This window comes from Pinus tabuliformis, chromosome X (genome assembly GCF_031772625.1).
Source record: "Pinus tabuliformis cultivar Carrire ecotype Pingquan chromosome X, CPIR1, whole genome shotgun sequence".
NCBI lineage: Eukaryota > Viridiplantae > Streptophyta > Pinopsida > Pinales > Pinaceae > Pinus > Pinus tabuliformis.
In genome coordinates, this window is record NC_142308.1 from 620171849 (window position 1) to 620316027 (window position 144179).

Consider the following 144179-nt stretch of genomic DNA (forward strand, 5'->3'; position numbering starts at 1 on the left):
AACATTCTTGCTTCTCATCTACCCCTCTATGTGATTCATCAAATCATGAGGATTCCGACAAACATCCTGAATTTTCTAATCTCGGTTGCCATGATATCTCTACTTCTTCATCTGATCATGATATTGATTCAACTATTATTAATTCCTCCAAGACAATGGTCTACGATGATCTATCTATCAATGAGGTCGAAACCCCAGAGACTATCGAGGCACTTCAGCCTGAGCTAATGGTTATGTCAAGCCCTCGCTATCCTGAGGTTGGTTTCACTTCTGATCAAAAAATTGTTCGAACATGCAAGGCTCCTCATCACTCATCTGTATGCATTGAATATCAATCTAACACTCAGATTTCACTTCCTCCACTCAAACTACACAATCCCATCGCTCATGCATTGGAGGAATCTTACTCAGCAAGCACACTTGTGCAACGCAAGTGGTCTACCTTCCTCACATGTGCTTGCATGTCACAATCAAGAGTATGTGTATGCTTAACATCTACATGTAGTGTCATACAACATCATGGTAATTCCACAGAGTTCATGTCATGTGCTTTCACTCATCTTTGTTCTGTGGACGCTTGTAATCTCATAGTGTGTTTGTTTTCATTGTTGTATCTTTCACAACTTTTGGTTTGCACAAATGTCTTGTTCGAGAACCATGCCTTCACCAACATGGGTCAACCAATGCACCAATGGCTACATTGGAAGTATCACATCACGTGATCAAGCACATGCACCATTAGCTTAGGAGTAGGAGTAGTGTTTGCTTTCAGTTTGCTCGTTTTCATCCTTGCTTGCTTTCTTTCTTTGCATGTTTGTTTGTTTGCTTGCTTGTTTTCTTACTTGCTTTGCTTTCTTTTCTGCTTCTTATTTGCTTTGTTGTTTGTTTGCTTGTTTTGTTCATAGGTTAGTTTCACATGAAACTGTGCATGACTCTTGGGACAAGTTGGGTAAAGTACAAGAGGCCTTGTGCAGCTATCACCACTTGGTTATATTTCATCCTGCCTCTGTATGAAGAACTTGTTACATTTGTTCCATGATACATCGATGGAAAATACTAACTGTTCTAAGGGAACCTTGGTGAAAACAAAATGCTTGCGTGCTAACTAGTCTCAGCGACTCCAGTCAATTGTTTTTGGGTTAACCCTTAGCAGCTCAGTCAAGTAGAGTAAAGTGAGGGGGGAAACTTTAACAAGCACATCAGAGGTATATAATAAATTACTTCTCCCAAGGAACAACCTCTTTTGCTCTCAATAAGTCATGATCCCTTTTCTGCCTCTAAAATTAATAAATGTTATGCACAATTATGAATATGGAAAATGAAAAAATGAAGAGTGAACAATTTCAAAAATGAAAAATGAATAAGGCGAAAGAAGAGAAAGGCTTCATACGTAGAGAGGAGTAACTCTGTCAGGGTACTGACCAGGCTCGCTGGTGTAGGTTTTACCCCATACAGAAATTACTTGCATACGAATTCTAAAACACAAAAAATAAACAATGCGAGAGCATAACACATAAAACACATATACACAGAGATTTTCCCCTGGATCCCAAAACCAAGACTACCAGCTTGATTTTTCATTATGTTCCTTTTAGGGTTACAATACATATTTATACATGTCGAAGCATCCAATACCATGGACCGAAAACCATCGCGTCCAATACCATGGACTGAAAACCATCACATCCAATACTATGGATTGAAAACCATCACGTCCAAAAAACATGTGCGAAAATCATGCACAAAACCATAGGTGGGTGCGCCTAATCTAACATAGGGTCCAAAACCAAAATTTTCCAGGGTGCTGCCCTGGACCCCATAAAGTGGGGTTACGGGTGCCCTTCAAACCTCCTATTAACTACGTGGAAAGAATATAACACAACCCAACATTCTCCCACTTGTTGTTTTCTTTACAGGGGGGCACAAGAGAGCTTAGTCATTTTCCCAGCCCTGAAATGCCCATTGTCTCTCTACACCAAGAGAACTTCTCAGAGCTCATAGATTCAATGCATCAGCAGTATTCTTCAAAGTGTCCACCTTTACTAGCAACACCTTTTTGTCTTCTATCATATCCCTCACAAAGTGATACTGAACATCAATGTGCTTTGTCTTTGAATGATATGTAGGGTTCTTTGCCAAGAAAATTGCACTTTGGCTGTCACAGTCTATCCTTATAGCTTCCTATACTAACCCCATACTTGAACACAACCTCTGCAACCAAACTACTTCCTTGCTTGCATGAGTGGCTGCCATGTATTCTGCCTCTGTAGTTTATAGTGCCACTACAAATTGTTTCTTACTCATCCAACTAACTACTCCTCCAAATAGGTTAAACACATACCCACTTGTAGATCTTATATGATCTAGATCTCCAGCCCAGTCTACATCAACAAAGCCATGAATATCTAACACTCTGTCCAATCCTGGTCTTCCTTGGTAGCACAGACCATAATCACTAGTGCCACGCAAATACCTGAAAACCCGCTTCATTGTTGTCCAATGCTCCTTTTCTGGTTTTGACATAAACCTGCTCAATACTCCCACTGCATGTGCAATGTTTGGTCTAGTATAGACCATTACATACATCAGGCTACCGACTGCACTTTCATATGGAATATGGGACATGTCCTCTTCCTCTTCTTGTGTCTTGGGACACTGTTTAGCAGATAACCTCACACCTACAGGAATAGGAACCTTCACCAGTTTACTATCCTACATATTAAACCTCTGCAGTATTGTCTCGACATACTTCCTCTAGTTTAAACAAAGCTTCCTCTTTGCCAGATCTCTTTTAATTTCCATTCCCAAAATATAGTTTGCAGCACCAAGATCTTTCAAGTTGAATTTGGAGGACAATTGGGTCTTCCAATCCTGGATAATTTCTTTGTCATTTCCAACCAGCAACATATCATCCACATACAAGACTAGATAAATAACACGGTCACCAATTAATTTAAAATACACATAGTGATCTGCTTCGCTTCTAGTGAAGCCAAGTCCCCGTATAAATGTATCAAATTTCTGATACCACATCCTTGGTGACTGTTTTAACCCATATAGAGACTTCTTTAACTTACATACCAGTTCTTTCTTACCCTTCACCGCAAAGCCTTCAGGCTGCTTCATGTATATTTCCTCTTCCAGATCCCCATGAAGAAATGTTGTTTTCACATCCATTTGTTCTACCTCAAAATCAAACACAGCAGCAACAGATAGAGTAATCTAATAGAAGTTACCTTGGCAACAGGAGAAAAAATATCACCAAAATCAATTCCCAGCACCTGGGAATAACCTTTTGCTACCAACCGAGCTTTGTATTTCTCCACCTTTCCTTCTGCATTTGTCTTCTTCTTCAACACCCATTTGCTGCCAATGGGTTTCCTTCCAGCTAGCAACTCCACCAGATCCCAAGCCTCATTTTTGTGCAAAGATGCCATTTCATCAACCATGGCCTCTTTCCAGAGTTTTCCATCCTCTAAATCCACTGCTTCCTTCACAGTTCTGGGATCATCATCAGTAACAAACAAAGCAAAAATTTAATAGAAAGCAAATGGACTATACCTTTCTGGCTACCTTCTTTCTCGAACTGATCTTCTCATTATAGGCTCTAGTGCCTCCTTCCTTCTCCTATTGTGTCATATTTGTAAATCCTTCAATCCTATCCCAAGTTGTTGTTAAGGGGGGATGTTAGGATATTCTGACACATAGGAAATAGTTAAGTACAACTTGGTCTAGTATAGAGTTAGGTATAGAGATAGGTAAAATGTGTTTCTTTACCTTGCACATTTTGTAACTTACAATCCGACGGTCACGATATGTAGTGATCCGACGGTTCATTCTCTCCTCGGTATTACCGACACTTGATCCGTGGCTTGACACTCGATTGGTCCATGATTTCTATTTAAAGTGCATGGAGGGTCATTTGTAGGGTAATCCATGCATGAGAGAGGCTTATGTAAATTTTCATTCTTTTATTAATAAATTGCCTAAAGTGGCTGTGTTGGCTCAGGCTGTGGACTGTTTCCCTCTTTGAGGGTTTTAACCATGTCAAAAATACTGGTGTATTGATCTGCGATCTAGTTGTGAGTGGTGTCCTTTGGTGTTCTGTCTGAGGAACTTACCTTGTAAATTCCTACATGGTATCAGAGCAATTTGAGGGCCGCGTCTGTTGGTGATCCAAATCTGAAGCTGGTAGAACTGCATCCGACTGCCGTTTCCTAGATCTATTGTTTCTGACTGCTTTCGGGCAGAGAGGACTACTCTGTTGTGTTGGGAGCATCTGTTCCAGTGAGGAACCCCTTTCATTTCAGGCGAAAAGGTTTCCGGTAGCCCTAGCTGCGTCATTTTTAAGATCTGGAGGTATACAGTGTTTATTTGCAGTTTACAGTTATTTTCTCTCTGTTTATTTCGGTTTCGGTTTATTTAGTCTTTTTTTTTTTTTTCCGGATCTATACCTTTCATTTTTGCATATGCTCTTTGCCCTGCGACTCTGTGCGATCTGGGCAAATCAGAAACAGAAAAGAAGGATTTTTCTCATGCGTATGCTCTTTTCCCTGCGCCTTAGGGTGATCTCAGAAAATCAGAAACATTGAGAAAAATATTTAGTTTTCGGCTAAAGCTTACTTTGAGCCGCAAGGTTCATTTTTGAAAATATTTAGCTTTTCGGCTAAAGCTAACTTCGAGCCATAAGTTTTTTTTCTTTGCATGTCCATGTTGGGTTTTGTGTTTTTTGTTTTGTAGGGAAAAAGAGCTTTCTCAGAGCAAGCACGCAACCCAAAGCACCCCCCCCTCTCTCTCTCTGTCTCTCTTAAATTTTTTGTATAGATCAATTGGTTCAAAGCTATTTTAAGAGAGTAGAGGTCTTGGGTTCAAGTCTCCATTTTGTGGGGGCGGACTTTTTCATTTCTGCACATTCCCGCACTTCGTCGGCAACTTCATCAACTTTTTTTTAAAAAGCCATAACTTCTTCATCCGGAAGCCGTTTTCAGAGCCGTTTTTTTTAAACCAGCCTAATTTTTTGAGATCTATCCACTGGAACACTTATTTTTAGCATCTTTAGCTTTAGCTTCCATTGAAATGGAGAGTCAATACCAAGTTACCCTTGACAGCACCAACTACTTCCAATGGTTGTCTTACATTGAGGATTTACTTAGAAGTAAAGGTCTCTACAGAATAGCCTCAGGCCAAGAAAAGAAACCAAAGGATGAAGATAAAGCTGCTAAATGGGAAAATAGGCAAGATCAAGCACGTGGATTGATAGGGATGTCTATCTCTCAAGATCTTAGATTCCATATTGCAGAACTTGATACTCCTGATGAAGCAATGAAACAAATCAATAAAGTTTTTGGGATTAAAAATGAACTTAGAGCCCATCAACTTGAAAATGAGTTGCTTACATTGGACCCTAATAGTTTTTCTTGCATTGAAGATTTCTTGTCCAATTTCAAGACCCTTAGATATCTCTTGGAAGGTGTTAAAGTTAAGAAAGAAGATAGTAACCTTATCTATTCCATTCTTACTAAGTTGGGACCAGCCTACTCTGTGTTTGTTTCCACCTTCCATTCTACAAGAGAAGCCTTCACTTCTCAAGGAACAGACTACAAGTCCCCTTCCTTTGACTCTTTTTGTGATTCTTTAATAAGAGAACAAGAAAAACTCTTACACCTTGGTCTTCTTAATCTTGGAAACTCTTCCAAGAAAGCGTTAGCCGCCCAGCAGCAACCAAATTCAAAGAATCCTAAGAAGTCATATCCTAAAAAGAATGGTCCTAAACCAAACAAGGGTCCTAAGCAATCTTAGCCTCAAAATGAAAAATCATTACAACAAAATGATAAGACAAATAAAAACAAATGGAAGAAGACTGATAGACATTGCAACTTTTGTAATCGAGATGGCCACTTAGAATCCAAATGCTTTAAGAAGATGGAAGCCTTGGAAGCAGCGATGAAGAAACATAACATCCATTTGGAGCATTCTTCACCTTCAACTTCATCTTCAGGAATGGCACTTTATGCATGTGGTTTTCAATCATCTCGGTCTGGTTATGCATTAAATGTATCTTCTTCTTCTCATTCTCATGAGTGGATCTTTGATTCTCGAGCTTCTTATCACATGGCCAAAAACAAAGCCATGTTTTCTTCTTTAAATGATTGTAACACCAAAAATATATATGTTGGTGATGATATATCTCTTAGTGTTGTAGGGACTGGAACTGTTCATCTAGACAATGGTCAATCTAATGATGTATTATGTGTTCCAACCTTATCCTGCAACCTTCTATCTGTATATCAGATAATTCATTCAGGTGAAGGTAAAATCGTTGAATTTTCACCTCATGATGTTGTAATCAAGGACCTAAGAGATCCTAAAAAGATTTTAGCTACTGGCATTGCTGATGATTCTACAAGGTTGTATAAGTTTCACAACTTTGGGTCATCAAATCTTCCCTCAGTATTTGTTGCTCATAACGATGAAGTGAGCAAACTTTGGCATGAGCGATTTGGTCACTTAAACTATCGCTCCCTTCAGCATCTATGTAAAGAAAATATGGTGACAGGTCTTCCTATGGTATCTTGCAGAGATGGTGTTTGTTCCGGATGTGTACTCGGAAAGCATCATCGGGACAGTTTGAAAAACGTGCCTCTTGGCACGCCTCAGCCCCTTTACAGCTTGTGCATAGTGATTTATGTGGTCCACTTCCAGTTGTGTCATTCTCTGGCTGCAAGTATTTCTTAACTTTCATTGATGATTTCTCCAGACGCACTTGGGTATACTTCTTAAAACTCAAGAGTGAAGTATTTAACACATTTTTGGCCTTCAAGGCCTTTGTTGAAAAACAATCTAGACATCAAATTATTAAGCTAAGATCTGATAATGGCGAAGAATATGTTAAAAACACATTCATCAACTATTGCACTGAGAATGGAATTCAAATGCAACATACTGTTCCATATACTCCACAAAAAAATGGTGTAGCTGAAAGGAAGAATCGCACCTTAAAGGAAATGGCTAATTGTATGCTACAATCTAAAGGACTTGGTCTTAGTTTTTGGGCAGAAGAAATTAACTGTGCAAATTACATAATAAATCACACCTCTACTAAGGCTTTAAAGAATATCACTCCAGAAGAAGCATGGAGCTCAATCAAACCAGATGTAAGTCACTTTCGTGTTTTTGGAAGTGAAGCGTGGGCCCATATTCCAGATGAAAAGCATAAAGCCTTAGAACCTAAGAGTGAAAAATGTACTTTTGTTGGATATTATGAAGATGTCAAAGGCTATAGACTTATTCCATTTAAGTCCAAAAATGTTATCATTAGAAGAGATGTAAAATTTGATGAAAATATATCGGCCTACGAGCCTAGTCCGGTGGATGTGCCACCTCTTCCTATCTCTTCTACTTTTGAAAACATTTCTTCTTCAGATGATGAAAGTGAGGATGACAATCCTCCCCCACCATCTCAGGATCCTCCTTCAGCTCCTCAGCTTCCAAAATGGATTCGTGCTGCTCGAGATGCAACAGGTGCTCTTGCCGGTGATCCTACAGATCAGCGACGCACACGTTCTCAGTTTGATAGAGCCTCTTCTTTACTGGCTCAAGCTCCAGTAAATTATGATCCTGACACCTTTGCAGAAGCTTCAGGCCATCCAGATTGGGAAGCAGCTATGAATGAAGAATATCATTCATTATTGGAAAATGATACATGGGATCTTGTTCCTCTACCAAAGGGACGAAAACCTGTTAGATGCAAATGGGTTTACAGAACCAAGTATGAACCAGATGGGAAAGTTGATAAACATAAAGCTCATCTTGTTGCTAAAGGTTTTTCACAGGTTGAAGGCATTGACTACACTGAAACCTTCTCCCCTGTTGCCAAAATGAACTCTATCCGCCTTGTTCTTTCCCTTGCTGCCTCGTTCAAATGGGAAGTCCATCAGATGGATGTTAAATCTGCCTTCTTGCATGGGGACTTGCATGAAGAAATCTACATGGAACAACCCATTGGCTTCATAAAAATAGACTCCAGCCTTGTATGTCGGCTTAAGAAATCCCTTTATGGTCTCAAGCAAGCTCCTCAAGCTTGGTATGCCAAAATGGATAGCTTTCTTTTAGAATCTGGCTTTTCTAGGTGTCATTCTGACAATACTGTCTACACCAAGACAGTGGGCAAGTCTCTTATCATTCTTGTTCTTTATGTTGATGATCTTATCCTTACCAGTAGTGATCCCAACCTTATAAACCATGTGAAGTCCAGCCTTAAAAAGGAATTTGAAATGACAGACTTAGGACACTTACATTATTTTCTCGGTCTTCAAGTCTTGCAATCCAAGGAAGGTATTTCCCTTTCTCAGTCCAAGTATGCCTGTGATATTCTACGCCATTTTCACATGGAAGACTGTAAGCCAGCCCCTTCTCCCTTCCAGTCTGGAGTCAAACTTTCAGTCACTTGTACTTCTCCTGAAGTTGATGCTACCTTATACCGTCAACTTGTAGGAAAACTTCTGTATCTAACCCATACTTGACCTGACCTTTCCTTTGTCGTTGGCCTTGTTGCTCGGTTTATGCAAAACCCACGTGAAAGTCATTGGAAAGAAGATAAAATAATACTTCGTTATGTTCGAGGTACAGTTCAGTTTGGGATTCATTACAGTGCCGAAGCATCTCCTCTATTGGTTGGTTTCACTGATTCCGATTGAGCTGGTGACCCTGATGATCGGAAGTCTACTGCCGGTTATGTGTTCACTCGTGGTTCAGGACCTATTACATGGGCTTGCAAGAAACAAGGTGCCATTTCTCTTTCATCAGCAGAAGCAGAGTATCGTGGTGCCATAGAAGCTAGTAAGGAAGCCTTGTGGCTTCGTCAGATCTTGTCAGAGTTTGGCTTTCAGCAGCAGCATCCGACTACACTTTGGTGTGATAATCAAAGTGCCATTCAGCTATGCAAAGATCCAGTCCAACATCAGTGTAGCAAACATATTGAACTGCACATGCACTTCATCAGAAAGCTCATCCATGACCATGTTCTTGAAGTGCAATATTGTTCAACAGATGATCAAGTTGCAGACATCTTCACAAAGGCTCTCACAGAGGCGAAGTTCACTAAACTTCGATTTATGGTTAGAGTTGAGGAAGTTGCCACTAAGGGGGGATAGGCTCTAGTGCCTCCTTCCTTCTCCTATTGTGTCATATTTGTAAGTCCTTCAATCCTATCCCAAGTTGTTCTTAAGGGGGGATGTTAGGATATTCTGACACATAGGAAATAGTTAAGTACAACTTGGTCTAGTATAGAGTTAGGTATAGAGTTAGGTAAAGTGTGTTTCTTTACCTTGTACATTTTGTAACTTACAATCTGACGGTCACGATATGTAGTGATCCGACGGTTCATTCTCTCCTCGGTATTACCGACACTTGATCTGTGGCTTGACACCCGATTGGTCCATGATTTCTATTTAAAGCGCATGGAGGGTCATTTGTAGGGTAATCCGTGCATGAGAGAAACTTATGTAAATGTTCATTCTTTTATTAATAAATTGCCTAAAGTGGCCGCGTTGGCTCAGGCCGTGGGCTGTTTCCCTCTTTGAGGGTTTTAACCACGTCAAAAATACTGGTGTATTGATCTGCGATCTGGTTGTGAGCGGTGTCCTTTGGTGTTCTGTCTGAGGAACTTACCCTGTAAATTCCTACACTCATAGCGGGAGTTTGTGGCTCTTCATCTTCTGATTCCTTCGCTGTTGTAGAGTCTGATTCTTCCTCCTTTAACTCAAACTCTATCTTCTTAGGTTCCTTTGGTTGGGCTTCATGTTTAATAACATCTTTCACCCCTCTAAACACCACATTTAGGCTGTACACAACCTTCCTTGTTACTGGGTTCCAAAGCTTATAACCCTTTAAACCATCCTTATACCCAATAAAGATGCACTTTTCAGATTTATTATCCAACTTCGTTCATTTCTCCTTTGGAACATGTACATATGCATCACATCCAAATACCCTCAGATGTGAAAGAGAGGGTTTCTTACTAGTCCATACCTCTTGAGGAGTCTTATCCTCCAATGCTGATGAAGGTGACCTATTGACCAGGTAACATGCAGTATCCACCGCCTCTGCCCAGAATTCTTGTCCTAACCCGGAACCACTAAGCATGCTTCTTGCCCTTTCCATCAACGTCTTATTCATTCTTTCTGCAACTCCATTTTGTTGAGGTGTATATGGAGTAGTCTTATGCCATGCTATACCACACTTCTTATAGAATTCTTCAAATTCCTTACTGAAAAACTCTCCACCATTATCTATCCTCAGCACCTTTATCTTCTTCTCTATCTAGTTTTTCCCTAGAGCCTTAAATTCTTTAAACCTGTCAAAGACTTCAGATTTCTTCTTAAGGAAATATATCCATGTATTCCTTGAGAAGTCATGTATAAATGATACATAGTACACAGACTTACCAAGTGATGGAACCTTCACAGATCCAAACACATCACTGTGCACAAGTTCTAATATTTGTTTTGCCCTCTTACTACTAGAGGGGAAACTCACCTGATTCTACTTCCCATATACACAATTTTCACAGAAATAAAAATCCAAAGAGCTATTACTCATACCTTCTACCATACATTTACCATGAAGTATCCGAAAGCCCTTTTCTCCAATATGTTCAAGCTTTTGATGCCATAGCATGGTCTTCTCTCCAGAGACCACTAGATTTTCTACTCCACTTTCAGGAACCACAAAACTATTGAACCCATCAATAACAGTGCTACCTTGCAACTTGTACATAGTTCCAATCCAAACCCCCTGCATCAATACCAGTGCTCCCCAAACCATATTGCAGGTATCCTTCTTGAACACTATTTTTACACTTGCATCCTCCAACTTACTAACAGAAATCAGATTTCTGGCTAATGTAGGAATATGCAGAACACCCGGAAGTGTTCTAACCCTTCCACCTTGCATCTTCAACTTTACTTTTCCACGACCAATGATTGTAGCCTTCCTGTCATCCCCCAAGAAGACATCACCACCATCATATTTCTCATACTCACAGAACCACTCTCTATGGGGAGTGAAGTGAACGAGTGCACCTGAGTCAATCAACCAAGCCTCATGATCTACATGTGTACTTGAAGAAGCCAAGTACACATCTCCACCTTCATCTGAGGTGGTTTTCGCCTCTATAGAAGGAGCATCATCAGACCTCTTTCCTTTATTAGGAGCTTTTGATTTACAGTCCCTTTTGAAGTGGCCTTCCTTTCCGCATTTCCAGCACACCACCTTTACAGGTTTTCCTGGAGATTTAGATCTCCCTCTAGATTTAGATCTCCCACTTGATGACTTATTTTTGTTTCTGTTCTGTGACCATCCTAAGGCATCACCATTTTGGCTCAACATATTTTTCCGTCTCATCTCCTCCATCAACAAGGCTGAGACTATTTCAGCAAACTGCAAGGTAGTTGCATTGCTACCTATTGCAATAACCAGATTATCCCACGAATCTAGTAAAGAACACAACAAACTGGTGCACTTATCTTCATCTGAAATTTTAATATCAACAGATGCTAACTAACTTACCACAGTATTAAACGCATTCAGATGCTCTGTCACTGAGTCTCCATCTTTCATCCTTAGGTTATACAGCTTTTTTCGTAGGAACAGTTTATTCACCAGAGACTTAGATTGGTACAAAGTCCCTAACTTGTCCCACAAAGCCTTTGTCGTAGCTTCCCCTGATACATTTAGCAATACTGAATCTGAGACACACAATCGCATTGTGCTCTTTTCCTTTCGATCCAACTTCTTCCATTCTTCATCAGTCACTCTCATTGGTTTAGTACCTGGATCTACCATGATCCACTAATCTTTATCCACCAACAGATCCTCCATCTTGAGTTTCCACAACTCAAAACTCTGACCATTAAATTTCTCGATCTCTATCTTTCCACTGCTCTCCATCTTCTTTCACCACCAGAATTGATCTCACAGATCTCCCACTGAACAAGGTCTACCACAGGCCCGAGCGAAACCCCTTAGCAACAAAGGCATCCCCTTGAAGAAAAAAATACTCTAATACCAAATGTAGGTTTTAACCCCGTACAAAAATTACCTGCATACAAATTATAAAACACGGAAAATAAACAATGCGAGAGCATAACACATAAAACACATATACATAGAGATTTTCCCCTAGATCCCAAAACCGGGACTACCAGCTTGATTTTTCATTATGCTCCTTTCAATGTTACAATACATATTTATACATGCCGAAGCATCCAATACCATGGACCAAAAACCATCGCATCCAAAAAAACATGTGCGAAAATCATGCACAAAACCATAGGTGGGCCCACCCAACCTAACATAGGGTCCAAAACAAAAAATTTCCGGGGTGCTGCCCTGAACCCCATAAAGTGGGGTTACGAGTGCCCTTCAAACCCCCTATTAACTACATGGAAAGAATATAACACAACCCAACAGCTGGCAGTGGAGTGATGCTTGTGTTCCTACGTGACTCCACTGGGGTACTGTCTAGGCCTGCTGGCAGCAGAGCAACACCAGAGATAAAACTAAAACTCTAATGACTATACTGCTTGTGCACCAATATACCCCTCAACCCTAATCGAAACAACTGTGTTGACTTGGCTTGGAATGTGTGTCAATCAACCAAGTTCTTGGAAGATGCTACATATTACAATCAAGCTAGTGTGGAAACCAAGAAGAATTGAGAACTGAACAATAGTTCAGGAGGGGTTAGACTTGATTTTCATGAACAATGTCCATTCAGAGAGCTAGAGTTCTACCAGTGTGCCACCAAGTGTTGTAGCAAATACAACCACCCTCCAAAATTTTTCCTTAGCTTCATTTTGGAGCTTCCCTACCAACCTTTTATAGCAACATGTCTTGCCTTGTCAAGTACACAAGCTTTAGTGATTTTCTTGCAGAATGAAAGCCTGTCCATCAAATCTTATTACATTCCCCTTAGAGGTTGTTTCTACAGACTTGGTCCAGCTATAGGCTAAGTAGCTCCCTCAAGAAATTGTGCAATTTTGGATGGGAACCAACCTTCCCTCTAGAAATTGTGCAATTCTGTCTGGAAGCCTGCTGGGCTCCAAAATTGTGCAAATCTTCCTTTCACTGTTCACTGGAAAAATTGCGAAATTCCTCCCAGCAAGGCTGCTCAGCCTAGAAATCGTGCAATTTTGGGCAACAGTCAGCTACTCTACCCAGAAATTGCACAATCCCTCTAGGAAGCCAGCCCATCTCCCTCCAAAAAATGTGCATTTTTTCCCTTCAGCTGAGAAGACTATTGCATGTGCAGTTGGGCTGACCGGTTCCCTCTGGGACCGAGAAAAATTGATTTTCATGCATGGACTGCTTCTCTCAAGGCAACATGCAAATGCATACCTTGATTTAGGGATCTATTTTTAGCAGTTGGCAGTTACATGCAATTATCATTTCAGAAACCTCCTGCCAAGTGTCGCCTTTCCTATATTTGTGGCATGCACATCACAACCTCTATTTTATCAAAACTCATCATCCAAACACTGCAGATTTCATTCCTCACATCAACCTTGCAACTCTAACATCCCACATTGTGTCTAGGATTTGTCGACACATTCAACTCATCTGTCTTGGGGTAAGCCTACCTTTCATGTCTTGCATTGTGTTTCTGTCGCTTTTTATGTTTCACTTTGTGTGAGTGATGTCTTCACGATTTCAGTGAGCGCTTGCTGTCGTTTTGATGTATGTTAGCTTGTAGAAGCACCATTTCATTTTTCACTCGCATCTCACTGTTGTCACATGCGTGACACTGTTTTTCATGAACGGTCTTCATTGCAGTGACTCACTTCACACACATGCATGCTTTCCAATTTCCTGAATCTTGCACTTGTTATTTTCATTTATGATCATTCACTCTTGTTTGCACTCATCTCACCATGCATTCAATCTTCTCATGTTTCCAGTCACTTGTCAGCCAATCTAGGCTTCCTTGGCCCAGATCGTTCCTGCCCAGCTAGCACTGCGCATTTCGGAAGCAAAGGCTCACCCTTCCCTCCACAAATTATGCAATTCTAGCCAATCACTGGCCTCGAGGCTTACATTGTGCAATTCTTGGAGGCAATGTCCTACTGGTCGCAGAAACTGCTTCGGAAGTGAATGCTCACCCTTCCCTCCACAAATTATTCAATTCTAGCCCATCATTGGCCTCGAGGCTTACATTGTGCAATTCTTGGAGGCAATGTCCTGCTAGTCCCAGAAACTGTGCAATGTAGTTTGCTGGTTGCATGTCACTGCTGACTGAAATTGCACATTGCGTAGTTTCAGTCCTAATCAGGCCAGGCTGGACTTTGCATTTCATAGTTCAACAATCAGTCAACCTCTTGACAGTCTTGACTTTGCCTTAAACAGTTTTTGCAGTCAGTCTCCCGACCTCCCAACGGAAATTGTGCAACCTTCATGTTCAATCACACAGGTATGTTGTAAGTCAGTCCTCATGTTTGTTTTGGTTTTTGACTGATAGATTGTTTGCCATGAGTGTTGCTATGTCTCTAGGAATCACAGGTGTTCATCTATCTCTCACCAGGACAAGTACAACGACTTCTAGGAAATCAGAGTCAAAGACATTATTAAGAGCACAACTAGAGATGCACTTGGTCATGTGTCTATGAACTTGCCTATCCACGAAGACATCAAGTAATTTATGGACAAGGATATCAAAATCAATGGCAGCAACATCACAACGAGGCGTAACACCATCAGCAGTAGCAGAAGGCAGCACACTTGCACGCGAAGAATACAAGAGGAAGGGTGTTAATGACATAGAGGTAGAAAAAAGATGCAAGTTGAAAGCAAATCCACTCATGATGAAAGTATATTTGGAGATTGAGGCTATGAGGTGCTGATGCGACATGAAGATTTCACAAAGGAAGAGAACAAAATAGAGAAGGAGTTGCATGTGCTGAAGAAGCAACTCAAGGAAGAATAGGAGTTGTAGAGAATGAGTTGTAGTAGGAACAGGTATAGTAGGGGGTGCAACATGCATAGACGGATGAAACTGTGCCCATACAAGTTATAGATCCATCCTAGCAGTTGGCATGGAGTAGACAAGGTGAGAAGTGTTGTTGATCACATGTAAGGGAATTCAGTAGCATGCATGTCATTGTGTGAATGTACGCGATCCCACCCATTTGGCACACTCACTAAGGTGAAGATAAGTAGCGAGTCCAACTGGAGTTGAACATGTATTTTGATAAGTTGATGTGCATAGCAACCATCACATGCTTGGAGATCAGACCATACTCTATATATCAACATGTTGTCAATCCAGTGGCACCCAGGATGACCATGCGCATGCTATCATATGAGTGGGATGGAGGAGCCATATCAGTGTACCCAAATGCAATGGAGACAAGAGTTCGCTTAAGCAAGATGTCACCATTGAGCACATGGACACCATCAAGGATGACCAAGCTTGGCATCAACTCACCACCATCGACCATCACAAGGATGTAAAACAGTTGGTCTCACCACAATGGTTCAAGTGTAAGTGATGTCTTACATGGCTTGCTCAAGCCATTTTGTCTCACATGGGTACATGTGCATTGTAATGTAGCATCTTGTCAAGTGGAATTTCAAGTGTCAATAGTTGAATTTAGTAGTCATAGAGTAGATGAAGAGTCATGAGGGTAGACGAACTGTCACAAAGGGGAATGTCAAGGGCCACCCCACCCTTTTCTATAAAAAGTCCCTCATAACTTATTGTAAAGGGTTTTGGTCAGCCAAGCTTTGATAGGAGTATCTTAGAGAAATCTTGGATAGTATTGTAACACGCCTTGGCTTCTCCACTACGCAGAGCTAATATTTCTCTTTGGAGGAGCAAGCGGTTATGGCTGTAGTGTTCCACCATTTGTAGTAGTGGTTGGATATGGATGTATTGTATGAATGGAACTTACACCAGCATGTTTTCATGCATATGTTGTTGTTGTACTTGTATTATTCTGGTTGTTGTATCAATGTATGTTATTTAACTTACACATTTTTGTATGAACTATTTTGTATGTAATTGTATGAATCTTGTTGTAGATGTGTTGTTGGTTTAATCATCACTTTGGATTGATCGCTATCTTGCTTTTGAGCTAGTGATGAATCTTTTCTCGTGTGTTCCCTTCCAAGTTGAGTACTATTACAGGTTTCCAAGGGGCACACTCACCTCACTCTCCATGTGTTAGAATCTCTCATGCACCTTCCTTGACTCACCGTAGCTTCCATGCCCTTGCTACCAATAGGAACATCTTACTTTCCTCTGTGTGAAACCATGGTCAAGGCATTACCGTACGATGCACTACTGGGACTCCTACACCAAACAGTCTGAGGTCTAGTTGGGACTTCTTACCATGGAGATCCCCTGACATGTTGGCGGGTCCAACACCGTCAACACAATCTCAATACTACCGCTAAATTTTTGACATGTTCTTCCTCATTTTTAGAATATACCAATATATCATGAATGAATACAATAAAAAACTTGTCCAGATAAGGACACAACACTCTATTCATCAAGCACATAAAAGTAGTTGGAGCATTAGACAAACCAAATGGAACTACAACAAACTCATAATGCCCATACCTGGTTTGGAAAGTAGTCTTGTAATTATCCTCTTCTTTGATGCGTATCTGACGATATCCTAATCTCATATCAATATTTGAGAAGACTGTTGCTCCCTTCAACTGATTAAACAAGTCATCAATCCTTAGAAACAGAGACCTATTATTGATGGTAACCTTGTTCAACTGCCTGTGATAAATTCATAACCTAAGAGTACCATCCTTCTTCATCACAACAACACTGGTGCAACCCAAGGAGATACACTTCGTGTAATGTATCCCATGTCAAGCATTTATTTTAACTACAACTTCAGCTCCACCAAATTCATTCTGCACATCCTATAAGGTGCCTTTGATGCTGGTGTTGCCCCTGGTACCCACTCAATAGAAAAATTGTCTTCCCTGTGAGGTGTAAACTCTGAAATATCTATCAGAAACACATCTTGAAACTGTTGTAGAACTAGGTACCTTCTCAAGACATCCACATCCTCAACTTCCCTACCTTTCTCACTGGAAATATGCAATGTAAATAACACATACCCTTTCTTGCAACTATGCTTCGCCTGCATAGTTGTAACCATTCTAACAGTTGTTACCTTCTTCTTACCCTGTAATATTCTTTGTTCTCCATTGTCATCCAAACACTCAATGGCTTTGTTATAAAAATCCACTTTAGTCCTATGAAGATAAAACTAGTCCATACCCAACAACATACTTTATGATCCCAATGGAAATAAATTCAAATGTGTTAATTTAGGAATACCATTCAACTCAAATGCACAAGCTCTTACCCAATGATGACCTCACTTCTTTGTACATGTAGCTAACTGCATTAACCAAGTTTTTGAATGCACTTATTTATTCAAACCATACTTATCCACCAGGTTAGGACTAACATAACTACTATTAGATATAGGGTTAATCAAAATAGAAACAACTTGATCAAAAATCTTCTTGTCCATCTCGATAATAGATGCCTAGTGATCTGCCTTATTGTTACCTAGCACTGCATAAATCCGAGGAACACTCTATCCAACATCCCTCCACTATCTAGGCCTCCTGAGAACTGCATATACGCGGTCTACCACCCTAATGTTGTGGTAAATCTCTCCTATGATGATCCTTGCCACAAGTCCAACACTGTAAAGGCTTCCTACCATCACCCTTGTTCTACTCCTCAAACTAAAATCCCTGCCCTCTGTCAGATGCACTGAACTTCTTATGCGGTGTTTCATTCTCTTTGTTACTTGTATCTTGAAGCTTTGTTCACTTCTTATCCCATTTCCATTTATTCTTTGCATTACCTTTCCAATCCTACTTAGTCTCAGATCTACACTTTGATTTCTCATAAAAATTATTTAGCTTCTGAATGGCCTCCTCCAATGATCTAGGATCATTGAACTCGATCCTATCCTTGAATGCTACCAACAATCCACTAATGAATCTCTGAATCTTGGCCTTCTCCTCCTCAAGTTAGGGAACATATCTCAATAACTCTAGTAATTTGCTAGTGTACTCCTCATCGTTCATAGATTCCATCTTCAGCTCATAGAATTTTTTTGCACTTATCATCATAGTATCTCTCTGATAGATACTTCTTCCTTAATAGTCTCTCAAAATCAATCCAAGTCAACTCCTCTTCATAAATGTCTCTGGCATTCTTTACATTTTCCCACCGAATGTCCACTTTACATTTAAGACTAAATGTAGTTATTCTGGCCTTCATGTTCTTTGAGTAATCATGCAATCTGAATAACTTATTCATCCCAATAAACCATGTTGATGCATCCTGTGATTTCTTCATTTCCCCATCGAATGTAGGTGGATTTTCTTTCTTGAACTCATTCGGAAAATATCCTTTGTCACTCCTATAAGGATGATAACGACGATGACCATGATACCTATCAGAACCAAAACTAGAATAAGAAATATGTCCATCGCCTCTCCTATCTGGTGTATCCAAGAACCTACCATCTTTGATCGTTCCATCTTTATATGAGTTGTGCCCACTATGATATCTACTTCCATATGACCCATTAGTCTTATCCTTCTACTCATGGCTGATCTGAAGTGGTACCTGTCTCTGCAATTATGACAAACTCTATAGGACTATTGCATTGAATTATGCTTGTTTCTCCTATTCCTACATGATTTTGTCATTATCTACTTTAAAACTCCTTGTTTCTTCCTTTAGGCTTCTTGATGTGTCTGCTAAGTCAGAAGAGTTCGCAACAACACACTTCTCATCTGATCCATAGGGAGAGTCTTGTGAGCTGTATTCTACCATCTTCCTAGTCATATTTGATCTCTTCTTCTTGAAAGGTATATTATGTCAACTAAACCAAATTTTAAACAAACTAATGCACCTTAGTATGGTTCAAGGAGGATATCTTGACTATAATATCGACTAGATTATCATAATACATATATAAATATAATCAAGTCAACGTATAAGCATCATTTCATCCAATATCTAGTCAATGTATGTATAACAAAAAATAAACAATGACACACGAGACCAATGCACGACCAACATGCATTCACAACAATTAAATAGACCACAAGCACAAGAACACATATGCAATCTAACATGTATGCATGACCAACACACTCCCCATCCAATCTGAGGGGTGAACCATGCTCTAATACCACTTTGTAACACCCTCCTACCACATCTACCTAAGTAACTGGTCAATCAAGGTAAACATGTGAACAAAGAGTTACCATGATATGACTCAACCCCCTAGGTGACCTTAAGGAAATGGAGTCTAAATTTCTCTACATATGCTACTTTTTCACTAGATAGGTTCCAAACTTGAACTTCTCACAAGGTTGTAGGTCTCAATTATCTTAACACTCCAAGTGTGAAACATTGCGACCTTGCAACTTAACAACCTCACAAACTCATGACCTCGCGACCTTGCGACCTCGTGACCTCGTGAACTTGAAACTTCACAACCTCACATGCTCACAACCTTATGACCTCGCAACCTCACGAACTCATGAACTTACAACTTCACAACCTCACAATCTCGCCAAATTACGACCTCACGACCTTCCAACCTATCTAAACTGTGACCTTGAGACCTATCTATATTGTGACCTTGCAACCTTGCAACCTACAATTTAGAATGGTAGACCCTTTGGTCGCACCATGATGAGTTAATAGTTTTATTTGGCTGCGAGCTGATACTTTTCATTTGAAGATTACTAAGAAGGTTCCAAACCCTCACTAATTAGTGCAACAACAATTCCTTAGCCCATCCATTCATTAACCATTCAATTTACTTATCAAATTAGGAGTGGGATCCATAGCTAGGTTACCTCGCATAACCAAACATATAACAAAAAAATAATTATAGTAGAAACCATGGAAAATCAACTATAATGTGAAAATGATAATTAATATAATAAGGAACATAACTCATATTATCATATGGAATTACCAACTAGGTCTCAAACTTCCATGTACCACCCGACCATATATTGGGTTGAGCCAAAACTCACTTCACCTAATCACCCCCACACCATATTCCAAACATGAATGTGGGATCTCATGAAGTGAACCATCCAAAACCAAACCAGGAATTCCAAAGGCCAATCCCACCTCAACCCTCAAACAATGATTCCACCTCACAATAGGAGATCACTAACCATCACCAGATCAATCTCTACCTAAGTTGTCCACAGATCCAGAGTGTTTGCTCCAACCAAAGATTCTAGGACTAATAATTCAACCCACATTTTTTTTCGAGCTCCATAGTGTTTGTCCAACCAAGGCTCCAAGACTAATAACTCAACCCACCAAGGGCTCCAAAGAATTTTTCCAACCAAGGCTCTAGGACTAGTAACTCAACCCAAGTTGTTACAGGGCTTCCAAAGTGTTTGTCCAACCAAGGCTCCAGGAACTAATAACTCAGACCATAGCCAAAGGAATATGAGAACCAACCAAAAAAAAAAAAGTAAAACCCACAACACCATGGCCATCCGGGAAATGGAAAGGTTAGGAAAAAACATTTTCATTCCAAGAAATCCTCCATGCCAATGATAAAACATAACCAAATAACCACATGCATATGCCATCCATGCCAAAACTAGTAAGGAAATCATACATGATACTTGATACCTACAAGAAAAACCCACAGTAGTTGTTAATCTCAATGTCATATTGCATTTTCATGCTTTTCCTTTTCCTTCTTGCTCCAAATCTCAAGTATGCCACACTCCAATAGTGCTCCAAGAAAATTCTAAGTGTCCAAGAGTATGAGAGAGAGAGAGAGAGAGAGAATATAGATAGAGATCCAAAACTAAATTGAAAGAATTATGTGAATTTATCATCGATATCCTTTTTATTAATGAGGCATCTACTTTCTTCATTTTCCATTATTTTCCTTAATTTTCCTACTCACATGAAATTTGTGACCTTTCACCTTCCTTTTCTCCTATTTTCCATGATTTTCATAAATAAATGCCAATAAATTCCACTTTTCCTTTCCAAAGCCTTAGCCATTGCCTTTGCCAATATCCCTAGCCATAAATTAATCACAACCGATCCCCATTGCTATATTTTTACCCAATATTCAACTTGGAATACGTGTCCCATGACCAAGGTCTTATTTTACCGTCATTAACTTTATTACATGGATTTTTAACTAGCGCTGTTACACAATTGGTCAAGTCCTCGTGATTAAAACACCTTTTTCTATTGATAGATCACATGTTCAATTCTATGGACACTCTTGGGGTTAGACTTTGTGGTTGACTAAAGTGATTCCTTCTAATGGATCTATCACTCTTGTGATTCCTTCTAGTGGATCTATCACTCTTGGGGTTTAGTGAATTGATTCATTCTAGTGTATCTATCTGGTACAAATAAATGTGTAGAAGTAAAGTTGTCTCATTACAATTTATATAAATATTTATTTTTCAATTCCTATAAGTGACATGATAAACTTTGATGTAATGGATAGAACATTTAATTTACTTTTTAGTATGACAAAGATATGTAATTTCTTCACTACTTATTATGTAAAAATAATATTATTGATATTACATGATGTGTAATTCATTTTGTGTTTAGTTGACATGTAATATCCATATTAAATAACATAATTTTAGACTAATTTCATATAGAAAAAAAAAGTAATTTAAATTAAAAAAATATTATAATTTCACTTTCCATTTTCAAGGAGATGTGTAATTTTTTCATTCTTAATATGTAGTTAATATATAACATTTAAAAAATATTAATCATAAAAAAAAAGAAAAAAACTTAATGCAGATTATAAATCAAATATTTTAGTGTGCAGGTTGAATAAAATATTTTAACATCAAATAAAGAAAGAGCTAGAGAACTTTTGTTCCATTAATACGTTATTTAGGAGATGTTTAATATATAATTCATATGTAACATTTAAAAAAAATATTAATAATAAAAATCTCTCTCTCTCTCTCTCTCTCTATATATATATATATATATATATATATATATATAGAGAGAGAGAGAGAGAGAGAGAGAGAGAGAGAGAGTATGTCCTATGGATATATGTTTCTATTTCCGAATATGAGGGGCATTATTTCAATTTATACTACATATATAGTTAAAAAAAAATATTAGTGTGTTTCTCAAAACTAGCATAGATCCATCTTAATTCCAGGTCTACTCAGAGGCAAGGGTAATCAAATATCTACAGGTGAAAAACTTTACTCAAGTTTTTCACTCAAAAAGTGGTTTACATCTTGAGATATTTGATCCCTCTACGCTAAGAAGGATCTATGGTTCATTAAAATATTGTTATGTTATTAATTTTTTTTGTCTTAAACATTTCATGTCAAATAAATATAGAATGCATTAGACATCATGTAATATCAATAATTGCATCGAAGGAACTCTACAACCCAATATGAGGGAGATTTTGTCACTAACATTACATTTAAAAATAATAAAATAATACTTACATTAGCAATCTAATAAATAAAAATAGGGGAGGTAGAAGCAAGAGGGGTACTTTGTAACCTCGATGAACAAGTTGAGACAAAATATGTGTGGGGATTAGGAGTGGCCACAAATAACAAGGTCGAGTTATTCACCTTGTCGAAAGCATTGGACCTTTCTCAAACTCTTAGAATAAAGAGAATAAAAATTGCAGGGGATTTCTTGATGGTTATAAGAGTGTTCTCAATACCAAATTCCCATTTTTATGTTAAAATGTCTTTTGTAGCTAAAGAATAGTTTATTAATTGGAAAAATTTGAGCAAAATTCATTTTTCCATGTTCTATGCCAACTAAACAAGGCTACCAATGAAATGGAAAATCATGGACTGATTTTGAGAGTATGGAATTACGATATTGATGGGAGAGATGAGGGCCAAGTTCGCATACCCTAATAGAATTGTTGGGAATGGAATTCCTCCACAGCATGTTTTGGGGCTCAAAGCCCAAGTTTTGGTCAAAGGTTTTGTAAGACTCCGCGAATTTCAGGCACGGAACACGAAGTAGAGGTTAAGTCATAGGGCTGTCCGCCCTAAAGTAATGTAATGTAATGTAAAGTCATGTCGGCCTACCCATGGTCCGCAAACTATGGGATAGTATAAATAGAGCAAGGCTCTAGGTTGTAAAGACAAGTGAATAAGGAAGGAATGGTTTGAGCTTAGAGTATTATTCTAAGTGTATTGGGTCGTAGTAGTAGTAAGAGGCTATGTAGCTGGAGTGCACAGAGGCCTAGTAGAATCCGCAACTGAGCACGCAGGGAGGTGTCAAGTCTGTAATCGGGATTGAAGATTAATAAAGAGAATTTGATTCTTATTTTTGTGTATTTGTTTTTCATTGTCTTCTTTTATGTTTATATTGGTTTATGTATCACGCGCACTACTGTGATTGTTGAATATGATGTAATAACCATTAATCTTACACACATAAGACAAGTAATCGGTTAATTAGCAAGGAACTGGGGTATTATATGGGTTGAGCCCCGAGTAGGGTTGTGTGGACCAATTGCGAAGGAATAGCAAGTGTGCGTAGCGACGGGTCAAACCGCGAACCTCCAGAAGCCCATTAGGCATCCCCGGGGTGCGGAAACCTGGTTTTAGCACCCTCCTATACTACTTCGTGTGAGACCTCAGTCCGCGCTCCATGGACTATTGCTGAAAGGGCTAGTAGTACCGGGATTCTCTTGGCTAGATCGCCTCTGAACCTGGGTCAGGCCCATACAAGCCAACAAATGGTTCCATTGCCAGGAATGAGATCTACATAAAGGATGTCTGATGTCGTGCCACTAGAATCCAACGAAGAAATAAAGTGACGAGTGGTTGGACAAGAAGATTCACGAGTTCGGCGCGCAAGAGAATAGAAATCCACGAGTATCTAAGGAACAGTGGCTGGAGCGCTACTTGTATGCAAAAATCCATGAAATTTTCTTTGCATCCTTTCCTTCTGAACTGTATGAGTGGATCACGAAGTTAGCAGATAGCCAGGGAAGGTTTAGGCTTGAAAAACCAATAGTGTGGATCCCAAAATTAGTGCACAGACTAGAAGCATCAGAAGATAAGATAGTGCAAGCTGTGGACCGTTGGCTTGATCAAATAATAGGAAGATTTATCACTAAGTTCACGGTGGACACGACCGTCAACTACAGTGAAGCAGAGCAACATTTTCTCAAGGGACCGTGAGGTAATTATATTAAATCTTTGAACACTTGGACTAAGATGATATTGTGTGAAAAGCAAGTTATGTGAATAAATTAATGTTTAGAACTACACGAAGTGGGAAGATCTATAGGAGTGGAAGTAGTGAAGATTTGGAAAACAATCCCTTAATTTCACCCTCACGGGAAAGAGAGGAAGAGCTCATGAAAGTTTCTCTGAGAAGCGCAGTTAGTCTATTAAGGCAGCGAATTCCGCGTTTACCACCTCCACCCACACCGTCACCCGTCTCACCCTCCTCACCTCCATCACCACCCACCCCACCTCTGTCACCACAGTTCAGTATTGCAAGTGCGATCAAACTACCAGTATTCAGAGGAGTGGGAAATGAAGATCCGGACCAATTCTGGTTCCTGGTCGAAGTAGTATGGGAAGCACAGGGCATCATGGATGATAATATTAAAAAGGCTACGTTGGTGAGCACACTGTAGGATCATGCATTAACATGGTATATCAAGCATTCTAATGACCAACCGAACACAAGAATTGCAGAGATCCAAGCCATGTTGAACAGGGAATTTAGTAGGTCAAAATCAGAGACACAATCAATCATCGGGTTTAAGGAGATCGCGATGCTCTCGGGCGATACCCCCTCGGATCTAGATCAAACACTAAAGAGTATGATCCGCGAAGCCAATATGACATTAACATATACATAGCATCACGCATGGTTTGTTTCCTCACTTACGCCACACTTAAGGACGACGCTATCACAACAAAAACTTTCCACCCAGGCCGAAGCGTTGGAGATGGAAATGAGATTGCATGAGACCCCTATACAAGACACTGGGTTGGGAGTCCAGCAAATCCACACACAACTGCAAAATCTATGTTTGGAGATGCAAATTTTGAAACAGGACAAGACACCTAGGCCGAAGGTGCGCGAGGAAGTATGGTGCATAAAATGCAAAGGCCAAGGGAACAACAAGGACCATTGTCTAGTATTCGCGAACTACTTGGCAGGAGGAGGTCCAATTCCATTAAGACCAGAGGCACAGGCAGGGTCGAGTGCGACATCTGCATTATGGTGCATGATCTACCAAATAGGAGGAAAACACACCATAGATAATTGTCATTTGTTGTAGAAGTATACGCAGATGTTTGAGCAATTGTTTTGTAATTTTTGCAGGTTGGTAGGCCATGAAGAATGCAACTGCCGAAGCTATGAAATAATGATGGATCGGACTCCTGCCTATAGGGTGTAGACCGAAATGCGAGCCCTCAACTCAAATGCAAGGATGGTGCACGTTGGGTTTCAAGGGTGTGGTCGGGGTCGAGGTGGAATGGGACTAGGAAGGGGTCACGACCAAATAATTTGTTACAATTGTGGAGGGCCATGGCATTATGCCCACGATTGTACAAACCCGAATAGAATATCATGTTGGTACTGTACTCAATTTTTTCATGAGGAAGAATATTTCCCTTTGTTGATAGCAAGGATGCATGAAAAGGGGGTACTCCAGCCCCCTCTGACCCAGAATTTACAAATGATGGGGTCTGAGTCACGCGAAGAAGACCCAAATGTAAACATGATGCTTAGGAGCGGTATGACCACAGGAGATGATAAGGGGAAGCATTAAGAAGAAAACGCATGGGTTCACAAGGCTCCTACAAAGGAACCCGAGTTTGATTTAGAACACATGAAGGATACATTCATGGAAGCTAAGAAGAGCTTCATGGAGGCCTCCACTTCAGGTAGTAAGGATCAACTAGAACTAGGGATGAATCCTTCAATGCTCACTACCTTTTTGGAGACATGCATGAAACTACTGCGTGACAACAAGGCAGTCAAAGGAATACATGAACTTATCACTAGGTGCGCGGGGGTCAAGAGAACTGCGCGTGGTCCATAAACTTAGAAAGCATGCATTGCACACAGGAAGGGAAATGAGGTTGACTGCGCAAATAGGTGAGTACAAAATGGATTAGGTAATCCTAGATCTAAGTTTAGATGCGAATGTACTACCAAAGAAAACATGGGAATGCATGGGTAGACCCACACTACAATGTTCCCTTATTCAGTTACGAATGGCGAACCAATAGAAATTTTGCCCATGGGACGATTGGAAGGGGTAACAGTCGATATTGATGGTGCAAGCGCACAGGCAGATTTTGAAGTGATAGAGATTGTCGATGACAACAATCCCTATCCCGCGCTACTGGGAAATGACTAGGCTACAAATATGAATGGAGTTATAAATCTAAATAAGCACAAAATGATCTTTGAGAAAAATTCACTACGTGTAATAGTACCGCTAGATCCAGTCGAAGGAGCGCGATACACTGAACCAGTGTGCGATGATGATAGTGATGATGATCTAGACTGTATCTACAAGTTAACTGCGCAAGGAGATGATTGGGTGAATCCAACTACAGATGGAAGGATTTCATGGGAGTGTGAAAGCTCCTACACTTCGGATTTAGATGAAGAGATAGAGCGATGGCAAAATCGGTTGCACGAAGTAACAACGCTGAACTACAACATGATGATCAGATCATTGAATTGCGTGACAACAGAGGCAAGGGAGTTGTTGGCATATGATGGATTAACAGTGGTGGATGAATTTTTGAGAAAATTTGAAAGCGTAGTACCAGAATAGCAACGGTTTGATGCACTGAAGTGGGCACTGCATGCGACACCCACACGATGGTGGGGTATGCATCAAGGAAATTTCGAGGATTGGAGTGGTTGTAGAAGAATGTTGCACCTACAATTTCGGAAACCACTATTACGCATAGTCGACAAATACGACGGATGATATGATCCACGCATGCACCTCACGAAATTGACCAAGGACTATGGGGAAGAACCACAGCCTGAATGGGTACATTTATTCTACCATACCCTGGACGTCATACCCATGAATTCGTATATGGAGATGGAGCTCTGCCATGGTACGAGCGAATGGGATGTCTAGCATGAGGGATTCTTGTTAACATTCACATTTGAAGATCATTGGTCAGATACTGTTGACAATGCGCTACAAACAGTAAAAGCCAATATCTTCAAAATACCATAGGAGCCAATGGGAGTACTTCAGCCAGAATGGGCGACACAGTTAAGTAGCGCACTGGAGTGTTATAACATGAAGGTTGAGGAGGATGATGAGGACCCATGAAAAATTCACATTTCAGAAACAGAAGGCTCTCGCGAGATTCACAGACAATCACTGGAAGACCCCGACATCACCGTGTTGCTAAAGACGGAGTAGGTCAACATTGGAACTGAGGCAGAGCCAAATTACGCAACGCTTGGTGACTATTGGAATGATGCCACGGTTGATAAGGCCACTGAGTTACTCCGCGAATACCAAGAATTGTTCCCAACCAAAATTACAGACTTGAAAGGGATCGTTGGCGATTTAGGGATAATGAAGATCACCCTGAAACTCGACACAAAGCCAGTTAAGAAGCAGCCTTACCACTTGAATCCAAAGTATAAAGAAAAGGTCCGCAATGAATTAGACAAAATGCTCACAGCCGGAATTATTGAACCAGTGGAAGAATCCAATTGGGTGAGTCCTATGGTAGTACAGGAGAAACACAGAAGGATGAAATAAGAAAATGTGTAGACCTCAGGAAGTTGAACGATGCCTGCGTACATGATCCATTCCCAACACCATTCACAGATGAAGTACTAGAGAATGTTGGCGGTTAGGAAGCATACTCGTTCATGGATGGGTTCTCAGGGTACCATCAGATCAAGATCGCGCCAAAATGATCTAAAATCACCCCTAGGTGACCTCAGGAAATTAATGAAGGTATTACAGACTCATGTGCTGTTGTGTGTGTCTATGTTATCTTAGGCAACGGATTGATAAGATTGCGAAATACATAGACACTCGAAACAGTAAGAGATCATAGTAAGCAAAACATAAACACAACAAAATTTAATAAGGAGTTCACCCAATCCTCGTGGGCTATGTCTCCTGGTCCAGCCTTCACTGGTGGTCTTTTTATTATGTCTTTAAAGGAAAGTTTCACAATAAGGAGCTCAATCTGAGTCTCACTTGACAGAGGATGATCAGTAGGATGACACTTGGAATTTCCAAGTCCTTAGAGTTCACAGACTCCCCTTACCAAATTTCGACCTCAATTGGTCTTTGTCTGCTTGATGCTACACTTAATCTAATGGTCAGATCAACTTCTCTATTCTCTACAATTTTTCCTCACTTTCTGTGTCTCTCGGCCTTCGGCTTCTTCACAGCTTCACTGCCTCACTGTCTACCTTTTCTCTGTCAGCTCGTGGTTTTAAAGCTAGTTCGTTCCTCCGACTGTTCATTTCTGCTTCCCAGCTCTCTAGATCGCCTGCCTCTATCTGCTAGGACTCCTCTTCCCTGCATCATCATTTCTATGTAACGCTTCGTAGAGAGGTGGCCACCTGTCTCTTTGCGAACTGAGTGTCAGTTCTTCCTGAATGGTCGCTTTTTCTGTTATTTCCTAGATGCCTACGAAACGGATCCTTCTATCAACTCATCGGTCAAATCAGACTTCAAATCTTATGCACTGTAGTTTATTTCTCCCTCAAGTCTAGTCATCCATTAGGTTGAATCTCCGGCGTTGATCTGGAGCCCCTAGATCCTACGGTCTTCACTCATATCGCATGGTTGAGTTGCTCGACTGTTACTCTATGATGTAAGCAATTTTTCTCTCTCATCTGCCAGACACGCATCACTCGGTGTATGGAATTGCTTCGTCCTAGGCCAAACCCGCTTACCACTCGAAATGCCTCCAATATTATGTCAGTTTTGAGCACAGGACCCGCCTTGTTGGTTTTAGCACTTTCCCACAGTTTTCCAGTTTCCCTTGTGACAGAGCACTTGGGGCTTTTCCTCTTTGAGGGGTTTTTCCCAGTGATACATGATTAGTGCTAATCGTGTATCAGAAACAGCCTCCATTTCTGGATCTGAGCTTCCCAATTTCCATTTTTGCGCCATGTGCAATCTCCATGGGCCAACAGTGCGCTTTGACCAAAGGTCGTCATTGTTTCGTGTTGGCTGCAAATTGCCATTATTCAAAGGTTATTTCTGATAGCTATAAGATTTACTGAAGTCTATAATCCGTTCTTAACAATCATGGAATTGTTTGAGGATCCAATTCGGATCACGACCTTCCCACTAAAAAAGCTTTTAGACCACCAAAAGTTGGTTTTCAAGCATCAACTAAGTGAGGAAACAACTTTCTCACCTGTCCAATCTCTATCCATTTTGCACTGCTTGGCTTTGAACCCCTGAGGCTAATTCAGAGGTACTCAACACCTCCCCTGCATATCATTCTCACCTTCCTGTCCAGAACTGTGTCTTCCTGCAATTCATTAAGATATTCAGGTAACAGGTCATTAATAGAAGGCAATTGACTCTTCTCTTTAGGATCTTCAATTAACGAAGGTTCAAATAGTCTCAAGTTGTCTACATTGATGACTGAGTAGATGTGCATATAAGCTGGCAAATAAAGGCGAAAAGCATTCCCACCAATTTTCTCAAGTATCCTGAAAGGTCCATACCTTATTGGTTTTAGCTTTTTACCTTCACCTTGCATCCTATCTTTACTGATATACAACTAGACTTGATCTCCAACTTGGAAATTATGCTCCTTCCGATGCTTGTCATGCCTTGCCTTATATTTGGCCTGGCTCTTTTCCAACTATTCTTGTACTGCCTAATAGATCTCTTGGATTTGTTCAATGAACCTAGTTTTCTTTTCCACATCGTTGTGTCCCTCAACTACTGTGTCCTTACCAAAGACAAAATCCAAGGGAGACCTTGGTGTGAAACCAAAACAGGTCTCAAAAGGAGACCTCTATGTGGAAGAATGTTTGGCTCGGTTGTAAGCATGCTGCACATAACACAAATGTTCATCGCAAAGCTTGGGATGCTTGCTGCAATATCCCCTGAGCAACTGGATCACTGTCTTGTTGACTACTTATGTCTGGCCATCGGCTTGTGGATGGAAAGTTGTGCTTTTCTTCAGTTTGGTGTCCATCAGTTCCCACAGACCTGACCAAAACTTCCCCACAAATCAGGTGTCTTGATCATATATAATGGAAGTGGGTAATCCAAAATGAACCCATACATGCTGAAAGAATAAGTTTGCAGTTTGTTTAGCTGTAATCTATTTATTACAAGGTATCAAAATACACATTTTTCTAAACCTATCCACCACAACATACAGATAATCATGACCTTTCCTAGATTTAGGCAATTCTCCAACAAATTCCATGGAAACACTTTCCCAAGGATGAGAAGGAACTGAAAATGGAGTGTACAAGCCTAGTTTCCTATTGTTGGGCTTACTTTTAGCACACATATTACACCCTCTTACATATCTAGAAACTGCTCATTCATTTTTGGCCAATAACAAAATCTTTGCAGCTGTGCAACTATTTTACTTACCCCAAAGTGACCTGATATTAGAGAAGTGTGTGCCTCTCGTATTATCTTTACTCTTTCATTTTGTGGAATGCATAGCTTCCCACAATGATACAAGAGTTGGTCCTTAATGTGATAATCCAATTCTTCTACTCGTTTGCCTTGACTTGAAGTTGCATATGCATCTTTAAAGTCTATATCTTGAGCATATTGTTCAATGTAGCACTCATGTAATACAGAATTATGATTAAGTATAGTAGATGCATTTATAATGGGTCTAGATAAAATATCTGCAACTTTATTATGTATGCCCTTTTTATATCTGATGACTAAATGAAACTGTTGTAGGAACCCCATCCACCTGTAGTGTTTTGATTGTTGCAACTTAGTTTGGGAGTGTAGAAATTAAAGTGGTTGATGATCAGTATGTATAATTGTTTCTTTTCCCATTAAGTAATGTTTCCACTTTTTCACACTCTGTACTCATGCATACAATTCCTTATCATATGTGGGATAGTTAACTACTGCAGAGTTAAACGTCTCAAAATGATAACATATGGGTTTACCGTGCTGTATGAACACTGCTCCCATGGCATAGTCACTGGCATCCATTTGGATCTCAAATGGTCTTTGAAGATTAGGTAGTGCTAGTACAGGTGCTGTACTAATCTTTTCTTTCAAGGTATCGAAGGCTTTTTGTTGTTTGCCTCCCCATTGAAGCACCTTGTTCCATCCTGTTAAAGCATGTAAGGGAGCTACAATTAAGGAAAAGTTAGAAATGAACTTTCTCCAGTATTGTGATGCTCCTAAGAAGCTTCTTACTTTTGTAGCAGATTTGGGTTTAAGCTAGTTGTTGAAGCCCCGAAAGTCGGGTCGACAACAAGGGGGATACCCACCTGGTCCGGACCTTGGTTGGCAGCTCCTTATCCGTTTGGTATAGCGGGTCCGACTGGGGATAATGGGACCAGTTTCCCAATCTAAGGGTGTGTGTGTGTGCAGAGTTGGATGTTGCTCATCTAAGAATACTTAAAGCTAATCTAATTCAAACTTTTAAACTAAATATATACTATTGTAATCTAATGAAAAACAGCACATCTAATCTATGCTAACCCAGGGTGTATTTCTTCTATTATGCGATCTAAAAAGATTTCAAACAATAACTGGTAATAAAGATCATTTAGCTATCATAAGAATAGAAATCAATTAAGATGAACTACTTTGCATAAAAAGTTAGGCAAAACAGTTGTGAACAGCATATCGCATAATAAGTTATTCATATATCAGACATAAATAAATGGCTCCACCGTACAAAAGTGCCAAATGGTAACTCACACATTCATGCAATAACATATAAACAACTAAAACTGTATATCACTTTCAGAATATAAGCAGAAATGGCCAAGAGATAAAAGTACCATTTATGACTGATCCTACTTATAAGCTTCAAGCAAAAATGATTTATCTCTACTTGTTCTAACATCTACTAAGAGTACAAAAGTGCAACATCAGTAGCAGACATCAAATGCAAACATTAATAAACCTCGATCCATCCATTCATCAAAACCTCCTCTGAGGGTGCAGAAGTGCATGTTCTGAGGACAAGTTTTTGACAAATTTATGGACCCTCTTCCAAATGCAATGAGAAGGGTTAAAATACTACTTCCTAATTCTAATAATAGTTTATTTACAAAATTTAGGATGCGGTTTTCAAATGACCATCCTTTTTCTAATCTAATTCTAAAATAAATAAAAAAACATTCTAAATAAGGCTATTTCTGAATCTGATCTTTAAAGCTGCAAGTGTTCATCATGGGCTTGAGGAGAGTCGGCTGGCTGACTTCTGCTTTGAGCTGGGCTGCGAAAACGGAATCTATGAGAGCTGGCACTACATTTTCGACCGCGTTTATGATGCATTTCACAGTCATCCATTGACTATGCGACTTGACCAAGTATGCCCAATAACACTCTCAATTTAACATGTTTAATGCTTGGATCGCTTTTCCCTTCTCCTGCGCCTTCTGCTTCCATTCTACTTCTAGTCGTAGTTTATTTGGTAGATACCCCGGGGTGGTCTCTTCAATTAAATTTGCTCTGTGCAAATTTTCATTTACACAGTCGATAAGAATGCTTGCTTGCGTGGCCGCTGTCTCCGCTGCTTGTTCCGCCTGCTTGATTTGATCGTCCCATTTATCAAAGAGCAATTCTTTATGATTCTCGTTTATTCTGGGTGCACTTGCTCTTTTCCCTTCATCTTCATCCTGCCAAGCCAAGTACTCCATCACTCGTTTGTCACTCTGATCATAGTCACTCCGCAAGTCTACCACTTGATTGGTGATTTTATCGCTTAGTTCGCAATAATGACTCCACTGTGATATCTTACATCCCAACTCTTCCTGTTGCTGCAGTAGTTGTTCATTTAAGCCAATAGACTCTGAAATAAATTCTGTAAGCTTAGGCTCATCTTTATGCATTTCTTGGAAAATTTGTAATTGTTTTCTTTTCTCGTCTAGACTTCTTTGATAGCCTATCTGCATCTGCTGAAAGTCTTTCTGCAACTTCTCGAGCTGTTTGTTAGCTTCAATATTAGCATTGGCTTGTTACAACTGTCATTGTAGTAGCTGTATTTGATCTTCTTGTTCTTTCAACAGTTGCTGAACTTCCGATGCCTTGTCAATAGTTGTAGAATCATATGCTCCTGCGATCTGAGACAACTTAGTGAGATTTTCAAATGGGTTATTGTTGGGGTCTTTCCATAAGACGTCCAATTGTTCAGCATCTTGTGACAGTGTATTTTCTAGTTTTCTTTTCTTTCTCTGTCTTCTTACAACTGCTTTATGTTGGGGACTATAGAATACGTCCAGTGGAGGAATTTCTTCTACATTAAGTAGAAGCTCAAAAGGTGGAGCGATAGGAATGTGCTCCGTTTCTGTGACACTGCTGACTATGGTCGAAACCATTTCTTGTGCTACCTGTGTATTGCTCACAGGCGTTCTTGGGACTTGCCCTTGAAGATTGATCAGCTCGTTGAAGGTTTCCCATTCTTTGTCTAACTTTGTCGTGACGGGTGGCGTTTTAATGACGAGAGGGGGCACATCTCTTGGCAGGGAGGTGATAACATGCTGTTGCGACATTGCACTTGACTGAGCCGCATCCTTAGCTGTTTCTTCATTCTTGCCTTGGTCGCTTCTAGACCCTTTAGAATGTTCGGGTACTCCTTGCGCAGTGTTAGATTTAGATCTGGAAGTGCTTGAGTTCCCACTGAGACTAACACTTGGAGTCGGTTCTCTGGCAGGCAGTCGTAGCTTTTCTAAAGGAACACTGGCCAGTCTTCTTTCCCTGTATACCATGAATTTTTGGAGGTCATCTGGAGACAATTTTGACTGAGATTCCCGCAAAATTTCCTGGAGTGAGCATTTATTCTGAAATAAATCATCAAATAAATCCTTCTTTCCAACGAGTACCTTTATTTTGACATTCATTGTGAAATCTTGAGCAACTTCATTAGGGTCAAATGGCCTTGCTGGGAATTTAAATAATTGTAGACACATCACATTCTCCACTTCAGTGAACACGTGACCTACATCGAACAATGAAAATGCCCCACAAGCTACAGGAAACTGAGGCCATATGACCTTTTTTTTGTCTTTTAGGTCCTTATTTAGGCCGCCTTCTAAACAGGTTTGATAAGCAATTTCTCGAGCCAGTAGTTTGTCAGTAATATACAAGGGCGGGACATGCGGAGGGACGGTGCTTCCAAATACTCTAATATAGGTGAACCATTCTTCCCCGAACCATCTTGCGATGGGGATGATATCTATCTGTGCCTCAGGTGAGCACCTCGGGCGGTCTTCATCATACATCATTCTATACAAGGGTAAGATAAGCCCGTGACAAATTTGGTAGAAATGTGGGATGAACTGAGAATCCCACAGTACCTTATGATAAACATGGATAGGTAATGGGTCCTGGGTAGTCCATTTCCAACCCATAATGGGAAATTTAGACACATAACAAATAGAATCCATAACATATGCGGATAGATTAAAAGGAGGATAGATCCTCTGAGACAAGGATCTCTTAGACCGGTAATTGATAATAGCCGTGTATAGATTATTAGAAAAGATCTCGGCCCAATCCATAATATTGGCATTTGTGGCAGTATCTATTAATGGTAACCATTCAGACGAAAACTTATTGATATCTGGCATCCCAAATAATCTACAAAGCATGGCTGCAGCAAAATAATACGGAGAGGTGAGGGAACCAGTGCTGTACATATCATTTTTGTCTTTCTTGAGCGGTTCCTCTTTCCTGGACCAATCTTTGGTGGTCTCTGATAGGTCTGGGTTCTCTGCCACAAATTTCTTAATGAATTGTGCATTGTAAGTCGCCTGTGCTTCAGGAAGATGATACATAAGCTTTAAATCTTGTGCAGTGAATTATCCGATGAGCCCTTGTCCTTGAATCTTGAATTGTCTGTCGTTCATGTCTGCATTGTCAAGTATCCACTTGATCATATCCGTATATGGTAGAATTTTGGGCCTTGCTGCTATCCGATGAAGAAATGAGCATGCTGGCTCTTCTAAGGACGCTTCGGAAGAGCGTTTTGAGCCCGCGACAGCAGTAACCTTCATTATTCTGGGATTCTCCTCTTCAAGCAGTCTGTACATGCTTTCCCACGTCGATATCCCTGCGTCTTTGTTACAGGCTGTGTCTGTATACAAAGGCGCCATTTCCTTCGTCTTTTCCTTCGCCTCAGAGCCCTGAGCTCTATTTTTCTTTCCCATTTCTTCCTGCGTATGGTTGTGTATCGTCTTTCGCTCTCCGTTCCTGCATCTCACCAGTGAAATGGAAATGACTGATCAAGAAAGGTGATGGGAGAGTTTTAAATGTAGCAGATATATCAAATATGCCACCTTACGTGAAGTAATTCTTTACAAAAGCACGCGTCTACATTTCATTTAATAGCTGACAACTAATCCCTTTACTATCATTAAAAGCGCATGATCTTGAGTCAGATTATGGTAAGTGGCTTTTCCTGAATAGCGTGCCTGAAGGATTCGTAGTGAAGTGATTTCACGATTTGCTTACGTAACATCGCAGATCGCGCCATCGCAAATCGCACCATCGCAGATCACGCAAACACTGTGAATATAACATCGCAGCGATCGCAACATCGCAGATCACAAAAGTTTTATGTTTGCCAAATCTTGTCAGCTCATTTTCTGCGATATGCGATCTTGCGATCGGCGTTATCGCAGATCAGTAAATCTTGAATTTTTTCCATTATGAGTGTTACTTTATTGCGATGTGATATATTTCTTAGCATGAGGGTCTTGTACATACCGATATTATAGCGAAATGGAGGCACTTCCTATCCTTTTTTGCAACGCGGCTTTAAAGAATTTTTCCTTATCATAGACTTAGGTTTTAAAATATTCAAAAGATCTTCCTAAGTTTACGATGGTAACCTTATTTTGAAGAAAGGAAACTCTTGATTTTCCTAAACTTTAACTAAGGGTCCCCATTCATTTAGTATTTTGGACAACACTTAAATGAAAAAGGGGGGGGGGGGGGGGTTGTTGCCAGCCACAACAATTGGCGATTCACTTGGGAGAACCAGTTATCTGCATTTTCTATTGAATTTTTCAAACTTCCGAAACAACAAAAAAAAATTTCAGAAAATTAAACTTTATTATAAAAAGATAAAGCATATTATACTGCAAACTGTCATTGATATTTTGTTTCAACTTCTTTCTTTTTTAATTGTTTGTTTCCTCAGCTTGTCCTTGCATTTACACCAGCCATTACTTGGTCTTGTAAAGATAAAATAAAGTCTTCCCTGTGTAGCAGCTTTTTAAATATGCTCCTTTGTCGCAGGTAGAGCCTCTGCTGCCAGCAGGCATCCATAGCCTCGACAGGGTTACCTATTACCCAGTAATGATCCTTTATCCTGTTTAAGGTGATCTACAACTTTCAAAGAAAAATCCAGATTGACACTTTTTCCTTTTTTATTCTTAAAGAACAATGTCTTGGTTTGGTAGCCAAATTATGACACAGTCATTCACTTGATTTACACTTTTGCTGAAGAAGCTGGCTCGTGATGGGACCCCTTGTCTTGTGATTTTAATAATCTTAAGTCGTTGCCCTGTTTTGGTGGACAGTAATGGCAAAGTCAACAAAGTTTATAATATCTGTGATTATGATAAGCCGGATCGTGATGAGACCTCTTACTCTTTGAGATATAGTGTTTCTTGGATTGTCTCTCTGAATGCTGCGATTTTCTCTAACAGGGAGGATATCATCGCTTTCCTTAAGAAAGTTCTGGACGACAATAATAGAATTTTTTGGAAATGGCTTGTTTCTACAGGGAATCCTTATTTTGTTATTGATACCTTTCATTGTACTGATATAAAACAATTTCTTCACTAAGATTGCTTTCGTCAAGTTTTTTGGAAGTTGAAACTAGTATCATATATGGTTTAAAGTTTTTAACTATATCTATTAATAATAAAGATCAAGTTTCTAAAATTTTTTTTTTGCTATTTATACAAGCAAAAGTTCAAAATCTGATAGAGAAATGGTGTCTTTAGTAAATGTCAAATGCTGTTAACCACAACAAATTTTATTAGGAAACAAAAACATTTAAAGAAATGAGAGGTTGAAATTCCCTAGGATTATGTACATAATAGGGATAATCTCTTCTCTTATTTTGCCTACCAATATTTAAAAACCAAATTATCCACCTAATAACCTTGCTAAATTACTCCTACTCCTATTCTAATTATACACAGAAAAATTAACTATGTAAAATGATATTTCCAGTGGAACCATCTTTTCACTTTTATTCCTACACGTATGTACCTTTTAAACATCAGTGTTGAGAACAAATCTTTTCTTGGATTGTGAACATTGGATGTGAAATTAGAAAGTGTAACTTCAGTCGAAATTCTGTCTAAAATTTATTTCTTATGAAATCTTCTGTCCAATTGGATACCTATTGGATCATAAAAATCGGGATGAATTTATGTTATGGATTGGTGATCATGTAATAGGAAAGATGACAAGCCAGGTTGCGAATATGATTTTTCAGTTTTAATGGCCTGTAATCCATTATGTGTAAGAGTCAAGCTTTTAACAATTTCTTGTAAAAGGAAAGTTTCCATATATAAATCACTAAATAAATCAATGAGGAATAGATAGAAATTTGTGACAAGAGATTTATCTATTAACGTGAATTGTTGGCAAGTTTCCAAAAATACTTTCTTTCGTCGATGATGTCTTGGAGGAAATAGAAGTTTTTTAAGGAAGTCTGATATTGATTGATCTTGGAATTGAAAAAGTTCTATACTTCCTTGACACAATCTAGTTTTCCAAAATGGTAGCACATCTTTAGAATGTTCTTTGATAAGGTGCTCAGTATACCATAGTAATCTATCAAAAGTCTGAAAATTTAAAACACAATCCGATTTTGTACAAAATGAGTGCAAGTGAGAAAGAATGAAATGATTATCTGTACAAATAATGTTACAGCACGACTGGGATTGACTTGAAATAACTTCTTTTTCACAAGAACTGGCCAGAATTGTGGGATCCGAGCAATTTCGAATTCCGTCTTGTGAATCAGAAGACAAGTTATGATTTTGAATAGGCATGGGGGTTTCCTCATGATATGAATCATAGATCGGGGTATTGTCTTGGATAGTAAAATCATGTAAATGATCCTTTACTTTGGAATGAGGATTGACTGATATGATTCTTGAATTAGAATATCTCTTATTATCTGAGCTTTGTTGAGTTACTTGAGATAAATCAACAACATCATTGTCATCAAAGTAGCTATCATAAATGATTTTACATGTTTCCCTAGATTTCTCTTTTTGATTGAATATTTTCAGACAAGGAAGGTCAAGTGGTTCTTGTTTGAAAATGATCAAAGGATGTTCTATAGCTGTCTTTTTATCTTGAAAACCTAATGATGACTCATTTGAGTAATCCTCTGTACCTTTTGAGATATCTTTAATATTGAGAGGGGAAAAATTATCATCACTAAAAACATCAGGATAAAGAGAAAAATGCAATTCTGGAACAATTCATTTGAAAATATCATCGTGGAAAAATCTTTGTTCATCAGATTCATCATAGACATTGGGCTTTAGATCATACCTTTGTGTACTGATACTTTTCGAAAGAGAATTAGTTTGTTGTTCTAACCTTGGCATCTGCATTTGTTGACTTGCAATGATATTATCTGACCTTGTATCAAAGTCATATCCTGGTTCCAAGGCAGGCTTTCCTCCATCATTCTCACTTCCGTCTACTTGCATTAGAGCATGCATGTCTCCTAGGCTTTGGGAACCTTCTCCATCATGAGCGATTTGTATATTCAAATTGGAATTCTCATTCATATTAGAAGAAAATGAGACACAGCTTGGACTAATTTCTGTTGGATCGGACATAGGAGGCAGGGAATGCTCAGCATAATCTGAAGATTCTTCATCCATGAGTTCACTTTCAAGATCATACTTTAGACAATTAAGATGAAATCGAATATTAAAATCCCTAACAGATTCATCTTGTTTCCGTAGATAATCAATTTCATCATATACCTGGTCATAGTCATAACAATCAAATTTACAAATGAAAGTCTTGACGAATTGGTCCCAGCTGTGAATTGAGGCAACTGGGAGGGTTCTACACCATTTTCTAGCTTCCGCCGTGAATGTAAGAGTAAAAACTCTGCATAAAACGCCTTCATCAATTCTTTGAACGTTCGAACTTGAAACTCTTTGAATAAATTGAACAGCATGATTAAAAGCAGAAGAATTATTCTTACCATTGAATTTTACCTGAGACAAGAGTCTTACCACTTCAGGTGGAGTGTTGGAAGAGGCACGAACATGGATGCAACTCCAAATGGGAAGTTTGTGAGCAGCCATCCTAATTCAAATGTTATGATTTTCAAACCATTCCAACAGACAATATGCTTCAGCCCTCCTTCTAGCGCCAAATATGTTGAAGCCCCGAAAGTCGGGTCGACAACAAGGGGGATACCCACCCGGTCCGGACCTTGGTTGGTAGCTCCTTATCCGTTTGGTATAGCGGGTCCGACTGGGGATAATGGGACTAGTTTCCCAATCTAAGGGGGTGTGTGTGTGCAGAGTTGGATGTTGCTGATCTAAGAATACTTAAAGCTAATCTAATTCAAACTTTTAAACTAAATCTATGCTATTGTAATCTAATGAAAAACAACACATCTAATCTATGCTAACCCGGGGTGTATTTCTTCTATTATGCAATCTAAAAAGATTTCAAACAATAACTGGTAATAAAGATCATTCAGCTATCGTAAGAATAGAAATCAATTAAGATGAACTACTTTGCATAAAAAGTTAGGCAAAACAATTGTGAACAACATATCGCATAATAAGTTATTCATATATCAGACATAAATAAATGGCTCCACCGTACAAAAGTGCCAAATGGTAACTCACACATTCATGCAATAACATATAAACAACTAAAACTGTATATCACTTTCAAAATATAAGCAGAAGAGGCCAAGGGATAAAAGTACCATTTATGACTGATCCTACTTATAAACTTCAAGCAAAAATGATTTATCTCTACTTGTTCTAACATCTACTAAGAGTACAAAAGTGCAACATCAGTAGCAGACATCAAATGCAAAAATTAATAAACCTCGATCCATCCATTCATCAAAACCTCCTCTGAGGGTGCAGAAGTGCATGTTCTGAGGACAAGTTTTTGACAAATTTTTGGACCCTCTTCCAAATGCAATGAGAAGGGTTAAAATACTACTTCCTAATTCTAATAATAGTTTATTTACAAAATTTAGGATGCGGTTTTCAAATGACCGTCCTTTTTCTAATCTAATTCTAAAAGAAAAAACAACATTCTAAATAAGGCTATTTCTGAATCTGATCTTTAAAGCTGCAAGTGTTCATCATGGGCTTGAGGAGAGTCGGCTGGCTGACTTCTGCTTTGAGCTGGGCTGCGAAAACGGAATCTATGAGAGCTGGCACTACTTTTTCGGCCGCGTTTATGATGCATTTCACAGTCATCCATTGACTATGCGGCTTGACCAAGTATGCCCAGTAACACTCCCAATTTAACCTGTTTAATGCTTGGATCGCTTTTCCCTTCTCCTGCGCCTTCTGCTTCCATTCTGCTTCCAGTCAGAGTTTATTTGGTAGATACCCCGGGGTGGTCTCTTCGATTAAATTTGCTCTGTGCAAATTTTCATTTACACAGTTGATAAGAATGCTTGCTTGCGTGGCCGCTGTCTCCGCTGCTTGTTCCGCCTGCCTGATTTGATCGTCCCATTTATCAAAGCGCAATTCTTTATGATTCTCGTTTATTCTAGGTGCACTTGCTCTTTTCCCTTCATCTTCATCCTGCCAAGCCATGTACTCCGTCACTCGTTTGTCACTCTGATCATAGTCACTCCGCAAGTCTACCACTTGATTGGTGATTTTATCGCTTAGTTCTCAATAATGACTCCACTGTGATATCTTACGTCCCAACTCTTCCTGTTGCTACAGTAGTTTTTCATTTAAGCCAATAGACTCTGAAATAAATTCTGTAAGCTTAGGCTCATCTTTATGCATTTCTTGGAAAATTTGTAATTGTTTTCCTTTCTCGTCTAGACTTCTTTGATAGCCTATCTGCATCTACTGAAAGTCTTTCTGCAACTTCTCCAGCTGTTTGTTAGCTTCAATATTAGCATTGGCTTGTTGCAATTGTCGTTGTAGTAGATGTATTTGATCTTCTTGTTCTTTCAACAGTTGCTGAACTTTCGATGCCTTGTTAATAGTTGCAGAAGCATATGCTCCTGCGATCTGAGACAACTTAGTGAGATTTTCAGATGGGTTATTGTTGGGGTCTTTCCATAAGACGTCCAATTGTTCAGCATCTTGTGACAGTGTATTTTCTAGTTTTCTTTTCTTTCTCTGTCTTCTTACAACTACTTTATGTTGGGGACTATAGAATACGTCCAGTGGAGGAATTTCTTCTACATTAAGAAGAAGCTCAGAAGGTGGAGCGATAAGAATGTGCTCCGTTTCTGTGACATTGCTACTATGGTCGAAACCACTTCTTGTGCTACCTATGTATTGCTCACAGGCATTCTTGGGGCTTGCCCTTCAAGATTGATTAGCTCGTTGAAGGTTTCCCATTCTTTGTCTAACTCTGTCGTGACGGGTGGCGTTTTAATGATGAGAGGGGGGACATCTCTTGGCGGGGAGACGATAACATGCTGTTGCGACATTGCACTTGACTGAGCCGTGTCCTTAGCTGTTTCTTCATTCTTGCCTTGGTCACTTCTAGACCCTTTAGAATGTTCGGGTACTCCTTGCGCAGTGTTAGATTTAGATCTGGAAGTGCTTGAGTTCCCACTGAGGCTAACGCTTGGAGTCGGTTCTCTGGCAGGCAATCGTAGCTTTTCTAAAGGAACACTGGCCAGTCTTCTTTCCCTGTATACCATGAATTTTTGGAGGTCATCTGGAGACAATTTTGACTGAGCTTCCCGCAAAATTTCCTGGAGTGAGTGTTTATTCTGAAATAAATCATCAAATAAATCCTTCTTTCCAACGAATACCTTTATTTTGACATTCGTTGTGAAATCTTGAGCAACTTCATTAGGGTCAAATGGCATTGCTGGGAATTTAAATAATTGTAGACACGTCACATTCTCCACTTCGGTGAACGCGTGACCTACATCAAACAATGAAAAGGCCCCACAAGCTACAGGAAACTGAGGCCATATGGCCTTTTTTTTGTCTTTTAGGTCCTTAGTTAGGCCGCCTTTTGAACAGGTTTGATAAGAAATTTCTCGAGCCAACAGTTTGTCAGGAATATCCAAGGGCAGGACATGCGGAGGGACGGTGCTTCCAAATACTCTAATATAGGTGAACCATTCTTCCCCGAACCATCTTGCGATGGGGATGATATCTATTTGTGCCTCAGGTGAGCACCTCTGGGGGTCTTCATCATACATCATTCTATATAAGGGTAAGATAAGCCCGTGACAAATCTGGTAGAAATGTGGGATCAACTGAGAATCCCACAGTACCTTATGATAAACATGGATAGGTAATGGGTCCTGGGTAGTCCATTTCCAACCCATAATGGGAAATTTAGACACATAACAAATAGAATCCATAACATATGCGGATAGATAAAAGCGAGGATAGATCCTTTGAGACAAGGATCTCTTAGACCGATAATTGATAATAGTCGTGTATAGATTATCAGAAAAGATCTTGGCCCAATCCATAATATCAGAATTTGTGGCAGCATCTATTAATGGTAACCATTCAGACGAAAACTTATTGATATCTGGCATCCCAAATAATCTAAAAAGCATGGCCGCAGCAAAACAATAAGAAGAGGTGAGGGAACCAGTGTTGTACATACCGTTTTTGTCTTTCTTGAGCGGTTCCTCTTTTGTGGACCAATCTTTGGAGGTCTCTGATAGGTCTAGGTTCTCCGCCACAAATTTCTTAACGAATTGTGCATTGTAAGTCGCCTGTGGTTCAGGAAGATGATACATAAGCTTTAAATCTTGTGCAGTGAATGATCCGATGAGCCCTTGTCCTTGAATCTTGAATTGTCTATCGTTCATGTCTGCATTGTCAAGTATCCACTTGATCATATCCGTATATGGTAGAATTTTGGGCCTTGCTGCTATCCGATGAAGAAATGAGCATGCTAGCTCTTCTAAGGACACTTCGGAAGAGCGTTGTGAGCCCACGACAGCAGTAACCTTCATTATTCTGGGATTCTCCTCTTCAAGCAGTCTGTACATGCTTTCCCATGTCGATATCCCTGCGTCTTTGTTACAGGCTGTGTCTGTATACAAAGGCACCATTTCCTTCGTCTTTTCCTTCGCCTCAGAGCCCTGAGCTCTATTTTTCTTTCCCATTTCTTCCTGCGTATGGTTGTGTATCATCTTTCGCTCTCTGTTCCTGCATCTCACCAGTGAAATGGAAACGACTGATCAAGAAAGGTGATGGGAGAGTTTTAAATGCAGCAGATATATCAAATATGCCACCTTACGTGAAGTAATTCTTTACAAAAGCACACGTCTACATTTCATTTAATAGCTGACAACTAATCCCTTTACTATCATTAAAAGCACATGATCTTGAGTCAGATTATGGTAAGTGGCTTTTCCTGAATAGCATGCCCGAAGGATTCGTAATGAAGTGATTTCACAATTTGCTTACGTAACATCGCAGATCGCGCCATCGCAAATCGCACCATCGCAGTTTGCGCAAACACTACGAATATAACATCGCAGCGATCGCAACATCGCAGATCGCAGAAGTTTTATGTTTGCCAAATCTTGTCAGCTTATTTTCTGCGATATGCGATCTTGTGATCGGCGTTATCGCAGATCGGTAAATCTTGAAGTTTTTCCGTTATGAGTGTTACTTTATTGCGATGCGATATATTGCTTAGCATGAGGGTCTTGTACATACCGATATTATAACGAAATGGAGGCACTTCCTATCCTTTTTTGCAACGCGGCTTTAAATATTTTTTCCTTATCATAGACTTAGGTTTTAAAATATTCAAAAGATCTTCCTAAGTTTACGATGGTAACCTTATTTTGAAGAAAGGAAACTCTTGCTTTTCCTAAACTTTAACTAAGGGTCCCCATTCATTTATTATTTTGGACAACACTTAAATGAAAAAGGGGGGGGTTGTTGCTAGCCACAACACCAGTTTACAATGACTACAACCTTAGGGGGATCTATCTTCAATTCACCACCCCCTACTATATGTCCCAAATAATTCGAAGATGTTTTGCCAACTTCACATTTTGAGAGTTTAACATAAATTTTTTCTCTTTTCAAAACATCTAATGTCTGCTTAACATGCTTTAGGTGTCCTTCCCACGTTTTGATAAATATAAGAATGTCATCCAGATACACAATAACAAAATCATCAAGAAAAGGTTTGAGTACATCATTCATCATTCTCATGAAAGTAGCAAGAGCATTAGTTAAGCTAAAAGGCATAACTAGCCACTCATACAATCCCTGCTTTGTTTTGAAAGTAGTCTTCCATGCATCTTGTTTTGTAACTTTGACCTGATGATATCCACTATGCAATTCTAGCTTGGAAAAATAAATAGCTTCCTTTAACTGATCTAATAGATCATCTATGCGAGGAAGGGGATAACGATTTTTTATTGTTATCTTGTTTAGTGCCCGGTAATCAATGCACATTCTCCACGAGCCATCTTTCTTTTTCACCAAAATGATTGGAGATCCACATGGTGATGTGCTAGGTCTGATAAACCCTTTCTCGAGCAACTCCTACACCTGCTTCTTGATTTCTGCATTCTCTAAAGCGGACAACCTGTACATTCCAATGTTAGGCAATGGAGCATCTTGCTGCAAATTAATATCATGCACTATTTCCTTTTTGGTTGCTAGACCTTTAAGTTCTTGAAATAAGATATCATACTCTGAAACAACTTTTTCTAAATCAGCTTGTTGTTTAGCATCACAGCCCTCAAATACATTAGTTTTATCAGGTTTCTTTTCCTTTACAACCATCAATAAAAATTGTTTGCATGAATTTACAATTCCTTTCATCTGCGCTGAGTTTATGGGAGTATAATTATTCTTGAGCTTATGAGCTTTTACAAAATATTTGATTCCATCTTTAATGAGAAGATACTTGTTCTTAGCTCTATAGAAAATAGCTTTTCTATCATACAAGTAAGGACTTCCTAAAACAATTCCACATATATCCAAAGGAATTATATCTAACTCAACCTCATCTACAAATGCTGACCCAAAAGAAAACTTAAGTTTGCATTGTGTAGTCACTTGTAGTTGTGCTTTATCACTTAACCAACCTAATGGGTGTGGTTTCTTGTGAGGTGTAGTCAGTAATCCCAACTACTTTACAATTGCTTCAAAAATTAAATTTACTTGTGAGCCACTATCAAACAAAGTATCAATATTTTGATGTTTGGAAATAACTCGAATATGGAAAAGCTCATGTATTTTTCTCTCATTTTCTTCATCAATAGTAGATTGTGTAGAATTACTAGTAGATGCTTCAGAATTTTTACCTTTTATACCTGTGGCTGCAATGGTTGTTTCATCTCCTGAGTCCGACACAAAATCTTGCTTAATAGCTAGCAATAGTCTTCTTCTTCTTCTTCTTGCCCTCGAACTTCTTAGGTCTCAGCTCCGAATGCAGGATCCAATAGTGCTCATCATCATGCCCTTCCTTCTTATTGTGAGTACATGAGGACTTGCTCTTTTGTGCAGTGTTGGCCTTCCTCGCTTTCCATTTTTGTTTTATTTTCTCCTTATTCTTGCTTGCAGTGGGTTGGGATGATCCCCCAACTTCTGGATTCCCATTCTTTCCCCTAGCTTCTAGATGCGTAGCTTGAATAGATACCTCATCTAGACTAGTGGGATTAAACATGAGGATAGTGTGCCTCATGTAGCTATGCAGACCACCTATGTACTTCAACAAAGTATCAGGTGAGTCTAATGAAATTCCTAGAATTAAAGCTCTCTTCCTAAATTCTTGGGTGTAACTTTGTACACTTTGCCCTTTCAATTGGCGAAGAGTTTTCCAGCTCATCATGGCTTGCTGCATGTAAGCCAGTGGATAGAACTTCTTTTTGATTGCAGAAACAAATTCACTCCAGACAGAAATAGTCTTACCATGTTTCTTCATGTCAGCTTGGTTCCTGCCTTCCCACCAAACCAAGGCAGTGCCCCCTAGGAATAGGGTAGCCATCTGAATCTTGCTCTTGTCTGAGTCGATACTCTCCACTCTGCAATAAACATCAATTTCTCTGATCCAATTGTCTAGCTTTTCTGCATTCAACTGTCCATCATATATTGGTAAATCAAATTTAACATCTTGTTTAATCAAAGATGCTTTCTTTTTATGTTCAGGGCCATTAGGAGGTAAGAGTGTTATGAAACCAGCTCACAAAAAGATAGAAAATATAGTTGAAAGCCTTAGTATTCAGCCTCTTCGAGGGGGAAACCTCCTTTACATTATACAAATGAACAATTCTTTGATGATACAAATGAAAATACCTCCTTTCTATATATAGGAGTCTAAGGGGTCATAATATAATCAGAGCCGACATAAAAATAATAATGTAAGGGCATAATAATAACAATAGTGGGCTTCTATGGGGCACAATAGTAACAATATTGGGACTGCATGGGTACAACAATATAATAAGGGGGTTGTACTAATAACAATAAGGGGTTAGACTAGTAGTATAGGGGCGTAACATGCCCCTCTCCTTCAAAAAGTGTTGTCCTCAACACTTGAGTAGTTCTTGATGCTTCTGTATAAAATTCATGTCCTCCCATGTGGAATCTTCAGTGGGTAAGTTCTTCCACTTGATGAGATACTCTAAAATTGATCAATTTCGTAGCTGTCGAGTTCTTGTTTCTGTGACTACTCCAGGTTCTAATATGATTTTTCCTTCCTCTTCAATTTCTGGCAATATTGTTTGAATTGGGATCTTTTGTAACTTTTGAATAAGTGGCCATACTTCTTTGTCCTTCTTCCATTCATCCCTTGCTTCGTTTATCCAATCTAGTTGGATAATAGAAATAGCACAAAACAATGCTTCCACATCCTCATCCTTTCTTGAGAGTGCATCCGCAACAAAATTTTGCTTCCATTTTCTATAGATGATGTCAAAGTCATAACCCATCATATTTGCGACACATTTTTTCTATTCTTATAAAGATAATAGTTGTTTTTCAAAGTATTTAAGACTATCATGATCCATTTTTACCTTGAAGTGTCTTCCCATTCCGTAAGGTCGCCATTTCTTAAGTGCATGTAGCATTTCCAACATTTCCCTCTCATAAATAGCTTGCTTTAGATGTGGTAGTAAAAATACCCAATCACCTACATCAAAAAACTTTTCACTATGATGTTGATCTACTTGTTGTTTCATTCGATTTTGCACCAAAGTGGCGTTATCCTTTAAAAGTTGGAGAACTTGTTGTTGATGCTCGATGTGATCTTTCACTGCTTGAACATTTTTCTTCTTGATATGTCCTTCTATCTTTAGAGTTTGAGGAGTGGTAATTTCTTCCAATCCTTTACAAGATATGGTCGGATTCATTTCTTGATGCTCGATGTGATCTTTCACTTCTTGAACACTTTTCTTCTTGATATGTCCTTCTATCTTGCTAGTTTGAGGAGTGGTAATTCCGACCCATGAATTACAAGATATGGTTGGATTCATTTCTTCTTTATCGATGTCATCTTTCACTTCTTGCACCTTTTTCTTCTTGATGTCCTTCTATCTTGAGAGTTTGAGGAGTGGTAATTCTTGCCAATGCTCTACAAGATATGGTCTGATTCATTTCTTCTTTCTCTGGGGTTGGGTCCTGGTGTATATCCTCTTCTTTTGATGTTTCTTGATCCTTTTCTTCCTCCTCTTCATACTCTATGTAAAATAATTTCTTCTCAGCACACTTATGACCTTTAGTGCATTTGCTATCACAATTGTAACAAATCCCTTTTTCTCTTTTTTCTTCCAATTGTTGTGGTGTAACCCTTGTAGGTTGTGGAAGGCTAGGAGAAACAACACTTCCATATTTATAGTTGTGAGGGGATAGACTTCCTTGTCGCCATAATTTTACTTTCCACTATGTAACAAAGCTCTTTTGCTCTTTCCAATTGTTTTGGTGTTGCTCTAAAAAAGGTGTTGCTCTTTGTATCCTCATAATGTGCTATCATTTCCTCCGTGAAAATTGACCATGTAACAAGTTGTTTACGAGAACAAAAACCTTTATACCATAAAAATTGATCTTGTTCTAAATATGAAGATGAAATACATACCTTTTGTAATAGTGGTACACCGTGTAGATCAAAATATTTCTCCATGTGTAGTATCCAATTTACTGGATCCTTGCCATCAAACTTCCTCATCTCGCTTTTTCTTGATTTTAGGAGCTCGATCTTGCAACAACTGTAACTCTGTACTTTAGGATCTTTAAGTTCTGAAATTGTGACCTGCAATAGCCCTCTGTGTCCTCTTTCCAATGCCACCAGTCTGATCGAATTTAGATTCTCCAAGAAAGAGTTATGCACAATCTTCCAACATGATCTGATTATATACCTTTTCAAAAGAGTGAACTTGTATGAAGTGCCACATGTCACTGTTTTTACCTTGGGATCTAAAAATTATATACAGGAAACTACAGTTCGTCCTCTTTCTATAACTTCTTATGAAATTTCAATCCGATTCTCAAAACAAAAGTTATGACGATTTTCCCAGGTCACTTGTTTGGAATGTAATGCAGGAGTATGCACAAATACCAACTTCTTTAGATCATATCTCCATAAATATAGTGCAAAAATCTCTGAAATTTGGACTCGAGGTTCAATGCGTTTTCATCTCAAATGGGTTTTTTTTTTAGCTTCTGAAACGTCACAGAAAAAAATTTATAGCGAAAATGCCACGATGGCCTATTTGGAGCAGCGAAACCCTAGAATCCAAAGCTCTAATACCAAATGTTATGAAACTAGCTCACAAAAAGATAGAAAAGATAGTTGAAAGCCTTAGAATTCAGCCTCTTCGAGGGGGAAACCTCCTTTACATTACACAAATGAACAATTCTTCGATGATACAAATGAAAATACCTCCTTTCTATATATAGGAGTCTAAGGGGTCATAATATAATTAGAGCCGACATAACAATAATAATGTAAGGGCATAATAATAATAATAGTGGGCTTCTATGGGGAATTATAGTAACAATATGGGGACTACATGGGTACAACAATATAATGAGGGGGTTGTAGTAATAACAATAGGGGGTTACACTAGTAGTATAGGGGCCTAACAAAGAGAAAGATTTCTTCTTTCCCTTTGCCTTTGGAGTGGTCATGGAGGAGAGATTATTCTTCCCCCTTATCTTGTTTGGAGCCTTATGATTTATCATCTTTATGTTTTCTAAAGTCCTTATACATTTCCTCTACCATGGACCTCATGTCCAAGAACTATCTATAAATTGTGGGTCTGGGCCCATGGAACCTTCCTCCGACATTTTCTTTTGAGGATAGACTCTTCCAATTTCAGGATTAGTTTTGACCAACTCTCCTTCTCCTAATTTGAGCTTTGATCTAGTTAGCATTCAATAGCTAAATCCAGCACAAGCTTGTCTAACCTTAACAACCTAGAGCTCTGATACCACTTGATCTGAAATCACCCCTAGGTGACCTTAGGAAATTAATGAAGGTATTACAAACTCATGCGCTGGTGTGTGTGTCTATGTTATCTTAGGCAACGAATCGATAAGATAGCAAAATACACAGACACTTGAAACAGTAAGAGATCACAGTAAGCAAAACATAAACACAACAAAATTTAATGAGGAGTTCACCCAATCCTCCTGGGCTACGTCTCCTGGTCCAGCCTTCAGTGGTGGCCTTTTTATTATGTCTTTAAAAAAGAGTCTTACAATAAGGATCTCAACCTGAGTCTCACTTAACAAAGGATGATTAGTTGGATGGCACTTGGAATTTCCAAGTCCTTAGAGTTCACAGACTCCCCTTACTAAATTTCAACCTCAATTGGTCTCTGTCTACTCGATGCTGCCCTTACTCTGATGGTCAGCTCGAATTCTCTATTGTCTACAATTTTGCCTCTCTTTCTGTGTCTCTCGGCCTTCGGCTTCTTCATAGCTTCACTACCTCACTATCTACCCTGTCTCTGTTAGCTCGTCACTTTAAAGCCAGTTCGTTTCTACTTCCTATCTCTCTGGATCACCTACCTCTGTCCACTGGGACTCCTCTACCCTGCGTCATCATCAGTATGTAACACTTCGTAGAGAGGTGGCCACCTGTCTCTTTGTGAATTGAGTGTCAATTCTTCTTGAATGGTCGTTTTTTCCATTATTTCCTAGATTCCTGTGAAACAGATCCTTCTGTCAACTCATCAGTCAAATCAGACTTCAAATCTTATGCACCGCAGTTTATTTCTCCCTTGAGTCCGGTCATCCATTGGGTTGAACCTCCGTCATTGATCTAGAGCCCCTAGATCCTACGGTCTTCGCTCATCGCATGGTTGAGTTGCTGGACCGTTACTTCGCAATGCAAGCGTTTTTTCTCTCTCATCTATTGGACACGCGTCACTCGGTGTATGGAATCGCTTGGTCCTCGGCCAAACCCACTTACCACTTGAAATGCCTTCGATATTCTACCGGTTTTGAGTGTGGGACCCGCCTTGTCGGTTTTGGCGCTTTCCCATGGTTTTCTGGTTTCCCTTGTGACTGTGTGCTCGAGGCTTTTCCTCTTCAAGGGGTTTTACCCAGCGATCAGAAACAGCCTCCATTTCTAGGTCTGAGCTTCCCAATTGCCATTTTTGCACCATGTGCGGTCTCCATGGGCCAATGGTTAGCACGCTTTGACCAAAGGTCCTCGTTGTTTCGTGCTGGCTACAAATTGCCATTATTCAGAGGTTATTTCTGATAGCTATAAGATTTCCTAAAGTCTTTCATTCGTTGTTAACATTGTTTAGATTATCTTCCGGATCCAACGCATAAGGATTCTTTTTCATCGACGTTTCGAACAAGCAACGATGGTTCATCTTCAAGATGTGAAAAATATTGAAAGACTGGTCTTATTTTTCCAATTATATATATAGAGATGATTAGCTGACATATATAATTAATTTAATTATTCTTTTTTACTTTTAGGTTTATGGTTATATTAATTATATTTATTTTAATTTTCTAATTTATATAATTATTTTATTTTAATTTTAATTAATTATTTCTATTTTATTATTTTAATTTAATTTTAATTATTCCTTATTTTAATTATAATTATTTCTTATTTTAATTATAATTCTTTTAATTATTAATCTTAATTTTAATTGTTATCTATTTTAATTAATTTTAATTTTAATTATTTATTTATTATAATTATTATAATTATTAATTTTAATTGTTGTAATTATATTGATTCTATAATTGTTTTAATTGTATAAATTTTAATTATTTGTTTATTTTAATTAATTAGTAATTATTAATTATTAATTTTTAATTTTTAATAGTTATAATTATATTTGTTTTAATTCATTTATTAATTTTAATTTTAATTTTAATTGTTGTAATTATATTTATTTCAATTTATTTATTAATTTTTTATTTTTATTTTTTACTTTGTATTTGTATTAGTTTTAATTATATATCGTGATTATTAAGGCTCCCTATATATTGTCCTATGTTGAAGAGTTTATTATAGTTAAGATATTTTTGATTGATGTTTAATTCCTAGACATATATATATATATATATATCTATATATATATATATATATATATATATATATATATATATATATATATATATATATATATATACATACATACATACATACATACATACATGCATACATACATACATACATATATATATATATATATATATATTAAATTCTATTTTATTAAGGTCCAAGTGTGTTATTAAATTAAAATGGATTAGATCTATTAAGTCTGTTTTAGGTTAATTAGGCGAGGTTTTGGTTAGGGGTAGATTTGGATGATAGGATTGGAACCCAGTTTTTGCTTATGGTCCATCCATCGTCTCTATTGAGCTTATTAGGTTATTAGTGATCGCTCCTAGCTAAGATCCGGGTGTCTTCTATACATATTTGGTGCTTAGTTTTATCAGAATGTTCAACTAGGGTTGAGGATTTGGATTGATCATGTTTAATGTCAGTTGAGTGTTCCTGGATTCTTGTGTTAAAGGATCTTCCAGTCTCACCTACATAGGGTTTTCCGCATGAGCAGGGAATTAAGTAGACACCTTTATGGCATTTAGGGTCAACTTTGTCTTTCACTGGATTAAGGCAATTGCAGATCGTGTTTAAGGGTCTAAAAGTGGTTAGAATTCCATTGTTTTTTAGGATGCGGGAGATTTTGTCTGTAGACCCCTCTATGTAAGGGAGGTTGACTTTACCTTTTATATTATCAAAGTTTTTATTTTTGTTAGGTCGTGTTTTTGCTTTATTTATGGCTTTGATAGCTTGATGTTTATTGTATCCATTTTTTAGGAAAACTTTAATAAGGTGTTCTATTTATTTTTCTAGGTGTTCTTTATCAGAGATTCTAAGGGCTCTGGTTGATAATGTGTTGAGGACTCCTAGTTTGTGGGTAGGGTGACGATGTGAGGAGGCATGTAAATATTGTTCGGTGTGAGTCTTTTTTCTATATACCTAGTGGGATATAGAGCCATCCTCATTCCTAGTAATGAGGATATCCAGGAAAGGGAGGCTTTTGTTGACCTCCACTTCCATAGTGAATTTTATGGAAGGGGATAAACTATTTAGGTGTTTCTTGAAGGTTTCTAGGGTTTCTCTTCCATGAGGCCATATGATGAATGTGTCATCCACATATCTTTTCCAAAATTTAGGTTTTAGGGGTTCCGTTTTAAGGGCTTTGTCTTCAAAGTCCTCCATAAATAAATTGGCAATAATAGGGGACAGGGGCGACCCCATGGCGACTCCACATGTTTGTTCATAAATATCTTCCATAAAGCTGAAAAAGGTTGATCTCAGGCAAATTTCTATGAGCTTTGATGTGTCAGGGTCTGTCAGTTTGCAGATAACCTCCATGGCATCATTAATGGGGATATTGGTATATAGCGAGGTGACATCAAAACTAACTAAAATGTCATCTTGATCAAGTTTGATGTTCTTGATTTCTTCAATGAAATGGGTTGAGTCTTTAACAAAAGAGTCTGTGTTTCCCACTAGTGGTTTTAGTTTTTTGGCTAGGTGTTTTGCTAGATGGTATGTAGGTCCATTAATTGTGTTAACTATTGGTCTCAGAGGGATGTCCTCCTTGTGAATCTTTGGGGCTCCATAGATTCTTGGTGTGTATGGATTGCTCACTATGAGATTTTTGTTGTCTTGTATCTTACTAGTTTTGATTAGGTTGCATACTTTTTTGGAGATATTGTTTAATGGGTTTTTGTTGAGTTTTCTGTAGCAACCGCTGTTATTTAGATGATCTGGAATTTTTTCTTTATAGTCACCTTTTTTCATGATAACAGTGGCTCATCTAATTTGGATCATAGAAGATAGGAGAAAGATGACCTTCGCAATAGAATGGGGATGCTTTCAATACACAGTAATGCCATTTGGACTAAAGAATGCGCCAACTATATTTTTTCACATCGTGGTAGCCGCATTCAAAGAATACATCCACAAGTTTTTGGAGGTCTATCTGGATGATTGTACTATTCTTGGATTAGTTAAGCACCAGGTAGTAAGCTTACGTTTGATGCTCGATACTTGCCGCCGACACCAGATTGTGCTGAACCTGAAGAAGTGCACATTCCTCATTCCCTTTGGAAAGCTGCTAAGACATGTGGTCTACAAAGGATTGATGGTGGACCCTGTGAAGATTGTCATTATCCTCAATTTGGAAGCACCACGAAGTGTTAAACAATTGCGCACTACCTTGGGACACACTAGATACTATAGGAAGTTCATCAAAAGTTATGCCCAAATAACTGTACCGATGGAAAAGCTATTGAAAAAAAGATGTTACATATTGCTGGAATGATGATTACATGAAGAGTTTGGATGTCTTGAAGGGGAAACTAGCCTCCGCGCCAATCTTGGTCTTCCTGAAATGGGATGTGGAATTTCATATACATGTTGATGCGTTGTGTATCGCATTGGGAGCTGTACTCACATGGGAAGGCACGGAGGGTGTAGATCATCCGACCGTGTTTGTGAGCCAAAGATTGTCCAAAGTAGAAAATAACTACTGTACCACCGAGCGTGAGGGGTTGGCAATGGTGTACGCGTTCCAAAAATACCGACACTATTTACTTGGAGGACATTTCAAGATGTATACCGACCATTCCGCGTTGAAATACTTGCTAAACAAGCCTTTGTTGGGGGGCGAATATGTAGATGGATTTTATTGTTTCAAGAGTATGATTTTGAGGTCATAGTCAAGCCGGGAGGCTTAAAAGTGGGACCAGACCACTTGTCACGAATTGAGACAAGCGAGGAACCAACAAATTTGGAGGAGGGACTACCTGATGCACAACTCTTTACAGTATGCGTGACAAATTGACACTTTGAAGATATAATCCATTTTTTAACAACGGGGATTGTGCTGAATAAGTACTCAATCCAACAGAAGAAGGAATCGGTGGTGCGTGTGGTGGACTTTTCTATTATCGCGGGGCACCTCTACAAGATGGGCAACGATGAGATATTGCGAAGATACGTACCTCGAGGTCAGATCCTCGCAGAAGCACATGGGGGCGCTGCAGGAGGAAACTAAGTAGGATGCGCGATTGCACATAAGATTCTTCATGCAGGGTTATGGTGGTCGACCCTACCCCAGGATTCGAAAGTGCACTGTAAGTCCTGCGATATATGTCAAAGGATGGGGAAACCATCATGAAGGGACGAGATGCCACAAAATCCCCAAATGACACTACAACCATTTGAGAATGGGAAATCGAATTTGTGGGCCCGATCAAACCTCAAGGAAAGATGGGGGCACGGTACATCATCATCGCGACGAAGTAACTAGACACAATGGGTGGAAGCGTAGCCAGTCAAGGACTACACGACTGCCATGGCTGCAAAGTTTTTGTTTGAAAATGTGTTGACATGATTTGGCTGTCCAAAAATCTTAATGAGCGATCGCAGAACACATTTCCTTAATGAAACCATCAGTGCGCTGACAAAAGAGTTCTAGGTGTATCATCAAAAAAGTACACTGTACCACCCACAGGTCAATGGAACAGTAGAGGCATTCAATAAAACATTGGAGACTGCGCTGACCAAAGTATGTAACGCGTATCGAAACGACTGGGACCTGTGCATACCTGCTATGTTATGGGCGTACAGGACAACGTGCAAAAAATTGATGGGACAGACACCCTTTCGGTTGGTTTACGGTACAGAAGCTATCATGCCGATGGAATACATCATACCTAGTCTACGAATAGCAGCGCTCACAGGCATGATGAACCGCGAAACTCTAGAAGAAAGGCTCGTGTAATTAGAAGAACTTGAGGAAGAATAGTTTCTGGCTGGATTTCATCAACAAGTACAAAAGCAGCGTGAAAAGGCAAGACACAACTGCCATATCAAGTTGCACACCTTCAAGGTAAATGACGTAGTGCTTCTATATGACATTAAGTTTGAAAAATTTCCGGGAAAATTCAAAATGCACTGGCTGGGACCGTACATGGTAAAGGAGGTCACAGATGGAGGAGTGGTCTAGCCAGTCAAACTCGATGGAGAACCCTTCCCAGGAAAGGTAAATGGTAATTGCTTGAAGCCCTACATGGGTGGGTTGGCTATCTGACTAACCAGCCAAAGCACAGTCTTCATGACTCGAAGAGCCGAACAAAGGCACGGGACTATAAACACACGCACCAGAAGTCGGTACCAAAGAAAGGGCAAGATTCAGACATGGATGATTCGGACGCACGAATGTAGCAGGTCTAGCAAATTGCAGAACAGCGCATCGCGGACCTCCGGACAGTATGAGAATAGTTGGATGGGTTCCGTGCCAAGATTGTGCACCAGCAGAGTGACTCGAGACGAGTCACAATGATTGTGTTGGGGGGCTGTTGGGCATGGAACCCCCCCACAACATGTTTTGGGGCTCAAAGCCCAAGTTTTGGTCAAAGGTTTTGTAATACTCCATGAATTGCAGGCACGGAATGCGAAGTAGAGGTTAAGTTATAGGGTTGTCTGCCCTAAAGTAATGTAATGTAATGTAAAGTCATATCAGCCTACCGGACCATGGGATTGTATAAATAAAGCGAGGCTCTAGGTTGTAAATACAAGTGAATAAGGAAGGAATGGTTCAAGCTTAAAGTAGGATTCTAAGTGTATTGGGTCATAATAGTAGGAAGAGGCTCTGTAGCTGAGTGCACAGAGGCCTAGTAGAATCCCCAGTTGATTGTGTGGACCCCTACAATTGAGTGCCCAGGGCAGTGTCGAGTCTGTAATCAGGATTGAAGATTAATAAAGAGAATTTGATTCTTATTTCTGTGTATTTTTTGTGCATTTTCTTCTTTATTTTTATATTGGTTTATGTATCACACACACTAATGTGATTGTTGAATATGCTGTAATAACCATTAATCTTACACACACAAGACAAGTAATCGGTTAATTAGCAAGCAACTGGGGTATTATATGGGTCGCGCCCTGAGTAGGGCTACGCGGAAACAACAACACCCATTGCGAAGGAATAACAAGTGCGCGTAGCGACGGGTAAAACTGTGAATGTCTAGAATCCCATAAAACATCCCCAGGGTGCAGAAACTTGGTTCTAGCACCCTCCCATACTACTTCAAGTGAGACCTCAGTCCGCGTTCCATGAACTGTTTCCGAAATGGCCAGTAGTACCAGGATTTGCTTGGCTAAATCACCTCTAAACCTAGGTCAAGCTCATACAAGCCAACATGAATGTTGGTTAAGAAAGCATTAAATATTAACATTGTTATCGTTGATAAAGGGATGTTGTGGGGATGATCAAATGGTAGGTAGGATAAGTGGGTAAAGATAGGATGGGCTCAATGCTTGGCATCCTCTCGAATGCACGGGCTAATGCATCACATGGCACAAGGAATTTAATAACTCAATATATGGAAAGTGGAGGAAATTCTTCTTATCAGAGAATTTGAAGGACTGTAAATTGCATCAAAGAATTAATGTTGAGGAGGTTGACATCGTGTTGTCACTCTATGAATTGGCTGGATGAATGGTTTGGTGGATCCCTTAGACAGAATGCTTATTTAATGGGACTACAAATTGAGGATCTCCATGAAATTATGATACGAGTAGTTGAAATTGGCACGCAAGAGGATTTTGGTTTATTTAAGGGCTCACTTCCCTCTCCTGAGACATTCACTGTCAACTTGGAGCGACGAATTGATAACTGTGTGATTTGGAGGAACAATATTATGGATGTGTGGGAAGGTCATGATAGGAAACCTCCTTAGGGGGATCTGGTGTGCTAGAAGAGGGCCACCAAATTCTTGTTTAACTTAATAATGGGGAGGCTTGACCTTATCACTCTTCGAGTGGAGATGTTAGAGAAAGACCATATTTCCAATGTTGAGAGAATTAATGCAAATTTTGAGAAGGTTGATGCATCTCTGGAGCACAAGATTGTGAAGATGGGGACTGATCTTCTCACTACCAATTTAGAGTTGGTTAGCGACAACACATTTCCAAAGGTAAAATAGATTAATGTGTGATTACCGAAGGAGCTCATGGCTCAGTTGTAGAAACATGGAGGAGAAGATGCTACAAGAGCGGGTTTGAGTAGCTGAGGCAAGGAATCCAGCGAGGATGTAGGGAAGACCAACCCTGGTTAATGTTCACTTATGAATTTTCGTTATGTTTTGATATTGGGTCTACTTTTCCATTTTATGGTATATTTCAATGTTTTATTATAGTTTACAATGCTAGTAGGGGGAATAAAATAATATCGTGGTTATATTGGGATATGGAAGCACCTGCTAAGACTTGTGGAAGTTTTGATGTGATGATGTAGAAACAATTCTATCCGTGTAATCCGGAATTTGAATATAAAGTATATGTTCTGTTAAAAAAAACAAATTAAGAAATAGAAATAACAAAAGAAATAAGTGTCATCCATAAATAAAATAATTCAATTCCACCTTGATTTTACATTAACAATATATAAAAAGGTAATGTAATTGAAAGTAAAAATATTTAACTTTTTAGTATGACAAAGATATTTAATTTCTTCACGACTTCACATGAAGTATATAGTTCGCATGTAAAAATAATATTATTGTTATTACATGATGTGTAATTAATTTTTTGTTCAGTCGAAAAGTAATATTTAAAACAAAAATATTGTATCAACCATAAAATAAAATATTTCATTTTCCATATTAAATAACATAATTTTAGACCATTTTTATATAGGAAAAAATAAAGTAATTTAAATATATATATATATATATATATATATATATCTATATATATATATATATATATATATATATATATATATATATATATATATATATATAGATATATTCACTTTCCATTTCCAGAGAGATGTACAATTTATTTCATTCTTAATATGTAGTTAACATATAACATTTAAAAATATTAATAACAAAAAATAATTAATGTGGGTTATAAATCAAATATTCTAATATGCTTGTTGAATAAAAGAGAGCGAGAGAATTCTTATTCCATTAATAGGTGATTTTAATTCAAATCATAGAAGATGTTTAATATAGAGTTCATATGTAACATTTTAAAAAATATTAATAATAAAAATAGTTATCTCTCTCTCTCTCTCTCTCTCTCTCTCTCTCTCTCTCTCTCTCTCTCTCTTGTGACCCCCTTGTTTCCCCTTTGTTTCATTGGTATACATCACTTAGCTACAAAAGTAAGAATGTTGTTCTTAATGTCGGTCCAAAATAAAGAGAGACATGCTCATGCATAAGTCCTCTGAAACAATGAATGTCCCGTGACCAGAGAAGAGTGCATCTCTTCCAAAATGTGGTTTTTGAGGGTGGAGGTTGGGGATAGCACTCCATGATCCTTATATCGAAGAAACTCATCCTTCCAAGAGTAGTCCTCTAAGGAATTAGAATCTGCTCTTAATCTATTAACAAGTTTGGATAGAGAGGGTTGGGAGAACCACTCATGACGAGCCTCTTCAATCCAATCTGGTTTGGGTAGATAAAGAGATAAAAGGGTGCCCTCATCCTCAAATTAGCGCAATAAGGCATCAACCACTACATTGTCACGCCCCTTATTTTAAATGATCTCATAATCTTATCCCAACATTTTTTCTAGCCATTTACTTTGTTGTGGCAACGATAGATTCTGCTCGAGGAAATATTTTAGGCTATTATGGTGAGTGAGGATTTGGAAACAACGCCGCAATAATTATGGGCACCAAGTGTCTATTGCATGTAAAATGGCCATCATTTCTTTCTCACATGTAGATTGACCCAGATGCTTTCCACTAAGTTTTTGACTCATGAAAGCCAATGGTTTACCTTACTGCATTAATATTGCACCAATGCCCATACCTTAAGCACCACATTCAATCAAAAAAGGTTTTGTAAAGTTTGGTAGGGCCAATACTGGAGTGGAGCACATGGCCTGTTTGAGAGGAAAAAAGGCCTTTTGAGTTACATCTATGCAAAGAAATGAATTCTTCTTGAGAATATTAGTGAGGGGTTGGAAAATGCATCCATATTTGTAGACAATTTTGTGATAGTATCCCATGATACCCAAGAATCCCCTCAAACTCTTCAATGTTTTTGGTTGGGGCCAGCCTTGTATTGTCTGTATTTTTTTAGATCAACCCTCACTCCTTCATAGCCCACAATGTGTCCCAAATTCTCTAATTCTTCCATGCCAAAGGAACACTTGAATGATTTGAAAAATAATTTATGATCTATAGAAATTATGTGTAGATATGAAAATTCTCATGAAATTTACTAAATCATAAGACTCAAATCTACTCTACTACTATGCAGGAATCAATTCACAATCTAGAACACATATCATAAACATACATAAGGAAATAACACACATACACAAATATTTATCTAGGGGAAAGAAACTTATCAAAACCCCTTTAGCCTTGTGTTCATTAATCAAGTGATTAAGAGAATCTATTACAATTGTTAGCTCAATGTTAGAGTTCAACCTACGAAAGAAATTATATTCTCTCTTAGTGAATGACTTATTTGGCTAGTACTTAACCAATTCAACACCCCACACCAACACAACACACCCCTATTTACTTACATAGTTCCTTGAGGAATTTGGCCCCAATTAATTAGTGAATTTCTATAAATCATTGCGCAATTCCTAAAGATGGTCCACCTGACCTCATGCAACACATGTATACTCAAATAGTTTACAAATGTCGCTTAATTGCCTTGGAAACAAAACCACAATTGGGAAATTCAAATTCCTTGCATGCATGAGCTAATTATTAGTTGATTTATCAGTTAACTAGATGATATCTGAGTTAGACTAATGTCCTACTACTTAACTGACCACCAACTATTTCAATTAACAATTAGAACTAGTTTAGCTGATTACACTGAAATTAACTCAACCTAGGTTCCTAAAATTTAGGAATCACTACACACAACTGAAATTCATTACCCTAACTCGAATTAACTAAGTTAACTGAGTGACAAGTTCCATGTCACCTCAGTTAACTACACCAATCTTTCTACTGATGTGGAATTTCTTAATGACACCTCTCATTGTTGTTGTTGTTATTGCAACATCTACAACTGAGAAGCATCCAAAAAAATAAAAAATACAAAAAATGAATCAATATACAACTGTCTACTAGGAAAATTATGTTGTTGTTGACTCTATTATTGATCCTCCTACTTTTTTGTCAAAACTCATCTTCACTTCTCAATATGTAAATAAAATTGTTCATCCTGCTACTGAATACTGTGGGGCTTCGTAGCAAGGTAATGATCCATGAGGATAGTGCCTCAATGGACACTGCCCAAATTTATGCACTCCTGGGACTTGGTCTTCACATCGCTCCACCTCACACCTAGAGGTATGACTGCATGTGCTCTCTCTGCACACTTATCTCAAAATATCCCCCTACTCAAGGAATCTTCTTGAGTCGATGTCTCCACTTTTCCTCCTTTCTTCTTCTCCATTTTTGGCTCCTCCACAACTCCTTAAGGATCCTTTTGAGGCTTCATTTGAAGAGGTAAATCATGCACCCTCTCAACCACCATGTCTCTAACCATTTCCTTTCTCCTCAAGGATTTCATTCATCTTCTACCTCAAGTGCGTATAGGTTCTTGGCTGGAGCACTAATCTACTTCACCCGTCCCTTGGCTATGTGTCCCAGGAATACTTTCCCTTTGCTAAAGATCACATCATGACCATGATCTTCTAACAACGCTACTAAGATGATATTTTTCTTTAGGCCCATAATGAACATGACATCTATGAGTATGAGAGGGGAGCTCGAGTCCCTCTGAAAGGTGATTGTACAATCTTGGTTGCCTTGTACCTTTCTTCATCTCCAAACTCAATTTTCATCTCGAGATATTTCTCCTTCAAGTCACTAAAAAACTCTCTATTCCCTGTCATGTGGAATGAGGCACCACTTTCCAAGTACCACACACTCCCCATCATGGTGCTAACCATACATGTGATAAGGGTGAAGTCAATCTCGAAATGTGAAGCCAAAAATTCACCTATTGTTGCTACTACAGGCTCCTTCTTGCTAGACTTCTTGTGTGGACACTTAGTGGCATAGTGCCCGAATTCATCACAATTGAAGCATTTAATTTTGGATAAGTTTTTATTCTTGCCCTCTTGGCTAGAATCAAGCTCAGCTTTGGACTTATTTCCCTTGGCCTTCATTCCTTTTCCCACTAGAGAAAATTCCTCTTCATCCACTCCTTTGGATGAAGTCCCATGATCCATCTCTAGTATTTCTTCGTATTTCCTCTTGTACAAAATCAAATGATAAGCGTTCCCAGTTTGGTACTTTCTACCTCCTGTTCACCAAATATTGGTAGCTATGCTAGATCTTTGGAAGGCCTAGAAGGGCTAGGCTTACCAAATCATCTTCTAAAATAGTAACACCAACTCCACCAACATGATCACGACATTGTGTGAACCTACTTAGAAACTATTGAGTAGAGTCGTTCTTCTGCATCTTGATATTTCAAAGTTTATCCTTGAGTGCCAGCCTTTTTTGGTCACTACTATTGTGGAACAAATATGTAATTTGTCAGTGCTTGCCACATTGCATACGAATTTTCTTTCCGGTGGACATTTGAGACAATGTGGTCCTTTGCTCCCTCCAATATTATTCTCCTCACCTTGGCTACACACTTCCTCCATTCTTCTAGATCCTTGACATCAATTGATCCTAGTTTTGGAATGGCATGCTCACCAAATTCCTTTAACCCATTTACTTCCAGCACTTCCTCCATTTGGTCCTTCCAAAAAACAAAGTTCGAGCTGCTCTCAAGGGCATACTCAATTCTTAGTCCATAGAAATCCATCCTTCTAGCTCTGAAGAATTGATCCTAGAAATTCAATCCTCTAACAATTTTTGTACTACTGTGAATCGTGCTCTGATGCCATATAGAAATTATGTGTAGATATGAAAATTCTCGTGAAATTTACTAAATCATGACTCAAATCTAGTCTACTACTCTGTGGAAATCAATTCACACTCTAGAAGACATATCATAAACATGCATAAATAAATAACACACATACAAAGATATTTATCTAGGGGAAAGAAACTGCTCAAAACCCCTTCAACCATGTGTTCATTAATCAAGTGAGTAAGATAAGCATTAACATTATGAGCTCAATGCCGGAGCTTAACCTAGAAAAACAATTATATTCTCTCCTACTGAATGATTGATCTGATTAGTACTTAACCAATTCATCACACCACACCAACACACCACACCCCTTGCATTGTTCCTTGAGGAATTGAACCCCTATTAATTAGGGAATTCCTTTAATTGATTTTTCAATTCCCAAGGATGGTCCACCTGACCTCATGCAACACCTGTACACTCAACTAGTTTACAATTGTCAATTAATGATCATGGAAACTCCAACACAACTAGGAAACTCGAACTCTTTTCATGCATGAGCTAATTATTAGCTAATTGATTAGCTAAGTAGATGATATATGAGTTAGAATAATGTCCTTGATCTAGATTTAAATATGAATGCAACAAATTATGGATATAACCATAAATACAAAGATGCAACAAAAATAACACTTCATTTCATTAGTATCAAATGCTAAAATATGCTTACAAACAGAATGGAAATGAGACTAGCCTAGGTGATGGTAGATTATCTCTAATAAGAGATGTAGAAGCTACATGCCTCTAAACTGAGTTACAAAGAGGCTCAAGGGGATTTTTATTATTGAATAATAAGAGAAAACCATAAACAACCAAAACCCTAACCGCAGGAGATGTAACACCAAGAGTTTATGGACCACGTTGGCGCTACTTGGGAAACCAACTTCCTAGGGTTGTAACTTGGTCATATTATCTTTGTTTGATGTGTATGATACCTCATTGGAAATATATCTCTGAGAAATACAACGGTCGATGCAATTGTCATCATAATCACCTTGCACTTTTGCCAAAAAAACGTCATTTAGGGCCTCAAAATGGATCCGGAAGTTCAGGACCTGAAAAACTTCCAAAAATAGTAAATTGTGCTACAATTAAGGAAACTAAAAAACTGAAATAAAATGGGTGAGGATCCAAGTGGAATAGGTAGATGGCCACCAATATCCACTTGGATCAGTCCTCCCCCCTTAGGAAGCAATCATCCCTATAGTGTTGAGTTCCTCCATGAGATGAGGAAACTTCTGCTGAACTTGGTCCCTGGTGAGCCATTTGCCTTGGTGAAGGACTTAGCCTAACTTGACAACTCGATATAGTTGTATCCTCTGTTGTCGAGTTTTCGTGTTCTATGTGTCCATGATATGATCACTTGTGGCATGTTCCATGCAGTCTGGGTTGAGCTCTGTTGGTGTGAGTTGTTTTGCAATGTCAGATGTGTCCAGAAATGGTGGACATTATGCCCGAAGGCAATCTAAATTGAACACTGGGTGCAAGCCAAGGAATGGGGGAATGTTTTTCTCCAAAGCATTGTTTCCCACAACCTTGGTAATGGTGTAAGGACCATATCAGAGTGGTTTGAGGTTCTGATGAGCTCTTGTAAGGCATTCTTTCTATAAATGCAACCAGACTTTGTCGTCCACCTGAAACTGGTGTGGCACCCGATGTTGATCATGTTGCTGCTTGTACTTGGCATTTTCCACAATGAAGTGACGATATATCAACCCGTTGGGTAGAGATTCTCCGGGATTCAAATCGAAAGAATGCTTGACCTGATAGTGAAACGGTACCTATGTGGGTGAGGAGAAGATGTCCCTGTATTCTTTGATGACCATATCCACCTGATTCTGTTGCATGGAGGAACCCTTCCCAGGGGCCATGGATGTGGCTATGATCTTCCCCTTACTTTGAGAGTGAACTAAAAAGAAAATAAATTTCCTAGTCTGGGAGATGATCTTACTGCATTTTTTAGCAGAGATCAAAGAGGTGGCAGTAGGTGGGGCTACCTTTGGTATCCTGTATAACCTATTACCCAAAGAAATAATCACAGAGCATGGTCTAGACTCAAATACAACATGTCACTTCCATAAGTATGGTTTTCCTAATAATACATCACAATCATCAAGAGGAGAAATATTAGATAATATTTCATCTTTGAAGGGCTTGATGTTTTAGGGAAGGTGACACTGTTGGTTGAATCGAAGATCTCATCCTTGGTGAAGCCACCTGATGTTGTACGACTGTGGGTGTGGTATGGTCAGTAGGCTTAGCTGCTTCATGACCTCTATTGAAATGAGGTTCTTTTGGTTGCTACTTTCGAAAATGAATTGCAACAACAAACCATTCACCCACATTTGTGAGTGGAAAATATGCTCCCCCTCCTCTGGATCTTCGAGCTCATTCTTCTGTATCTTGATTGTGGCAACAGTGGCATTGGACTCCGCATAAATAATCTACTTTCCTTTGTCATTCCCCTTGTTAGGTTCTGACTCTGGGTCGGAACATGCATCTGATTCTAAAGCCTTAAACTCAGCCACCATCAACTGCTTGGTTCAACACTCACTTGTGTTGTGAGTGGGGCTCTTATGGAACTCACACCACTTTCCTATGTCCTTCTTTGATTTCGTGGTGGTGTTCTTTTCTTGTAGATTCGAGGTTTGTCTTGGGTCACCTCGCGTTGGATTTGTCCTTTGTTCTTCGGATTCATAGATCCAAAGTCTTGCTTCTTTTGTTTAAACATCTTCTCGATCTTGATAGTGTATCGGTACGTCGTGCCATGCGAGGAGATGTCCAAGAACTCCATCTCATCCTAGATGTACCTGTGTAGGCAACCCCGGTATTTGAGTACCAAATTCCACTCATAATCCTTAATACCGAACTTTGTATGAAGGGTATGAAAAATATTGGTAAACTTTAGCACTCCTTGGTCCCTTCCCTGCCGCAACATGGTCCACTTTATATATTTATCCTCATAGCTTCCAACTGGGTAGTACTACTCCTTGATGGAATCCTGGAATGAAGTCCAAGTGGGTGCAGCTTAAAATAGTGAGGTCATACTGTCATCATTTTGCTCACAGTAGGTTTTCCACTGGTCCTTGATGTGGGGGGAAACTCTGAGAAGTGCAAAAGTGAACTTTTCTTGGCTAGAAAAATCATGAACAGGAGAATATCCTTCTAGCATATTTAACAATTTATCTATGGCATCCACATCTATCTAACCCTCAAATATGGGAATGTCAAAGTTAACTTGTACCTTAAAAGGTGTGGCGCTTCCATAGTAGCTACTAGAAGTAGATGTGTCGCTCGTGGGTAGCCGCAGAAGGATCTGGTAAAAGTTGTCCATCATCGCATTCCTTTGTCACTCAAGGGCTTCTTTAAGAAAGATTTTGATAGGATCTCCTACCCCCTCATCTTCTTTTTCATCCGCCATGGGAGGCTGTCGGGATTTTTGAGGCTGGTCTTGCAAAGGTTTGACCAGTTCAAGCCCTAACTCCTTATATCCCGACCTCGTTGGGTACATGCAAAGAAAAACAAAGAAAGAGCAGAGAGATCTGATACCACTGATCTGGATTTAAACCGGAACACAACAAATTATAGATATAGCCATAAATATAGAGATGCAACAGAAATAACACTTCATTTCATTAATAGCAAATATTGAAATATGCTTACAAACAGAATGGAAATAAGACTAGCTGGGGTGATGGTAGCTTATCTATGAGAAGAGATGTGGCGGCTACATACCTTTGAAATGATTTACAATGAGGATCAAGGGCCTTTTTATTATTGAACAATAAGAGAAAACCCTAAACAACCAAAACCCTAACCACATGAGATGTAACACCAAGAGTTTATGGGCTCTTTTGGGGTTACTTGGGCAGCCAACTTCATAGGGTCGTAACTTGGTCATATTATCTTCATTTGACACATATGATACCTCATTAGAAAGATATCTATGAGAACTACAGTTTCCAGTGTGATTTCCATAAATATCACCTTGCAATATTTCCAAAAAAAAATTCGTTTAGGGCCTCAAAACGGCTCCGGAAGTTTAGGACCCAAAAAAAATGCCAAAAATAGTAAATTGTGCTACAATTAAGGAAACTAAAAAACTAAAGGAAACAATGGTGAGGGTCCAAGTGGAATAGGTGGCCACCAATATCCACCTGGATCAATCCTACTACTTAACTAACCACCAACTAGTTCAATTAACAGTTAGAACTAGTTTAACTTATTACAATTGAAATTAACTCAATCTAGGCTCCTAAAATTTAGGAATCACTGTGCACAACTGAAATTCATGCCCCTAACTCTAATTAACTGAGTGAAAAGTGCCATGTAACCTCATTTAAATACTCCAATTTTTCTACTGATGTGGAATTTCAAATTTTTTTAATTTAATTAAGGCAAAATCAAATTAAGAATTTATTTTTGCATTTTTTAACACTCCCTCTCAGATAGAAAGGGATTATCAACCACCCATATCATGCACCTGTGGAATGTACTACATGCAAAAAATCTCACTGCTTTTTTTGCTATTGCAACATCTATAATTGATAAGCATCCAAAAAAAAATTTGAATCAATCCGCAATTGTTTACTGGGAAAATTGTGTTGTTGTTGACTTTGTTATTGGGCCTCATGCTCTGCTGTCAACACTCCTCTATACTTCTCAATATCTTACTAAAATTTATACGCCTACTACTGAGTATTGTGGGAGCCCCAAAGAAAGGTAATGATCCATGAGGAGAATGTCTCAATAGACAATGCTCAAATCTCTGCACTCCTAGGACTAGGGCTTCACATCACCCGACCTCACACTTAGAGGTATGGCTACACATACTCCCTCTTCCCACTTAGCTCGAAATTTGTCCTATGCGAGGTCTCTATTTGAGTCGATGTATCCACTATGCCTCATGTTTTCTTCTCCATTTGTGGCTCCTCCACAACTTCTTGAGGCTCCTTTTGAGGATTCATTTTAAGAGGTAGATCATGCTCCCTCTCAACCACCATGTCTCTAAATCTTGCCTTGCTCCTCAAGGCCTTGCATGCATATTATACCTCAAGTGTATACAGGTTCTTGACTCGAGCACCAATCTGATTCACCTATCCCATGGATGTGTGTCTCAAGAATACTTTCCCTTTTTTGAAGACCACATCGTAACCACAATCTTCCAACACTATTATTGATATGATATTTTTCTTTAGGCCCGGAACAAACATGACATCCTTTAGTCCGAAATGGGATCATGACTCCCTCTAAATGGTGATTGTACCAATCCTAGTCATGTTGTACCTTTCGTCATCTCCAAACTCAATGTTAGTTTGGAGATCTTTCTCCTCTAAGTCACTGAAAAACTCTCTATTCCCCATCATGTGGAATGATTCACCACTTTCCAAGCACCACACACTCCCCATCATAGTGATGACCATGCATGTGATAAGGGTAAATTAAAGATTGAACTGTGAATCCAAAGCTTCACCTGTTGCTGCTACTGCAGGCTCCTTCTTTCTAGATGTTTTGTGTGGACACTTAGTGGCATAGTGCCTGAATTCATGACAATTGAAGCATTTAATTTTGGACATGTCTTTTTTTCCCTCTTGGTTGGAATCAACCTCGCCTTGGGACTTCTTTCCCTTGTCCTTCATTCCTTACCCAACTAGAGAAAATTCCTCTTCATTCACTCATTTGGATGAAGTCCCATCTCTAGTATTTCGCCTTATTTCTTCTTGTACCAAATTGAACCATAAGCATTCCCAGATTGGTAGTTTCTCTTTCATATTCACCGAATCTTGGTATTTATGCTAACTCTTGGGGTGGCCTAAAAGGGCTAGGCTTACCAAATCATCTTCTACAGTAGTAACAACAACTCCATCAAGTTCATCACGACATTGTGTGAACCTACTTAGGTATTGTTGAATAGAGTCGTTCTTTTGCATCTTGACATTTCGAAGTTTATCCTTAAGTGCCAACTTTATATGGTCACTACTATTCTAGAACAAATATGTCAGTGCTTTCCACATTGCATACAAATTTTATTTCCCATGGAGATTTGAGACAATGTGATCCTTTACTCCCTCCAGTAGTATTCTCCTTGCCTTGGCTACACACTTCCTCCATAATTCTGCTAGATCCTTGATATAAGTGGATCCTAGTTTTGAAATTTCGTGCTCAACAAATTCTTTCAACCCATTGTCTTTCAACGCTTCCTCCATGCGATCCTTCCAAGAAACAATATTTGAGTTTCCCTCAAGGGCATAATCAAGTCTTATTCTATAGAAAGACATCCTTCTAGCTCTGAAGAATTGATCCTGCAAATTTGACCTACTTGTAACAACAACTTCAAAAATTTTGTTACCATGTAGAAATTATGTGTAGATATGAAACTGCTCATGAAATTTACTAAATCAAAAGACTCAAATCTACTCTACTATTCTGTGGAAATCAGTTCACAATTTAGAACGCATATCGTAAAGATGCATCAAGAAATAACATACATACACAGAGATTTATCTAGAGGAAAGAAATTTCTCAAAACTTATTCAGCCATCTTTTCATTAATCAAGTGAGTAAGAGAATCTATTACAATTATTAGCTCAATGTTATAGCTCAACCTACAAAATAAATTCTATTCTCTCCTAGTGAATGCCTGATTTGGCTAGTACTTAACCAATTGAGCACACCAAACCCTTATTTTCTTGCATTTCTCCTTGAGTAATTGGGGCCCTATCAACTAGGGAATTCCTCTAATTGATTGTGCAATTCCCAAGGATATCCCACTTGACCTCATGGAAAACATGTACACTCAACTAGTTTAGAACTGTCGGTTAACTCCCTTGGAAACTCCACCACAACTGGGCAACTCAAATTCATTGCACGCATGAGTTAATTATTAGCTTATTGATCATCTAACTAGATGATCTCTTAGTTATATTGATGTCCTATTACTTAACTGACCACCAACTAATTCAATTAACAGTTAGAACTAGTTTAATGGATTACAACTGAAATTAACTCAACCTAGGCTCCAAAAATTTAGGAATCACTACACACAACTGAACTTCATGCCCCTAACTCAAATTAACTGAGTTAACTGAGTGACAAGTGCCATGTCACCTTAGTTCACTACTTCAAGGTGTCTACTAATTTGGAATTTCAAATTTCCTCAATATAATTAAGTTAAAATCAAATTAAGAATTTATTGTTGCATTTTTCAACATGATTTTGGAGCAGTTGCAATACCTAGTCAACATTATGAGGATGAGTGTCCCATGGTATGCTATAGATGAAAATGTCATAAAAAAATACTAGAACTAATTTTCTAAGATAAGGTTTCAGAAGGTGGTTTATGAGGCTCTGAAAAGTGGATGGGGAATTACAGAGACCAAATGGCATGACCAGGAATTCATAATGACCTTCATGAGTTTGGAAGGATGTCTTGGGAATGTCAACTTGCTTCACCCGTATTTGGTGATAACCTGATGATTTTTTCAATTTCATTATTTTGGGAAAAAGGATATTGATAGGGGTGGACATTTGGTGGTTGGGTACTCGAGAGCAAAGGGATGATATGATCATGTTCACCCCTAGAGGGTGGGAGCTCCTTATGTTTTTCGATGACCTACTGGTGGAGATCCAATACCTATTGCATATCAGGATGAATGGGAGGAGGAGTGGATTCAATGGCATGAATGAAATTAAATTGTGTTGTTATCCGATGATGGAACTTGTTTAAAATATTCTCCATTTTATGTGAGTTGATGATAGTAGGAACACCTCCCTCGAGTCCCCATAGTGTATGAGTGTGGTCGTTCTACTTAAAGCTCATATATAACTCCTTGACATCCACTATGATAGGGACCAATGTGCAGAGCAATTCAGCACCAAGGACAATATCACAACTGCACATTTCAATGGAAAACATGAGAGTTTTGAGGTGATAATGCCCCATTTGAAGCTTAATATTTTCATAGTAGCCTTCACATTTCATGGTCCCCCCACCCTGAAAAAAAAATGAACTACTTCTACTACTCTCTTATGGACAAAGTTATGTGTGTTTCCACTATCAATCAACACCACTATTGGTTGACGTTTAATAAAACCTCAGATTTTGAGATTCGAGGGAGAATAAATGCTAGCCAAGGCATATAGTGAGATAACTGACTCATCTAGCGTAGTTGTAGGATCATTATCTAGGTTTTTTTGGGATTGACCCTCTTCCTCCTCAAGCACTTCAGTGGATGGAGCTTCATCGGTGGAGTAGTTTTTAGTAGCATCAATTTGAAAGAATTTTAGTTCCTTGCATTTATGTCTTGGGGAGTATTTTCCATCATAGTAGTAGCAAAGTCCTTGTTTCCTTCTTTCTGCCATTTCTGTTGGTGACACCTTTTAGAACTTAAGTGTTTGGGTGGGGCCCATAGTTGGAGTGGGACATACCCTTGTGACGAAATTTAGACAATTGGATTGGGAATTTAAAGTGACTTATAAATCTAAGTCCTTATGGCATGCATCCAACCCAGTAGCTAGGTGGTACATTCATATATGGGATTGGATGGATTCCTTTAAACCACTGATGAAACACTCCAAGTAAAAGGCATCTCCTAGTCCTTCAATCTGAATGGTCGATTGTTCAAATGTTGCAATGTATTCCTATACGTACCTATTTTCTAGAGCTTGGTGAGACAAGCTAGAAAGTGAGATTCCTATCGATTTTGAGAGCATGTTCCAAGTTTGCCTCCATGGATAACATTTGTTATGCCACTACCACCATTTCCATCGCTTTTGGTTGAAGTAAATGGCTCCCACATATATTTTAGTTTCGTCCTCCCAGATATGATTAAGGTCAAAATATTGTTCCATTTGGGCTATCCATACTGTTGAGTTAGAGCCATCAAATTTGTACATGTTCAACTTGGGTGTCTGGTGGCTTGAATATTGGTGACCTCCGTGGAAATGTAGGAGATGGTTGGATTCTCCTTCTACATGGGTGTCAACACTATGTTCTTCCCCCATGGGTTCATGATTCTTGTGCAAAGCCTCCAATACTTTGCCTTAGACATTATCGTTAAAGGATGCCTAGAACTCATTGATTTTTTTCTCAAGGGCATAAACTTTCTCTGTAGCCATAGCTTGAGATTGGGTACCTTGTATACACTGCTCCGACTCAAATTTTGAGCTTACTTAAGAATGGTACAATTGAAAAGAGGGCGAACTCAAGGTTCTAGTGATGTAGGTCACTTGAAGTCAGGTCAGGAAAAGTTTGGGACGGCTTGAAAATTTGGGGCTTATGGATGAATGGTACCACTATGATCAACTCATCATCCTAAATCTTATGGTCTAGGTCTCTTGCAAGAGTCCTATGATGGCCCTAGACTTTTCTTTTTTTTTACTCTGATAGTAGTTTTACTCCAAAGATAATTAATACTACAATGGATGAAATCCAAAATGTTCTTCAATAATCTGATATGGATTGTAGCAGCTAAAACTCTCACTGCAAAAAGAGTCTTAGCGACATTGTGAAAACCTCAACCATTGAATCTGATCTATATGATGGCGACAGAACCCCAACTGTTGGATCTGATTTGGACGAAAATGTACGAGTGATCTTCAGATAGAAGAGGGAACTATGGTCTCAAAGGAGTGTCAGGTGCTACATATCGCAATATATGCAAGTGTCGAACAATAGTACTCGGCCAAATATTTCAGGGTGCTAACTAAGTAGGATCGACCATACCCTTAATGTCATTCTCCCCATATTGTAGCAGCAAGATGATCGACAAATTATCTAAGGATAGGTTCCAAGTTACCCTAGGGGGGTATTCCAATATACCCAAGGGTACATGGAAGTGCATTTCATGCATTGTTTTTTCTAATGTACTACTACTTGAAGGGGTACCCACAAGGGTTACAAGGGAGTCCAACTAGTGTTACCACCTCTTGTAGTTCATGTGTGCATGCCTCCCCAAACCTGTAGGTTTATGCGCTCAATGATAGATCCTATTGTTTAGAGATGTCAAAACATGCCTCTAGCCTAAAACAAAATCTATGAAAATTGGAGGTACAACTCCCTCTAGAAAGTGCTATGATACCAATGTTATGCACTTGACCTGTAAGAAAACCAAAATGCAAAAAATGCAAACAATATAGCTAAAACACATAAAAATCACATGAATTGATACAAGCTGCAAATATATTTTATTATTCAAAAGTTGAATACAATTTTCACTTGCCTCTTTGAGGGGGCAACCTCCAACAGATAAGAGCTCAATTACAATAAGACTTGATGATTCTTCCCTTACTATCTATGACTATTTATAGCTTTATGACATATAAAACCCTAACTACTAGTGGTCCCATGCATTATATGGGTTAACCACTTTATTTATCAACTATGGTTTGTTTATAACTAATTGTGGTCCCTTTTCTATAAAGAAGGTCAACCACTTACAATTATTATTAATGCAGATAACCGCTTATAGGATTTATTGACTCAACTAACTAAATATGACTCTGACTAAGCCCCTTGGGTTTATTACATAAATAAAGTGGTTAAGGTTGGACCGTAACACATGTGATGTGTTTCCCGCATGAAGGAAGAATTATGACCATTGACTAGCTTTTCTTCGTTGGTCCTAATTTCACTCCCAATCAACCAGATTCCCTAAGTGGTCCTTATATGCAACTGGTATCTCCCCCACCATAGATTAATTATGTGGAAACATGTTCCAAGTCCACATATACTATTGATATAGTAGGTGATTTAGTGCATCATGTACTAGGAGCACTGGAACTTGATCTTTCCATTGGATCCTTTGATATGTATCCCTTCCAGAGCATTGTTCTCTCATCTAATGAGAACATCTTGTAAGACATGGTCTCTAGGGAGCCATGAGTAATATAACCAGAGATCCCATAGCAGAGTTTCTTTTCTTATGTCAATCTCCTTAAAAAATGAAACAAGGTCCCTGAACAAAGTTCATTTTCTTGTGTCAAGCTCATTAAAAAATGAAACAAGGAGTCATGAGCATAGTTATTTTACTGTGTCAAGCTCATTAAAAAATGAAATAGATCTCCCTTCCAATTCGATTCTTTGATTAGATCTCTTAAATTCCCAGCCGAGTCTTTCATTTGATCTCGTAAATGAACCTTCATTCCACCCACCTATTAGTAACTAGTAATCTACTTAGGTGAATGAAATGAAGCTTGGGGGGTCATGTCCCTAAAATTGGATTATTAACCTAGGGGCATAAAAACTTATATCAAAAATAGTTTTCCTTTGTTTCAAGCTTCTGTAAAAATGAAACAAATTTCAAGCATAGTTTTCCATGTTTCAATCTTGTGTAAAAATGAAACCATTCCCACTTTAACTATCGTGTTTGCATTTTTGTTATTAGCATGTTTCTACAAGATGAGCCTTGGTTTTATCATTCCATCATCACCATTTTCTTGGCCAAACATATGCTTTCATTTAGTTGTTTTACTCTTTCCCGAGGAACTGCTGCAATGAGTGGTCTTATTAGCTAGCATCTTGACATATCTCTATGAGTTTTGAGCAGTTACATCATGATCAAAACTAGTTTATACCCATTATACCACTCATTCCTCTAAGAGGAGTCTTCTTTAAACTCTTTTCAGACTCCCTAAACATGCAAATATTGTTGAGCACTTATCTTTTTGAACTCATTAAAGTAAATTAAATTATTTCTACTTAGTATAAGTTCAACTTTTTATGGACTAGGATAGAATATTTACAAAGAAGGAATACCTTAGTCGAACATGTCTAAGAGGTTCTCCTCATTATCATTTTTTTCCTTTTCAAACTCAAGAGACAATTTATGAAAAGGAACCTTTGTAGTTTTCTTTTTCACCTTTTTTTCAAACTCTCTAAACATGAAAAATAAGTTGAGTTTCACCTTCACTAGACTCATAACAATGATGGACTTGTCGGACATGACGAGACGAACCTCTCCTTCTTAGAGTTCATTAAAAATACTTAGAGGTATTCATCTAAAGGATGAACTTATAGGTCAAGCATAGGTTATCTTGCTCAAGCTCATAAAAAATAAAGAGATATTGAACAGAAATGGTTAGGGAAATTGGGAAAACATGGTACTTTCACCTATTTACGATAGTGATTTTCTCTTGAACATGACACTCTTTCACTTCATCCCTGTGACTGTTGGGTTGGTGTTACACTAAAATTTGTCACCATGACTATTTGCAATCAGTATGGCTCCATCAATAACCATACTATCCTCCTTGGTAAGTCTTATACCTCTGCTCCTCATGTCAAACTCCAAAAAAGAGAGAAAGCCTTTAAAAAATCAATATAACTCTGGTTCCGCACTTTCTCTTACTCTTACCTATGGGCACGCACCTCAAGTACATAATACCTGCGTACTTGTACGCTCTGTCTATAAAGGGGTGGGTGCGTACCCCTATAAAAGTCAAAAGGCGCAAGTTTTACTTCAAAAAACTTACTTGCGGTCGATTCTAGAGCATTCTAGAAGATGGTTTGACGTGGATTGAGTGCCTCCAGATGGTTCATGCATCCCAATGAAAGAGGAACTTATCCCATGAAGAGGGGAGCTATCCCTTTGAAAGAGGGGCTTATCCCATTGATGGTGGACCTATTTAACTTCCTCCAAAGCATTATAAATACAGGCATTGGGCCAGAGGCAAGGGAGGTTGAAAGCTGAACATTCCTAAGGGTAGATGCTGCTGAAATTAGGACTCCCTTATAGAGCTTGAGAGGAGAGATCACATTCCTTTCTTAGCTTCATTTGGAAGTGGGTGAGCTGATCAAAGTAGAGGAGAACTCTTGCTGGACCCTGGGAGGGACCTGCACAACACTAAGGCATTGGTTGTAAGGTTTCTTTGTTTCCAATTAATACAATTAAGTTCATTTTTCTCAACAAGTTGTTATATATAATTTGTTTCATAAACTCCTTGGTCTTTATGATGAATATGCTTTATTATATGAGTTATTCAGGTGCTATGTAATCGTTTTCTTGTTAGTGTATGCAGGCTTCAAGGAGAAGGAGCTCATCTGGATCGAAGAGGCTTGGCTACTACAAACAGCATTGGACTAAAGGTAAGCCTTAAACACCTGGTTGTTTTTATTTTAAATGCATATTTAGGGAAAGATAGTGCTTGATTGTTTTGTTTGTCACTAGAAAAGCCTTAGTTTCTAGGGAGGTCGGTTTTGTCCGTAAAATAGACTCTTTCCGCATGACAAAATGGCGACCATACTAGGGACTTGATTGTTTTCTTTGTCTATACTTTGACCTGAGAAACTGTATTTTCTGTTTCTGTTTTTGACTTGATGATTTTGGGATTGGGTGAATTTAGTTAATTTTGAGTTAGTTTTTATTTTTCATAGTTTTGGGAGAGGTACGCACCCTCTGAGTTAAGCACAGTGCGTACTAGTACGCACTTTTGCTTTGTGCACAGAGCGTAGACGCACCCGTGTAAACAGGTTGCCTGCGTACCCTGTCAAAAATTTGAAAAATTTTAAATTTTTCTCTTTTTTATCAGTTTAGAATTTGTTTATAGGTTTTAGCCATTGCCCAAACCTGCTTGACTTGTCCGAAACGTTCCTTGGTTAATTCCACTGGCATCCCTATTTTAAGATTTTATCAATTGGGTGTTTTGAGTCTCTTTTTTGAGAAATTCTTAATTTGATTTCCTTTGGTCATTACTTGGAGGTTTGTCTCAGTCTTTTCACAATTTTGCATCTTTTTGCTTTTGTTTTTGCAAAAAAAATTCCCCCTCATTCGCCGGGGGGGGGCTAAATTGTGTATGAGTGTTAATCGCCTTTGAGTGTTTTTATTTTTTGATCTTTGGAACTCTCACCCAATTTTCTCGACTTGCACTTGATTGGTTCTTAGATTACATTAGAATCATCTTGTGTTTGAGAATTCTCTTGCATAGATCACATTTGCATAATTAGAATTCCCATTTTCAGAATATGAATGAAAAATGTCCATAGATTACATTTGCATACTTTTCAAGTGAATTGTGCATAGATTACAATTGCATAGTTTACATTCTGAAAAATCAATCGTAGATTTAGATCAGTTTTCTTTTATTTGAATTTACACAAAAATAAAAATAAAAAAGCTATTTTGGAATGGATTTGCATTAGTTTTTCTTGATGAAATTAGTGCCTTAGAGAATTTGTTATATTTTCTCTTAGTGATCAATTTTTTGCATTGTTGGAAGTGAATGGAAACTCTCTCCTTACTTTAGTTAGGATTCATCGAATTGAAAAGATTACATTATCATGTTCGATTACATTCAGTTTTGAGTCGGGTCAAAACACCATTGGTCTCGTATCCATTTACCCTTTTGAGTAATAACAACCTAAATAACACAACGCTTAATTAAAATTCATCTAGTAATTTTTACATTTTTAGGGCTCTTTCCACCAATCTAGCTTAGGCTAGTGTCTTGGAATAGGTTTTAGTTAACTCTCCAAGACAGTAAAACCAACAAGTAGTCGATCTTGCGGTAGGAAGAAATCCAATTGTTGCATTTATGCTCTGGGAAAGCTCCTCTTAAAGGAGAAGCACAAGATCGTGTCCGAACCAGTGTGGGAATCAATCCTTCCTCATTGGGAACGACGCCAGATATTCACGTATTAAAAACGGTAAACCTCAGATTAACCATTGTCAAGGAGCCTGGGGTCACTTGTTGGTAAACCTTCGATTATGTCAAGGAGCCTTCAAGGGGATTGAGCTTGCTACTCTGCCCTTGCGTGCGTATCGGATCGTAGACTGTTCCCCCAAGTATATTTGTTTCAGTTGGTAACCTTAGTGGCCATATTCTTTAGGATTCTTCCTGAGGTGACAGTGGTGGGAAGATCCCACTGTACCTGGAGCAGACGTCGGCTAGACTCACTTGGATTTTCTGGGGGGTTCTCTTCACTCGAGATAGTTTAGTGGAGAAACTTGTGCCAGTCTATTCATTAAGTAGGTTGCCGGGGTAACTGTTCCAACCGCTATTTCTGTATTGAATTCTGCGACGTTGGATTTCATCACCAACTAGTGTTTTCAGTACGGAAAGTTACTGTTTGTGTGTGGTTTGACTCCTAGATTTGATAGCGCATGTTAATTTGTTTGTTTTTACTTTTAGAGACCATAGGTGTGAATTGTGAATTTTAATTGTTAGGTGTGAATTGTGAATTGTTAATTTTAGTTTTAAATTGTTAATAAAATTCACTGAAGTTGAATATAATGGCAACTGTTCCAAAATTTACCGACCAAGGAACCCCTCTTAATGAGGATCCTAGTACTTTTCCTTTCTTTGGAAATGTTGGTCCTCCTTATATGGCTACTTTGCCATTACCTGGATTTACAATAGGATTACCGATATGATTATTTTCAACTTCGTTGACCCCAAATACTCCAATTGTTCCACCTCAACCGAATGCTTCACCTCAACAGAGTTCACCATCTCAACATCACCAACCTTCTGTTGACCCTTTACCTTCTTCGCCTAATTTTTCTTCCTCCATTTCTTCCTCTTCGCTTGGTAAAAGCCTTGATGCTAGTAACCAGGTGGCTAAGAAGAAGAAGAAAGGGAAGAAGAAGAAGAAGAAGAAGAAGCAAGATAAGAAAGAGGTCAACCAACCAACCACGACTGTAAGTGTTAGTTGTGTTGAGGAAAACTCCGACATGCATCGTAAACCCAAATACCCTTGCAGGCTTTGTAAGGGTGACCACTTCCTTGTCAATTGTCCTGGTATTCCAAAGGTCTTGGAAGTATGGTCAGAAAAATCTCATCAACTTTCCATTGATCCATCAACCAGTGACAGTCAGGTTCCTGGGAAAAAGGGTAAAGTTAGGTTTCCTTGTAAGTTATGCAAAGGGAGTCATAAAACTCACATTTTCCCTCACATGGATGAAGCCTCAAAATTGTTGGAAAACCTTACTATTCCACAACAAGAATTTCCAACTGGGTAACGTAAACTTTCTCCCAACCTACTGTCAACTGATGGAGTGATTGATCTAATTTCAAGTACAGTCGATCACACTCTTCCATTGGAGAGTGAAACTCATGTCACTCAGGTTGATGATCCATTAGTCGATCAAGTGGCCGATTCAATTTCACATTCGGTCGATCCCACTTTCCCTTTAGAGAGTGAACTTCATACCGCTCAGGTTCTTTTTGTTACATCAGATTCTTCTACGCCGGGGAGCATTTCACCTGTTTTTATGGAACCCCCTCCAAGTACTGAGGTCTTTTCCTTTGATTGGAATAGACTGACACAACCTCGTCTTCCTTCCTCCATCCCTTTCCAAATCATTTTCAAGGCTGGTGGTAGGGACATGCATCGCACACAGGTAGATGAAGGTGCTTCTGTTAGTATTTTATCCTCAACTGCTTGGAAGGCTTTGGGTTCCCCTCAGCTTGCGCCTATTACACAGAATCTAAAAGCTTTTAATAGAACCATTAGTGAACCTTTAGGGATCCTTCCTAATTTTTCCATTACCTTGGAAGGTAAAACTGTCTGTATTGATCTTATGGTAGTTCGAGGTCCCTTGGATTTCAATTTACTCCTTGGGCGAGACTATGTTTATGCAATGAAGGCTGTCGTATCGACACTCTTTTGCGTGATGTCTTTCCCTCACAATGGAAATATTGTGACTGTAGACCAGCTTTTGTTCCCTAGTCTTGCTTCAACTACCAATAATATGACAGCCCTAAATGTTCCTGATTCTCAAGTGGTATCTACCCTGCCACGGGTTAATTATGTCGCAACTGGTCCCATGTTTTCAGTTACCGATGTAAGTGAACCTCTCACTGTTTGCTCATCTTCCTTTGATTTAGATCCGGTAATTGACATGGAAAACTCTATGGGATTTCTTGAGCACGATGTTCTTATCCCTTTTGAGTCCCTTGACATGTGTTCCTTCCAAAGAACTATTCTTCCTTCTGATTAAGACCTCTTGGAAGCCATGATCAAGGTGTGTCCATTGACATGTCTTTCTTCCAGTTGGAAGCCATGATCAGTGAGTTGCGAGGATAGTTTTTTCCTGTATCAACCTCGTTAAAAAATGAAACATGCTGTCATGAGCATAGTTCCTTGTCTTGTGTCAAGCTCATTAAAAAATGAAACAAGGGTGTGAGGATAGTTCCTGTTACTGAGTCAACCTCGTTAAAAAATGAATCAGGGGTGAGGATAGTTTGTTCATGTCTCAACCTCGTTAAAAAATGAAACTGGATGCGGTGAGGATAGTTTCTTCCCGTCTCAACCTCGTTAAAAAATGAAACTGGATGCTGCGAGGATAGTTTTTTCCTGTATCAACCTCGTTAAAAAATGAAACAGGCTGCTACGAGGAAAGTTCCTTTTACTGTGTCGACCTCGTTAAAAAATGAATCAGTTGTTCGAGGAAAGTTCCTTTTACTGTGTCAACCTCATTAAAAAATGAATCATTTGGTCAGAGGATAGTTCTTTTTACTGGGTCAACCTCCTTAAAAAATGAATCAGGTAGATTGTAGGTTATATAGGTAGATTGTAGAGAGTAGTCACGAGCAAAGTTCCTTGTCTTGTGTCAAGCTCGTTAAAAAATGAATCAAGGATTTTAGAGCATAGTTCCTTGTCTTGTGTCAAGCTCGTTAAAAAATGAATCAAGGTTTTTTAGAGCATAGTTCCTTGTCTTGTGTCAAGCTCGTTAAAAAAAGAAACAAGGAGCCATGAGCATAGTTCCTTGTCTTGTGTCAAGCTTGTTAAAAAATGAATCAAGGTTTTTAGAGTAAAGTGTTTTGTTAGGTAGATTGTAGAGAGTAGTTATGAGCATAGTTCCTTATCTTGTGTCAAGCTCATTTAAAAAATGAAACAAGGGTTTTTGAGGATAGTTCTTTTCCTGTGTCAACCTCTCTAAAAAATGAAACAACTCCCACAAGTCTTTCCAAGATTTTGAAAGTAAACCTTCATTTCATCCACCTGGTTGAATGCAATGAAGCTTGGGGGGCATGTACCTTGATTTGCGTCATTATGCTAGGGGCATGCGAACATATAACAAGCATAGTTTTTCGTTTCAAGCTTGCATAAACATGAAATCGGATCCGAGCATAGTTCTTTTCCTGTGTCAATCTCGTTAAAAAATGAAACAAATCCTCCTCTAATTGAGTCGAGAGTTTGACTAGATCTCATAAATGTTAAGTTGTATATTTAGGTTAGTTATTTCAAGTTTTTGCATAATTTTCTTACAATTTTAGATCGAGTCTTTCAAATGATCTCGTAAATTAACCTTCATTCCATCCAAATATTAATTACCAGCAGTGTACTTAGTTGAATGAAATGAAGTTGGGGGGGCATGCGCTCTAGCAGTTATGCTTAGGGGGCATCAAGCACAGTTTTCTCTCTGTTTCAAGCTTGTGTAAAAATGGAACTACTCTGAAGCATAGTTTTTCTCTGTTTCAAGCTTTTGTAAAAATGAAACCTATTTCAAGTCAATTTCAGTTATTTCCAAGACTCGTTAAACTCATGAAAATCCCGAGATTATTTTGCTATCTTTCATTCTCGTAAAACAAATGAAAATGCTGAGTTCTTTTCGTCTTTTCCTACTCGTAAATTAAATTGAAAGTCAGCCATATGAGTACATTTTTATCATTTTTTCGAACTCATTAAAACTTACGAAAAAATGAAAACCATGAGTACATTTTTATCATTTTTTCGAACTCGTTAAAACTTACGAAAAAGTGAAACCTTTGAGTTCTCTTTTAAGCCCTTTTCAGACTCCTAAAACATGAAAAGATTGCCGAGTGTTTCTTTTAAACTCGTTAAAATGGAATTAAAAGACGGTCCACTTACAGCTCTTTTCCGACCGTAAAAACATGAAAAGATTGCCGGATTTTTGTCATTTTGAATTCGATATTGGTTATAAAATGATGGGTCGTTGATTGCTTTTTTACTTTTTCGGATCAGTGACACTAATAACGAAAAGTACTCCTTGGTCGTAAAAGATCAAGCGGTTCTCTCAAGTATTATTTTATACTTTTTCGGGCTTGGGAGACACAAATTTATGAAAAAGGTCAACCCTGGAGTCTTCTTAAGTTTTTTAGACTCTCTAAAATTGAAAAACACCGAGTTTCTCCTATACTGGTCTCGTTAAAATTTCACAGTAAAGGACCTGTTCGATTACAAACAAGAATGCACCACTCCTTCTTAGGGTTAATCTAAACTAAGTTGGACTCATCCGAAGGATGAGCTTATAATCAAGAAAATGTTATCCTCCTCAAGCTTGTAAAAAATAAAGAGGTACTTGCCAGAAATGGTGGGGGAAAAGAGAGGAAAATGAGCCTATTTGTTATACTTTGTCTCGGAAAAACCTTATCACCACTCTTGAAAACGACACTTTTCATTCACCTGGGTTGGGAAATCCTTTGCCTAATAGTTGATCAAACCACATTGAAAGTCTTCAGCCAGTTTCTGGGTATTAACTTTGGGTCAATTGTCACCAACCCATCTGTTGTGTCGTTATGTGTTCAAGAGGTCACTGCCAATAAGCCATTCATCTGCAAAATATCTGTCATCTATCTTGACCATCCCTGAGTCAGTCCTTACAGCTACATTTCTTCAACTTGATCTATGATTTCGTGTTGTGGGATTGCCTGCAACGGGTCACTTTCTATCGACATCAACACATTATCTAGAAAGATGATCTAGGAATCATCAGTACCTTGAAATTTGCATGCCTCAATGGCAGGTTTCTCGCCTTTGACGACAGTTTACATCATTGACTTTCGATTGAAGGATTCCATGACATGTTCGACATCAACACATTCATTCACATCTCATGGATTGTACTGGGTACTTTGAGAACCATTGACATCACTGGTGGTCTCTCTCACACTTGTTAACAGTTTACATCATTGACTGGTAATCAAGTGGTTTCTACCATGTTCGACATCAACTCATTTATTCACATGGATAGAATCGTACTATTTCGGGAAGCAGAAATGAAGACCCTGGATCTAGTTTCCGCCATCCAGGCTGCGAGGAGTTTTGTATTCATTATACAGTAGACTAATTATAAACAGATGGCTGCGTCCATACTGTGTCTACATGTGTCTATGATTATGATGTATTGCGAAATCATTCCTATATCAGAGCAGTAGTTAGTTTGTTAGTTAAGTTTTTGATCTGAGCATGGGAATGCCTACCTCAGCGATGATATGATCTCATATATGTATTTTATGTTGAATATTTGCAGGTTCCGACTGGGCTCTCCACAAGATAATCCTCGAAATGATAAAGTGCTTCACCCTTCCTAGATGATATAAAACCTTGATCTACTACAGACTTCGCACTTTAGGGGGCAATCTGTTACACTAAAATTTGTCACCATGACTATTTGCAGTCAGTATGGCTCCATCAATAAACATACTGTCCTCCTTGGCAAGTCTTATACCTCTGCTCCTCATGTCAAACTCCAAAAAAGAGAGAAAGCCTTTAAAAAATCAATATAGCTCTGTTCCACACTTTCTCTTACTCTTACCTGCGGGCACGCACCTCAAGTACATAATACCTGCATACTTGTACGCTCTGTCTATAAAGGGGTGGGTGTGTACCCCTGTAAAAGTCAAAAGGCGCAAATTTTACTTCAAAAAACTTACTTGCGGTCGATTCTAGAGCATTCTAGAAGATGGTTTGACGTGGATTGAGTGCTTCCAGATGGTTCATGCATCCCAATGAAAGAGGAACTTATCCCATGAAGAGGGGAGCTATCCCTTTGAAAGAGGGGCTTATCCCATTGTTGGTGGACCTGTTTAACTTCCTCCAAAGCATTATAAATATAGGCATTGGGCCAGAGGCAAGGGAGGTTGAAAGTTGAACATTCCTAAGGGTAGATGCTGCTGAAATTAGGACTCCCTTATAGAGCTTGATAGGAGAGATCACATTCCTTTCTTAGCTTCATTTGGAAGTGGGTGAGCTGATCAAAGTAGAGGAGAACTCTTGCTGGACCCTGGGAGGGACCTGCACAACACCAAGGCATTGGTTGTAAGGTTTCTTTGTTTCCAATTAATACAATTAAGTTCATTTTTCTCAACAATTTGTTATATATAATTTGTTTCATAAACTCCCTGGTCTTTATGATGAATATGTTCTATTATATGAGTTATTCAGGTGCTATGTAATCATTTGCTTGTTAGTGTATGCAGGCTTCAAGGAGAAGGAGCTCATCTGGATCGAAGAGGCTTGGCTACTACAAACAACGTTGGACTAAAGGTAAGCCTTAAACACCTGGTTGCTTTTATTTTAAATGCATATTTATGGAAAGATAGTGCTTGATTATTTTGTTTGTCACTAGAAAAGCCTTAGTTTCTAGGGAGGTCGGTTTTGTCCGCAAAATTGACTCTTTCCACATGACAGTTGGGAAATATGCTTGTCTCTTTGGTTCATCATACCATATTAAAATCCTCCATAATTAGTTTTGGGTCAATGTTTCCAACTCTATAAAGTGTCATTGGTATGTTCAAGAGAAGTCCCTCAGTTGATTTCTACTACAATACTAAGCCTCCATTCATGTTTTTCATTCCTAAACTAGCTCTATATCAATGTCATTGTATCTAAAATATTGATACCCATTTCATGTCATTAAAGGGGGATACATAAAGGCCCTCCTGTGACAAGTCACTTCCTATCAACATCATCTCATTATCTAGGAAGTTGACTTAGAAATTCCCTTTGGTAGCTTCAATCTTGCATACATCAATGGAAAGCTTCCTCGTTCTTGGTGATAGGTCTTCATCATTGTATTTCAATCGAAAGATTCTATGTGGTGCTCGACTTCAACTCATCTATTCACACCATATCGATTATACTATAGTACCTTGAGAGACATTAACATAATCGGTGGTTTCTCTCGCATCTATTAATGACTTACATCATTGGTCAGTAATTAGATGGTGTATACCATGTTAGACTTCAGCTGAGTCATTTATTCGCATGGTTAGACTCGTGCATCGAATGAACAATATAGAAGACCCCAAATCTAGTTCCATCCACCTGAGTTGTGATTTCAGGTTTAATACAAGATCACAAAAGTATGATGGCTCTGATCATACAGAATATTTTCCAAGCATGGGTCCATACTTTGTCATTAGTGGATAAGACTTCTTGATCATTGTACATGTAATATTGATTTATATGTTGAGCATGGGTATGCCTCCCTCAGTAATGATATCATGATGAAAATGTATTATAAGGATGTTGATCTCGACCAGTTGTTCTTGAACTGGTCTTGTCACAAGGTAAAGCACTTGAATCCTTAGCCATTTCTTCTGACTTTGTACTATAGGGGGAAATATATTACAAGAAATTTTGTCACATCAGCCAAAAGGCCTACAAACTGGATCAATCAACATCCATGAATATTTTTTCATCATCCCTTAACAAATACCTAAGCTTCACCTCTCCAAAAAGTCTAAGTTTATGGGATAAATTGCTCAAAATCATTGTTTTTTAACCACAATGCACTTTTCCTCTTTAGTCACCTGCATTCAACACTTGTTTCATATCTGGGCACCAGAACTAGTTAGTACTTGTTACTCTCTTTTGTAGGTGAATTGATTATAGAAATTTGGGAAAAACAAAAATATCTCTGAAGCTTCCTCTTCTAGAAGTTTCCGAGGTGGTTTTAATTATTTGCCTTGGATAGAGATCTTGAATTCCCATCTAATCCTATCTTGGAGACCTCATCTCTTATCTCTTTAGCTCATCCTCCCATTTTAAGTGGATCTCAATCCTAGATTGGTAATTGGATAAGAATTCCTAAACTACCACACTCCTATAAATTTACTAGCCCCCATAAAGTCTAGGTTGGATTTTGGAGATTGACAGTACCCTTATGATATTGCTTTTAGCCTAAAGGAGTCACCATATTCATGCAATAGGGTTGATTTTGAGGTGTGATTTATGACAGGGAAGGACAAGTCAACTTAGTGAGACATCTACAAAGTTATCTACTATTTATGGTTACAAACTCTCTCCTATATTTTTCAATACAAAGAGTATCTTGTTTTCCTATATTTTTTGTGTTATGTTTTCCCTCATGTATTTCACTGCCATGATGATTCATTGAATAGATATATTAGATTATCCTACGTCGACGTTGTGGATCCTTTGCTTTTTTTTAGTTGTGTGTGCAAGTTCTAATTATATCACTTGGAGCTAGATTCGAGCTTGCAAGTGAGGAGGAAAGGAAATCTTGGTACAAATTCTAGGTAAGATTATTTCCCATAATCTAATTTCTCTAAGGAAAATTTCATTATTTTTGTCTTCAATTGTTCTAACTGAGACCACCAGATCTAGGGAATTCATATTTGTCCGTAATTATGAAAATTCCGCATAACAGGTTGACTTTGGATTGGCACCTAGGTGGGGGCAGAGAAGCCTATTCTTTTCTCTCAGGGTATGTGCCTATCAACACTGAAACAAATTATCATAGGATAAAGAGTCTGAATTTATTTTTAGTTTAGTAGTTGGTGGGTATTTAATTTCAAAGTTTTGACCCTTGGGAATTTAAAATTTCGTCTCTCCTATCGCCAAAAATTTCACTTCACCCATCACTGAATTTAGCATCGAATTGGGTTAAATAATGTGATCATGTTGAGGCATAATAGTCAGTTTAAATTCCACCTAGTCTGACGCAATCAAGTATTTATTTTTCATCAAAAATTAAACGTAGAATTGTTACAATAATATAACATTATTCTCAAATAAAATCAAAGATTAATAGAACAAATTTAGAAGAATAACCATAATTTCAATAATACACTACATTCACTATAGAGTAATTTAATTAACTCTAAAATGATTGCATAAACTAAGTTATAAATGGGGAATGAAAAAAGATTGATATACACACTAGTGGTAAAGTACGTTACATGGGGAAAAAATGCTAATCTCAATTAATATTTATGTTGTAAGGAAACAATATACTCTATTCAAAATATAGTCTACCAATAATTCTACCCCTACACTTATTGTTTACACTTTAGTTTGATTGATTCAAATTGTATATTGTTTATCTCATTATTTTACACATGTTGACATTGTTACATATTTACCAACCAGTAGAGCAGAAACAATATTAATTTTCTTAGGGCTAGAAGTCTCTACTATAAATAATTTCTTTTTAAGGCATTTTAAAATACTTTCAACATTTTCACATTGTATTCACCCTGTATCATGATAAGAAATTATGTAGAAAGAACATTAGCAATAACAATGCAGAAGAAAAATGATAGGTTTTTCATGATATCTCTATCATAGGGCTCAACATATCTCCTTCAACTCTCTTTCATAACCTTTTCTCATATCACATATAAGAAGCACCAAAGAGGTCATTGTCATACCCAAGAAATGATGCCCATTAGGGCATTGTTACACCATAATAAGGAGGTACAATTTCACATACCCATAGGATGGAATGATCATTATATCACTTCCATTAATTACAGGTATTGGTGTGAATTTATTTGAGGCACACAAACCCTGCCTTTTACCATATGAAATACAGGCAATTTGGTGTATCATTGAACAACATAAATATATATGTGAAACATTACAAATATTTAATTTTATTAATGTTACTTATGAATAAAAGAATACTCTCCAAGTTGAATCATTCAATTTGGCCTTGAAATTAGGGTTGGGCATGCATTGTTGTGAAGCAAGCCAAAATTGCCTTACTTCACTAAAATTCAAGCCCTGACTTCATTTATTGGCAAATCTGATTGATTCAAACTATAGATTGTTTATTTTACTATTTTAGATAGTTTTTCATTGTTATATATTTACTTTGAGCTTAAATATTTATAGTTTATATTTCATACAACAGTATAAGTTTGCTTCGACTTGCCTAATGAAAAAACTGTGTATAAGTGGGAAACATAGTTATGTAGGATATTTTTCATACATGATGCAAGGTCATATCTTAAGGTTAGGTATTTTCCAATCATGTCCCATTTCAAATTTCATTACTAAGACTATAATTGGTTTGACCCAGGAGTGCATATGTGTTCCAACTTGAACATTGGTATATAATATGAATTTCTACATCGATAGACTTGGATAATGGAGAGAAGATTTTATTTGCAAATGGTTTCTTCTACTATCTTCCACCTCATTATACACCTGGTTTGAATGAATAATTTATTTACACTTGTGCACAATTTTTAAGTCTCTTGGTCAAAATTCAAAACTAATGAATTAAGCTATTGAGTTGTTTTGTCAAGAACAAAGTGAAAATGTACAAAAATGGGGTTAGAAAAATGCTCCTCAATGACCATATAGATGCCGTTAATTAGAAATAATCCTATGGGGCTGAAGACAGATGTATTTGTGACAAAAACCTCTTTCACATTCATCAAATTCTATGTCTATTTCTTGCAATTTATTTAACAAAATGCCAATTTCTCAGTTTTTAAGCCATTTTTACCCAGCTCAGAAAAATGCCCTCCATACCTTCATCCTTCCCTCTTTCTGAGTGATTATAGTTGCAAATGGTGTGTTCTATTATTTTCCACCTAAATATACACCTAGTTTGAATGAATGATTTATTTACACTTGTGCACAATTTTTGTGTCTCTTGGTCAAAATTCTAGACCAATGGTTTAAATTCTTGAATTGTTCTTGCTGGACAGAGTGAAGATGTATAATATTGTGCTTAGAAAAGTTCCCTCCCAAGATTGTACATATGTCATTAATTGGAAATAATCCTACTAGGTTGAAGGCAGATGTATTTCTGACAAAACCCTCTTTCACATTCCTTAAATTATGTGTCAGTTTCTTGTAATTGATTTGACAAAATGACAATTTCTCAGGTTTTAAACTAATTCTACCCATCTCTGAAAAATTCCCACCATACCCCCATTCTTCTTTCTTTCTAAGCGATTTAAGTTGAAAATGGTGTTCTATATTATTTTCCACCTCATTATACACCTAGTTTGAATGAATGATTTATTTAAGCTTGTGCACAAATTATAAGTCTCTTGGTCAAAATTAAAAACTAATGACTGAAGTTCTTCAATTTTTCTGTCAAGAACATAGTGCAAATGTACAAAACTAGGATTAGAAAAATGCATGCCCAAGATTGTACAAATGTCATTAATTGGAAATAAGCCTATAGGGCTGAAGACAGATGCATTTGTGACAAAAAAGTATTTGACATTCCTCAAATGTTGTGTCAGTTCTTACAATTGATTTGAAAAAATGACAATTTCTGATTTTTTAAACAAGTTTTACCTAGCTCAGAAAAATTCCCGCCATACCCTCATTCTTACTTTTTCTGAGTGATTTCAGTTGCAAATGGTTTCTTCTACTATCTTCCACCTCACTATACACCTGGTTTGAATGAATGACTTATTTACACTTGTGCACAATTTGTAAGTCTTTTGGTCAAAATTCAAAACTAATGACTTAAGTTCTTGAATTTTTTTGTTAAGAATTGATTGCAAAATATACAAAACATGGCTTGGAAAAATGCATGCCGAACACTGTCTAGATGGTGTTTTCTACTATTTTCAACCTCACTAAACACCTTTTTTTTTCAATTTGGGTTAAAATGGTGCTTGTTGATAAAAAACACCTAAGGGTTGTCTTATATTCATGAGATGTCCCCTTAGTTTAATAAAAATAAAAGCCAACCCCTACTATGAAAATGATTATAGTAAATTATTTTGAGAATAGGATAGGTACACATATTGGGAAAGAACATTCCTCTGTTGATATTGCACAGATAAACAAGATTTGACTTTGGAAACTAACTTATTCTTCCTCAACTATGTCAACTGTAGGATAGGAAAAATTCATTAGAAACCTAAATAGACCAAAAATTTTAGAAATTGACTCCTTAATCACAAAAAATAAAACCCTGGAATCCTTTGCAAACAATACAACCCTAGCATCTGGTGAATAATTACTAGAACACATGAATGGACTATTCAAACAAGATTTCTCTATGATTTGACTGTGTAAGTCCTTTTTATTCTATGAATAACAAAAATTCATATGTTTATTATTGAAATACAAGATATAAATTACAAAAAAAGATTGTTTTATCTTTAAAAAACGTTGTAAAAAAAAAAAAAAAAACATGTTTATATTAAACATTGAAATGTATTTACATTAATAAGATATACAAATATTGTTGTTATGGAACTCTAGGGTGCTTGGGAATTTTTTGTAAGACCCCCTCTTCACAATAATCTAATGCAGTATAATATCTCTTGCCTTATGTAGAAGCCTCTTGTTCTTTTGAATTTGCAGCACCTACTTGTAATTCATCTTCCAATTCCTCCACTTTATTTCTATTCTATATCAACCAAATTTGCAATTTATTTATTTTTAGCAGTGTGTTTCTTCAAAACCTCCACATTCTTCTTGTACTTTTGAGATTGTTATTTCTCTTTTTCTTGAATAGTATCTTTCACATGTTTCAACTCACCCTTAACTTGACGCAATTTAGCCTTCAATACTCCTTAACCTAAAATCTATAAAATTTCAAGTGTAAGAGCTATGGACTTATTCTGCACAGAGTGAATTTTGTATTTCAAATCTTGTATCTCGCTTTGGCATCCTAATTTTTTTTCTACTTTCTTGTCCAATAATTTCATTTTAATCTCCTTAATCTACTCTTCCTTCACACTTAGCTTTTTCTTGAGTGATTCCTTCATTGTTGATGTGTCAAACACATCACCTTCAACATCCATTGTTACAACAACTTTAAACAATGATATCCCTTGCTCTTGCAAGGCCCAATCATACTTAAGAAAGGTATCTTTGTGTTTCTTTTTTTTAGTATCTACTTCTTGAATAACTTGATTCAAGATATTCTCTTGTGCTCTTAATGAGTGCTAAAACTCTAACAAGGCCTTAAATTTATTGCCATCTTTCAATGCTTTATCTTTCTTTTCAATCTCACTCTTCATCATTTTAACCCTTTCTTCATAATTTTCTATCTCCTCCCTATGTTTAGTAACCACTTTACTGGTTTTCTTTTGAAACTCAACTTTAAAGTATGAATATATTGTTATTTCTCCTTCACTTCTTGAATAAGTTTTACTACAAGTGGAATCTAGGTCTCTAGAGGTGGTATGTTAAGAACCTCAAGCCTATGTTTAATCTTATATTTAAGTTCTACTATCTTGGTTGCATATTTATTCATTTCAACCCTATATTTTTTGTTTAAATCATTAAGTTCCTTAATTCCATCATCTATAGCTTTACATTTTTTAGCTTTCAACTCTTTAATATCTATTTTATACTCTCTCTTTTTTTCCGAAGAAAAAGCGAACTTTTTATTAAGAAAAATAAAAAGTTACATTGCATATGCTGTAAGCATTTCTGATACTTCTGATGATTGGTATCAATTTTCAGCCTTTTTGACTACAAACATAAGAGAAAAAAAACTTTCCAGATAAACTATGACCAGCTAACCTAAGTCTTTCGACCCTTCTTTTTTTCCACTTTTCGCCAACCATCTGTGTTGTGCATGGAATCAGTAATAGCTAGCTGGTTTTCCTCTGGATTCATTTGTTGTTCTTTATCTGAATCTGATCCTTCAGGACTGTGACTACGCTTATTCCCGCTTATTTCCTGCTGAAGATCTTCTTCCTTTTCTTTAATAATCTCTTTTTCCTTGTTGTCCTGGTCTTTCTCCTGAGCTGTATTGTGTTATTTCTTTTCAGTATCTCTCTTCTTTACGACATCATCTATATTCTGCCATCCTTTGGGCTTCCTTTGTTGTGTCTTGCTCTTGTTGAGATTTTTGCATGCATTGTACAGATGACCTGTTTGTTGACATCCCCTGCATCTGAAAGTTGTATTCTCATAGTCCAATATTTGTTTCCACTGTGAATTATTAAAGTTCAGAATTATACTTTCAGGTAATCCTTGGCTGAGATCTACCTCGACGCATATTCTGGCAAAAGTAAAAATTCCCTTTATATGTCTCTCTGCATCAATCTTTAACATTTTCCCGAGGGTATTTCCAATAGCTATTAAAGCCTTGGAATGCCAGAAATGTAACGGGAGGTTATGCAGCCTAACCCATACTGGCATCCTTGATACCACCAAAGTATTGGCATCAAAATCTGGGAACCATGGAGTAACAAAAAGTCCAGCACTGCCCCAGAACCATGGCCCTTGGTTGAGAATTTTTTCCTTTTCTTCTTCTGAATGGAAAATTACTATGAAGAAACCCTTAGAACATAGGTGGATTTGGCAGTTTTTTGTCCAAGCCGTGTGGATCCATTGGTATAGTGCATCGGTTCTAGGCCAAAAACCGTTGAATCTACAAATAACAGCATGTTTTTGTAAATCTGAGTAAATGTAATTTACCTCTGGTATGTCCAAGGAAATAGATGGGCTCTCCGGCATTTGATCCATGATATACTGCCCTGGGGGTTCATTAACAACTGTAGGTTCTTTCCCCTTTAGAGGTTCTTTCCCTTTGGCTGCATCACGGTAAGTACCTGTAGATTTTGAGGGAGCTCCCTTGGATCCACCTCGCAATCTAAGATTAAGAGTGATGGTTGAGTCCTTTGCAACCATGTAGTGCTGGAGTGTGTGTTGATCCTGCAAACAGAGCCCTGAAAATAATAGATTTTGTAATGCAGCTGGAATTCCCAGTTTGTCCTGGATCTCTTTTTTTAGATCCAATACACTCATCCATTTCCAGATCTGCACACAAACATGTCTGCCTTCTGTTGTTCGAATAAAAATTTGCTTCAGATCCACTAAGTCTGCCTTATCCAGTTCCAGTTTTATGGATTTGGTTTCTGGATCTGGCGGGTTCCCACCTATCTTCTGCCTGGATCTGGACAGATCAGATAGATCCGTCCCGGATCTGCAATATTTGGCCCGATCTATTATGGGAGGGGGTAGATCTGCTACATGCAGGCCCCTTTCTTTGATTGTCGTTTCCAGGTCGGTGTAATCCTTCCAAGATCTACCAGATTTGGCCCGATCTGTTGTGTGAGGGGGCAGATCTTCTGCATTCGGGCCCCCTTCCTTAGTTGCATTTTCTGGATCTGCGTGAAAAACTTCAAATCCCTTCTTATCGTTCACATGGCGGAGCCTTCTCCCTCTCTTGTCGTCGTAGGCATCAGCGTTTCTGGTCTTCCTCTGACCAGCCTTGGTGGCGTCGCTCCTCAGAATAGGGTCAAAACCCCCTTTACCCATTCTCAAGCGTAGAAAGAGATGGATCTGTGGGTACCAGCCGACGCGTCCATCAACCGGAGGGGTGTCTTCGCCGATCTGGCAATTGTCCGATACGATCCTCAAAAGCTGCGAGGGGGTTTTGATCTGATCCAAAAACCTGTCCTTCTGATCCGAAGCCGCGCGGAGAGATGCAGAAACTTGCATGAATTTGGTTCTGCCATCCAATCCCTTAACGAAGAAAGGATGCATGTTTCTCGGAAGTCTCACGATCGAAACCTGGGAGACTCGTTTCGTTCCGCCGCGCTCATATCTATTTTATACTTGTCTCTATATACCTTTTCCTTTTGGTCACTGTCTACTATAAATATTTTCAAGCTTGTGACTTCTTGCTTCAGATGAAGAACTTGTTGATCCTTATTCAGGTATATATCATAGTTTTTTTTTTTAGGATTCATCATGAACTTTTGGAGAAGATAATGAGTCTTTAAATTTTTCTAATTCTGTAACTTGTTGAGTGGGTTTAGTAATATTCTTATCCTTAGTCATGCACAATTCATATCTCTTTATACATATGAATCATCTTGACCCTTTGAAGAAGTAGAAATACCATCCTCAATAGCTTCTTCATCAATGTTGACAAATCCCTGCAACATATCTGCATCTTGGCACGTATTTAAGCCTGCCAAAGCTATAGCAATAATAATTCCATCAAGCTTCTCTCGATTGATGTCACTTCCCACATTTTCCATATTTTCCTCCAAGCATTCTTCGTGTAATTGTGAAGTGGTAGCAGGAGAAACCCCTTCCACATTCTTCTCTAGAAAATGTTGAGGTATTTTGCCATTATCTTCCTGCACTTTACACATCCTATTGTATGTTTATTTGGGAGTACTTGATCACATTGCATTGAGTCAATACAAGCCAATTTTTTTTGCAATGTGCCCAAGTAGCTGAACTTGACCCTCTTAACTTTACTTTCTTGTCATCTGTGGACGGCCAATTCTTTAACCCAATGTAAGACCAACTTCATGCATTCACTAGAAATGTCTTTCTTGTGGTGATTCAGAATGGTCCTGAGGACAATATGAATCAAGTCTGTGTATAATCCTGGGGGAACATCATCCATTTCTAAACCATTTCTGGGAACGGCTATTTTTTTTTCCACATTTTTTGTTCACTATCTCAGTATTTTTTACGTTGGGGGATTTCAAGTGGTCCAACATTACTCCTCACCTGCATGGTATATTAGTTGCTCTAGAAATGAACTTAGGGTCAAGATAAACTTTATGCCCAAAAAATACCAATTCCTTTGACTCGATCATAATTAAAAATAGTTGCAAATATACATTTAGCTCTGAAACTAAATTTTCTAAAAACAAATTGATGCACTTATGCTCTTAAGAGTATATCGAGCATACCTTCTGGCCACTTTCTTCTATCATTCCATTCATCAACTCTCTCTTGGAACTTTTTCGCTAAGAAACTCTCAACTTGGAAACCCTTTTTGTGAGTTGATGACATCGTAGAGAGGGCCCTTGTTTCCATGGACAATGATGTCCTTGAATTACAGTTGAATGCACACTGAGAATGGAAGTCGAGAATGCACGCTGAGGATGGAAGTTGAGGGTGAAAATTGAGGATGCATAGTGAGGATGCAAGTAGAGGATGCACATGGGGGATACACATGGATGATGGAAGTTCAGGATGCACATCGAGGATGCTAGAAAACTAGGTTTTTAGACATTTATATGAATAATAAAATTTATAGGATAAACTTTATATATAATAAACTTTATGTTTTAACTTTTATATAATAAGTTTTATAATCAATATTTAATATATGAAGAGTGCAATTTTAACAATTTTTACTATGCGGGAAATTTGGTGTGAAATGCAAGCCATAAACATACAAATGGATGCAAAGATTCCATGATCATACATGAATGAATGATTTATTTACACTTGTGCACAATTTGTGATTCTCTTAGTCAAAATAGTAAATTGATTACTTAAGTTCTTGAATTGTTTTGTCAAGAACAAATTGTAAATGTACAAAACTTGTCTTAGAAAAATTCATGCCAAAGGCTATACAGATGTCATTAATTAAAAAAAATCCTATGGGGCTTAATATAGATGTATTTTTGACAAAATCCCCTTTCACATTCCTTGGATTATGTGTATGTTTATTGCGATTGATTTGAAAAAATGACAATTTTTTAGTTTTTAACCCAGTTTTACTTAGCTCAAAAAAATGTCTGCCATACCCTCCCTCTTCCTTCTTTTTGAGTGATTTCAGTTGGAAATGGTGTTTTCTACTATTTTCCACCTTACTATACACATGATTTTTCAATCTAGGCTAAAAAAGAGTATGTAGAGAAAAAACGCCTAAGGGTTGTCATGTATTCATGAGATGTCCCCTTAGTTTAACAAAAATGCAAGCCAACCCCTATTATGAAATTATTATAGTAAATGGATTTGGGAATCGGATAGGTACACATATTGGAAAAGATCATTCCTCTATTATATTTTTATAGCCTTCTCTGATCTTCTCACAACAGATGTATGAAAAGTGCACTTTTAACAACTTTTACTATGATGGGCATTTGGTTTAAAATTACAAGCCATAAACATACAAATGCATGAAAAAATTTTGCAATCATATTTGAATGAATAATTTATTTACACTTGTGCACAATTTGTAATTCACTTGGTCAAAAATCAAAACTAGTGACTTAAGTTCTTGAATTGTTCTGTCAAGAAAAAAAATCAATGTACAAAATTGGGCTTATAAAAATGGTCGTTAAAGACTCTACATAGGTCATTAATTGGAAATAAACCCATGGGGTTGAAGGCAGATGAATTTGTGACAAAAACCTCTTTCACATTCCTCATATTATGTTTTAGTTTCTTGCAATTGATTTGAGAAATATGATATTTTTTTAGTTTTTAAACCAATTCTAAACAACTCAAAAAAATTCCCACCATACCCTCACTCTTCCTTCTTTATGAGTTATTTTAATTGAAAATGTTGTTCTCTAATATTTTCCACCTCACAATACATTTGGCTCGAATGAATTATTTAATTTCACTTGTCAACATTATAAATTTCAAGAAGGACATGTTACAAAACAAAAAGTGGACCGACTTTGTTATCTGGATGGAGAATGAAATATCAATAGTTGAAATTCAATAAGTTAGTTGGATATTGTTCTGTTTATATGTCAATTTGTATTTATTGTGACATAGAGTAGAGGTAACATACCCTTTTTTCCATATTTAGCTAATTAAAATTGTTGTACATTCTAATTGTAAAATTGGTTGGAAGATGGTTGGAACACGATAGGATAAATGGAATCCTCCTAGAGAAAATAGTGGAAGGTTGCACACCATATAGATGGAACAATAAAAAATTAAACTTATTTAATTGTATTAAAGTTACCAATGAGTAAAAAATACTCTTCAAGTTGAATCATTCAATTTGGACTTGAAATGAAGGTTTGGCGTGCATTGTTGTGAACCATGCCAAAATTGCCTTGATTCACTAGAATACATGCCTCGACTTCATTTATTGGTCAATATGATTGATTCAAATTATATATTGTTTATTTAATTATTTTACACACATTTGAATTATTATATTTTTACTTTGACCCTTAAATATTTTTGTGTCATATTTCATAGAACATTCCAAGTTTTTCTTCAACTTGCATTATGTCAAAGTTTTGTATAAGTTTTTCTTCAGCTTGTTGTTGGGCAGAAAAATTGTCCTTTTATTTCACAGCAATAGCTTCAAATCTTCACATTAATTTTCAATCAGGGTAGGTTTTCTTATTACAAGGCTATTACACAAAATATATACAAGGGAAAATGATGACTAATGCTAATGAATGTCTAACTCAATCGTTGTAATCACACTCTCAACAACTAAACACTATGGTTGTTACACTGTCAAACCTTGTTCATTCTCTCATGAAATAAACACACAATGAAGAATAAAACCACTTTGTCATGTTCTCACTCTTATTTAGAAAAGAAAAGCACTCCTAGAAACCATTATCTCAACAAATGTTGAAACACACATTCAAATGAAATGAACATACCATCAAATTGTAACAGGAATTAAATAGCTTTCACATTCAATTGTTCCTTTAAATTGGAGCAACAAGTACACTCTCACACAAATTATATGCAAAGGAAATGATAAATAGCATAATGAATCTCAAACCAAGATCATTTCAAAATTCACTCTCAACAAACATTCAAGTCATTACACTCTTCAACATAATCATAAAGGAGTCACACCATCACAAAATAAATCACTCTATTACACAACCACTCTTATCCATAAACAACACTCATGTAAGCCTTGATCACCCAATCAAATGTTTAACACACATATTTAAAGAAAATGCAATCCAATATGTAACAAGAAATTAAATAACTCGCTGCTACACTAAGAGGGACCAGTCCAAGACTTATGTTGTCACACCATTCAAAAAAACTCTTCTGCAATAAATGACTAATAAATAAAATTCATGGTAACAATAATCACATAATTGAGAAGAATTAATTCAAATAATTATTGTATCTTATTTAACCAGTGATCATTGCTAAGAAGGAGGGCCCTTCCCCCTCAACAAGGAATGGTGCACTAAAAAGCACGCAGACTACTCAGAGAAATATATGATGCCACAAGGTTGAGATTTACATTAATAAAACATTAACATTATAGAGCTTGGTTCTTTCCCCTTCCTTCCAATCCTATCTATCTGAGTTCCTACATTTCCCCCACGGGAAGAAATATCTCTAGAAAATCTTAACTAAATTATTTGTATGCTCCATGAATATCTCCCAATAGTTGAATTGAATTTGACTTGATGCGCTTCAGATTCGATCCATGTGAGAAAAAGACAGCATGCAAAAGGCAAATTTTTTCCGTGTCAGCAACATTTCTTGGATCCTTTATCCAAATTAATAAAGGAAACTGAGAAATGTAATCCTATAAAACCAAATTCAAGAGACTACTTAACCTAAAACAACCCATATTATCAATTTTTATAATAAAAATCACCCAAGGTAGTAGCTCTAATGCCAAATTATAAGCATAATTAGACTAAGAAGGTGACATTCAAAAAAGGACATACTTAGATAAATAATGGTTGTTACAGTGGTAAAATGTGGTCTTGTTGGTCAAAAAGGGAGAAAAAGGAATAAGAAAGTGAATGCAAAAAGGTAACAATTCCATGGCCCAACATCTCCCCCTAGCTTAAGCATGTGCATGTCCTCGTACAAACCCTTGTGATGGGTTCCTAACATGTTGAGAGTGTAGTTTTTAGAAATCATGGGACTCTACAATGTCGTCTTCTTTGCCCCTGTAAGCTTGAGAAAGGACCCACTCCATTTCCCATAATTTATTAGTAAATTTATATGGGTATTGGTACTGATATGTTGGAATTAAAACAAGATGAAACTTAAATTTGAGTCCAATCCATCTTGGCCCACTCCTATTAATGCAATCCACATAGTAAGGAACTCTAGAAAGGGATTGTATAAAATTTTGATGACAATAAGGATCTTCTTCCCTGAGCTCCTGTTGAGAAATATTCCACCTTAGCTTACTCCCTTCTAATGTATTAGCTCTTATCCCTTGAATATTCCTAAGGCATCCCTATAAAACTAAACCCTGATATTCCATTTTCTAATGCTTCAGTGGTTGGAAATTTCAACATCAGATTATGTGCCCTACTGACAACATCAATAGAGCAAGGCTCTTTTTTATGCACAACTTTATTTGTCCCTCATTGGTTGTTATAGTGTCATATGCATATTTCCAGCTTACATGGTTTTGAGCAAAAGATACAAAATACCTCAATTGAACATCCCTCACATAAGGTGTCAAATTGAAATATTTATCTCCAAAACAAGCAAGGTCATGCAAAAATAATTCACACAACAAATGTTGTTTTGAGAAATTAGCACTCTGAGAAATTTCCAAGAAATGTTGAACTTTCCTTGTATTATATAGGTGTTTCTACTTAAGGGTTGCCAATTGAAAGAGAAAATATTTTTCCTGCAGATATAAAGGATAATATGGAGAAGGAAGTTTGCAGCTTAGTAAACCATCAATAGGCTCATACATAAATTCATTCTCTTTTTGTAGCAATCACACCTCTTCTTGCAATTCCTTCAATTGTATTATTTCCTGCTTCCTGTCTCTTTGAACCTTCACAAAATCTTGAATTATTAACTTTTTAGCCCATTTTTTCTTAAGATCATTGACCATTTCCTCATGTTGTTTCATAAAAATAACATTTTCTTTAGGGAAGATTGCTAACTTCTTCCAATTTTCTACTTCCCTAAGGATGTTGTTCTCAATATTTCTTCATATTGTAGTTGGGTTGTTCTTGATGTTGTTATAGCCTCAGGCCTAGAAATTATCTCTTATTTATCCCCTTTATCCTCTTGTTGCACTATCTCAGCTGCTAGTTCTTGTGTAACGCCAGCGTTGTTGATAGTTTCTTGTGGAGCAACAATCAAATTAATTTAAGTATGTTTTGTTTCAGTTGTTGGTTCTTGTGTAACAAAAACTCCATAAATAGGTTCTTGTGGAGTAGTAGATTGTTTTTCTTTTCCCTTCTCTACTGAAACTACTGGTTCTCGTGTAACGACAACGACATCAATAGGTTCTTGTGGAGTATCAGGTTGAAGATATTCATTTTGTCCTCCCACTTGATCTCATACTGAGACAATAATTGATTCTATAACTCTAGCTTCCTTAAAAAAAAAATTGACACCCCTGGCATACTTTCATGGTTGTTTCAGTGGATGATGTTATTCCTACTACTTCTAATTACAAGTCTAACCCATTTTTATTCTTAAATTGAGATTGTCCCTTAACCATGACAAGTTGTTTTCTTAAATCTTAATTTTATTTTTTCAATTTTATGGACAAGGGGGGCGATATAAATCTTACCTATTAGAGGGGTATCCTCTTCTTCTTTCATAGATTTTTCTGCTACAAGTTATCCTTCCTTATGTTTTTCATCAGTTTCTTCCTTAAATTCTAGTGTCGCAACAGAGGCTTCAAGCATGGAGCCACCCTCCTCTACAAGATCTTCATGTTTTATCTTATCCTATTTTTTCTCAAGCTCACTTAGTTCAACTGTAACAATACATTTTTTGGGTGTTGGAGTAGAATTCTCTTGTGTAACAAGCACTAGGACATTTTTCTTAAGCTTCCTTCCACTAATTGGATTCTCCAATATTCTCTTCTTTACATTCACCTATCCTGAGGCAAACTTGGTTTCCTTATAAACCTTTATTTCTTCAATTGTTGGCTTATGTACTAATGTCTTAACAGTTTCTTCTTCTGGTTTTTGTTCTTCTATAGGACACACATGACAGATATGTAATGATGATCCACTAGACACCGCCCCAGACTCCTCTATTCATGGCCCTTTTCCTTTTAAATATGTACCAACGTAAGTATTTATAGAGATCCATTTCTTATGGTTTTGACAGCGAGGTCTAGAAAGTACATCATCCCTACTTTGTGTAGGGGTTGCAGTTGTACTATTCTTGGAGGCTGTAACAACCCTACTTCTAGGAGCCGTGGTTGATTTACTTGCATGTGTTGTTTAAACACTCTCCTTGTTCTCCTCACTTTCATCATCCCTTGCATCCGCGCAAGGTCTTGATTATAGATCAACCCATGAAGTCCCATGCTCCTATAGTGGGTGAATTATGACTAATTTGATAAGTGCATGATTGGTCAAACAAGTTTCTATGTGTTTTCCCCTCGCACTTCCTCTTCCATGTTTTGTAGCGACTTCAACATACAGTAAGGGAGATTTATCAACTTTCCTGTCCTAAGGTGTACCAACAACTAAAAGTGACAATTGAATACAATCCCAAAGCGACCCTCAGAGGTAATAAATTTATGAATGAAGAGAGCCACATCCTCCCAAGGGTTGGGAAGGAATGTTCTATCCAAAAACCTACTCTTAGTTGTAAATTCCTCTCCTACTCATAGAAACTCAACCTTAGCTGATGGAATCACCACCTTCCTTGAAAATCATCGAGCCCCTCTTTATGGAAGCCCTATTACTCTTTTAATAACCTCCTTTGTAACAACAATTCTAAATCCCCTGACTTCATAGTATTATTTAGTTAGGGTCTGTGAAAACTCTAAAGAAACCAACTCATTAAAACCTTGCAATTTCTCAAAATAACTCAACCCCCCTGCATTTAAAAAAAAATCCATAACTTTTAGGTACTATAACAACATGTCAACAAAATTGGGTTCATGTCATATCATTGCTTCTCCCATGGCTTCCTAGAACTATAACTTCTCAGTGTTGTTAAAGGCTTTTTGCAGTGTTATCTTGGCACACACAAACACTTGCTAAGGAGAGAATGTCGAGACATAGGAATTACTCCCTTTTTACCAAATTGGGTCTTTTAGTTATCATGATAAAATATTTTGCATAGCCGCATCAATTTCCAAAAATGATAGTAAATGTAATAATATAAAAGTAACGATGGTAAGGGTAATGATACTAAAAATAATGATGATTACCATAATGGTAAAAGTAATGACGGATGCAACATCTAATCATATCTTATTATGGTAAAGTTAAGTTATTGTTCATCAATCCATAACGAGGAGAAACATAGGATGTTACAAAGGAAGCTACAAAGGAAGCTAAACATTAAGCTAAAATGGATGCTAAAAATAATATATCCCGGAGAAAAATAGGATGTTAGACAGGAAGTTATACATGAAGCAACATCAGGACTAAAGGAGAGGCTAAGTCCGACGCTAAATCTAATGAAAATAGCAATGAATTTAGTGTTAACTCTCTATGATCAGCATAAAAAATGCCAAAATTTTTGTCATCCCAATAAATAGTGCTGATTTTTTCAAAAAGGTGGAAAAAAATACACTAAAACAGTCAGTGGAAGTGAAAAAGGGAGCTAAAGAGGAAGCTAATCACAAGGATTTGTTGTAGTGTTTTCCATAGTTGAGAGTAACATCTAGGAGTTATATTTGAGATCATAATAAAGGAGGAAGATGATGTTGTGACAATCATTAAAGCCATAGAGATGCGAGAGACTCCATAGTGAGTGCTACTTTCTTTATACTTGCATTTCATAACTAAATAAAAGAGAGAATAACATAGGCCTCACCTTATAGCTATCATTTCTCCCATATTGGGTTTCATATCAAATTATTTGTGTTCATTTATGTGGATGGTGCATTCTTTTTTCTCGTTCCTTTATTTTGTATTTCTATTATTTTTATGAATCTATTGAATAAGATAGTGTAATTAAATGTTAGATCTAAGGAAATAAACTTGCACAACAAAATATTTCAACATAACATAATGTATGTTAATATAAACTATTCTAGTGGAATATCCACAAAAATTTACATATTAGCTCAAGTCAAGCTTAGGAAATATTTAGGCACAAGTAAAGATACACATTTAGACCTATCTAGTGACATCCTTTTGAATTATTCTTAAAATATTTCCAATTCTTTTGAACATTAGTAGAATCCACATGAAAAGGGGCAGATTCAAAAATTACACACATAAGGAAATTGGATTGAAATCGTGGAACCATGGTTTTGACAAAGAGACTAGCTCAATCCCAAAATTGTGGTCCATCTTCCTATATTTTTATGTGGATATCACAATTGTTAAAAAAATACAAGTAGAACACCTTTTGGCTAGAAGGATTGTAAAAATTATGTTTTCCATGGGGATTAATACATTAAATTAGTGATAATGGTCAAAGCCCCAACCCATTGAATCTACAAATCAAGGTATAAATGCAGTGACTATTAATGACATTGTTCATACTAACATATGTACTTATGACATGGGATTAATGTTCAATATTTACATAATGAGTGCTCTCAAGGGAGTAGTTTTAGGACCCAAAGGAGAGGAGGAATTATGGATGCATGATTGAGAAAATGTGGGCCTATAGAAGAGGATATGCCTCTACTTAATACTCCTCTATATATAGACATAACATCAAATGTATAATTAAACCATAAAAGGTAATTATAAACAATACCTATTTTTTCTTAATCAAAATTAGATTAATGAACTCTTGCAATCTCATATAATATCATATCTATAAGATATTATTACAAATGAAAATATATATTAAAAATTGAAATTTCATCTTTCTTTACTTATATATTCAAATTTTCATATTTTTATTCAAATAAAATACATGGTAAAAAAATCCCAATTCAAAAAATATACAAAGATATTAAGTATGTTTATAAATTTGACCATATTATGAAGAAAATTATATAAATTAATATTAATAAAAACAAATTTTCATTAGTTATAAATGATAATTTCACTCCTTCCAAATGGGGTCGTAAACTACACATGTTGAAAAATAAATAGGCACACATATGCAATATAAAATAATATAACTTCTTCCAATAAAAGAAATGTAGCTATTTTTTTCACATAGTTTCAAAGCTTATAGGTGATATTTTTTCCTATTGTGATAAGGTTCAAAGGATTAGGCTCTCCCACCCTCGTGGAGTCTCGAAAATTGCTAAGTCATTAATTTCCTAGTATAACTAGCTTGCACTAGGCACTAAGTTTGAACTTTGGCCTAGCCCATATTACTCCAACAAGTTACAGATTCACCATGGTAAAAAATAAATGATATATATTTCCTTAATTATTTTCTGAAGTTAAAGAATAATTGATAAAATATAATGAGCGAATGAAAATTTTCACAGTTTTTCATATTGTCAGAGATTTTTGGACTAAAAATATGTTAAGAATTTATCTTGTCCAAGATTTCGGGTGGACACTCCGCTTATTATCACTATCCATTGACTATGGGGGAGTGTCCATCTGAAACTTTGGACAAGTTAAATTCTTAACACAATTTTAGTATGAAAATCACATCTAAAATATAATGATTTCTTCTTATTTAATAATCTATTGAAAGTTTAAAGTTATGGGAGAATACATTTTCCCAATATCAACAATATGTAGAAATTAAAGTCTTTATAGTATAAAATTATCTATTAAGATTGAAAAACTTATTAATGAGAAAATGCATATATATATATATATATATATATATATATATATTCGAGTTCCATATACTTTCAAAGAAACTATTTAAATTATAAAGATGATGCAATTCTCTTAATTTTTATTCAAAATTTTGGTAATTATTTTCTTATATCAAGATTCAACATGTGCTAAATTTAATATTCCTTATATTTCAATGTAAAGATAAAACTATGCGAGAATATACTTTTACTTGCATTTTCTTTGGATTTGTAATGTTAGGGTTTCTTCTACATAATCATCCATGATGGGCTCTATGAAAGAGGGCTCCAACTCCTCCAGTTGAATTGTTTAAGGAGTTCATAAATATTTTGGATCTACTGATATTCCTTTTCAATCTCCTCATCTTCAACATCTTTTTCAAAAGTCAGTTGGGCGAAGTGGGGTTTCTAGTTTTTCAAAGAAACCTTTGTTGAGTGCATGATGGAAAGCTATATATCCATGGTGTTTCCCCTGTTGAAAGTGGTGTAAGATCCAAAATATGAAGTTAAATCTAGCAATATCAGAGAAAATGTCTAATATATGCAAGATCATGTTTTGATCTACAAGTTCATCCGATTATGTCACTCTGAAAATTCTCGAATTTGGTAGATCTAAAATAAATGGAACCTTTAGGGTCAAATATAACTATATCTAAGAGAAAAATGATCCTTGATAATCATTTTCTCTATCTTAGTAGATAGATTGAGCATTTTTTAAGGAACAATATATTTTTTTTAATAATGCAGGGCCCTTCATCGATTTTGGGAGTAGTATAATCGAAAGAAGGAATACTTCCATGCTACCCCAGTGTGGGTTCAACTCTTTTCTATTCCAAAGGAATATTGGGAGGAAACCCTTAGAGGCATAGGAATTGCCTTTGGCATCATTTTGAAGGTCGTGAAGGCTCTAAGAGAGGGAGGTAAACATCATATGCTTAGATTTGTGTTTACATGAATATTTCCTAGCCTTTTCCATCTTCATAAGATATTTATTATCAGGATATTCTTCGGAAGCAACCTCTAGATTATGAAATTGTCCAATTTATATGTAGACATTATTATATCTATGGGTACCTTATTAGGGTTTTTCTAATGAATTCAAAGGAATCGCCGAAACTAGTTGACTGAATTGATAGAATGAAACATATGAAGGATGTTTGGTTGGTACTAATACTAATTCCATCTTCAAAAACATTACTACAACATTTGGATGCTTGAGAAGTCTAACCAATGATCAAGGGGAGATTTTTTTAGCATTACTATCATTATCTTAATAAGGAAATGTTTGATTCAATAACATAAAATCAATCCTTATCATCCTTGGGCCAATGGAATGCTAGAGAGATTTAATAAAAAAATTGAATAGAGCTATTCCATAATTATGGATGACTAGGATGGGATATTACTCACTGTTTTATGGGAATATAGGACCACTACCAAGAGGTTACATAAGAAAACTCATATGTTGAAAATGCAGCAAGAAAATATAGTTTTGACTTTGCCTTGGTCAAACCAGATTAAAATTCGAATTTCAATTTTAGTCAAATACTTGGAAGTAGTTAACTGAGGTGACGTGGAACTTGTCACTTAGTTAAATCAAATAATTCAATTTGGAGACACTTGAGTTCAATTTAGTATTATTGGTTATTAATTTCTACCAACCTATTTCAGTTTATTTGAGTTATTGTGAGTTAAACTAGTTTTAACTGTTAGAGAACTAGTGGAGGGTCCAATAGTGGGGTGTCTACTTCAATGATAAACCAATTAACTCATCAATCAACCCAAAATAATTGATGCACGCAGATAACTTGATTTACCCAGTTAATATTAGAGTTCAAGGGTAGTGTACTATCAGTTGTAGATTATTCTGTAGTGCACATGTGGTGCATGCAGTCAGAGAAGGGCCTAAAGGAATTATACAATTCTCAATGAGGAATTTCCTAATTAATAGGGACTTAATTCCTCAAGGAACATCGTAAGGAAATACGAGCTTGGCAGGCAGGAAAATTGGTTAAGTGTTGGCCAGAGTCATTCTGTGAGGTAGTGAGATAGATTATACTAGTGTAGAGGTTGCTCAGGCTTGAGGAAACATTGTATTTCTTCTCTATTTTCTGAGTAATGCAATACATAAAGGAAGGGGTTCTGAGCAGTTTATTTCCCCCAGATAATTATTTTTTTATGTGTGTTGAATCATGTCGCATGTTTATGATTTCCTTTCTTGATCATGAATTGATTTCTGCATATGAGTAAAGTAGATTCAAGTTTTATGTTTTATTAAATTACATGAGCATTCTGAATCTACATAGAATTTCTACATGCTATCAGAGTAGGACTCATAGTAGAGAAGAGAATTCAAAGTTGTTATTATAGGAAGATCGAATTTGCAAGATCAATTCTCCAGAGGTAGCCGGATGGTGTTCTATGGTCTAAGGCCTGAGTATGCCCTTGAGGGTAGCTTGGACTTTTTTTCTTGGAAGGATTGCATGGAGGAGGTACTGGAGAACAATGGATTGAAGGAATTTTTCGAGCGTGACATTCCAAAACCAGGATCATCTCACCTCAAGGATCTAGAAAAATGGAGAAAGTGTGTAGCCAAGGCTAGGAGAATCATGTTGGATGGTGTGAAGGATCTCATTATTTCCAATCTCCATGGGAAAGAAACCTTGTATGCAATGTCACAAGCGTTAATAGATTTTTTCCAAAACAGCAGTGACCATGGGAAACTGGTGCTCAAAGATAAGCTTCAAAATATCAAGATGCAAAAGACCGAATCTATTCAGTAGTACCTGAGAAGGTTCACACGATGTACTGATTAACTTGGAGGAGTTTGGGTTAATATTATGGAGGATGATCTCATAAGCCTAGCCCTTCTAGGACTTTCCAAGAGTTGGCACAACTACCAAGATTCGGTAAATGGGAGGGAGAGGCTACCAAATTTGGAACACCTTTGGTCTGATTTGGTATAGGAGGATATAAGGAGGAATACTAGAGATGGCACCTCATCCAAGATTGAGGATGAGGAGAATTGTGCCTTGGATGGAAAGGAAAATAAAGGGAAAGGGAAGAAATCCCAATCCAAAATAGAATATGGTCAAGGGGGAAAGAAGAAATACTTGTCCAAAATCAAGTGCTTTCAATATCATGAACTAGGAAACTATGCCACAAAGTGTCCACATAGGAAGGCGGGTAATAATCCCTCACAAGGAGCGGAAAGTGAAGCTTTAGATTCACAGTTTGAGCTTGATTTCACCATCATCACATGCATGGTGAGCATGCTGATGGGCAGTTAGTGGTATCTGGATACTAGTTCCTCATTCCATATGAAGGGGAAAAAATAATTTTTCAGTGAATTGGAGGAGAAATACCTCCAAATGCACATTGAGATGGGAGATGATATAAGGTATAGCACGACCAATATTTGTACAATTACTTTTCAGATGGATTCTGGCTCCCCTCTCAAAATCAAAGATGTCATGTATGTTCTAGGTTTGAAGAAAAAATTTGTTTCAGTTGCTATGTTGGACGGTTGTGACTATGATGTGATATTTAGCAAATGGAAGGATTCCATGAGACACATAGAAATAGGTTAGGTGAAGTGGATCGGGGTTCAAGTGAAGAACCTATACAAATTAGGTGTGGAAGACTGTACAACATTGAGCACAAAAGCAAAGACAGAGCAAAGCCAAGATATCAGTGAATTATGGCATAAAAGACTTAGCCATTTGAATCATGGTGCTTCATATATCACGCAACAGATTTCAACAAGCCTCCCCAAAGGAGCACTAAAGCAATATGATACATGGAAAGGGTGTACATTGGGGAAGTACATAAAATCCATCTTCAATGACCGAGACAGTAAAGTGAAAGTAGTCCTTGAGAGGATTCACTCTGATGTGTGTGGACCTTTCTCGACAACCTCCACTACCGAGTACAGGTATTATGTAATATTTGTAGATGATTTCTCAAGGATTTGTCCTAGATCTTCTTCATGCAGAAGAAAGACAAAACATTCTCTAATTTTTTTGAATTTAAAGCACTTGTTGAGAAAGAAACTATAAAGAAAGTGAAGGCTCTCAGGAGATATAATGAAGGTGAGTACGTTTCGAATGAGTTTAAAAATTTATCTGCAAAGGAAGGAATTCGATGGGAGTCGACATCACGCCACAACCCACAATAGAATGGGGTGGCCGAGAGCAAGAACAGAATTGTTGTGGGAGAAGTAAGGGTGTGTTACATGACCAAGGCCTACCACTTCACTTGTAGGCTGAAGCATGCAACACAATGGTCTATTTTCAAAACAGGTGTCCTCATTGGGTTCTTGGCATGAGTACACCAGAAGAATATTTTTTAGGAAAGAAACTAGATGTGTCACACTTCAGGATCTTTGGATCATAATTTTACTATCATGTTTCCAAGGAATCAAGGAAAAAACTAAAGCCAATAGCAGAGTTGGCCATATTTATGGGGTACAGAGAAACACCTCATAACTATCATGTGTCCTTATCATCCCTCGGGGTGATATATTTTGACACGAATGTGAATTTTGATGAGGAGAAGGCAATGAGTTGTTCTCTTGAGAGGGAGATTTAGTTGCATTTAGATCAGGAGCTTCTAGATCCAAAGGAGAAACCTCAGGAAGTTGTGGAGCATCCACAAGCATAATAGAGAGTGGAGACATCCACTCAAGCAAAGACATCCAGAGATGGAAGGAAATGAACCAGGGAAGCTAATAGATTATTGCATGATGCTAGAGATACTTGGGGAGCACCCAAATCATAGCGTAGGAAAAGGAGGTCATCAGATCGATACACTAGCTACATGGATCTAATGAGTGATCTTGTAGAGACTGAGCCATTTAAGGAAGTTGTAGAACAACTGGTATGGGTTGATGCTATGGTAGAGGAATATGATTCCATTATCAAAAACAGTGTTTGGGAAGTGGTTGCAAGGTAGAGGAAAATTAGTGGTGCATTCAAGATGGATCTACAAGGTGAAGCAAGCAGCAGACGGAAGCATCAAGAAACACAAGGCTAGATTTGTGGCCAAGGGGTTATCTCAGGTGGAGGGAATTGACTATGAGGATATATTTTCTGTAGTATAAAGGTACTCTTCCATCAACTCAATTCTAGCACTTGCAGTGCAGATGGCATGGAATATCCACCATATGGATGTGAGGACAACATTCTTGTTGGCTTTGTGGGCCCTGACCCAAGTTCAACGTTAGTCAGAAAAAAAAATCCCTACACTACTGGCCCTTTCGGCATCAGCCCGTAGAGCGTGAACCAAAGTATCACTCGAAGCAGAATGGGGGGATGCTAGAACCAAGTTTCTGCACCCTGAGATGGTCGTGATGTCAATTTATACCCTTTGCCCCTACTTTCGTGAAGGTCACTAAGCCTTAGGGCTCTATCAGTCTACCCTTTATTTCGCCCTTCAGTACCTCCACGAAGGTGTACGATTGACCTTCACGCAGCCCTAACTTGTGGTTTAGGTACTTTCGCGCAGCTATGACAATGTATTGTATAGGTTCCCAAGTTATCTCAAGTGTTTTACTTAGCCTACTAATCTATAACAGTTAGCATTGCGTAAACTGATATCTTTACTTGCGTTCAATTAACAGATATAATCACATATATTCGCGCATCAAATAAACATTGTAAATTAAACCCAAAATGCAATATAATCAAATGCATTAACAAAGACTAAATACAAAGTAATTGCATAATACTTCTCTTTATTGATATCTTCCAGTTTAATACAAACATTATCTGCCTTGTGCACACATCCGTAGAGGTCTACACACTCAGCTGCGGACTTCCACCTTAGACCTCTGCGCACTCATCTGCGAAGCCTATACCTATGCTAAGACTTGAAAACACTTAGACTTCTCTACCAAAACTCCAATGCTTTCTTCTCTCCCACTGCCTAGAGCTTACTTACTTAGCTTTTTTTTATACAATCCCATGGTCTGCGAACCATTGGTAAATCTTTACATCCCACTTGACACTTTACAAAATAAGGGTGGACAACCCTTTATGACTCTTCACACCTTCGTGCTCCCTGACCACAAAATGCAGATACTTTACAATTTTATTACAAAATTGTCCCAAAATATGTGCTTTTAGCCCCAAAACTGCTCTTGGTGGAACTCGTTCCCAACATGCCCCCAACAAAAACATGGCGACTCACCCTCGAGTCACTTTGTGGACACTGAGATCTTGGTGTGAAGACCTCCTAGCTCGACCTGTATGACGGCAACCTCGGTGGTGCAATGTGCGGCTGCCTGCTTCACTTCTTCAACCAACTACTCTATCACTGGTCTTGAACTGTCAACCTGAAGCTTCTGCTGAGTCGCTTTCATACTAGCAACCTTGCCTTCAATAGAGGCCATGACCAAATAAGCTTCGTCTAACCAGGGCTTCAAGCGTGCCTTCATCATTGCCTCTTTGTGCTGCACTGCATCTACCTGCTACTTCAATGTTTTGGCCTCCTGTAGCTTTGCTAGTCTCTATGTGAGAGTGGTGGTGCATGCTATACCTTTTACTTCGTCATAGCGCTACTACAATTCTCACGCCTTTGTTTCCAACCATTGTACATTAGGATCCTCCTGCAGACTCATCAGAACCTCAAACAACTGTTCAAACAGTTATGTGTAGTCTGCTACTAGACTGTCTACTACCGCTATCACCTTTGTGACAGCGGTTGCACGCTGCTCCTTTACATCTGGTGGAGTTGAAGGTTGGGCCTTCAACTGCAAATCTACAATTTATAGATTTAGCTCCAGCTAAACCTTAGCCAACTATGTGCGAGTGTCACACACCCCTGTAGCAAGCTTACGAGCACACACCTTGACCAGTTCTCCCTTAGGAATGGCCAACTCCAGGACCATTCGGCATGCTTCCTCCACGACCTGAACTATGTGCTCTTTTCGGTCGGTTACCACAGTCACTGTGGCGATGACAGAGTCTTGTTATAGGGCCAGCTACACATTATTGATATGTTTTTCACTAATCACCTGCACGGCGCGCTGTTCGTAGGCCCTCAGCTCTGCGACCACCCCATCTTGAGTAGGTGGAGCACCTCGCCAGGAAGCACTGCCAAGTTCAACCCCACTCCCTTAAGGGTGCTAATAGCAAGCGTGTCAGCTTTGTTTTCTATGGTCAATGCTCCATCCTGCAGCACTATCGCTCAAGAGTCCTTCGCACGCAGCATCTCGATGGGTTCTGAAGTGCTGATGGTGAGGCTGGTGGACACCATGCCATCCTGTGATGCATGGATTTGCAGCTCATGCAGACCCATTTGGATGGCCCCAAATAGTTTCTATTGCTACTACTCAAACTACTACAGTACCTCTGCAGTGACATCCCGCACAGTGTCTCTAATGTCATTCAAATCTCCCTCTGTTAGGGTGATTGGGTACAACGATGTCTTACTGGCCTTGGATTTCTTCCATGGTCCCACTTTTTCTTGTTCTAATGGACGTTTGATGCGGTACAACGCCGTCTACAGGTCTGCTCCATGCTACTCTGTTTGCTCATCAGTTTCTTCCTCTATTTCAGGCGAAGGTGACCTCACACCTTTGTTAGAGTCGTGCTCTGTTCCACTTGTCTACTTTTTAGCCTACTGGGAAGCATCGCGCTCTACCTAGGCCTTGTCAGTGGCCTCCTTCTTCCTCTTCTCGGCCAGCTATGCCATCTTGAGCTTGGCCTCCTCCTTCTTCTGTTGTGCGGTAGACTTGCTCGACCCCACCACCAAATCTGAGGTAGTGTGCCACTCTGTCATCTAACAATCAAGAACTGTATCAATCGCGCCGTCTGTTTCCAAGTAAGGCAAGTCATGCCACTTCTACTGAGGGCCCTTTTTTGCCCTGATCGTGACGTGTTGAAAGTTTTCCTTGAAATCCACGTACTCCTACAGTTTGGCAAACACAGTAGGTGACAATCACAGTTTGCGATTGATAGCCATGGGTATATTCATTTCCATCAAGATCCATAATATCTTGATATCCTTGATGCGTTGAGCATCCTTGGTGGCCCACAGTGAAGCGTACTTCGCTTCTTCTAGCAAGTCCGACACGACCAATGGGAATTGACTGTCTTCTGGCAGCTCCCAGGCTACCAACACAATGGACAGCAAGAGCCACACGTAGTGGAAGGTCCTACTGAGCTCTTGTGCCTCGTGGTAGTTTGCAAGGAACTCACCGCAGAGATAGAGTGTCCAATTAAACTGGACTCCTTCGGTGCATTGGGCTGCTAGATAAATGATTAGTGCTAGTACTTGATCTACAAAACACTTCTTCATAACTTTTCCTACCAAGATCTGCGTGGCCACCTTAATCGCAGGGTTGCAGATACGCGAGATGGCATAGCCTTGTAGCATCATCATGAGCTTGAATTTCTCCTTCATGGCCTCCGTTATGGCCTACCACCACCTTTTCCACCAAACCTCATGGCCAAATTTTCCCCTGTATAGGGCAGTTGCGTGATCCTATGGATCAACCTGTTGGTGATGAGTATCGGCTCCTCTAGCCATAGACACCCATCATGCACCAAGCACAACAGCTTCTTGATGACCAATACTGTAATGGGTGTGCGATTGTAGTGCGGCACCCATAGCTGGTTGAGAAGATCTACCTTGTCTACTCCCTTGAGCCACTTCTGCGATTCCAATGCAGTCATCCCAGTGGTCGTGTGAGTAATGCGGTGCATTAGATTTTCTGTCGCTAAGTGTGGGAACTTCTCAGTGTCAGTTAAGTCCCAATTTTTAAGTTTCAACAACGGAACCTGCCCCAACCGTAGTCCTTTAAAGACAATATCGTCTGGCAGTAGAGGTATGTGCAGGACAACCTTGCTTTCGTCAATGTCCTTCGGCACCTTGGTCTTTCCTTTATGTAGAGGGACGTATTCAAGCAACTTAGTGATAGGGCCAAAACCCTCAACTTCAACATCCTCCACTTCCACCCCCAAATCCTCATCATCCATCGGGATGTCCTCAATCTCTTCCTACATCGGCTCCAAGTTAATGGTTTTTCCCTTTTCCTGTGTGGTGGGCTTGTCCTTCTGTGGGTTTCTTCTAGGCGATGCATGCATCGGTATTGCAGCATGCTTGCCCTTCTTATCCTTCACACTCTCCTTGGTTGGGGTAGGCTTCGGTCTAAGCATCTGTGGTGACTTGGGGACTTCAGTTAGTACCTCGACAACCTCTAGAGCAGATCCCTCTACCTCCATAACAACCTCTAGCACAACCCCTTCAGATGTCACTACTTTGGCATCCATAGCTTCAGGTCCTGAAATAAAATCACGGATGAAATTAGGTTGGACTTTGGAAATCGATGAAACACTCGGTAGTCAAGAAACTCTTCGAAGAATGCGCAGATCATGGACATCTGAGAGCTCATCAACTCAATGTTCAAAATGCCAAGTGTTTTTTGTTGGGCCTCCACCTGTAATTTATAAGCCATTTTGAATTCAAATCTGATCGTTCCCCCCAAATTTGGTTCATTAATGTTGTTGGAAATAATTTCGAGAGGGGGGGGGTGAATCAGTATTATCAAATTCTTTTAATAAATCTTCCTTATTTGTTCTTTGAATTATTTTTGCATGTCAGTACCATAAAATAATGAGCAAGAACAAAGAAAACAGATAGTCACACCAAAGAACACAAGATGTAAGGTGGAAACCCAATGTGGGCGAAAACCACCTGCTGCAATATGTCTCTATCTTCTTTCAAATTAGAAACTCCTTTTACAATGGTTTTGTACTGGTGCAGTCCTTTACCAGTACGCAGGCTGCAACCTGCAGAGAGCTACAACTCTCTCTCGTTTTCCAGTCTCTCCTGGAAGGGAGCTATAACCCCCTACTTCTTTTCTTACAAGGACTACTTTACATAAATTTTCAAACTGGATCCATAAGCATCAAATGATCATCAAGTATAAGAAAATCACCCAGTCAACTGTAGTAACCAGATCAACAATAATAGAACCAAACCCAGAACACCTTATCAACAGAAAAATACAGCCAAACAAAATGTCTTAAGACAGATACGCAGTTTTTCTTTCTCTGGTCTGCGTGCGTACGCACTTCACCTTCAGCTCCCCTGCGTATACCCGCAGAGACCCTTCTGCCGCACTGCGTGTCCACGCACTGTTTATTCAACTGCACTGCGTACTGTTATTGCAAGTACGCACCCAAAGACACTATCGCGCCGCGTACTGTTACTGCAGGTACGCACCCAAAGATACTATCGCGCTGCGTACTGTGACTGCAGGTACGCACCCAGAGATACTATCGCGCCGCATACTTTTACTGTGCGTACACACCTGAACCTTTGTCGCTCTGCGTACCCACGCATTTCTCCTTCTTCTGCTCTGCGCACCCATGCAGCCCGCCTATTTCTACTCTGCGTACCCACGCAGCTCTCCTGTTAAACACCTGCGTACTTCTGATTAGGGCCGAATTGGCAGTCCACCAGAGTGGCACAGTTGCTCAGATATGATCATGCGCTCGAGAGATAACCCTTCACAGATTCGTTATCAACTTCTCTTACATATAGATCAAGCTTTTAAGACCATAACCCAATATTTCAGATCTTAAGATATTCAATTGCAAAAAGATACTTAGCCAAGAGATCTCCTTTGCTTTATATAGGCAAGCTCCTCCTAAAATCATGGATCAATACCACGAGCCAAAACCATAATAACAAAAATACCGTCGGCTAAATACCAAGGGTTAAACATAAGAAACCCCACGTGTGCTTTTCTCTGCCTTGAAATGAGTGCACTGGGGGTACGCACCTCTTGAACGGCTGACCTGCGTGTCTGGCCGCGGTCCCTTCACGGTGTACCTGCGGGTACGCACCTTATGAACTGATCTCCTGCATACTTCTTAATTTTCAACATATTGAGAGCCTTGCCATGGGAGTTGCCATCAAGTACAACATCTGTAACATATAGCCATACCAGAAACATAATTCCAACAATCTCCCCCTTTGGACTTGATGGCAACCTCACAAACTTCAGCTTCATTCTCCCCCTTTGACATCAAGAGCAAAGGGTTATGCTCCCCCTAAGAACATGCTCCCCCTGAATATGAACCAGATCTGCAGCAAAGAACCATAATCCACCATGAAAGAGATAGAGACATATTGCAGCTACTTCCATGATCTCCTTCTATACATCCTCCATAATGCCAACAATGCATTATATGCTCCCCCTGAACCTGTACCATCAATCTTCAACCAATTAGCCACCTAGCATAAGTATGCATATACAATCATCAATCAGAAGAGGTTCAGCAATAAGATGATGCATCAACAACCCCCAGCTTTTGCCTGAGGTATTCAAAAGTGTCCCTGGGCAATGGTTTGGTGAGTATATCAGCAACTTGTTCCTTAGAAGGAACATACTCCAACTTGACCTTCTGTTCAAGCACTTGTTCCCGAAGAAAATGATACTTGATTGGTATGTGCTTGGTTTTTGAATGCATGACAGAATTCTTTGAGATGCTGATTGCACTTGTGTTATCACATAAGATGGGGATAGGTGGTGTACAAGTGATTTGAAAATCCTGCAGAGTCTGCATCATCCAAAGAAGTTGAGTGCAACAAGATGCAGCAGCAACATATTCCGCTTCAGCTGTAGAAAAGGCAATCGAACTTTGTTTCTTGCTGAACCAAGATACCAATCTAGAACCCATAAAGAACGCACCACCACTTGTGCTTTTCCTGTCATCCACGCTTCTGGCCCAATCTGCATCTGTATAAGCATGAAGTGTGAGATCTGTATCTCTAGGATACCATAAGCCATAATTTTGAGTCCCTTGAAGATATTTGAAAATTCTCTTCACTGCCTGAAGATGAGTCTCCTTTGGATTTGCCTGAAATCGTCCAACTATTCCAACGGCATGCATGATGTCCGGTCGGGTACCTGTCAAATAAAGTAAACTTCCAATCATAGATCTGTAGGTTGGTTGATGTACTGCTGCAGATTCATCATTTGCACTGAGGCTACATCCTGTGACCATGGGTGTACATACTGGTTTTTCATCTTCCATGCCATATTTCTTCAAAATCTGTTTGAGATACTTGGTTTGAGATAAAAAGATTCCTCCTTTCTTTTGTTGGATTTGCAAACCAAGGAAATATGTCAGTTCTCCCAGCAAGGACATTTCAAATTATTTCTGCATGACCAAGGCAAAGCTTTGACTCATAGCTTCTTCATTGCTGCCAAAAATAATGTCATCTACATACACAACAAGTATTAGCAATTTGTCATTTTCAACTTTTATATAAAGATTGCTATCTGCTGATCCTTTTGAAAAACCTTGTTGATGAAGATATTTGTCCAAACGGTAGTACCAAGCCCTTGGAGCTTGTTTGAGACCATAGAGAGCCTTTTTCAATCTGCATACAATATTTGGATCATTTCCAAGAATGAACCCATCTGGATGCTCAATGTATACTTCTTCTTCCAAGTCTCCATTCAGGAAGGCTGATTTCACGTCCATTTGAAATACTTTGAAGTTTTGAAAACTTGAGAGAGCAAGGAACATTCGGATGGCTTCAAGTCTTGCAACAGGAGCAAAGGTTTCTTCAAAGTCTATTCCTTCTTACTGCGCATACCCTTTACAAACAAGTCTAGCCTTGTTTCTAATTACTTCTCCATTTTCATTCAATTTATTTTTGAAGACCCATTTTGTTCCGATAACATTCTTATCCTTCGGTCTAGGAACCAACTCCCAAGTGTTGTTCTTTTCGATCTGCTCAAGTTCTTCATCCATTTCTTTCACCAAACATTCATCTTTGCATGCCTCTTTCACATTTTGTGGTTCAGTAGAGGAGAGTAATGCCAAATAGCTTGAGGCTTCTGCAACTGTTCTTCTTGTTTGTACACCTGCTTCTTTCTGCCCCATAATTTGAGATTCTGGATGATTCTTCTGAACATATCTGGATGGAGTCTTTTCTTCTATTCTTGTCTGCTCCTCTGGTTCTTCTTGAGGTTCTTCATCATTCTGTCGTTGAGGGTAGCCTTCATCTTCTTCGATGTCTTCATGATGTACTTGCCTAGGAATGTATCCCTTCTCATCAACCACTACATCAATGATGTCAACAATTCTGCCAAGTCTTTTATTGTAGCACTTGTATGCTTTGCTATGTGGAGAGTAACCAAGAAGAATACCTTCATCTGCTCTAGGTTCAAGTTTTCCAAGCTGCTCATCAGTATTATTAATATAGCATTTTCTCCCAAAGATTTTGAAGTGCTTTACCGAAGGAGTCTTACCACTCCAGAGCTCATGAGGAGTTTGAGTGTTGTTCACCCGAACATTTGTCTTGTTGAGAATAACAACCGCAACATGTGCAGCTTCACCCCAGAAAGTTGCGGGAGTTCCTGACTCATCAAGCATAGCACGAGCCATTTGTTGGACTCTTTTGTTCATTCTTTCCACAACTCCATTTTGCTGAGGAGTTCTGGCTGTAGAGAATTCTCTTCTTATCCCATGTTCTTCACAGAAATCGAAAAATTCATTTGAGGTAAACTCCCCACCTCTGTCGGATCTGAGGCACTTAATTTTTTGACCCGATTCATTTTCAACCAAGGCTTTGAAGGATTTGAATTTTTCGAATGCTTCATCTTTGTGCTTCATAAGTCCTAACCAGACAAACCTGGAGAAATCGTCAATGAATAATATCAAGTATTCTTCTCCTCGAGGTGTTCTTTTCCTGAATGGACCACATGTATCTGTATGTACTAGCTCAAGAGGCATGCTAGCTGATCCTTCCTTCTCTGGAAAGTTAGTTTTGGTTTGTTTTCCAAACTGACATGATTTGCATATGGTGTTGTCAGGAATTTTGATATCTGGAAGATCGCGAACTGCCTGATATTTGCATGCTTTCCTTATTTGTGAAAAGCTTAGATGCCCCAACTTCCGATGCCATAACCAGTGCTCATCATCCTTGCTCAGATAGCATTGTTGTTGTCCTTCTTCAAATATGTACAGATTATTTGGAGTTCTTTTGCCTTTGATCACTGTTTTACCTGTATCAAGATCACGAACAAGACATCCATTTGATCTGAATATCACCTCGGTTCTTTGATCACACATCTGGCTGACACTTAGAAGATTATGCTTCAATCCATCAACATACAAAACATTTCCAGCCTTGACCTTTTGTTTTAACTGAGCAATTCCTTTTCCTTTTATAGTTGCAGGAGTATCATTTCCAAAAGAAACTTTCTTTCCCTTTTCTAGAGCAGAATATGACTCAAGTTTTTCTTTATCACCTGTCATATGCTTTGAACATCCACTGTCAATGTACCATAGATTTTCCTGTCCCTCTGCATAAAATGCTATCCCACATCTTTATGTTTGTGGTTCCTTTATTCTCCATGTTTTGGTGCTTGAGGCTTGTTCCTTTTTCTGCTGAAACCTGCTCCTGCATTCAGAATCTTCATGACCAAAGTTATTGCAAATAGAACATTCTACTTCATTTTCAAGAGCCGAAAAGTTGTTATAGGTCCTTTTTGTAATCCCAGTCATACTTCTTTGTTTTTGAGCTTCTCTAGTCATGATTGTTTTATATGAAACACATTGAGCTGCTTTGTGACCAAAGTTATGACAAGAGAAACATTGTCCATTGAAGAAACTTCTGCGGTTATCAAATCTACGGGCCAAGTGATTGTAATCTCTATTGTCATTCATTCTTGAACCAAATTGAGAAGACTTTACCTGTGGCTGGTTGTAGATTTTGTTCATTCTTAAGACGGATTGCCCATGATAGTCTTTGTTTGCAATTCGTCCCTGCTTTACCTGATAGTCTCCATTGTGCTTTTGCTCATTCCTTTTTGCTGCATCAAGATAACTTTTTGAAGTGGATGCTTGAGAAGTTTCTCCATTATAGCCCAGACCTGTCTTGTTTAGAGGAGAACGCTGCACATTGATAATCTCATCCAGAGTTTCAGATCCTTTGACAAACTTAAGATTAATAGCTTTTGTTTTCTCAATCTCTTTTCTAAGAGCAACAATTTCACCTTCTAATTTTTCAAGATGTTTTTCTTTTTCATCAATTTGAAATTGTAGAGTATCAATGATCATATTCTTTTCTTCTATACATCTCTTGAGTCTAGTAATTTCTTCAAAAAGGTTATCCACATCTATAGCATCCATATAATCATCATCTTCAAATGCCATTAACAGTTTATATTCATTACCTTGTTCATCTTCATCACTATTTGATAGACCATCACTATCTTCATGAGTGTAGTAGCTTTTCTTATTTGTACCCTGTTTCTTGTTCCATCTACCAGGTTCCTTTCCTTTATCCTTATAAGGACATTTTGCAGCATAATGACCTACACTTCCACAAGCAAAGCATTTAAAAGGTAACTTACCTCTGAACCTTCCAGAACCCCTTTGAAGATTTCTGACAAAATTTGATTCTTCTTCTTCTTCTTCTGGTACGTGACTTGCTTCATAATAATCTCCTTTGCCTGACGCCTTGAAAGCAGCTTCTCTTCTGTCTGATGGACCTCCCTTTCTCATTTCATAAGCGGTTAGAATTCCATGTAGCTGAGACATAGTAAGAATTCATAGATTTTCCTTTTCTTCTATTGCAAATACTTTAGATTCAAACTTGGGGGACAATGATCTTAGAACCTTTTCAACCACAATAGCCTCTTTTATTTCTTCACCCAAAATTTTCATGCAATTAACAATCTCATCAACTCGAAGAAAATAGTTAGCCACACTTTCATCATTATACATCCTGAGATTCTCATACTAAATCCTGAGAGTTTGAAGTTTAGCACGCTTTACCTGTTCATCTCCTTCGAAGCTCAAGACAATCTTGTCCCATATTTCTTTTGCGGATTTATATTGCATAACCTTTATGAATTCTGTTTGAGATAAGCATCCCAGCAATGTATTGACTGCTTTAGCATTTGTTTCATATTTCTTCTTTTCGGCCGCATCTGTAGGTGTAGCTGAAGGAAAAGCGTAGCCTGTATCTATGATATCCCAAACTTCTGTACCAAGAGATTGAAGATAGGCAGTAACTCTTACCTTCCAATAATTAAAGTTTGTCCCATCAAAAATTGGTGGCCTGATTGATGCTTCCCTCTCGTAGTTGCTCATGATGAATGATCTTCCTTCAAGCGATCAAGCTTCTCCGAAGGACCTGCTATGATACCAATTGTTGGAAATAATACTGAGAGGGGGGGTGAATCAGTATTATCAAATTCTTTTAATAAATCTTCCTTATTTGTTCTTTGAATTATTTTTTCATGTCAGTACCATAAAATAATGAGCAAGAACAAAGAAAACAGATAGTCACACCAAAGAACACAAGATGTAAGGTGGAAACCCAATGTGGGTGAAAACCACCTGCTGCAATATGTCTCTATCTTCTTTCAAATTAGAAACTCCTTTTACAATGGTTTTGTACGGGTGCAGTCCTTTACCAGTACGCAGGCTGCAACCTGCAGAGAGCTACAACTCTCTCTCATTTTCCAGTCTCTCCTGGAAGGGAGCTACAACCCCCTACTTCTTTTCTTACAAGGACCACTTTTCATAAATTTTCAAACTGGATCCATAAGCATCAAATGATCATCAAGTATAAGAAAATCACCCGGTCAACTGTAGTAACCAGATCAACAATAATAGAACCAAACCCAGAACACCTTATCAACAGAAAAATACAGCCAAACAAAATGTCTTAAGATAGATACGCAGTTTTTCTTTCTCTGGTCTGCGTGCGTACGCACTTCACCTTCAGCTCCCCTGTGTATACCCGCAGAGACCCTTCTGCCGCACTACGTGTCCACGCACTGTTTATTCAACTGCACTGCATACTGTTACTGCAGGTATGCACCCAGAGACACTATCGCACCGCGTACTGTTACTGCAGGTACGCACCCAGAGATACTATCGCGCCGCGTACTATTACTGCAGGTATGCACCCAGAGATACTATCGCGCCGCGTACTTTTACTGTGCGTACGCACCTGAACCTTTGTCGCTCTGCGTACCCACGCAGTTCTCCTTCTTCTGCTCTGCGCACCCACGCAGCTCGCCTGTTTCTGCTCTGCGTACCCACGCAGCTCTCCTGTTAAACACCTGCGTACTTCTGATTAGGGCCGAATTGGCAGTCCACCAGAGTGGCACAGTTGCTCAGATCTGATCATGCGCTCGAGAGATCACCCTTCACAGATTCGTTATCAACTTCTCTTACATATAGATCAAGCTTTTAAGACCATAACCCAATATTTCAGATCTTAAGATATTCAATTGCAAAAAGATACTTAGCCAAGAGATCTCCTTTGCTTTATATAGGCAAGCTCCTCCTAAAATCATGGATCAATACCACGAGCCAAAACCATAATAACACAAATACCGTCATCTAAATACCAAGGGTTAAACATAAGAAACCCCACGTGTGATTTTCTCTGCCTTGAAATGAGTGCACCGGGGTACGCACCTCCTGAACGGCTGACCTGTGTGTCTGGCCGTGGTCCCTTCACGGTGTACCTGCGGGTACGCACCTTCTGAATTGATCTCCTGCGTACTTCTTAATTTTCAACATATTGAGAGCCTTGCCACGGGAGTTGCCATCAAGTACAAAATCTGTAACATATAGCCATACCAGAAACATAATGCCAACAAATGTTAGATTGGCAGCAGATTTCCAAGGACCTTACCCATAATTTTTGTCTTAAATGCGGCTGCTTGCTCCATTTTCCTGCATTCTTATTGTCAAATCATGAACAATGACTTTAACGGTCACTTTCCAACTAACCTGTGTGATTTCTCCCCAGGTAACATAGCTCACTACACGTTGTCGTGAACCCTGTGACATCTCCTCATTCTGCACAATCCTCCAATCATGCAGTTCCCCAACCCGGGCAGTGTAGTTTATAGTCCCGCACCTCCTTTCAGCTGCTTGGAGCACTAAGACTATGCTACCTTCATATAGTCATGATCCAGGTGGATATTGGTGGCCACATACCAAGTCCACTTGGACCCCCACCATTATTTCTTTTAGCTTTCCAGTTTCCTTAATTGTAGCATAGTTTACTATTTTTAGCAGTTTTTCGGGTCCTGAACTTTCGGAGCCATTTTTAGGCCTTAAACGATGTTTTTTGGGAAAACTGGGAGCAACATGGGTCCATGGACCAATTTTACTCTTCCCAAAGTTGTAGTTCTCAGATAGATCTTTTTAATGAGATTTTGTGCGCGTCAAACGGACATCGTATGCCAAAGTTACGACCCCGAGAAGTTGATGTACCAATTTACCCAAACGGAGCCCACAGTTTGGCGTTTCATCTTCTAGGGTTAGGTTATTGGATGTTTAGGGTTTTCTATTATTTCTCAACAATAAATAGGCCTTCTAGCCTCATTGTAACACAGTTCAGAGGCATGTAGCCACCACATCTCTTCTCAGAGATAAGCTACCATTGCCCTAGCTGGTTTATTTCTATTTCTGTTTGTAAGCATATTTCAGTATTTTACATTAATGAAATGAAGTATTATTTTGACTGCATCTTTGTGTTTATGGTTATCATTGTATTTTGTTGCATTCCTGTTTAAATCCAAATCGGTGGTATCAGAGCAGTCTGCTTTTTTTTCTGTTTTTCTTTACATGTCCCCAACGAGGTCGGTATATAAGGAGTTAGGGCTTGAACTGGTCAAACCTTTGGAAGACCATCCTCGCAAATCCTGATGGCCTCCCATGGAAGATGAAAAGAAAGATGAGGGGGCAGGAGATCCTATCAAAATCTTGCTCTAAGAAGCCCTCAAGCAACAAAGGAATGTGATGATGGACAACTTTTCCCAGATCCTTCAGCGACTACCCAAGGGCAGTGCATCGGCTTCCAACAGCTACTTTGGAAATGCCACACCGTTTAAGGCACAATTTAATGTTGAAATCCCCATATTCGAGGGTCAGATAGACGTAGATGTCGTCGATAAATGGTTAAATCTACTAGAGGGTTATTTTTCTATTCATAATTTTTCAAGTTGGGAAAAGATTATTTTCTCTCTTCTCAAAGCAGCCCCCCACGTCAAGGACTAGTGGGAAACTTACTGCGAGCATAATGATGAAAGTACAGGCTCACTATTTTCAGCTGCACCCACTTGGAATTCATTCTGGGATGCCATCAAGGAGCAGTACTACCCTATCCGAAGCTATGAGGATCAATACATAAAGTGGACCACGCTGCGACAGGGAAGGGACCAAGACATGCCGAAGTTCACCAATATTTTCCATACCCTTCGCAAAAAGTTGGGTATCAAGGATTCAAAGCAGCATTTGGTACTCAAATACCATGGCGGCCTACACAAGTACATCCAGGAAGAAATAGAATTCTTGAACATCTCCTCGCTCGGCACTGCATGCCGATATGCCGTTAGGGTCAAGCAAAAGTTTAAACAGAAGAAATGAGACTTTGGATCTGTGAATTCGAAGCAAGGGAAAGTTGCCCCCAAACTACATAACAAAGGACAAAGCCATTGTGGGGTGGCCCAAGACAACCCGCCAAAGCTGCAAGAAAAGAACAACACCGCGAAGCTGAAAAAGGACACAGGAAAATGGTGTGAGTTCCATAAGAGCTCCACTCACAACACAAGTGAGTGCTGGGCCAAGCAGTCACTAGTCGCTAAGCTAAAGGTTTTAGAATCAGATGCAAGTTCTGACTCTAAGTCAGAACACGACAAGGGGAATGACAAAGGAAAGCAGATTATTGATGTGGAGCCCAACACCACCGCTGCCACCATGAAGATCTAGAAGGAGGAACCTGATGATCCATAGGAGAAGGAGTGTCTCTTCCACTCCTAGATGTGGGTAAAGGGCTCCCCACTATAGTTCATTGTCGACAGTGGGAGCCAATAGAACCTCATTTCGACAGAGGTCATGAAGCGACCGGGCTTACTAACCGAAACACATCCACAACCATACACCATCGGGTGGCTTCACCAAGGATGGGATCTTTGCGTGAGCCAGCAGTGTCGCCTTCCATACAACATCAAGCCCTTCACGGATGAGGTATTGTGTGGCATTGCTCCCCTTGATGTTTGTGATGTATTACTAGGACAATCATACTTGTGGAAGCAACATGTTGTGTATGAATCAAGGCCCCGTGCTATTATTGTTACTTTGGGAACTAAGTTGTACAGGATACCAAAGGTAGCACCGCCTACTGCCATCTCTTTGATTACTACAAAACAATGTAGTAAGCTCATTTCCAAAACCAGGAAATTTGTTTTCCTAACGATACGCCCTCAAGGAAAGAATAACACGGTGGCCACGACCTCTAGACAGGGCCCCTCCGCATGACAAATATAGATTGACAAGGTCGTGGAGGAGTACGAGGACATCTTCACCTCCCCCACAGGGGTTCCTCTGCACTGTTAGGTCAAGCACTCCATCGCTCTGACCCCAGGTGCACCACTGCCCAATGGACCAATCTATCGGCGCTCTGTTCTAGAGAATGATGAAATCAAGAGGCAGATTCAGGAGCTACTATAGAAAGGTCACATCCGTCCAAGTTCATCACCTTGTACGAGCCCGATCGTGTTGGTACAGAAGAAGGATGGGACTTGGAGACTCTGTATTGACTATCGGGTGCTGAACAAGATCACTGTCCGTAATAGGTACCCAATCCCACATATTGATGACATCTTGGAACAACTGAAGGGGTAAGAATATTTCAGCAAGATCGATTTGAAGTCAGGATATCACTAGGTACCAATCAAACCCTCCAATGTGTGGAAGACTTCCTTCAAAGCTAAGGAGGGCCTGTTTGAATGGTTGGTGATGCCTTTCGGATTGATGAATGATCGTGCAACCTTCATGAGGCTAATGGATGACATATTGCAGCCATTCACTAATTCATTTGTAGTGGTATACTTGGATGACATCCTGATCTTCAGCTAGAGTTGGGAAGAGCACCTCCACCACATCCAACAGGTTCTCCAAACATTGCTGCAACACAAGTTATGTGCCAATTTGGAGAAATGCACTTTTGGCATGACCCAGGTTTAGTATCTGGGATACATTATTGATGAACAAGGGATGCATGTGGATCCATCCAAGATCCAAGTCATTTGAGATTTTCCATCTCCAACGACTCTAACAGAGCTCTGCAGCTTTCTAGGTCTTGCAAACTTCTACCATAGGTTCGTGTTGGGATTTTCTCATATCACTTGGCCCTTGAGTCAAGTCACCAAGGGAGGAGCAAAAGAAAAATTCTTTTGGTCTGAATCTCAATAGAGGGCATTCATAGAGTTTAAATATCACCTTTGCATAGCACCTGTGCTCGCATTACCAGACTTGCAACAACCATTTCAGGTCGAGACAGATTCCTCAGACTATGCTATTGGGGCAGTCCTTACTCAACACGGGCATCCAGTGGCATATCACAGTGAGACACTTTCAGACACAGTCCGGAAATATCCCACTTATGACAAAGAGATGTATTCCATTGTGCAGACCTACTGACAATGGAAGCATTACATTTTGGGGAAGGAAACTGTCATCCACATAGACCACCGACCCCTGTAGTTCATACAGACCCAAGGGAAATTGCAGAATGATCGCCATCAGAAGTGGTCCACATACCTACAACAGTTCCATTTGAATATCAAGTATAAGAAGGGTAGCACCAATAATGTTGTAGATTTCCTTAGTTGACCACCGATCATGGCGTTAACCACTGTGCTCAACTCTTGTGGGCACGAGACTTCTGATTGGCCACTTCTCTATAGAAGTGACCTAGAATTTGGCCACACATACCAGACACTCTTGGACGGTCAGCATGTTCCATATTTTCACCTCGAGGATGTCCTGTTATGCCACCTAGGTCACCTTTGTGTTCCTTCAAGCGAACATGCCAAGATGATTTGGGAAGCACACTACAGTCGGGCTGTTGGACATTTCGGGGTCGAGAAAATGGTGGCAGTACTGCAGAAGTATTTCTATTGGCTGAATATTCGACATGATATCCAGAAGTAAATCAGATCATGCACTGCCTGTGCCATTTCCAAACCGACCATCAAGAATCAAGGCCTCTATACCCCGCTGCCTACCCCTAGTCGACCTTGGGAATCCATCTCCATGGATTACATGTCAGGTATTCCTTCCACTAAGCGTGGAAATGATTGTGTTTTTATGGTCACCGACAGGTTCTCGAAGATGGCCGTTATGGCCACATGCAAGAAGAATATCATAGTAGAAGCCACTGCTAAACTCTTCTTTGAACGAGTGTGGGTACACTTTGGGATCCCACAGTCTATCATCTCAGATCGGGACAACAGGTTCCTCAGTACATTTTGGACTAGTCTTTGGTCGATGCTCAACACCAAACTCACTAAGTCCACAGCCTTCCATCCTCAAACTGATGGCCAGACAGAGGTTGTCAATAGGATGATCCTACACATTCTGCACATGTACAACTCAAAGCATCCACGTAAATGGGATGAAAGCCTCCCTATGTTCAACACAGCTACAACCAAGCTCTCCACAGCTCGACTGGCCACAACCTTTTTCAGGTGGCCTTGGGATTCTAGCCACTATGTCCCATTAATGTGGCCATGCCAGTTGCAGCTACTCACACAGATTTGGCTCATGTCCAGTCCGAAACAGATAAGAAAAACAACTTCATTGAGAACATCCAACATATTTGCTAGCAATTCCATGACATTCTGGAGAAATCAAATGCCAAGTACAAGCAGCGACATGATCAACATTGGGTGCCACACAAGTTTCAGGTGGGTGACAAAGTCTAGTTACATTTGCAAAAGGAACGCCTTACCGGAGCCTATCGAAAACTCAGATCACTTCGATACGGTCCTTACACCATTACCAAGGTTGTGGGAGATAATGCATTTGAGCTTAGCATTCCCCCATTCCTTGGCCTGCACCGAGTGTTCAATGAGGAACGCCTTCGACCATACTTCCCACCATTACTAGACACATCCGACATTGCAGAACAACTCACACCCACAGAGTTAAATCCATATTGCATGGAACAAGCTGCAACTGATCGGATCATGGACACATAGATCAACCACATTCGCCAGCAGAATATCCAATTGTATCGAGTTGTCAAAGTAGGCCATATCCTTCACTAGGGCAAGTGGCTCACCAGGGACCAAGTTCAGCAGAAGTTTCGTCATCTCATGGAGGAACTCAACGCAATGGGGACCATTGCTTCCTAAGGGGGGAGGAATGATCCAAGTGGATATTGGTGGCCACCTACCAAGTCCACTTGGACCCCCACCATTGTTTCTTTCAGCTTTCCAGTTTCCTTAATTGTAGAACAGTTTACTATTTTTAGCAATTTTTCGGGTCCTGAACTTCTGGAGCTGTTTTGAGGCCCTAAACGACATTTTTTGGGAAAATTGGGAGCAACATGGGTCCATGGACCAATTTTTCTCTTCCAAAAGTTGTAGTTCTTGGATAGATCTTTCTAATGAGATACTGTGCATGTCAAATGGAGATAATATGCCAAAGTTACGACCCCAAGAAGTTGATGTACCAATTTACCCAAACGGGGCCCACAATTTGGCGTTTCATTTTCTAGGGTTAGGTTTTTGGATGTTTAGAGTTTTCCATTATTTCTCAACAATAAATAAGCCTTTGAGCCTCATTCTAACATAGTTCGGAGGCATGTAGCCACCACATCCCTTCTCACAGATAAGCTACCATCACCCTAGCTGGTTTATTTCCATTTTTGTTTGTAAGCATATTTCGGTATTTTACATTAATGAAATGAAGATTATTTCTACTGCATCTTTTTTTTTATGGTTATCTCTATATTTTTTTATGTTCCTGTTTAAATCTAGATCAAGTCACTTGGCCAGATCACCGATGTATGGCTTCAATCAGCAGCCATTCACCTTGCCTGGGAAGGGATCTCCGTTCAATTTAACCAACTGAATTGCTCCACTATCAATAATCTCCTTAATGACATAGGACCCTGGCCAATGCATTCTAAATTTTTTTGGAAATTTATCAAACTTGTTGTCATATAACAAAACCAAATCATTTACCTTAAAGGTGTGCAGTTTAATGTGTCGATCAGGCCATGCCTTTTCACGCTGCTTTTGGACTTGTTGGTGAAATCCAGCCAGAAATATTTCTTCCTCAAGCTCAGCAAGCTGCGCGAGCCTCTCTTCCAGGGCTTCGCGATCCGTCATACCCATGAGTACCACTATGTGAAGACTAGGCACAATGTATTCCATGGGAATCACTGCTTCAACACCATATACAAGCCTAAAGGGTGTCTGTCCAATCAACTTTTTGCATGTCGTTCGATAAACCCATAGTACTGCAGGTATGTTCAGGTCCCAATCACTTTGCTGAGCATTGAAAACCTTGGTCAGCACATTCACTAGTACTTTATTGAATGATTCGACTGTCCCATTAGAATTTGGGTGATAAGGCATGCTTTTCTCGTGATACACCTGAAATTCCTCCGTCTACATGCTAATCGTTTAGTTCAGAAAGTGCGTACCGCAATCACTTATCAAAACCTTTGGACACCCAAATCACGTCAATACATACCCAAAGAGAAACTTTGCAGTGGTCATGCCTATGCAGTCCTTCACATGTTATGCCTCCACCCATCGAGTCAAATACTCATTCATGGTGATAATGTACCGCACTCCCTTCTTCTTTCCTTGGGGCTGAATGGGTCCCAAAAAATCTATCACCCATTTCTCGAAAGGTTGTAACGTCATCTGTGGGTTTAAGGGCAGCTCATCTCTCCGCAAAGGCCTACCAATCCTTTGACACACGTCACACAACTTGCAGTAAGCTTTTGAATCTTGATGGAGGGTTGGCCACCACAATCCTACACGTAGAATCTTTTGTGTGGTCGCCCTTCCTACGTAATGCCCTCCCACGACCCCCCATGAGAGTCCATGAGGATACTACTTGATCCAGATCCGGGTGTGACGAAGGACCCTTCCAAGACCTTTTACTTTCGCTATGTGTTAAATTGCATTTTTAAAGAACATAAATGAATAGATGTGTATGATGTAAAGAAGAGGAACATGTCAATCATCAGCAACATAAAAACATATGCCTTTGATAACGGAGTTTGTCCAGGAGGGACTATGTCTCTAGGCCCCAGTGTCAAGATGGTGTAGGTCGTTGCATTAAGTGTTGTCAATAGTGATGTACATAAGAGGTGATGTCGATATAATACAAGGAAAAATTCCCTCACGTAGGAGTGGCTCTAGGAGATGTTCTGCTACAGGAACTCTCAATCAAAAGACTCTTATCAATATGACATAAAGCTCATGCATGATGAGCATCCCACCAACGTGGCATAAAAGGGATCTCAATGCAAAAATATGTATGATGACAACAAGAGTATTCCAGCAACATACAACAAAGGGATCTCAAAACATAACATGACGAATCATGACAGCAAGTACATCATATAGATGATTCCGCATCACAACAAGCAAGGAATCATGAAAACATGTAAGAAACAAGATCCTTCATCAACATCAATCAAGGATATGTGCAGCATAATGCATAAAAAAGAAGTACATGAACACATCATATACCTCACAACGAGGGTCCATATGAAGAAGCGGATGTCAAACTGCTGAAGTTGTTCAGACCATTGATCTCATGAGATCGATCGCATGAAAATGACTGCTCACACATGAATGTGGACATCTGCACTGGCACTTAGAAAAGTGGTTGAAAAATGAAATGAGAGAATGACAAATCTGAATGCACCATCAGATTTTTGGCATCGAGTAATGGAAAATCGACTATCCAAAATCTGAATTCTGAGTAGTTGAGAATCTGGGGCTCAACGAATATTTTAGATTCCCCTAGGATTGCTTAAAGATTCTGCTCCATGGGTGGACTGGAAATCTGCAACTCAAATGGAAAATCTGACCTTGCCATTGCGATCCCTATGGAAAATTGTGAAAAACAAGTATAAACTTGACTATATCCTGACATGGAGAAAATTTACCTCCTCAGGAAAATTTCAAGGCTCATGGTTCCACTCCCTATTTTTGCAGCAATCATGGTTCCACCTTCATCCTGAAAATGGCCGCAAAATTCAAAACTTTGATGGAGACACGGACAGCACCATTGCATTCATGGTGACGAGAGGTGTTGAATCCATATAAAATTTTTCAAATTCTGACAAAGTGAAAATTCAACCCTCCTGCAAAATTCGTGGTTCCACCTGCAATAAAAAATAATTAAAAATTCACTGCCTCGAAATGTGTGCCCTCTCTTGGTTCCTCCATCTGCCTTCACGCATTGATGAAATGAAGGATTAATATAAATTTTCGAGTGGATTTGTCAACAACGACCGTTTGGTGTAATGGCAAGATAGGAAATTCGTTGAGGAGGGGTTGGGGGATCAAATCCCGCCCCTCCTGACTTAACCCATGCAATATTTTTTTGTTAACTTTCGGGTGATGGGTCCGCTGTTTCAGGTGGCCCACCCCAATTTCCATCATTTTTTTCCTTTATCGCTGTGAGGTGGTCCATACACATGGAGTTGCGTGGTTTGAGGTTGGTTGTACTATTTATGGGGTCGTCTGGTGGGCTAGCCCACATGGCTGGGCAGGTTCAACTCCCGCTAGCCTCACCTTGTTTTAATACATGGTACGTAGGTTGGTTGGGGGTGGTGGGATTGGTGGCCCCCACCCCCTTAATATATATCTATATCTATATATATTTTTTGTTTTAAATAACAATAATGCACATTTTTGAAATTCAGATTTTTTAGCTGTAGGAGTCAAATTAATGACCCCATAATTTCACCTGGAATTGGCCGGAATCCGGTGGCCGGGTTCGGTCCAAATTGTGGCCTCCTTAAGCTGCCTAGTCATCAAAAAGTCAACCCAACTTTGATTGCTTCTAACTTTCGCATCCAGACTCGGATTGACAAACCATTCACACCACCGCAATCAGGAAGACGAGATCTACGCTCTAGTCATGGTTCGAGCATAATCCAAAAACTTTAATTTTTGAGCTTCCTTGAGTCCTCCTCGTCCTGTGTGTGTCTCTAGAGCCACCTGGATCAATCCTCCCCACTAAGGAGCTTTTGGTCCTCCAAAAGCATGAAAAATAATCTGCAATGTCTCTATACCTAGTCTCCATCACAAGTGTCCTGAAAGGTCTCGTTTCCATCTCATTCACATTTGTTCTTCAGAGCCTTAAGCGATGAGCTGACACCTGCAACCTCTGCAACCTATAGTACATTGTTTCGAAAATTACATGCTTGAATTTAATGACCAACTAATGACCCAAATGTCCCACACTTTCCACGAGCTTATAACACATGCTCTGTGATCAAGTTTACATCAAGATGGATGCAATACCCTAGCTATGACAACAAGACCAACCTATCATTTTTGCTTCAGCAAGTGATGAAAACACAACATCACTACAACACATGATTTACAAACATAAGGCCAAACACTACTATTTTGACAAGTGATGGAAACATAACATCACTTTCAGAGTGTAAAATGCAACTCAAAATATGACCAGACATCATTGTTGTTGAACAAGTGTTGGAAAACACATCATCAATTTTACATTTTAAAATGAAACAAATGATTTACAAAAGAATGACCATGAAACGAAAACATGTCTAGAAACCATTTTTTACTTATCAATGTGAATGGGTCACCTCCTTGAGGTGGTTTTGCTTTTCGAACAACTGCTTCACTTGGTTCACGCACCGATGCTTTGTCTTTAAGGTGCTACTCTAGATGGAGCCTCCAACAAGTGGCTCTTTGATGGCCACTTCTATCGCAATGACTGCAGTAGGTTTTCTTCCTCCATATCTACTTAACTTGTTTCTTTTCATGTTGTTGAGAGGGTTTTTCACACCTCATACTTTTGTGTGCTGCCATTCTTTTCCAACACTTAGAAAATGTATGGTTATGTAATCCAAAAAAGGTGCATGTTTTTCGATGTCTTGATTTATGTTCATTATTATCAACATGATCATAATTGAAATGAACATTCAAAGATCGAAAGTGGTTATACCTTCCTTTTCTGTCTCTGATGTCAGTGTGGTGATGATAACTTGCCTCAGCTCTCTCCCTGCAATGGGCACTATCATGGGATGATGGCGATGTGTTCCCATCATTCTCTTTCCTCAATGATTTCAACGATGTCCCGGATGACTCTGACACCTTCGAGCACTCTCCTTTAGTGTATCTCGAGCCTACAAATTGATCTTCGTGCACAACCTCCAAAGGTTGAGTTATTCCTTGGTTATTAGCACCAAGTTCTTCTTCCTCCTTGTGCCTCATCCTTGTAAGGAGCCTCATGTTTGTCCCTGTAATTGGGATCTCCAAATCTCCAACAGAACTCATACTATGTGAAGATGAGACCGAAAGGAAATCAACATCTTTTACCTCCTCTGTCGATTTGGAAAGAACTGTTGATGGCTTCTCATCATCTATTGTTGGTGGTTCGCTAACTGTCGTGGCACATTCCCAAGCTTCCTTTCTGACATACCCAACTCCTGCCTGACAGGGTAATTCCTCTACTTTGATGGGGTTGAAAATGCCTTGGCCATTAACGCCCAAGCCTTTTCCTTCATACCCCATTCTCTTCAATAGTTTGGAGCCAATTCCTGTGGTGTGATTTTCAAAAATAGTGAAATCATCATCAGGACACATACATGAATTTGGAGAACTACTTTTTACCTCACATGGGTCATGCTGCAACTTTCCCAAGGCTTTGTCCTTTTTCTTGCAGCTATCGTAGCAAACTATGTTTCTCCTCTTTCTCGTCATGTAGATGCATCTTCAATTCAATGTTATCTATTTGAAGACTTTGGTTGTTTTTGCTTCAGTTCTTCCAAGACCTCTTCTGTGGCTTGCAACTGAAGCTACAATCACTCCTTCTCCTTTGTCTCTTTCTGTAGAGTTTCATACATGATTTCCACTCTTTTGGAAATGTTGAGCATGGTCTCGTACATTTCTCTTTCATCCTCTGTTGCTGCACGTTCCATTGTTCACGCTACAATTCACATCAACACAAAGACCGCTCTAATACCACTTGATCCATGTCCGGGTGCGACGAAGGACCCTTCCAAGACCTTTTACTTTCATGATGTGTTAAATTTCATTTTTAAAAGAACATAAATGAATACATGTGTATGCTGTAAAGAAGAGGAACATGTTAATCATCAGCAACATAAAAACATAAGTCGTTGATAATGGAGTTTGTCTAGGTGGGACTACGTCTCCAGGTCCTAGTGTCAAGATGGTGTAGGCCACTGCATTAAGTGCTGTCAATAGTGATGTACATAAGAGGTGATGTTGATATCATACAAGGAAAAATTCCCTCACATAGGAGTGGCTCTAGGAGATGTTCCACTATAGGAACTCTCAATCAAAAGACTCCTATCAATATGACACAAAACTCATGCATGATGAGCATCCCGCTAACGTGGCATAAAAGGGATCTCAATGCAAAAACATGCATGATGACAACAAGAGTATCCCAACAACATACAACAAAGGGATCTCATAACATAACATGATGAATCATTACAACAAGTATATCACATAGATGATTCCACATCACATCAAGCAAGGAATCATGAAAACATGTAAGAAACAATATCCTTCACAAACATCAATCAAGGATCTATGCAGCATAATGCATAAAGAAGAACTACATGAACACATCATATACCTCACAACTAGGGGCCATTTGAAGAAGCAAATGTCAAACTGCCGAAGTTGTTCAGACCATCAATCTCACGACATCGATCGCATGAAAATGACTACTCGCAAAATGTGGACATCTGCACTAGCACTAAGAAAAGTGGTTGGAAAATGAAATGAGATAATGACAAATCTGAGATTTGTGGCGTCAAGTAGTGCAAAATCAACTATCCAAAATCTGAATTCTGAGAAGTTGAGAATCTAGGGCTCAAGGAATCTTTTAGATTCCCTCGGGATTCCTCAAAGATTCTGCTCCATGGGTGGACTGGAAATCTGCAACTCAAATGGTGAATTTGATCTCGCCATTGTGATCGCTACAGAAAACCGTGAAAAACAAGTATAACTTGACTATATTCCGACATGGAGAAAATTTACCTCCTCGTGAAAATTTCAAGGCTCATGGTTCCACTCCATGTTTTTGCAGCAATCATGGTTCCACCTTCATCCTGAAAATGGCCAAAAAATGAAGAGCTTTGATGGAGACACGGATAGCACCATTGCATTCATGGTGACGAGAGGTGTTGAATCCATATAAATTTGTCAAATTTTGATAATGTGAAAATTCAGCCCTCCTGCAAAATTCATGGTTCCCCCTGCATTAAAAAAAAAAAAAATTAACTGCCTCAAAATGTGTGCCTGCTCCGAGTTCCTCCATATGCCTTCACTCACTGATGAAATGATGGGTTAATATAAATTTTCAGGTGAATTTGTCAACAACAATTGTTTGGTGTAATGCCAAGATTGGAAATTCGTTGAGGAGGGGTCGAGGGATCAAATCCTGCCCCTCTCGACTTAACCCATGCAATATTTTTTTTTTTAACTTTCGGGTGGCGGGTCCGCTGTTTCGGGTGGCCTTCCCCCATTTCCTTTTTTTGTTATCTTTATCGCTGTGAGGTGGTCCATACTCATGGAGTTGCTTGGTTTGAGGTTGGTTGTACTATTTATGGCGTCGTACGGTGGGCCGGCCCATGTGGCCGAGTAGGTTCAACTCCCATCGGCCTCACCATTTTTTAATACATGATACGTAGGTTGGTTGGGGGTGGTGGGATTGGTGGCCCCCAACCCCTATATATATATATATATATATATATATATATATATATATATATATATATATATATATATATATAGTATATATATATAGTTTTAGCAATTAAATGCACATTTTTGAAATTCGGATTTTTTAGTCATAGGATTCAAATTAACAACCCCACAATTTCGCTCGAAATCAGACTGGAGTTGGACAGAATCTGGTGGCCAGGTTTGGTCCAAATTGTGGCCTCCTTAAGCTTCCCGGTCATCAAAAATTCAACCCAAATTTGACTACTTCTACCTTTTGCATCCAGACTCGGATTGACGAACCATTCACATAGCCACGATCAGGAAGGCGAGATCTACGCTTTGGTCCTAGTTCGAGCATAATCCAAAAACTTTGATTTTTGAGCTTCCCTAAGTCCTCCTTGTCCTATGTGTGATAGAGCCACATGGATCATTTACCTTAAAGGTGCGCAGTTTAATGTGCCGATCAGGCCATGCTTTTTCTCATTGCTTTTGGACTTGTTGGTGAAATCCAGCCAGAAATATTTCTTCCTCAAGCTCAGCAAGCTGCGCGAGCCTCTCTTCCAAGGCTCCATGATCTGTCATACCTGTGAGTGTTGCTATGTGAAGACTAGGCACAATGTATTCCATGAGCATCACTGCTTCAACACCATATACAAGCCTAAAGGGTGTTTGTCCAGTCAACTTTTTGCATGTCGTTCGATAGGACCATAGTACTATGGGTATGCACAAGTCCCAATCACTTCACTTAGCATTACAAACCTTGGTCAGTGCATTCTCCAGTACCTTATTGAATGCTTCCACCATCCCATTAGCATGTGGGTGATAAGGCATGCCTTTCTGGTGATACACCTGAAATTCCTCCGTCTGCGTGCTAATCGTTTCATTCGGAAAGTGTGTACCGTGATCACTCATAAAAATCTTTGGACACCCAAATCACGTCAGTACATACTCAAAGAGAAATTTCACAGCGATCGTGCCTGTGTAGTCCTTCACAGGTTGTGCCTCCACCCTTCAAGTCAAATACTCAATTGCGATGATAATGTACCACGTTCCCGTCTTCTCTCCTTGGGGCTGAATGTGTCCCACAAAATATATCGCCCATTTCTCGAAAGGTTGTAACATCATCAATCAGTTCAGGGGCAGCTCATCTCTCCATGATGGCCTACCAATCCTTTGACACACGTCGCATAGCTTGCAGTAAGCTTTTGAATCCTAATGGAGGGTTGGCCACCACAATCCTACGCATAGAATCTTCTGTGTGGTCACCCTTCTGGCGTAATGCCCTCCCACGGCACACTTATGAGCATCCATGAGGATACTAGTCCTTTCAAACTCCGGTACATATCGTCGTAATACTTCATCAGACCCCATTTTATACAGATGTCTTGCAATGCAGAAAATTCTATCGCACGCACCACTAACTCCTTTTTCTGCTGGACGGTGTAACCTTCCAAGGTTGTTTTTGTCATTAGGAAGTGTATGATATCTTCAAAGTGACCATCTATATGCGCACTATAAAGATTTGCGCGTCAAGCAATCCCTCCTCCAAATTAATGGGTTCTTCCGCTATTTCGATGCGTGAAAAATGGTTCGGTCCTGCGTTCAATCATCAAGGTATCACTATAACTTCAAAATCATACTCCTGGAAAAATAACAACCATCTACAGATTCTCCCCCCAACATAGGCTTATTGACCATGTATTTTAACGCAGAATGATCCATATACATCTTAAAATGTCCACCCAAAAAATAGTGTCTAAACTTCTGGAACGTGTATACCATGGCTAATCCTTCGCGCTCAGTGGTGGAATAGTTCTTCTCAACCTTGGATAACCTCCTGCTTGTGAACACTATAGGTTGGTCCAATTCTCCTCTGTCAACCTGTGTCAGTATTACTCCCAGTGCTATACATGACACGTCTACATGTACATGAAAATCCTTCTTCCAATCTGGGAAGACTAAAATCGGCGAGGTGACCATTTTTCCCTTCAACGCATCCAAACTTTTTTGATAGTCCTCATTCCAACAGAACATGACATCCTTTTTCAACAGCTTCTCCATAAGCGCGGTGATCTGGGCATAGCCCTTGATAAACTTCCTGTAGTACCAAGTATGTCCCAAGGTTGCATGCAGATGTTTCACACTCCTCGATGCCTCCAAGTTAAGTATCACTGCGATCTTCACGGGATCTACCATCAGTTCCTATCTACAAACCACATGACCCAGTAGAGTCCCAAAGGGAACACAAAACAGACATTTCTTCAGATTGAGCGCAATTTGGTACCTTCGACAAGTATCTAACATTAAGCACAAATTGGCCACATGGAGTTTTACCAACCCAAACACACTCCAATCATCAAAGTACACCTCGAGAAACTTATGAATGAAGACTTTGAATGCAACAATGACTACGCGTGAAAAATCGCAGGCACATTCTTTAATCTGAAAGGCTTTAGAGTGTACTAAAAAAATCCCATTTAGTCGTGAAGGTCATCTTGCTTCTATATTCAGGCACGATTTTGATCTAATGGTAGCCATAAAACCCATCAGTGAAGAAGTACACTTCCTGGCCACCTACATTATCCAATACCTCATCAGTGAATGGAGTCGGGAAAGGATCATGCACACAAGCATCATTCAACTTCCTGAGATCTATGCATATCCTTATTTCATCCTTCTATTTATTTTCTTGTACCAACATTGGGCTCACCCAATTAGATTCTTCTACGGGCTCAATGATGCCTGCCGCGAGCATCTTATCTAATCCTAAGCGGACCTTCTCCTTATACTTCGGGTTGAGATGGTAAGGTCTTTGCTTAACCGGATTCGCATCAGGTTTGAACATGATCTTCATAATTCCCAGGTCCCCTATTATCCCCTTTAACTCTGTAAACTTGGTAGGGATCAAATCCTGGTATTCGATGACCTTAGGTATCGTCGCGCCATCCTAGCAATCTCTAATATTCGTGAATTTGGGCTCTGCCTTTGTACCAATATTTACTTGTTTCATTTTCAGTGGCACGGTTATATCAGGATTCTCAATCTGTGATCCCTCGACCTTGCAGTGACCCTCGGTTTCAGGGATATTAACATTTTGTGGGTCCTCGTCTTCTTCTTCAACAACCACATTATAGCATTCCAGCGCATGGCTCAACTGAGTAGTCTAATTGGGTTGAATCAGATCCAAAGGATCTTGCGGTATCTTAAAGATTAATGATTTAACTTCTTGTAGTGCTTCGCCAATACAGTCAAACCTGTCTTCAAAGTTTAACGTAATGATGAACCCTTCACGTAGAATATCCCTTTAACCTGTTCCATGGTGGAACTCTATCTCTAAGTAACAGTTCATCGGGATGACATCCAAGGTGTGACAAAACAAGGGCACCCATTCAGGTTGGGGCTTTGCTCCATAGGCCTTAGCCCATTTGGCCAAGTGTGCACATGGATCTTCCTTCCCATCGTACTTATCTATCACTCCTACCTTTGGCTTCCCAAGGTGTGTTCTCATCATCATCCTACATGCGCGCCAATTGTCAAAACTGCCCTTGTGTGTACCCCACAATCTCGCGGGGGTAGCGTGCAGTGCCCAGTCGAAAGACTGGAAGTGCTGCTTCTCTAGTATCTCCCTCTCAAATGCATCCAAAAACAAATCCACATCATTCAAGCCATCATAAGTTAGCAGATTTCTTACCTTTGACGACACACAGCGCAGCGACCGGGTCATCATGTTACAACTCAGCTTGGTTACTTCATGTAGCAGATTCTGCCAGCACTCTAATTCTTCGTCCGAGTCCGAGTTGCAGGAACTCTCATGATCCCATGTAATTCATCCATCCGCTGTCAGATTCACCCAATCATGGTCTCGTGCTGTTAATTTATATATGCAGTCCAAATCATCATCGCTTTCATAATCATAGACTGGTTCAGTATAGTGCAATCCTTCATAAGGATTTAGGGGTACTATTACATGAAGTGATTTCTTTTCAAATATCATCTTTCACTTCTTTAGGTTCATTACCCTATTCATGTCAGTAGCCCAATCAATGCCAAGGAGTGCAGGGTAGGGGTTTCTATCATCCACAATTTCTATTACTTCAAAGTCAGCCAATGTGCTCGCACCTTCAATATCTATAGTTACTTCTTGCAGTTGTCCCATGGGGATGATCTTCTGCTGATTTTCCATCCTTAACTGAATCGGAGACGACTGCAGCGCGGGTCTCCCCATCCGCTCCCAAGCTTTCTTCGGCAAAATGTTCGTGTCTGACCCCGGATCCAAAATAAGTGGATCCATTTCGTATTCTCCTATTTTCACGGTCAGTCTCATCTCACATCATGTCCTTGCTTCATTCTTACCAATCTTTTGTACCACACGTGGTTCACTCGGAGTGTTTCCAGTGCATCTATTTATAAGTTCCTGTAACCCCTTCATAACCTTGCTATCACGCAGTAGCTTCATGCAGGTCTCTAGAAAGGATTTAAGCATAGAAGGTTCCATTTCTTGAATAGGCTTATCCCAGCTCCCTAAGGTAGAGGCCTCAACAAAGATCTTCTTTGCTTCCATGAATTTTTCGCATGCGCGCTCCAAATCAAATTCAGCCTCCTTCATCAGAGCTTTACAAACCCATCTATTGTCTTCGGGTTGTTTCCCCTTATCGTCATATGTTGCAATTCCATGTCAGAGCACTATATTCACATTCATATCCTCTTCACGAGGCTCAGCCATCATCATCCGTAGGTTCTGAGTCGACTTCGGTGGTAGCACCCCTTTTTCATGTATCCTCGCTATCAGAGTAGGATAGTCCTCCATCTCATGATCAAGCTAAGTACAATATTTGCACGATGGATGCATTGGGTTAGTGCATTTACGAGCATAGTGTCCTGGTCCTCCACAATTGTAACAGATCAGCTATCCCCGACCTCTGTTAGGTCCTCCTCCACCTCAACCTTGTTTGCGCCCCTGAAATCCTATTCACACCATCCCAACGCTCTGGTCAGGAGGCCATGTTTCTGCCTGAACTCTATAGGTGGGTGTTCTTTCCATCATCAATTCATAACTTCAGCAGTTGTGCTCATCATGCCCTACCGACCTGTAGAAGTTGTAGAAAAGTTATTTTAGTGTTTGTACAAACTTCTGCAACAAATGACAATTATCACTCGTATGTTTCCCTGCTACCTGACATATAGCGCACCACAATGCAGGCCCGCGCTGAGTCATGCTTGGGCTTCCGGCCTCAAAGGCATTGTTCCTCCTCCTACAATATAGTTCGCAAAGAATGGGCAGTGGTCTTTGTCATGCCACTGACCTTTACATATTAGGCACCATATCTCTTTGTGCACCTATGATCGAACTATTTTGTCTTGCTTCAAACTTTGCATTTCGAGGCAAAGATTTTGCAACTGTGCATGGATCTACTGAACCCCCAGATTCAGATCTTGCATTGGTGCTTCATGTAGTCTTATTGAAATCTCCAAGGCCTCTGCCTGAGTCGTAATCTTCTGTTGTGAAAATGGAACCGTTAGGTGAGGCAAGAGTGAAGCCACGAACCACTCACGGTTTTGTCCATGTGTTAAGTTCATATTAGCTTTGTGAATTTTACACTTCAATCTCTGATCCCATTCCAAAGGTGTCTCACCTCATTTCAAAGTGATTTCCTTGAACCCCACAATCGACTGCACCTAAGATTTAGACCTACTGAACTCTTTATTTAGCACGGTCTGGATCTCTGCCAACCTAGCGTTTGGGTTATCATTAGAGTACTTGATGTACCAAGTTAGCGTGTGATCCTGTAAAGCACTAACCAATGTTACCTTCTTCATGTGATCATCTGTGACACCCTGCGCTTCCCATACAGCTTTTATGATGAACCAAAATTGGTCCGAGTCCTCATTACCCAAGCCCTTAAACAAAGGTAGCTTCAATGAATTCGCCATGTTGAACTAGGGTGGAGGTGGTTGTGGTGTGGGCGAAGCCAAAGGTGGCTATGGTGGTGAAGGAGGAGGTGGTGTGCGTGGAGGTGGAGGTCACGGGAACCCTCATTTTATCAACTAAGCTGCACTTCGTGGAGAATCTTGCACTACTCCCTCTTTGTCACTCAAAGGAGGTGAAATCAATGAGCTATACTCAAGACCCTTTCTTTCTTCATTCTTGTAAGTTTTTCCACTTCACGTAGCTCTGAACATCAAGGTAGTTGTATAACCTGTTTTTCACACAATAACATCTTAATGTAAGTGTTTAAGGACTTCAAGTACTTACCTTGCAGACCTTTGAAAAAGTGTTGCTCCACCTAGTTCTAACTGACTGAGGTATCAGCCGCGAATTTTGTCACAAACCTCCTATGATATAATCGAGCCAATGATCGACAACGCGGGTGGTCTTATCCTCAGAGGCTTCCAGTCTCTATACTAACTCCAGGGTCCAAACAATAGGATCATCAAGCCTCCACCTTCCTTGGCTATCCACTAGCTTCGTGATCCACTTGTATAACTCAACTCAAAATGAACATAAAAATATCTCGTGGATTTCTATATACAGGTACCTGTCTAGTCACTGCTCCTTTGTTAGACATGGATTTTTTTTCTTCTGTGCTGTGAATTCATGGTTCTTGCTATCCAACCAGTCTTGACCTCTTTCTTAGTTGGATTCCAATGATATGACATCACACATCTCTCATATAGATTTCAGTCCCGGCAACGAAACCATTTGTTGCCTTTCTGGGCCCTGACCCAAGTTCAGCGTTAGTCAGCCAAACAAATCCCTACACTACAGGCCCTTTTGGCATCAGCCCGTAAAGCACGGACTGAAGTCTCGCCCAAAGCAGTATGGGGGGATTTTGGAACCAATTTTCTGCACCCTGAGGTGGTCGTGATATTGGTTTATAGCCTCTGTCCCTACTTTCGTGCTGGTCGCTAAGCCTTAGGACTCTATCATTCTACACTTTATTCTGCCCTTGAATACCTTAGCGAAGATGTACGATTGACCTTTTCACAACCCTAAACCATGGTTCAGGTACTTTCATGCAGCTATGACAATGTATTGTATAGGTTCCCAAGTTACCTCAAGTGTTTTACTTATCTTATTAATCTATCAAAATTAGCATCACGTAAACTGATATCTTTACTTGCGTTCAATTAACATATATAATCACATATATTTGCACATCAAATAAACATTGTAAATTAAACCCAAAACAAAATATAATCAAATGCATTAACAGAGACTAATACACAGTAATTGTAGAATACTTCTCTTTATTGATATTTTCCAATTTAAAACAGACTCTTTCCACCCTGCACACACAGTTGCAGGGGTCTACACACTCAGTTGTGGACTTTCACCTTAAGCCTCTGCACACTTAGCTACAGAGCCTCTACCTACACTAAGACCCAAAAAGAGTTAGACTTCTCTACCAAAACTCAAGCAAAGACATCCAGAGATGGAAGGAAATGATCCAAGGAAGCTAACAGATTATTGCATGATGCTAGAGATACTTAGGGAGCACCCAAATCACATCGTAGGAAAAGGAGGTCATCAGATTGGTACACTAGCTACATGGATCTAATGAGTGATCTTGTAGAGACTGAGCCATTTAAGGATGTTGTAGAATAACTAGTATGGGTTGATGCTATGGTAGAGGAATATGATTCCATTATCAGAAACAGTGTTTGGGAAGTGGTTGCAAGGCTAGATAAAAAATTCGTGGTGCATTCGAGATGGATCTACAAGGTGAAGAAAGCAGCAAATGAAAGCATCGAGAAACAAAGGTCAGATTTGTGGCTAAGGGGTTATCTCAGGTGGAGGGAATTGACTATGAGGATATATCTACTCTAGTAGCAAGGTACTCTTCCATCAACTCAATTCTAACACTTGCAGTGCATCTGGCATGGAATATCCACCATATGGATGTGAGGACAACATTCTTTAATGGCATTATTGAGGAAGAGATGTACATTGAACAACCAAAATTTTTTGAGACCTTTGACAGAGATCCGCATGTAAGAAGACTGAAGTGAGTGTTGTATGGATTGAAGAAAGAACCTTATGTTTGGTACACCAGGATCGACAACTATCTTACTGGGTTGGGCTTCACCAAAAGTGAAGCAGATGTAAACTTTTATCATATTGTTGTTAAAGGTAAATTATTGATTATATTATTATATGATAATGATTTAAATTTAACTGGTGATGATAAGTTGATCATTTCTTGCAAAGAGGATGTTGCAAGAGAATTCGAGAGGAAGTACATGTGACTAATGCATTATTCCTAGGTTTGGAAGTATGGAAAGGTGATGGGGAGTTGTCTATCTCTTAAGGAAAGTATTCCAATGATATACTGAAGAATTTCCACATGGAGAGTAGCAAACCCATGGACACTCCTATAGTAGGTAGTTGGAGGAAGGAGGATGTCACTTTAGGTGAGGAAGTGGAGGGTACCATTTATAGGTAGCTTGTGGGTTCACTTATGTATTTGGTGAACACACGACCAAGCATGTGTTATGTAGTTAACCAACTTATTCAAGAAATGGTTAAGGCAACCAAACTACATTGGAAGGTAGCAAAGCATGTGTTGAGATACCTCAGTGAAACAGTATGGTCTTTGGTACAAATGGATAGAGAGAGTGAAGTTTCAAATCGTCATATATGCAAATTGGGTGGGGAGTCCATCAGACAGGAAGAGCACATTAGGAGGAATTTTCATTGTTGGGTCATTAAAGCATGTATCTATGGCACTCAACTTAGTAGAAGCAGAGTGCATCGCTGCAAGTCAAGTAGCATGTAAGGAAATCTAGATGACAAAGATAATTGTTGGGTTATTTTTTTAGTCATGGATCCTACTGTGATTTATTGTGATAATCAGAGTTGTATCAAACTCAATAACAATCTTGTATTTCATGATCGATCCAAGCATATCAACATCTGGTATCACCATCTAAGAGATTGTGTGTAGAGGCAAATTATGTTGTTGGAGTAGATTTCTACAGAGGAACAAGATATAGATAATTTTACAAAGGATTTTCCAAAAGGAACATTCAGTTTCCATAGAGGCATGATCAAGGTATCAGATAATCCATTTCTTGTTGAGAGGGAATGTTGAAAATGCAGCAAGAAAATCTAGTTTTGACTTTACCTTGGTCAAACTAGATTAAAATTTGAATTTCAATTTCAGTAAAATACTTGCAGATAGTTAATTAAGGTGACATGGCACTTTTCACTCAGTTAACACATTTAATTTGA